At 37.0% G+C, this 121,896-nt stretch overlaps 8 protein-coding genes across 13 annotated transcripts; 5 read left to right on the top strand and 3 right to left on the bottom strand.

Moving 5' to 3' along the window:
• Positions 1–3,375: 3,375 nt before the first annotated feature.
• Positions 3,376–36,438, bottom strand: LOC131979543 (nocturnin-like). Of its 2 annotated transcripts, XM_059343573.1 has the most exons (6): positions 36,345–36,438; positions 29,325–29,571; positions 9,766–9,884; positions 8,689–8,863; positions 6,167–6,498; positions 3,376–4,357 (listed from the first exon to the last, which is right to left on the bottom strand). In XM_059343573.1, exons 3-6 carry the CDS (start codon positions 9,874–9,876, stop codon positions 3,848–3,850), a joined length of 1,128 nt encoding a protein of 375 aa, XP_059199556.1. In that variant the 5' UTR covers positions 9,877–9,884; positions 29,325–29,571; positions 36,345–36,438; the 3' UTR covers positions 3,376–3,847. The 2 variants fall into 2 exon arrangements, with proteins under 2 accessions (XP_059199556.1, XP_059199549.1); XM_059343566.1 differs by lacking the exons at positions 29,325–29,571; positions 36,345–36,438 and adding an exon at positions 17,929–18,104.
• ccdc175 (coiled-coil domain containing 175) lies at positions 32,418–35,093 on the bottom strand. Its single transcript, XM_059343492.1, has one exon. It carries the CDS (start codon positions 34,987–34,989, stop codon positions 32,779–32,781), a length of 2,211 nt encoding a protein of 736 aa, XP_059199475.1. The 5' UTR covers positions 34,990–35,093; the 3' UTR covers positions 32,418–32,778.
• Positions 35,482–58,608, top strand: LOC131979472 (uncharacterized). 3 transcript variants are annotated; one of them, XM_059343471.1, is made up of 8 exons: positions 35,482–35,770; positions 37,464–37,779; positions 47,683–48,005; positions 48,236–48,300; positions 48,997–49,154; positions 50,296–50,814; positions 51,666–53,149; positions 55,824–58,608. In XM_059343471.1, the coding sequence occupies exons 2-8, from the start codon at positions 37,482–37,484 to the stop codon at positions 56,499–56,501; spliced, it is 3,525 nt and encodes a 1,174-aa protein (XP_059199454.1). In that variant the 5' UTR covers positions 35,482–35,770; positions 37,464–37,481; the 3' UTR covers positions 56,502–58,608. The 3 variants fall into 3 exon arrangements, with proteins under 3 accessions (XP_059199454.1, XP_059199461.1, XP_059199467.1); XM_059343478.1 differs by having other exon boundaries at positions 35,482–35,774; XM_059343484.1 differs by lacking the exons at positions 35,482–35,770; positions 37,464–37,779 and adding an exon at positions 41,056–41,448 and having other exon boundaries at positions 55,824–58,607.
• Positions 42,010–44,530, top strand: LOC131979533 (uncharacterized). Its single transcript, XM_059343555.1, has 2 exons — positions 42,010–43,566; positions 43,663–44,530. The coding sequence occupies exons 1-2, from the start codon at positions 42,494–42,496 to the stop codon at positions 43,943–43,945; spliced, it is 1,356 nt and encodes a 451-aa protein (XP_059199538.1). The 5' UTR covers positions 42,010–42,493; the 3' UTR covers positions 43,946–44,530.
• A 696-nt stretch (positions 58,609–59,304) lies between the features above and the next one.
• On the bottom strand, positions 59,305–76,360 carry LOC131979516 (equilibrative nucleobase transporter 1-like). 3 transcript variants are annotated; one of them, XM_059343536.1, is made up of 13 exons: positions 76,271–76,360; positions 74,025–74,322; positions 71,874–72,003; positions 68,963–69,009; positions 68,234–68,310; positions 68,049–68,141; positions 66,351–66,490; positions 66,108–66,247; positions 65,424–65,567; positions 64,062–64,169; positions 62,959–63,145; positions 60,806–60,929; positions 59,305–59,819 (listed from the first exon to the last, which is right to left on the bottom strand). In XM_059343536.1, the coding sequence occupies exons 2-13, from the start codon at positions 74,197–74,199 to the stop codon at positions 59,670–59,672; spliced, it is 1,515 nt and encodes a 504-aa protein (XP_059199519.1). In that variant the 5' UTR covers positions 74,200–74,322; positions 76,271–76,360; the 3' UTR covers positions 59,305–59,669. The 3 variants fall into 3 exon arrangements, with proteins under 3 accessions (XP_059199519.1, XP_059199510.1, XP_059199526.1); XM_059343527.1 differs by having other exon boundaries at positions 74,025–74,325; positions 76,271–76,358; XM_059343543.1 differs by lacking the exon at positions 64,062–64,169 and having other exon boundaries at positions 74,025–74,325; positions 76,271–76,358.
• A 6,581-nt stretch (positions 76,361–82,941) lies between these two features.
• On the top strand, positions 82,942–88,055 carry LOC131973396 (hepatic lectin-like). Its single transcript, XM_059335419.1, has 5 exons — positions 82,942–83,119; positions 86,070–86,138; positions 86,197–86,378; positions 87,203–87,306; positions 87,384–88,055. The coding sequence occupies exons 1-5, from the start codon at positions 82,942–82,944 to the stop codon at positions 87,526–87,528; spliced, it is 678 nt and encodes a 225-aa protein (XP_059191402.1). The 3' UTR covers positions 87,529–88,055.
• A 4,672-nt stretch (positions 88,056–92,727) lies between these two features.
• On the top strand, positions 92,728–101,259 carry LOC131973312 (GTPase IMAP family member 7-like). The gene is made up of 3 exons (XM_059335317.1): positions 92,728–92,755; positions 98,056–98,793; positions 101,252–101,259. Exons 1-3 carry the CDS (start codon positions 92,728–92,730, stop codon positions 101,257–101,259), a joined length of 774 nt encoding a protein of 257 aa, XP_059191300.1.
• A 9,319-nt stretch (positions 101,260–110,578) lies between these two features.
• Positions 110,579–114,535, top strand: LOC131973224 (CD209 antigen-like protein A). Its single transcript, XM_059335202.1, has 6 exons — positions 110,579–110,819; positions 111,313–111,399; positions 111,541–111,609; positions 113,186–113,328; positions 114,210–114,313; positions 114,391–114,535. The coding sequence occupies exons 1-6, from the start codon at positions 110,579–110,581 to the stop codon at positions 114,533–114,535; spliced, it is 789 nt and encodes a 262-aa protein (XP_059191185.1).
• The last annotated feature ends 7,361 nt before the right edge of the window (positions 114,536–121,896 follow it).

Genomic DNA, 121,896 nt, shown 5'->3' with positions numbered 1-121,896 from the left:
TATTTCGCTGCCTGCAAGATAAATTAGAGCTGCCAGCAGTGATGAACTGGCCCGAGCAGAGTGACCTGATGATTATTTGTTTCTTATCAAGATAAAAAAAAACTTTAGATTTAGAAGTGTTGGATAATTTATCTTGTTTTAAGAGTTAATTTCTTATTTTAAGTGTTCAACATGCTTATTTCTAGATTTAATAATCTTAATTTAACAAATTAAATCCTCCCTCAGATTTACTGTTTTATCTGGTTTTTAGACTTAACACCTTTTTTGCAGTGTAGCTTTAGGCCTGCATGAATAGATATTTACTGATATAACATTCTTTAACAATGGATAAAGTTATTGCCAGTATTCAGAAGGAGGAAACATCAACCTTGTTTGAAATGGAACGTAATGCTCCCTCCGTCTCCAAACCATCCACTGAATGTGTTTCCTGGAATATAATAACTATAATATAATAACTATAATAAAATAACTATAATATAATAACTATTCCACCTCAGTAGTTTGCTAGCGTGGCTAAAGACTCGGACCTGTTTCTAGTCGGTGGAGGGACGAGAATGTGATCTTATTGGTTGTTCTGAATGTTCCCAATTCAAAGCTGTCAGTTATTATTTTTATTTAAATCTTGGCAGGTATTGAACTGTATTTATCACTGTGTTCTGTGTCCCCTCATGCTTTCATTAGGCCTATTAATTCATATATATTTGAATATGCCTACATGTTTTTGCAGTCCAGTTTGTGTAAATGAAGAGCTAAAAGCTGACAGGAATCTGAGCTGGTCTGAAGAGAAGCCTTAATAAGGTTCCACACAGAGAAAGAAAAGATTTATTGGTAACAATCATGTGACACATCGTTGTTTATAAACATGGTATTAAAATGGTTTGGTGAAATTGACAAAAACTGATTTTGATTGAACTGAATGTAACGAAGCGATCTTTTGAATTTGAAGACATTCCCATAAATATTTTCATATTAACACCAAACGGCTCTGTGTTGTTATTAATGCTGCATATACAGGAGGAGGAGGAGGAGGAGGAGGAGGAGGAGGAGGAGGAGGAGGAGGAGGAGGAGGAGGAGGAGGAGGAGGAGGAGGAGGAGGAGGAGGAGGAGGAGGAGGAGGAGGAGGAGGAGGAGGAGGAGGAGGGAGGTTTGGAAAAGATTCCCGAAAAACTATCATGTCACACCTGCTCACATCTAAAGACAAGTGGAGGAGGAGGAGAGGAGAGGAGGAGGAAGAGGAGATGAGGAGAGGTGGAAGAGGAGGAGGAGAAGGAAGAGGGGAGGAGGAAGAGGAGCTAGGAGGAGTAGGAGAGGAGGAAGAGAAGGAGAAGGGGCTGGAGAGAGAGGAGGAGAGCAGGAATAGGAGGAGGGAGAGGAGGAGGAGAGGTGGAAGATGAAGAGGAGGGGAGGAGGAGATAAGAGTAGGAGAGGAGGAAGAGGAGGAGGAGAAGGAAGAGAGGAGGACAGGAGAAGGAGACAGGAGGAAGAGGAGGAGAGCAGGAGAAAGACGAGGGGGAGGAGAGGAGAAGAAGGAGGAGGAAGAGGAGAGGAGGAGAAGGAAAGGAGGGGGGAGGAGGAGGAAGAGATGAGGAGAAGGAGAGGAGGATGAGAGGAGAGCAGGAGGAAAAGGAGAGGAGAGCAGGAGGAAGAGGAGAATAAATTAAAATGTAGATTTTGACGCCCAGATTGACCTTCTAAGTGTCTTGGAAGATTTATCGGTTCTCATAGATTTTATATGGGTGACATCTCTGATCCACAATCTTTTCATGAAGTGGCTCCCATCAAAAACTGGTACACGACGTGTCCTCTTTATTCTTAAATCTGGTCCTATAAGCCGTCTGATTATTATAGATTATAATAATATATATTATCTATTATAGACACTTTAAACTCCTCCTTTAAAACTGCTCTCATACAGAGTTTGAGTCATTTTGTCCGACCGTGTTAATAATTGTTGAAGAAAAGGTAGAAAGGTGACCTAGATTGTATTGATTGAGGTTATTTATAAACTAAATCTGATTGGCAGGAACCTTATTTTTCAGCGGTGATACAATTATTCCTCCGTATCAGAAACTCACAGAGTTCAGACTGTTTTTATGGTTATTTTTCACGTCCGGCCATCCAGTTTCATCACTTCACAGAATTTATTGTGTCGTTGATAATAGACGAAGATTAATCTGTGGTTTTCAGCCGTGCTGTGGCTCACCAACACAGATGGAAAAACAAAAAAAGTTATTTTTAAAAAGGCAAACACACAATCTTAAAAAAGTCTTTGTTATTTGGCATCAGAAATGTTTTCAAAAGTCTAAAATAACCTTTTGACAGTCACTTCTGCAGGACATTTAATCTTTTATCACAATGCTTTTTGTTATTCTGGCCTGTTTGACCAACATGCAGCTATGAGGAAACATCTTCCAGTTTCTGAAATGTTTCTTTATTATTTAGCAAGCAGCTAAAAGTCATTCTTTTGAGAAAGTGTCTTACGATTTAAAAGGAACATTTCTTTTTTCAAGTTTTCAACACATTTTTGCCTTTTCGTGGTGGAAACAGGCTTCCATAGGCAACAGTATATAAGCATTTATATTTTTTTGATTTTTGCTCATTAGACATTTAGAGGAACTTTTTATTCATTCTTCTTTAAATAGCGACCTCAGGGAAAGCAGGTAAAAACTTACTGCCTTAAATTTAATGATGGAGATGACTCCAGTAAAACTCTAGATTTGAGGAGTTTTCCCCTGTTTAAAGGGTTTTTGAGGAGTTTTTTGAGGAGTTTTCCCCTGTTTAAAGGGTTTTTGAGGAGTTTTTTGAGGAGTTTTCCCCTGTTTAAAGGGTTTTTGAGGCGTTTTTCTCTGTTAAAGGGGTTTTTGAGGAGTTTTTCTCTGTTAAAAGGGTTTTTGAGGAGTTTTTCCCTGCTTAAAGGGTTTTTGAGGAGTTTTTCTCTGTTAAAAGGGTTTTTGAGGAGTTTTTCCCTGTTAAAAGGGTTTTTGAGGAGTTTTCCCTATTAAAGGGTTTTTGAGGAGTTGTTTCCTGTTAAAAGGTTTTTGAGGAGTTTTCCCCTGTTGAAAGAGTTTTTGAGGAGTTTTCCCCTGTTAAAACGGTTTTTGAGGAGTTTTTCCCTGTTAAAAGGATTTTTGAGGAGTTTTTTCCTGTTAAAAGGGTTTTTGAGGAGTTTTTCCCCGATGAGCAGGCCGATGTGAGGGTCTAAGGACAGAGGGAGTCCTACCATGTACAGTCTGTGAAGCCCTTTGAGGCAAATCTGTGATTTGTGATTTTGGGCTATATAAATAAAATTGATTTGCCTTCATTTGATTTGATTTGAAAGGTGACATCTTCCAGTTTCTGAAATGTGTTTATTAATCATTTAATATGAACCACACGTACAGCAAAAACACATTTTATTCCCAGTTCCTCTGTAGAACATCGGCAGTGTGAAGCACAACATTTACTACAGGTTCAACAAAACATTTGGATGTCAGGATTATTGTCATATATATTTATATTAAATATAAACAAAGAACTTTAGATCCACCGTGCAGGTTGTGTTTGAGTACAGAGAGACAGACGGGAGGTAGACTGTTGCTGCAGCTCGTCTCTCTGCAACGTTTGTTTCCTTCGTTATCTGACTTCAACATGAAGTCAACATGAAGTCAACATGAAGTCAACATGAAGTCAACATGAAGTCACAGCTTCCCACTTTGTCCTCTTTGTGTCTCCGTCGTCTCCGTCTCGTGGCGTCTCGTCTGGCGCCTTCGTCCTGCCGAGCGTCCAACCAACGAGCCGATCTGGACTCTTCTGTGTCGTCCCTTCTTGTTTCTTCTTCTTCTTCTTCTCCTTCTTCATCGCCTCCTTCTCACTCCTCCTCCTCCTTAAAGCTGAAGTCACAGACCAGAGACAGATGGTCGGAGGGGTAGCTGAAGGACGGGAGCCTGTTGGGTCCAATCTGCTCCTCGGTGGGCATGTTTAAAACGGCGTCCACCCTCAGAGCGCCGGGGCTGTACCAGATGTAGTCCAGGGTGGTGCAGCACTCCCCCGTCGGACGGATCTTCCACGAGGTGAACTCCGGCTCGGTTAAACCGTCCTCGCTGAGCTTCTTGTAGGCGGAGTCCAGGCTGAGGGGGGAGGTGCTGAAGCGGCGGTACACCTCCTCCGACGGGACGGCGTTGAAGTCTCCGCAGACGAGCAGGGGGACGTCGCGGGAGGAGGAGTCCTGTTTCTGGACCAGAGTCTGCAGGTGGCGCAGCAGGTCGGAGCCCTGAGCGCTGCGGAGCCACTCCCACCCGGAGCGAGCCTTCAGGTGGGTCACGCCCACGCACACACACCTGCCCGAGGTCCGGCAGCGCAGCATCGTCACCACGGCAACCTGAGGCGGGAAACAAGCAGCGTGTTATAGAGGAGGTTGAGACCGGCCTCCCCTCAAAAACGACCCCAAAGGTTGTTTGTACAGACAGCAAAACACAACCCATATTTAAATAAATTAGGGTTGTCAAAAGTATCAATACTCAAAGAAGTATCGATACTAAAACGTTGTATCCGGATACAATACTCATTTTCAAAAGTATCGAGTATCTGAAGCTTGTTATCATAGTTGCAGTTTCTTTTTGTACAACTGTTTTTTATTATAAATATTTAACCTGTGGTTCTGTTAATTTTTACATGTTGCATTTTTCTTGTTAATAAAAATATTTCTGTTTAATTTTGGGGTCTTTGTTTTTATCCTGGTGGTATCGAAAATGGTATCGAGTATGGAATATTTTCCTGAGTATTGTATCGAGTTGAAGATTTTAGTATCGTGACAACCCTACCTGAAAGTAGAAATTAATACAACCACAGTGCTTTTATTTTGAAGGCGATTTACGTATGTGCGTGCATGCATAAACACCTGCACAGATTTATCTTGTTAAAAACACTTTGCTTTCTGCACAGGGTAAATAAATTGTTTGTTTACTGCATAGCATACATGCTCTGTATTGTTTGTGTGGTTTGAATGTATGTTGTGTTTAAACTGCAGCCTTTTTTTTTTAATGGTTTTCTTGATAATAACCAAAATCATAAAAACCAAAAAAAGACAAAAATTGACCAAAACGACACAAATTCACCAAAAAAAAAGACACAAAATGACCAAACAAATGGCGTAAAATTACTAAAAAAAAGACACAAATTGACCAAAAAAAAAGACACAAAATTACTAAAAAAGACATATAATGACGAATAAAAAGACACAATTGATAATGATTTTGGTCATTATCAATAAAACCATGGAAAATGTCTAGATATCAGCTTTTAAATTAAACTCTTATCAGCTATTTTTGTTGTTATCATTATATTTGTCCAAACAAATTAACCTTTAGTTGTACCAGGCATTAAAATGAATAAGAAACTGAAGAAAACAAGGGTGGTCTAATCATTTTTTCCATGACTGTATTTTTGGTCAATTTGTGTCTTTTTCAGATAGTTTTTACATCTATTTTTGGTCAATTTGTTTCTATTTCGATGATTTTGTGACATTTTTTGGTCATTTTGTGTCTTTTTTAGTCATTTTTACTTGAAGAAAACCATGTTAAATGTCTAGATATCATCTCCTAAATTAAACTCTTATCAGCTATTTTTGTTGTTATCATTATATTTGTCCAAACAAATAAACCTTCAGTTGAACCAGGCATTAAAATTAACAAGAAACTGAAGAAAACAAAGGTGGTCTAATTATTTTTTCCATGACTGTATTTTTGGTCAATTTGTGTCTTTTTTCATCATTTTTACATCTATTTTTGGTCAATTTGTGTCTTTTTCAGATAGTTTTTACATCTATTTTTGGTCATTTTTTGGCTTTTTTGATCATTTTTACATCTATTTTGGTCATTTTGTTTCTATTTTGATGATTTTGTGTCATTTTTTACAATAAAACCATGTTAAATGTCTAGATATCAGCTCTTAAATTAAACTCTTATCAGATATTTTTGTTGTCATCATTATTTTTACTTTAGTTGTACCAGGCATTAAAATTAACAAGAAATTGAAGAAAACAATGGACTAATAATTGTTTCCATGACTGTAGATCGTTTTGGGTGGTTTTGCCAAACAACCCATTCTATGGTTTCTGTTGGAGATCTTATTGACGTGTTTATTAATTATCTTTCTGTGCCCTCGTGTGTCTTTCCACCGATCCTCCCACCTGGTTGGTTGGGATCCTCATGGCACAGAGGCGTATGTTGCTGGTGTCCAGCAGCTCGTAGCGTGTCTGGTCGTAGAAGAGGGCGCAGCCGTCGGGCCCGTTGTTTCCCTCCACGTCCAGACATGGAGACCAGGGCTTGGGGCAGAAGCTGCTGCTGTAGCCCAGACCGGCCAGCACCGGCTGCAGCGTGTCGTAGTAGTGGTCCACCTCCTGCAGACACACGATGTCGGGCCGGTAGCTCAGGATCTCCTCCAGGATCAGGTACTTCCTCCGGGACCAGCTCAGGGCCTCCGGGGGACACTGGACAAAGTTATCAAGACCCTCGCCCAGAGCTGGAGGACGGGAGAGAGAGAGAGGAAAACTGGTTCAGAATGGAGCGAAACAATCTGTGTTTGTGTTTCTAATGCAAGCGTCAATCTCCGTGTCTGAGCAAGGAAGCCAACCAGGAAGTGCCTTAAGCCTGCAATCCACCGAAAACTCCAGCAGGGGGCGCTAAGTTTGGCTGCAGAAAAAATCTGCCCATTCATTTCAGTGCAAAATTTGAAAACTTCTGACTTGATTTATTACCCCAGAAAAGTTTTTTCATGACAACAATATGGTCTCAATCACTAGTAAAAAATCTTCTTCAAGACAATTTGATGTCAATAGTTCTAATAATGGCCCCATTTAGAAGAAAATAGAAGATAAAGAACCATATGATTTGGGGCGGGGCTACCTTTGATTGACAGGTCACTAACAAGGCGAGCCGTCACCAGGAGAGAAGCAGAACAATGCGTATCCATGGCAACGAGTCAATAAAGTTATATATAACGTTATATAGATAGAAAAGAGGACGTTTACCGATTTGGTCTCATAACTTTGACCCTTTCACTGTATTTTCACTTAATGACAGTTTATTTGAATGTTTTGTTCATTAAATGTCTTGTTCAGTGTTTGGTTGGACTAACAGACACTCCAAGGAGTCGCTGCTCAGTTTTCTGAGGTAAGAAAGATACATTTTGTTTTTGTTTTTTTGCTAGCCAAAACTAACATCCCAGTTAATGCTCCAGTTAATGCTAACATGAATTAGCAGCAGCTTCTCTCAGTCGGGTTGAGGTGTAGAGAGGCTGTAGTCAGTGATCAGATCCCTCTCCTCCGCCACAGTCCAGATATGGTCTGCTTCCTGTATCGGAAACAAGATGGCGACGAGTATAACGCTGAACTCGAGGCTTCCAACGGGCCACAAACCAACGGGTGACGTCACGGTGACTACGTCCATTATTTATATACAGTCCGTGTTCTAATGTAACTGCATGAACACTGGAAGTAGCAGAGTGGAGCTGATGTTTCATGACATTTATCAGAGAGATATTTGATGGGCCAGTGGTGGAAGAAGTATTCAGATCCTTTACTTATCATTTACTTTATTTTTGTCACCTTTTATATGTTTGGTCTGCATATTTTTAAGCTTATTTTATTTTTATTCTGTATATAGCTTGTGTATGTGTATTGTGTAAGTTATGAAGCAACTTAAATGTTGTGTTCACAATGTCTTCCTTAAGAACCAGAATGGATTCTTTGTATTTCTGGATGTGTTTACTACATGATCAGACTTTACCTTTATTGAATTGAACCATTTTCCTCCATTGACCTTTAGGTAAACATTAATGTTATCAGACCATTGGTGAATAAATGTTACCAAAAGAAAAGAAGGGCTTAGTTTTAGGGTGGAGGAGATTAGGAAGAGTCACAACTTCAGTGCAAAAGTTTTTTTTTTTAAATCCCAGTTTGCATTATTCACTTTATCTCTTTGTCTTTTTGAGAGTTTGGAGACAAAAATCCCAATAAATCTCAACTGTGTTCATATCTCTGACGAAAGAAACAAGAGTTCAGATTTATACATTAAGGAAAGAAGGAAACACAAAGTCTAAGCAATAAAAAAAATGTGTATTTTTGTTTTAAATGAGGGTTCTGAGAGAAAAGTAATTTCAGTTCTCTGTTTGTGGACACGTGTAGCAGAACTGACAATAAAGTGACTTTTGACTTTTAAGTAAAAGTACTAATACACACTGTGAAATGACTCCACTACAGTAAAAGTCCTGCATTCAAAACTTACTGAAGTAAAAGTACAAAAGTATCAGCATCAAAATGTACTTAAAGTATCAAAAGTAGAAGTACTCGTTATGCAGAATGGACCCACTCAGATTGTTTTATATATTCTAAATATATTATTTTATTAATATTATGATGCATTTATGTAAGAAGCATTTAATTCGATCAAGATAGGGTTCATTTTAACTACTTAATATACTATTATGTGGTTTAATTTAAAAAAACATCTTATCACCTAAATTTATCGTGATTTGAATGTCAAAAGTAACTAAAGCTGTCAGATAAATATAGTGGAGTAAAAAGTACAATATTTGCCTCTAAATGTAGTGAAGTAGAAGTATAAAGTTACATAAAATGGAAATACTCAAGTAAAGTACAAGTACCTCAAAATTGTGCTTAAGTAGAGTACTTGAGTAAATGTCCTCCGTTACCTTGGGCCAGTATGTTCCACTGCATCACCCTGATGGGTCTGCGGGGGGCGCTGTCTCCATCTGTGAGCTGGGTGAACTTCCTGTGGAGGCGCGGCGCTCGGTCCCTGAGGGCCTCCTCACACTGACGCAGCAGCTCCACGGGGTCGGGGGGACATAACGGGGACCCCTTCTGCTCCTACAGGACACACACACACACACACACACACTTTAGATTTATTTATTCAGCTCAGGAGGAAGATTACTACACACAAACACATCTCTAACCTACAGAGTCTAACTGTAGTAATTATATTTTTGGTCGAAATTAAGTTATAACTATAAATGAACTCCTTGATGTCTGTTTTATCTTGTGACAGAATTTTCAATTTCAATTTTGCTTTAATTCAGAGATAATAATTATATAAAAATTACAGTAACTACAAAATCAAATTCAAAACTCAAAACCAAAGCAGCTGTTCATGTACCACGGTCTGCTTATATATCATTATTATTAAGTTTATTTGATAGGGAAATTATTATTTTTATAGGGAAATTATTTATATAAAGTAAAAATAGTGAGAAAAAGTTATTTTAACACTAAAATATATTTAAAAAATAACTATCAATCTAAAATACCGTCACAAGATGAAACAAACATCAAGGAGTTCATTTTTAGTTATTACTCAGTTTATTACTCAGTTTCAACCAAATCATATATATATATATATATATATATATATATATATATATATATATGTATATGTATATACGGTCCAGAGGCAAGCACACTCAAAATTTCTAAGTTCTCTAATTGTAATGTAAAACGAGAGTGCAGTAACTACATTTTGGGGGTCAAAGGTCAAATAAATCGTCGTGCTTTTTGAGCCAAAAAAATTACATCGTCGATACATGTAGAAATAAGTCATACAACTCATTTGGCTGGCCAGTTAAAAAAAGTAAAAAAAACATTAAAGCAGTTTTTCTAAGTTTAACTCTTTACTAGTTGCTGCAGTTAGACTTTTTTTTTTTTTTTAGATCTGCTGAGTCTCTTTTTGATCTCTGATGATTTGATAACTGTGACAGAAGAGAGGAAGTCACCTGGCAGAAGTCTGGATCCAGGTTTGAGTCTTCAGTGTGGAGGGACGGAGGGACGGAGGAGCTGAGGGTCGGAGTCAGGTCGCTGTAGAGACGAGTGGAGGAGCCACCCATCGGACACACTGAGGGGAGAAACACACAAAGAGAGGGTGAGGTGGGTGTGTGTGTGTGTGTGTGTGTGTGTGTGTGTGTGTGTGTGTGTGTGTGTGTGTGTGTGAGGATGCAGAAAAACCAAAGCAGATTTGTAATTATAACAACACAGCTGTGGTGCAATAACACAGTTCTCTCTGTGTCCTAGAGGTTAGAAATCAGCTTGTTACCACAGGGGTCGCTGGTTCAAATCCCAGGACTCACGGGTCTAGAACTATTAGTCAAAAAATAGCAACAAATTACCACATTATGGGATGTCCAAAAATGACTCCCTCAAAAAACCCCTCATATTATAGCATGTCTATTTTTGTCGAAAATGGTCAAATTTTAATATGCATTAAAAAATGCTTAAAATGGGTCAATTATAGTCTGTTGAAACATATTAGAGCATCATATGGACAGAAATATTTATATTTATGAAAAAAGAATAATGAACATTACAAAATAACTAAATATGACAAACCCTAGTAAGGGCAACATTTTTATAGAAAGAAAGAAAATTTACTTTACAATAACCAACTAAGGGATGTTTATAGATGGTTTATAAACCAATTATTAACCATTTACAAAGTGCTATATACATATTTAATCTTTAAATGTTTTCAACCAATTTCTTAAAGCTATATGAATAATTTCAAAATCATTAACATACTTAATATGGTGTTAAAAATGTTATAATGAGTGCAACTAAAATGATTAATAAACTATTAGTTATAATTGAATTGTTTGTCAATGGTAAATTAACCACAAACTTAATATACCATCTATTTGCCATTTATGAATGATGTAGTTAGTTAAACATAAATGAATTATGTATTTACCATTCTAAATGGCTTATAAATGGTTTAGAAATGATGATTAAACATTAATAAACTATCCGTTTACCATTTATAAATGATGGTTATTGTAAAGTGTTACCAATGTAATTAGACCATACTGATATATGCGATATGGTCTAATTCCATATCACATTTAAATATATCAATATATTTTTTTATATGGATATATCGCCCAGCCTTAGCTGTTTTCTGTTGACTGTGTAAATGAATAGCTCAGATTAAGAGGCTCCAGAGTCGTCTGTGACCAATCTCTGCTTGTTTAATTGACTCTGTGTCTTTAAATGTTTCAGCTTCACTATTTGTCGCCCTTTAACATCTGTCCACTCACGTGTGGAAACAGTCATTAAAGCAACCTAAAAATAAGACTGACGCACACAGACCCACTCAGAGGATTAACAGCTGATAGGGCCCGAAAATAAAATCATGATATTTCAGGGTATTTTTGCAATAACGATATCACAAATATCACATAATGAAAAATATATAGAAAATATGATTTTTTTCAGTCTGTATGAATATATAAAAATCATACAACATAATAAAAAATCAACCATAAATCTAAAATGTAGTGTGAAGAGCAAATCTCAACAGTTGCCAGATACAAAAAAATTACTCTTTACTCGAGTATTAGTAAATAATAAAAAAATAGGAAAATGCATTGATCTCATCCACTTTGAGAGTTAAATGTGAGCAAACACTTCACATAACATTTTTCACAATCAACAGGGCTTGTTAAAATGTATTTTAACCCTTTTTGTTCCTTTTACCTTTGTCAATCCTGTATTTTATTGCACTTTATGCACCTTTATGTTTAGGCAGCTCAGCCTTCTGTAAATGTGCTATAGATATAAATTTGAATTTGACATGGAGTGTTGAAAAACAGCTGGTTATAGGAAGGTCCGGGGGCATTTCCACTGGATAATTTTTTTTTCATAAAAAGCCCAAATTTGGTGCCTCTCACACATTCTAATGCCACTATTCCATCATATACACTGATCTTATCATTGGATATTTGAATTAATTATTGTAAAGGAGAATAAAGGTTCTTTTATGTTTTATATGTCTTATTTTGACAGTCTTCTTGTAAATTCCGTGGTGGATTCTGTTCACACACTGTGCTCTTATTTTGAAATCTACATCCGCTTAGCGACAGGAAGTAATAGTAGCTTTTTGTGATTAACACAACTTTAATTGTTAGCTAATGTACTGTATTAATGTATACTCCTAACACCCCTAACAGCTGATTACAAAATAAGTTGATTATAAATTCTACCTGGATTTTTAATGCATCTCCACCACTGTGGTGACAGTTTAAACCTGCATTTATATTTTTTTGGCTAGTTGGGGGCAGCGAAACAACTTGCTTCCAATGTGTTACTGTGTACCAAGGTTATTATAGTTAATGAAAACTAACGAAATAACGAAAACTAGAATTGAAAAAACATTTTCGTTAACTGAAATAAAAATAAAAACTAGAGTTTTTAAAAAAACGATAACTGAAACTGTATTGTGTGGTTACAAAACGAACTAAAACGAACTAAAATTATAGTGAAAATGTCCTTAGTTTTCGTTTTTGTCAACTTTTTTCATTCATAATTCAGTGTTTCTATTTCAACATGCAACACATGGTAAATATGTTTACTGAGACTGGGATGTCTACACTAGAACCAAAATACAAAACAGTTAATAACCTTATTGGGGCTGAGATGATAAACCAAAGGAAATAAAGGAAACATTTATTATGACCTCTTTGAATCTGGCACCAACACATAGCCCATTACAAAAAACTAAAACTAACACTAAAACTAATAAAAACTAAACTAAAACTAAGCATTTAAAAAAAATAAAAACTAAACTAAAACTAGCAACCTCACTCTTAAAACTAACTGAAATTGAAAACAAAAATTCACAACAAAATTTAAACTAAAACTGATGAAAAATCAGTTATAACCAAAACTATTATAACCTTGCTGTGTACACTCTGGACAATAAAATACAGCACATATTTGTATTTGTATTGTCCAATTTAGTAACTGGACCATTGCAGGAGCACCTGAATGCACCACTGGATTTAACTGATTCTGTTCAACACACTCCTCATCCTGTTAGAACAGCAGGAAGTCTCTTCATCAGCACTGAGGGCAGGAACTTTCACTTTTAACTTGTAGTTTTAAGCTTTTAGACGTGTCACCCTGCTGATAATGAGCTCTGTCACATGCTCACACACACAAAGGCTCCATCTGTTCACTGGTTGATGTGAGAATTTAACATGGTGGTGGTTTGTTTGTTTGTTTGTTTGTTTGAGAGAACTTTGAACTGCAGCCAGTCAAACCAAAGTGGGTCAACCTGACCAGGCCTCAGGCTTCTTCACTTCCCAGTGTTTTCTCTAGCTTTACAACTTGGATTTTTAAGTAAAATACACCGATCTTGTGCACTTTGAGAGCTAAATGAGAGCAAAAACCTCACATAACATGTTCAGTCAGGAGATACTGTGACATAGAATCTTTGTTATCCTACTTGTTAAGGTGCTGCTGTTAGCTGGCTATCCCTCAGATCATTTTTTTTTCCATAAAAAGTCAAAATTTAGTGTCCTCTTGCAGATTCTAATGCCACTATCCCATCATATACACTGATCTTAATCATTGCATATTTTAATGAATTATTGTAAAGGAGAATAAAGGTTCTTCTATGTTTTTTTTGTATGTAAGTGCACACCATGTTTTATTTAAGGTATCTTATTTTGACAGTCTTCTTGTAAATTCTGTGGTGGATTCTGTTAACACACTGTGCTCTTATTTTGAAAGCAGCATGTGTTTAGCGACAGGAAGTAATTCAGATCGTTAGTCACAGTTTAGCCTTTTTTTAATCATACATTTATTTAGTTTGTTTATTAAAAGGGACAAGATATATAGGAAGTCCTGCATTCAAAATTCACTTAAGTAAAAGTACAAAAGTATCAGCATCAAAATGTACTTAAAGTATCAAAAGTAAAAGTACTCGTTATGCAGAATGGACCCACTCAGATTGTTTTATATATTCTAAATATATTATTAGATTATTTGTATTGATGCATTTATGTAAGCAGAGTTTTAATTTCCTCAAGATAGGGCTCATTTTAACTAAATATACTGTTATGATGTTAAATTTAAAGTGATAAAATTTTCTTAATTAATCATAATTTTCATGTCAAAATTAACTAAAGCTGACAGTTTTTATTCTCGTGTATTGTATTAGTATTGTAATAATATTCTATTCTCTATTTTATTGTCTCTTGTGTTATTATTTGTATTGATGCATTTATAGAAGCAGGGCTCATTGTAACTACTTAATATACTGTTATCAGGTATCATTTAAAAATTAAAAAAAAAAATGTCTAATAACTCTAAATTTATCAAGTTTTTCATGTTAAATCTTGACCTGAAAAGTAACTAAAAGCTGTCAGATAAATGTAGTGGAGTAGAAGTATAAGTTACATCAAATGGAAATACTCAAGTAAAGTAAAAGTACCTCAAATTTGTACTTAAGTAAATGTACTTAGTTACATTCCAACACTGAGAACAGCACCAAAGTGGGTCAACTTTTTTTTTTTTTTTTGAAAATGTAGGTTCAAGTTTGCAGAGTTCAACCCTGTTAATAATAAACACTAACATGTGCACACACACACACACACACACACACACACCATCTGTCCATGTACTTTCTGCCTCCATGACTATTGGACATGGTGGCTGTTTGTTTGTTTGTTTGTTTGTTGGTGAGAACTTTGAACTGCAGCCAGTTTAAAGTGGGTCACACCGGCTGGTCGTCTGCCAAAACCGCTTGTTCTTGTTCTTGTTCTTGTTCTTGTTCTGGCTTGTCTGCAAAACTTTTTAACACACTTTAACCATCACTGACTTGTTTTACAGATATTTGTTAAGACTGTTTTATTGCTCTCTAGGTCTGAGCTCCTGTTTTCTAACAAAGTGTTGCTTTGTAGGTATTTACCACTCAGGTTTTATTTGCACCAACTGACTCAAATTCTGTTTTTCCAGGTTTTATTTACCCTTGATTTATTATATTATATTATATTTTTTTAGCCTGTATATTTTGCCTTTTATATGTTTAGTCTGTATATTTTTTTAGCTTATGTTATTTCTATTCTGTATATAGCTTGTGTATTTTGTTGTAAACAAGGGTTTGAGAGAAAAGTAATTTCAGTTCTCTGTATGTGTAGCAGAACTAACAATAAAGTGACTTTGACTACTTCACCTATTGACGTGCAAAGATTACCCCAAAAGTATAACTGTATGTTCTTGAAAGCTGATATGTTGTTATTTCATTTTTGAATAAAATCCCTTTTTGTGTCTCTACTCTTCTAATGCACAACATGTGTCAAAAATTACCCATATCCATTTTTTAGCTAAGTAGCTTGCTAAGCTAACTACTTAGCTAACTTCTTGGCTAAGTAATTAGCTAAGTAGCTTGCTAAGCTAACAACTGAGCTAACTTCTTGGCTAAGTAGGTAGCTTAGCAAGCTACTTAGCCAAGTAGTTAGCTAAGTAGTTAGCTATGTAATAATACAAAAACTTTTTTTCTTTATAAAGTATGAGAAGCATGTTATCAAAAACAAGATATTTAAAGAAAACTTGGAATATTCAATCAAAAAAATAAGTTGATATCAAAAGATAGAGCACAGAAACACACAGCAGCATTAAATAACATGGGGAATGAATGAGGGTCATTTCTGACCCATGTTGTGCATTAGAAGATGTTAAAATATGTTGTGCACCAAAGGGTTAATTGCTTTCAACACGTCTTTGAAACACTTTATGCCAAAATTTGTTGTGTTCTACAATTCTGAAGAGGAAAAAAAACATGTTGCACAAAACTGAATCTGCCCTCTGCTCTGTGAGACAGAAAACCTTCTCCCTGTCCCCTCCAGACCAGAAACATACGACTATAAAAGGAGAAACCAGACACTTTCTGACCACTGATGTTTAGGCTCAGTTCTGTGTGAACGAGCCATAACAGGACTTCAGTGACTGGAGCCAGATATCCTTCTCATATGTTAAAAACAAACCCTGGTGCAGTTAGATGAACATGAACAGACTCTTTCTGACATTAATGTAAATAACCATGTGTGTCCCTGAATACCTGTATACATGCCAACACCAGCCAGACTCAATATGGTGATTAAATCCAGAATCTCTGCTCCTCAGCACCACCACATCTACAGAACTAGAGCTGCAACAATTATTAGATTAATCGAGCAATAATCGATTATTAACCCATTTAAGGCAGGAAAGCATTATCGCATTTCTACCATTAAAACCTGTTGGGGTGCTGTTGTGTTACTCTACCATTAAAGCCGGGAAAGAGGATAAGTCGTTTTGTAGTATTTGTAGTTTTTTTCACCCATTTTCGGTCTCAGCAACATGCAACATGGGACTTTTCCAGAACTTTGAAATCATCAACAAAAAAAGACACAAAAAAAGACACAAAAAGACACAAAATGATTTAAAAAAGACAAAAAATGACCAAAAAATGACCAAAAAATGACCAAAAAAAGACACAGAATGACAAAAAAAGGAGACAAAATGACTAAAAAAGACACAAAGTGACCAAAAAAAGACACAAAAAGACACAAAAAGACACAAAATGACTAAAAAAATGACCAAAAAAGACACAAATTGAGAATACATGTGGGAGTGTCGCAATGCATCATGGGACTTTTCCAGAACTGAAATGAGGAGGAAGACGACTATAGCGGAGGGAGCTCAGATATAACAGCTATAAGCTCTCAAATACTTTTTAAATGTAATTTCTATCTGCTAGAGAAGCTGAAAAATCTATTATTTAGTAGGAAGAGTTGACACTTCTGTTGAATTTACAGAAAAACTTCAGGTTTTAGGGGCTGATTTTAAAATCACCAATCAGAGGTTTTACAGGCATTTTTTTTACAGCCCTTCTAGGCCTAAATGGGTTAAATTAAACTATCAAATCAAACTCAATCAAACTATTTTGATAATCCATTAATTGGTTTGAGCAGTTTTTTTTAAAGACAATAAGCCAAATTCTCTGATTTCAGCTTCTTCAATGTGAATATTTCTGGTTTCTTTGTTCCTTTATGACAATAAACTGAATATCTCTTTGGTTTGTGGACAAAACAAGAGATTTGAGGACGTCATCTTGTGGTTTGGGAAACACCGATTGATGTTTTTATACATTTTATTCACCAAACAACTAATCGATTAATCGTTTAAATAATCAACTCAACTTAACTTTATTTGTAAAGCACTTTAAAACAACCACAGCCGCAACAAAGCGCTGTACATAAACCACCAGAACAAGAGACAATAACATAAATAAAACAGGAATAAACACTAAAATAAATAGTTTCATTGGGTTTTTAACCCTATAAAGCCAAGTGTATCATATTTGATACATAAGTTTTTGAGACCTCTACATCAAAAACCTGATGAATACATGAATTGATGATTAAAAAAACTGAGCAACAAATTTCACAAAAATACCAGATGTAACAAAAATGATTTGCTGGTTCCACTGGTGGATCTGTGATTGCTGCGTGAAAACTTCATATCAGCAGATGTATGATGTTGTTTTATATGGAAAAAAATATTTTGTATGTTTGAGGAAAATGTTAAAAGGAAAGTCAAAGTTTTATTTGGTTAAAAATATTAGGTTTTATGTGATTATGTGAGTTCAAGAAAAGCAAATTGTGAGCAACAAATTACACAAAAAGACCTGATGTATCAAATATGATCCAAATTAAATTCATATATGAAAATTGATATTGAATTAAAAAAAATGTTAGCCAGTTCAACAAACACTCCAGTTTTGAAAATTTAGAATTTTCTGGCAATTATTTCACGGTTCAGGCTTTATAGGGTTAAAATTTTTTTTAAAAAAATTCAAAAACAATGAATAAAAGCAAACGAAAAAACACTAAAAACAAGAGCAGAGTCTCATGCGTGGTTGAAAGCCAAGGGGAAAAAAAGGTTTTAAGATGAGTTTTAATAATCAACTCAATCGATAATGAAAATAATCAGTGGTTGCAGCCATATACAGAATATCACTGTCAAGCTGATCTTTCACCTTCTAGTCTTTGATTTTGTACATTAAAAAAGAGACTTTACATCCAAACATACACAGTAAAATCAATAAAAGTGTCTCTTACCCATTGTCTCCATCACTGTCCACTGCTATGTCCACTCTGTACTTTAAATTGTCCTTTTAAAGCTTCCTTTAAACTCTACAGTCACTCTAATAGAAACTGTCTGAGCAGCTGATTTAAGCTTCCTGAAAGCTGAAAGTGTTTCACTGCAACAGGAGACAGTGACAGATGTGTTTCTGTCAAAGTGAACGCAGAAAAAACTGACTTCTCTGTGAGCACTGCTGCCTATAAACCCCCAGAGAGAGAGAGAGAGTGAGAGAGTGAGAGAGAGTGAGAGAGAGAGAGTGAGAGAGAGATTAGGAAGTATAGACGTCAGCAGGCCATATGGAGTATTACAGATCATGTGCACTGCGCAATCCCAACCGCTGCTCTGTATCAGTCACACACTGGAGCCGGGGTGTGTGGCGGATATATTAGTGACACATAAAGTAAAGAGACAATCACACCCTCCATGCAACTCTGAACAAAAGACATAAAACCTGATTAGAATGGAGTCACACCTTCATAAATACACACAGAGGTCTGGGTCCTAATGGAAGATAAGTGGGTGATTCTCAATAACATATATAATAATAAATAATAAATATAATAATGGTGCAGCTCATAACAAAAATCCAAGAGCATTGAATATATATTTTCTTTGGCCCTTTATAACATAAACAATCTAAAGTCACTGTTTAATAGGAATTTATAATCTATTTTTAAAAATTTTAAGGTATTTTCTGACATTTTTAGAGACGCTGTGAGCAACAAAATGCATTTCTGTAACATGTTTTTAAATAAATAAAAAAAAGGAGAAAAAAAAGTAAATTAATTTAAACAAAACACAACATAAATTACCAATGGACAAACACAGTAAAAAAAAAAAAGAAAAAAAAGAAAAAGAGCAACAACAACAAAATCACAAAACCAACCTAAATAAATAAATAGATAAATAAAACAATAATAAATAAGAACTTTAACACATTAAATAACATTAAAACTAAAATAGACACAAAAAAATATCAAACATAATTACCACATAAAACATATAGTATGTCAGTTAACTTAATAACCTAAGAGCACTTTTATATGTATTTATATGTATGAAAAGCGCTATATAAATAAAGTTTGATTGATTGATTGAAGAGAAAATAATAAAGGGTTAAGTTAAAAAAAAAACTTTCTTTGGTAAACACTTAAATATGCTCAAAGGTAGCTGGTATCACCAACATGTATTTTATTAAAATATATAAACATATTTTAATTCAAACAATTCTATCATTACCGTAACATTTAACTATTTTTCAATTAATCAATTTTCATTCATTTTTTCTTCTTTTTACATTGTTAAAAATCATTGTTTGATTATATTCTGTTAAATTATACATTTTTAAACAAATGTGTATTTATTTTTTATAAAGTTTATTAAATATTTATTGTATATAAGTGTGGGGGGAAACCATGACATTTTTATCTGGGTATTACGGTAATGAATTTGTGAATTAAAAATATGTTAAAAAATATAGAAAATATTATTTTTAACACAAAACAACAAATTGTGCCTCATTATGGCTATATTGCTCATTCATATAAAAGTGAAATATATTTAGTTTAATTAAATATGTCCTTATAATCTTCACAGACATAGTTTAGAATGGTTTCATTTCACTGGTTCAACTGATAAAACTGAACAACAATGAAAGCATGACTAAACAAAAGTGGTGAGCGTGTGTGCGTATTGCAATAATTACTTCCTCCATGTGCATGTTGTCACTCCGATAACAACCTACCGTCACTAATGTTACATCAGTGTTATTTTCCATGTACAGTACTACACTGTACTTTTCCAAACTGAAAAAATTACATTTAATATTATTTTGGGCTGGAATCTAAAGTGTTCATGGAGACAGTTTAACTAAAGTAAAGGCGAGAGTTTCCCAACGGGTGGAAAAACTCTCAGGTTGTTTCCACCTTCAGTCTGGCTTCCATTCTAACAGGTTTCTGTTGGGGAAAGGGATTCACAATTTTCCTCACCAACATCTGTATTACAGATCCTTTACTAACATACTGCCTGCTATTTATTCCTACGGTGGCCCTGAGAGCGCACAGCGCCAAACTTAGGAAAACACATGCAGATACACAAAACACAAGCAAACTGAGAAAACATCTTCATCAATTTGACAACACAAGAGCAGCATTTAGAAAACACTGCAAAGACCACAACACAACAAGAAAAAGTTATGCAAAGACCACAACACAACAGAATAAGAAAAAGCGCTGCAAAGAACACAATACAATAAGAAAATGCACTTCAAATAGACCACAATACAACACAATAAGAAAAAGAGATGCAAATGGACCACAACACAACATAAGAAAACGTGCCGCAAATAGACCGTAACACAACAAATAAGAAAAAGCACTGCAAAGACCACAACACAACAGAAGTGTTTCCAGAGGACACTTAAAAGTGATGCACACGTCTGGACACACTTACAATATTATAACGTTATTTCAAGATAATGATAATTTCAATGTTATAGCGATCATAGCGTGCTAATGTTAGCTGGCGATCAATAGCATGCTAACGTTAACGCCTGATCAACGTTATAACTGAAATGATCATTATCTTGAAATAACGTGATAATATCAAACTTGTCCATCGATGTGACTTGATTGACTGGTCCACGTTGATGTGTGCATCACTTTTAAGTGTCCTCTGGAAACACTACTGTTGTGTTGTGTTGTGGTCTCTGCAGGGCGTTTTCTTATTGTGCTGTTGTCTTTCAGCGCTTTTTCTTAATGTGTTGTGTTGTGTTGTGGTCTATTTGCATTGTTTTTTCTTATTGTGTTGTGGTCTTTGCAGCACATTTTCTAAATGCTGTTCTTGTGTTGTCAAATTGATGAAGATGTTTTCTCAGTTTGCTTGTGTTTTGTGTATTTGCATGTGTTTTCTTAAGTTGCAGCGCTATGAGCTCTCAGGGACACTGTAATATTAAGTCAGTCTACACTGTATGCTACCTACTACATGAACGATAAAGTATGATATTAGTGTCCTCCGTATCATATGACTCCACATGATGAAAAAGTAAAAGTCATGCGATACTAAGACAACACGACAGCGTCAACATCCTCATCGATCTTGTCTACAGAGGTTTCCATTGTTGTTATTACTCTTCCTTGATTCCAGGCCACAGCTCAACAACCGGCTTGGTTCCACTCGTGACTCTGATTGGCCAATTGTTAGTCCTGTGTAACTGAGAAGCCACTGATTCACGTCATGATACCAGACTGTGTGGAGTGGACCGATTCAAAGGTCAGGTGCAACAACACTGCTCTAAGCTGAACAACATACTACCTACACACATGTGACCTAGAGAAAAGGTGACAAGAAACAACCAGCTCTACTTTAATCTGGTGTCATCATCAGGTCAAGTTTGTTCACTACTTTGGTATATGATCAGCCTCAGCTGATCTCAGTGCTCAGCTCACTCAGTGCACAGTTTAATCAGTTTAATCACAGTTTAATCAAGCTTAAAATTCAATTTTGGCGTCTAATCGGACTTCTGTCCTTGTCCCAGTTTACATGCAACTGAGAAAATCTAATAACTGACCGGAACGTGTCCTCCTCTTCAACATATGAGTTGTTTCAGCGGGTTAATACGGCCACATTTCCGGTTGACCTACTACCATTATCATAATAAACACGTGGAGAAAGGCGGGGAACCAGCATTTTCCAACAACAACAACAACAACAACAAGATGGACAATGGATGGTGATTTTGAGGGCAGACAAGAACCCCAGATTCTGTTAGAGAGCTACAACAGAAGCCTGTCTTCAGTTCGATACTTTGTGCCATCGCTAATGACCGGCTAATGCAAACCGGCTTCCTTGGATGTTTTTGTTCACATTAGCCAGTCGCACATTAGCCGGTTGCATTAGCCGGTTGCATTAGTCGGTCGCACATTAGCCGGCACATTAGCCAGTTGCACATTAGCCGATCACATTAGCCAGTTGCACATTAGCCGATCACATTAGCCAGTTGCACATTAGCCGATCACATTAGCCAGTTGCACATTAGCCGATCACATTAGCCAGTTGCACATTAGCCAGTCACATTAGCCAGTCACATTAGCCAGTTGCACATTAGCGGGTCACAATAGCCAGTTGCACATTAGCCAGTCACATTAGCCAGTTGCACATTAGCCAGTCACATTAGCCGGTCGCACATTAGCCGGTCACATTAGCCAGTTGCACATTAGCCGGTCACATTAGCCAGTCACATTAGCCAGTTGCACATTAGCGGGTCACATTAGCCAGTCGCACATTAGCCAATCACGTTAGCCGGTCGCACATTAGCCGGTAGCACATTAGCTGGTCAGTAGCGTTGGCACAAAGTGTTTCAAACGGTCATCAGAAAGGCGCCATTTTAACCCGCTGAAACGACGCATATCGCCACCCAGTGTTGAGGAGGAGGACACGTTTCGTCACTTATTCAGTTTTCTCAGTTGCATGTAAACTGGGACAAGGACAGAAGTCTTATTAGACGCCAATATCAATTTTTAAAGCAGCTCAATTAAACTGTGCATGTAAACACACTGACTATCTGTGTGTCTTAATCGGAGTTGGAGAACTCCGACATTAGTCTTCACTTCAGTTGTCCAGTTATAGTCAGATTAAGGCAATAATTTGTTTTTTCCAAGTGTCATGTAAACGTACTGACTGTGAGCATGCTAATGTTCATTTTGCTCAAAACACAGGCTCACAGAGCTGATAGCGTGGCTGTAGACTGAACATGACTATTGAAGGTAAAATCAAGTCATTCACATACAAAAAAGCAGCGATAGGTAAATTATATTTGTTTTTCAATTGTTTTCTTTACTATCTGTCCATAATCCACTCAACATGTTGAAACAAATGATAAAAAATTGCAGCCAACAGTGCTTGCGTCTAGATTCTACAGAGACCTCTGTGACGCATTCACCTGTTCCTCTATAAATAAAAACAAGACAAATCCATGCACTCGTGTGTACTCTGATCTAAATAATTCTGTTTCATGAGCAGAGCCTCTCTCTCTATGTGGATCCCTTCATCTAACAGAATGGAGTCAAAGAGTGAATGTTTTCCTTTCCGCTGCGTTGCTTCTGACGTCAGTGTGTCGGAGCACACAGAACCACGATGAAGGACTAAAAGCTGTTAACTTATGAGTGGTGACTCACGTCTGCAGACGCACCACTCGGAGCCTGTTGGGTCTCTAAAGATAAACCACAAGTCATGACAGGACACATCATAGCAGGAGCCAGGGTGAGACTCGTATACTTCTGCAGGTTGTTTTTAAAGCAGCAGAATAAAAATAAACTTTCATAATAAACTGATGTGTGAAACAGGGTGAATGGGTCTGAATCGATCGCGTGTGTGTGACTCACATCCTGTACACAACCTCTTGTGGTTTCAGGCAGAATAATTTACTGTAGTGGTGTGTGTGTGTGTGTGTGTGTGTGTGTGTGTGTTCTTGTACTTCCCACATAGTGAGGACCGGACCATGTTTTTAACCAACAGAGTGAGGACATTTTTGCAAAGTGAAGACATTTCGGCCGGTCCTCACTTCTTTAAAGGGTTTTTTTTTTTAGATTTCAGACTTTGTTTTAAGGGTTAAAGGTTACAATAAGGTTTATGTTTTAAAAAAAAGATAATTAATAAACTAACTGAAACTGTATCGTGTGGTTACAAAACGAATTAAAACTAACTAAAATCATAGTGAAAACGTCCTTCGTTTTCTTTTTTCATACATAATGAAAATGGATCAGACAAAGGAAATAAATGCAAAATTTACTGTGACCTCTTTTCATATCCAACCCAACAAATACCCCATTACAAAAAACTAAAACTAATAAAAACTAAACTAAATCTAATGAAGAATTCAAAACTATTATAACCTTGCAAGGGAATTCACTGCTCCAATGAGGGTCCTCACAAAGATAGAAGTACAAGAATGTGTGTGTGTGTGTGTGTGTGTGTAAGAGGGAAAGTATGTCACTGGATCCTTTAATGGCATATTGACATTTTCCATAGTGAAGGGCAGCTGTCTCATGACATTACAACATGTGGCTACTAGTGTTTGTGTGTGTGTCGACCTGTAAGTGAATATTGACACACTTGAGTGTAGCCATAGGCTGAACAAATAATGGGCGTAGTCACTATGACGTCTGGTTGGTTTGTGGCCCGTTGCAGGCATCGAGTTCAGCATTACACGGGTCTCCATCTTGTTTCTGATACGGGGAGCAGACCATATCTGGACTGTAGAGGAGCCAGGCGGCAACCTCCGGGTCTGAGCAGGGAGGCAAACCAGGAAGTGCTTTAAGTTGCATTCTACCAAAAATTCCATCAGGGGGCGCTGACAGCTGCAGAAGCATTTTGTTCCATTCATTTCGATACAAAATGAGAAAACTTCTCTCTTGATTTATTAGCTCAGAAATGTTTTTCAGGACAACACTATGGTCTCAATCACTAGTAAAAAATCTTCTTCAAGACAATCTGATGTTAATAGTGTAAATAATGGCCCCATTTAGAAGAAAATAGAAGATAAAGAATCGTGCGATTTGGGGCGGGGCTACCTTTGATTGACAGGTCACTAACAAGGCGAGCCGTCACCAGGAGAGAAGCAGGACAATGCGTATCCACGGCAACGTGTCAATAAAGTTATATATAACGTTATATAGATATAAAAAAGGACGTTTAGCGGTTTGGTCTCATAACTTTGAGCCTTTCACTGTATTTTCACTTAATGACAGTTTATTTGAACGTTTTGTTCATTAAATGTCTTGTTCAGCGTTTTTCTTGTAAATTGAAACTATGTTGTACTCCTCATGGCCAAAATGACTTCCCGCTAGGGTTTGGTGATATGACCATAAAAGAATATCATGATTTTTCAGGGGATATTTGCAATAACGATATTCTTGACGATATGACAAGAATATTGTTATACAGAAAATATGATTTTATAAAAAAAATATTTTCAATGGTAGTATGAAGCAAATCTCAACAGTTGCCAAATACAAAACTATTTACTCTCGAGTCTTCAGTGCAAAAATGGAAAATAATACTGAAAATGTCAGTGGTGGAATGTAACTATGGATGGATCTAAGTGGGCTCATTCTGCATAACGAGTTATTTTACTTTTTTTTTTTTTTACCTTAAATACATTTTGCTGCTGGTACTTCTGTACCACAACTTCAGTAAGGAATGCAATAATCTGACATCACTACGTAGGAATGTTGCCAATATCACAATATGCATTTTTTTAATCATATAAAAACGTACTGGTATTATCGTGAACTATATGATACGGAGCACCATACTTCACGCTGACATTTTCTAGCTACATGGACATCTGGAAGACTCCTCACTGATGCTTCATAGATCAAAACATCCATTTATTAAGTGTCTACTGCAGAACATCTCCTCTGTTTCCTTTCTATTACATAGTAGAACATTTTTAATAAACACAGCAGCTCGTCTTCGTTGGTTACCATTTTGTAAACAACAAAATCTTTCTATGAAACCATACTGTACACTGTAAACAATTAAATCAAATTAACAGTAAAATACTGGTAGCAGGGTTGCCATCATTCTACTGTTAATGTTACAGTTCCTCTACTGTTATCTACTTTACAGTATGTTACTGTGATAAAACCACATATTGAATTACAGTAAAATCCTGCATTTCATTGATTTTTACAGTAGACTAAAACACAGTATAGTGCTGAAACTAGTTGCAATATTGTTGCAGTAAACAATGCAGTCATTTTTTGTAAATAGAACATATCTGAAAGCCAATTACTACGAATTAAGCGTTGTCTTTAGTCATTAATATACCATATACTGAATGAGTTAGTTAAGTGAAATACAGCCATTAAGAATGTGGACAAGAAGAGACTTAGAAAATATCATAACTATATATATCATATATTTTATGGGAAACTGCAAGCTACCTACAAATATTGCCCATTGCAATGCATTGTTTTCTACAGTATAATACCTTTTTAATGGAAAACAGTATGTTACTGTCACAATTTGGCTGTTTTCTTACTATCTGTTACAGTGTAGACATGGATTTTTAATAAACTGTCCCCTGCAGTTTGGGAGAATTTCAGTTAGTCACGAGGACAAACACACATAGAATGAAAAAGATCCAAATGTAGATGCATGTTTGAGTTTATGTGTGTGATATTTTGCAGCTCGATGTCTGTTATCTAGTCTGTGGTGTTAAGTTGCTGCTTTGCTCTCTGACCTTTGGACAGGCAGCCTCCTCCATGCAGAGCTGAGATCACCAAGCAGCCACCAGGGGTGTAGAGTTTCATCACATTACAACATTAAATTGCTTCATTTGAAAAAAGACAACATTTGCCAATATCACAAACGCTGCACGATTCCCCGATATGACTCATCTTGAAAAAAAGCAACTGAAATATGATTTGAAAATGTCACTACTGAGTTCTTTGAGACATTTAAATGAAGGAAAAAATGTCAGCAAGCTTGTTTTTTACTGAAAAATCAAAGAGAATGAAGACAAAGGAGAAATACAGGAGATCTGCTGGGACCAAAACTACCATTAAACCTTAAAGTCTGGGGTCTCTAATCCACACAGCAGCTCAATGCTGGAGTAGGTATGATATAAGATCATTCTGAATCACCACCAGGTCTTGAACTTATAACCTTTACTCTCACTGGCACATTGAGATCATGCAGAGAAACAGGAAAAACCTCAAAATGTCCTCACACAGAGACTTTCATAACCACCTGGGTGTGATAACAGCTGTCAGTGCATGTAGAAGCAGACAAATACATTAAGATGTTATATATCTACACTACAGGCCAAAAGTTTGGAAGCAACTTAAATGTTGTGTTCACAATGTCTTTCTTATTAAAACCAGTGTGTATTCTGTGTATTTCTGGATGTGTTTACTACATGATCAGACTTTATTTTCATATAATTGAACCATTTTCCTCCATTGACCTTTAGGTAAACATTGATGTTATCAGACCATTGGTGAATAAATGTTACCAAAAGAAAAGAAGTTTTAGGGTTGAGGAGATTTGGAAGAGTCACAACTTCAGTACAAAAGTAAAAAAAAATAAAAAAAATCAGTTTGCATTATTCACTTTATCTCTTTGACTTTAGAGAGTTTGGATCCAAAAATCCCAATAAATCTCAACTATGTTCATATCTCTGACAAAAGAAACAAGAGTTCAGATTTATACATTAAGGAAAGAAGGAAACACAAAGTCTAAGCAATAAAAACCCAAAGACCTGATCATTAGAGTCAAAATGGGTTCTAATAAGTGACTCTTTATATAATAAATCACATTTATTTTGTTGCAAAGTATAACAATGATGATCTTTTTTTGTACAAATTTGATCTTGCTTCAAAACTTTTGGCCTGTAGTGTAGATATATATATATATATATATATATATATATATATATATATTGAATACACCAACAATCTATGCTTGTCTATGCTTGTCTTGCCTACAACATTTATCAGCAATTTGGAAACAAACAAGAAAAGAAGGTCTTATTTGTTATGTTCTTCCTCAACATCTAAAAAAAACGGACAACCCTAATTCCAAAAAGCTCTGAAAATCTTAATAAAACATAATGCAATGATTTGCAAATCTGTTGTGACCTCCATGCAACTGAATACTGCACAGAAACAAGATATCTAATGGTCAAACTGGGAAGCCTTTAAAATCACTCAATGACAAAATACACGTCCATGTTAAGGTCATTCTTGCTTTGGAAACAAGTCTGATATAATCTCAGACTTGAGACTTGATCCAAACACTGTTTCACATGTAAACAAAGAGCTCGTTCCATAGGAACAAACCACAACACAAGATGGGAACCTGCCAATGTCTAAATATCCTCTGGCTGCTTTATTTACACTCACAAAACCAACATTAGTGTTGCAGGTTATAATCATAATCAACTATGATTCTGCAGTTGTATGTCAAGCAAAGAATGGAGCCATCTTTAATGACTTTAATAACTTTGCTGACTCCTTCTGAACATCTAGAAGAACTACAAGCTTCAGCTCTGCTTTTGGTCTGTTTGTCTGTTTAAAGTACTTCTTAAATATTCAACATCAGCATTCTTTATTCCACCTTTCCAGTCCTGTAAACCCTGAGTGGTAATGCACTCTCTGATCTATATACAGTCATGGAAAAATGTATTATTAGACCCTTGTTTTCTTCAATTCCTTGTTCATTTTAATGCCTGGTACAACTAAAGGTTCATTTGTTTGGACAAATATAATGATAACAACAAAAATAGCTGATAACAAATCAATTTAAGAGCTGATATCTAGACATTTAGCATGGTAGGCCTGTCACGATAATTACTATATCGACTTATCGTACAATATATAAAAATGGACATGATAGTTTTTTTCTGTCTCAATATATTGTCGTTTACATGTGTGACTTTTTGTGCTTTTTTGTGTTTAAAGTAATGCTGCAAATGTTTGACAGGCAGTAGGAATTGCCGAAAAACCACATCTATGTTTCCAAGCAACCATTCCAGCTGTTTATATGTTATTTTAATGATAAAATATGGGCACTGTACTAGTCTGATAAACACGAATGTTGTAAAAGGGACCAAAAAAGACACAAAATGATGAAAAAAAAGACACAAAATGACCAAAAAGAACACAAAATTACCAAAAAATTACAAAATGGCCAAAAAAAGACACAAAATGACGAAAAGACACAAAATGACAAAAAAGACACAAAATGACTAAAAAAAGACACAAAATTACCAAAAAATTACAAAATGGCCAAAAAACGAGACAAAAGTGACAAAAAATGACCAAAATTGAAACAAAATGACCAAAAAAATGACACAAATGACCAAAAAAATGACACAAAATGACTCAAAAAATGACACAAAATGACCAAAAAAATGACACAAAATGACCAAAAAAATGACACAAAATGACCAAAAAATGACACAAAATGACACAAAGCCACTAAAAAATACATAAAATGACTAAAAATGACACAAAATGATAGAAAATGACTCAAAAATTGACACAAAATGATAGAAAATGACTCAAAAATTGACAAAAAAAAAACACTTGTGTATATTAACACTACGAATATATAGAGTATTACACCTCATTGTTTATCCCACTTTCACACACAATCTCATTTGGCCAGAATGGAAAAATCTACTTAATCTCCCACTATGTGAACACATACTTCACTAGTAATAATAAAGTGGAGAATCCATAGACAGACACATGCTGGAAAGTCAGTTTCAAACATGGTTCTGATCTCCAGCTTGTGTCTCTGCTGGATCACGTGACAGAAAGGAGTTCAGAGCAAAGTTTCCTCTGTTTATCGGAGGACTTACCTTCTTATGGAGTTAACTGCTGCTTCTCTTCAGCTCCACTGGTGCAGCTGCTGCCCTGTTGTTCAGCTCTCGATGTGGGCGGTGTGTAGCTCCGTGTGTGTGTGTCTGTGTGTGTTTTCCTTCAGTGGGAGTGGGAGGTTTGTTGACGTCTAGCTGCAGGACAAAGTCTCAGCAGACAGGAAGCTGGTCTCCTCTGACATCTGCTGGACGGAGACACACAAGGAGCAGGAATCAGACTTCACACAGTCTGAGGAGGAAGAAGAAGAAAACTTAGTGTCAGTATTCCCTGAGATAACTTTTCTCCAAACTTCCCAATCAATCATTTAGATTAGATTAGATTAGATTCAACTTTATTAATCCCACAGCGGGGAAATGTATTTGTCTCAGCCGACCACAAAAATTGCACACAAAATTATTAACCTTTTAGATAAAGATAAAAAAATAAACAATCTAATAGAAAAAGACATTTAACATGTACAATATACTATTTACAACCTATTTCCTTTCCAGAAGCCTTATTTAAATGTTTGTATTTTATTTTGAAATGAGCATTTGGTTTGCTACCAAAATATAACGCATTTATCAATAAACATATAGATTCTCAGTCAGAACACTGCAAAAAACATGAAGCTTACCAAGTATTTTCTTCCTAGTATCATAATTATCTATATTTTAACAACATTTGTCATTTTGTAACAAAATAAGTGAGTAACCTCTTCACAGGGATTTCAGTCTTTTTAAAGACTTGTTTTTAGGATTGACATTGTGAGCTTTTTCATGCTTTTCAAGCTATTCAACTGTTGAATATGGTGAGTTTTTACCTAAAATATTGGTTCTAATTGAGAGTTTTAATTACATGTAACTTAAATGTTATTTCAAAAGCATTTTCTACCACCAGTATCTACCCACAGATACTGAAATGAGGAAAAAACGTGCTAGTTTCAAGTATTGCTGCTTATTTTAATGTTATTATTGGGCTTTTCAAGCCACAATCGCTTGAAATAAGTATATTTGGACTTATTTTAAGACATCCAGTGTCTAGATATTTTACTTACTTAAAGAATTCTTACAAAGAAAAATGTACTTACTGCACTGGCAGATAATTTGACTTGTTTTACGCATGTATTTGCTTAATTCTAGTTATTCATTTCTTATTTTTGTCAGTTGGTTTTTGCAGTGAATAGCAGGAACATGTGTGACAACCAGCTGTGTATTCTCAGACAAACAATAAATTGGTAACTGTGTACATAAAGTACAAAGGAGACAACAGTCTGTGTTGTTTTTAACTATTTGAGCATCACAATGACAGCAGAAATAATAATAAAAAGCGTATAATGATCGTATAACTTTGTGATTTAGTTTACAGATGTGCAACAATATAGTGAGTCCTTAAAAGGAAAGAAAAGAAAGTTTAGTTGTTGCTCTATTTATTTAATATTGTTTTAATTCCAGGACATGAAAGAGGTATAACAGATATTGAGACGAAAATAATGATGCCAAAGTGGAGAAAACACTCAAAAGTTTGGGTTCAATTGGTCCATAAATCCATAAGTGGCCAAAACATTTTATCAAGAAATGTGAAACCACGAACATAAAGGAGTTATTACACGGTATGAAAATAATGAAACCAACTTCATGTGTCTTAGGTTACATAAATGAGTCACACTGTACAGACTATGGCTGGGCGATATATCAATATAAAAAAAATATTGATATATTTTAAAATGTGATATGGAATTAGACCATATTGCATATATTGATAGAGTTCAAATTTTTGTCTTTCTTTATATATAAATGCTGCCCTTACTAGGGTTTGTCATATTTAGTTATTTTGTAATGTTCGTTATAATTTTGTCATATAAATATATTTATTTCAGAAAAAGATTGGCCTATTTTATTTCATATTTTATTTCTATTTTTTATTTAAGATATTTTTATCTAAATGTGCACTTTATGGAGCTTTGATTTAAAAAAAAAAAAAAAAGTATTCACGTTCACTTAAATAAACGGTTTCAATAAAACTACTTGTGACATGTCATATTTGACTTTGACTGAACATTTGCTCTCACTTTGGGATAAAAAAATCAGGATATTTATCGTATATTGATATTCAGCCTAAATATATATCAGGATATGACTTTTGGTCCATATTGCCCAGCCCTATTTGACTGCACACCCATCAGGCGAATGGAAGCATCCAGTTGTGTAAAATTACACCACAACAATTATTTTACCACAGGCCTGTAATACAGCAATACTTTCAGATGCTGGAGGGGGTACGTGAGATTTAAAAATATACATTTAAAAAGTATCATCCATGCAAAAATCCTTTAAAAGTAATTATTTAATAAATACTTTAGGAAAATATAAGTATAAGTTCATAAAATGAATTTTATATTCAGTAGGCTAGTTTTTTTTTCTTTCAAATGTTTGAATTTTGTATGTGTTAATCAGTTCCAAAGTTTAATAAATCAGACACTGATGGCACAGCGCTCTGTTTTTAAGGCTTTTTTTTTTCAACCAAAAATGTTTTGCCCTGGCTAGGAGGTACTTGGCTGAAAAAATATTTGGTAACGCTTCATATTAGGGTCCTTGTAATAACCATTAATTAACAAGTAATAAGGCCCTTGTAAGTCCTTACAAGATGCTTATTAACATTATTGTGTGTTTATAAGCTTATATAAGTGTTAATAATGGCATTACAAACACCCATGACCCACCCATTATTTCTTTGCCATGCCTTTATTAATCTTATTTTGTTTGCTTATTGATATTAAAATATACTTTATTGCTCATCTATTATAAGTTAACTATAAGTTAACTATGCTTTTTGCAACTACCGGATCTAAAGCGAGAACAATGCCTTATTACTTGTTAATAAATGGTTATTAAGGACCTTATTATAAAGCGTTACCAAATATTTCACAGGGGGAACATCAGTGAAAAAAGGTTGAGAACCAGTGATCTACTGCATGCAAACAGTTTAAATGTATTCACACAGACACACTGCAGGTCAGCAGACATTTATCTCTCTGTGACACACATTTACAATTACAGACTCTAAATTAAAAAAAAAATATATATATATATATATATAAAAATAAATGTAGTTTTTTTGTAATGGTGCCAGTTTAAAAAAAGTCACAATAACTGTTTCCTTTATTTCCTTTGTCTGATCCATCTCAGCCCCAATAAGTTTATTAAGTCATAAAACCAGATAGATGAAATAGATTTCATATCAACCAAAAAGATTTACGGATGAAAAAAGTTGACAAACACGAAAACGAAGGACATTTTTACTATAGTTTTAGTTCGTTTTGTAACCACAAAATACAGTTTCAGTTAGTTATTGTTTTTTTTTCCGGTAGTTTTCATTAACTAGAATAACCTTGATTCACACAAACACTACAGGTCAGCAGACATTTATCTCTCTGTGACACAGAATTACAGCCTCTCATGTCGACTCGATGCTTTTATCTCCGAGTCGTCTGCTGAAGTTCAACATGTGTTGGTGCAGCAGCGAGCAGACCCTCCCCAGCTGCTGTCTCCTGGTCTTCAGCTGGTCCAACATGTCCCCCATGGACACCAACAGGACCCCGTCTCTGCTCTGACCGTCCTGACTCACCAGTGAATCCTCCCTCCAGGCGTCCTGTAAGCCCTGCACCAAGTCCTGTATGTCCTGTTTGAACTGCTGGACCTCCTGCCGGTATCTGTCTCGGTCCTCTCCGGCTCCTCGAACCTCCTCCTTCATCTGAGTGATCCGGAGACGCAGCCGGCTGTTCTCCACGCCGACCTGCTCCAGTTTCACGCTATTATCATAGACGTTCACCTCCACGGCTCTCAGCTCTGACGCCTGTTTGTCCAGAACCTCCATGTAGCTTTTTCTCATCTCCTCCAACTCCTCTTTCATCTCGTCTTTGGGCTGAAGAAGACAGACGGTTTCCTCTTTCATCACTTCGATCGACCGCTCCAAATCGCTCCTCTTCCTCCTCAAATCGGAGGTTAGAGCTTTAAGCGTCTTGTTCCTTGTTTGCTCTTCATTCCACTTTGCTTCCACCTCCTTCAGCATCTCCTCCTCCTCCTCCACCTCCCTCTGCTTCTCCTCGTTGCTCCTCATGATGCTCTCCGTCTCCAGGGTGCACTTCTCTATCTCCTCCTTCCGTTTGGTTTCTTTTTGTCTGAACTCCTCCTCACATTGAGCCGTGTGACTTATTAGCAAGTTAGCATCTACGCTCTTGGGCTGACGCTTTTGCAATGCGGCCTCCTCCTCTCGGAGCTCCTGGTATCTCCTCCTGGTGCTGCTGATCTCAGACGTCATCTTCTCCACATGCTCCTCCTGCTTCCTCGTCTCCTCCTCCAGGAGCCACGTCAGCCGGCTCTTCTCCTCCTCCAACTGGCTGATGTTCTTCTTCTCCGTGTCCATGTTGTCGCTCAGCTCCTCCTGGTTCCTCTCAAACACTCTCTTGGTGATGGTGTCGACTTCTCGGAGTTCTGCGATCTGCTTGTCCATCTCTTTGATCTGCTTGCCGTGTTTGACGATGGAGGCGATGCGCTCCTCCAGCTGCAGCTTGGAGCGCTCCAGCTGCTGCGAGACGTAGAAATACTCCACCTTTACCTCGTTCTCCTCCTCGCGCTGATGCTTGAACACCTCGTAGATCTGAGCCAGGGAGTTCTGGCACTGCAATCTCGACGTTCTGCCCTGTTTTATTCTACTTTCGACCGTGCCAATTTCCTCTTTTAGACACTTGACGGTTTCTTTAAAGGCTTCTCCTAACTCGAGCAGCTCCTTCTTTAAGGTTTCTCTCTGTAGCTTCAGCTCTTGATGCTTCTGGGTCTCCGCCTGCAGATGTTTCTCACACAGACTCCGAGATTCTGCCATTCTTCGTGCGTTTCCTTCCAGGTTTGCCACGTCAAACATGAGCTCGCTCAGACGGTCCTGAGCTTCTTGTTTCTTATCATTAAGTAGGTTCAACTCTCTTCTGCTGCTCCTGATCGTTTGCTTTTCCTGCTTGATCTTCTCCTCCACCTGGTCCACCTCTCTAGTCAGGTTTTCTTTCTTCACGGCGACAGCTTCTCTCTCCACCACCATCTTCTGCTGCAGCGTTATTGTCTCCTGTCCGACAGCAGCGATGCACGACTCCAGCTCCTCGATCTGGTCCCTGGTCCGGTCCAGCTGCATCTGCAAGCCGTACTTCACGGTGATCTGCTCGTTCTGAGCAGCGATGATCTCCTCGTGCTCGGCCTTCACCTGCTCTCTTTGTGGACACAGTTCTTCGTTCTGGCTCTGGAGGACCTCCTGCCTCCTCACAGTGGCCTCCTGCAGCTGGGACACCGTGTGGAGGTCTTTGTGGAGCTCCTCTATCTCCTCTGCGTTAGACGCCCGGGCTGCTGCTACGTCAGCCATGATCTCCTGGCTCATTCTCTCTCTTAGATTGTTAATCTGGTGTCTCAGCTTGCTGTTTTCTATGGTTTCCACTTCTAAATGTTCGTGAGCGGCTCGTCTGTCCGCCTCCAGCTCAGTGACAGCAGCTGTGATCTCCGTCAGGTGGAGGCTGGCTTCAGGTGAGAAGGAGACCCTCTCCTCTTTCAGCTGCTTGTCCAGCTCCTTTAAATGCTCCAGAGCCGCCAAAACGGCCGGGAAGTCTGGGACGAGGCAGGAAGCCATTTTTTATCCGTGTTTTAATTCTTTTTATCCGCTTGTATTGTGTTTATAATCAGCTGTTTGTAGGTTTAACTTCAGTTGGAGTCTTCTACTGTTAACTTGTGTGTGTGGTCGCCATGGTAACAAGCAGCCCACCACCACCACGTAGAAGAAGAAGAAGAAGAAGCGTGCTACGACGAGTCAGAGAGACAAAAATGGATTTTTTTTTTTTTTTTTTAGCGAAGCGGCTAAACACAGAAGCTCGTCGTCGGTTCAGGAAACACAGCAGTTTTTAATCCGTGTTTTAATTCTTTTTATCCGCTTGTATTGTGTTTATAATCAGCTGTTTGTAGGTTTAACTTCAGTTGGAGTCTTCTACCGTTAACTTGTGAGTGTGTGTGGTCGCCATGGCAACAAGCAGCCAGCACCACCACGTAGAAGAAGAAGAAGAAGAAGAAGAAGAAGCGTGCTACGGCGAGTCGGAGAGACCAAAATGGATTTTTTTTTTTTTTTTTTTAGCGAAGCGGCTAAACACAGAAGCTCGTCGTCAGTTCAGGAAACACAGCAGTTTCTGGTTGAAACTAACAGACCAGAAACGACACTTTTTAAGTTTTTTTTAAAGTTTAGATAAACAGACAAGTGCGTGAGCTTAGTAATCGACGCAGGAAAATAATATTTGGTAGAGACTGTAGACTGTTTCCAAAATCGGACACCGTTTGTTACTGTATCCAAAATCGGACACTTCTGCATTGTCGCACTTTCCGGTGTTTTCACGGTCATTTTGAATAAGATCGCCACCACCAGTGTAGGTATAATTGATTTATACATATTTAACAATCTACATGTGGAATTTCATTGATGTACATGGAGATTTACATGTCTAATTACAATATGAAAGTAACTATGCTGAGAGAACGCTTGGGCGACGATCTTAAAAGTACATCTTTATGTTTTACTGTATTTTATCTTACTGTGAAGGACATGAATACGATCCAGGTGTGTTGTTAACTGTGATATTTACTTGTCTTACCCAGAAACATCCAATGTACCCCGAAAAACTCAGCAGCTCATTGTTTTACAGTAAAAGATTCAAGTGTCCGATATTGGACACAGGCTAATTCACCGGCGTTAGCATCCTTTAGCTGACTCTGGTAAACCCAAGGCTAATATACACTTTTAAAACAATATACAGTCTGAAAGATAAGAAGTTAGACTTTAACTTCACACCATTTAATTAACTGGAAGCAGAACATGATCATTGATATTAGTGGTTAATGTGACATGTTGATAGAATCTCAGCCGAAAGGTGTCAGATTTGGGATCCAGTTACTAAAACGTTAAGTAAAAGCTTGTTTTGACTGTCAGTTAGAAGTTCTTACCTGAAATATGTAGGAAAAACCCGGGCAGACATTTAAAAACGACCCCTGCTTCCCAAAATGTGTGTATGAGAAGAAAACAGAAGTCAGACTCAGCCGGTTTAATGGTTTAATGTCTAACGCCGAACTGTAGGTGGCAGTAACGGGGGATTGGAGCCCCCGGGTTGCCAGATAAGAAGCTTTCACGCAAATCGGTCAAAACATTTGGCTCGGTTATGATAATATGATGCTGTGGTGGAAAGAAACTGACTAATCGACCTTAACATAAGGTCATAATATAATATAAGTTATATAATAATATAATATAATATAATATAATATAACATATCTTTATTTAACCAGGCAACAGTCTCGTTGAGATTAAAAAATCTCTTTTCCAAGAGAGACCTGGCCAAGAAAGCGGCATAAAAAGTGACAAGTTACAACATTTAAACACAGTTAACATAAACAATTAAATACAGATTTAAAAAATCAATTTTCAATTCTTTCCACGTATGTAGCTTTATACTTCTACTTCACTACAGTTTGAGGCAAATATTGTATCTGACAGCTTCAGTTACTTTTTGGGTCAAGATTTAACGTGAAAAACATGATTCATTTCAAGTGATTAGACATTTATTTTTAAATGATACATCATAACAGTATATTAAGTAGTTACAATGAGCCCTGCTTACATAAATGCATCAATAATATATATGGAATATATAAAACAATCTGAGTGGGTCCATTCTGCATAAAGAGGACTTTTACTTTTGATACTATGCAAATATTGTACTATTTACTCAATTACAAATACAAATACAAATCCAGCATCACAACAACAGTGAAGTAGCCTCAGTAGAGACTTATAAGGAGCAGTCACACTGACTAAGGGAAATTATTTATTTTTCTTTTAGAATTGATTTAAATTCACCGATTGTGATCAACTCAGACAATTAAAATTAGTTTTGCAGATTGTTCCCTGGTAAAGTAACTAAAAACTTTCTGACCTTATTCAGTTCTCACTCTTGGCTCCAGCATCTGTACAATGATTTGCGAGCATAAACCATGTTGAGTTTTAGTGAAGTAATATACAATTCTGAGTTACTTGTACTTTACTTGAGTATTTCCGTTTCCTTCTAGATAAATCCTGGAGCCACTATGGCCACAGAAGACAGAATACCAACAATAGAGATGGAGAATCCTCCTCCTTCTCTCAAGTCGGCCGTGTGGCAACATTTTGCCTTCCCTGTCTTTTATGTCAACATGGAACGAATCGTTGACAGGAAAACTACAATCTGTAGACTCTGTTACAAGCGGGTCCCGTACTCGCCGTCAGGCAACACGACCAACATGGCCGCTCACATCCGCAGGCATCACAAACACATCGAGCTGACTGGAGGAGTCAGGAAAACACACGCAGCCTTTCCATCCTCCAGGTTCAGGTGGCCTCTGGCAGGTGAGGACACTTCTTCTTTTTCTCTGAAACCTTTGTTAAAAATAACAAATGTTTTTATTGTTAAAACCAAGGTTATTATAGTTAACAAAAACTAGTGAAGGGACAACGAAGCTTCATGAAGCATTCCGTTTATCCGTATCCGTTTATTTCGGTCAATACATGTCATTAAAACAGAAGTAACAAACCAGAGGAAAAAAAAACATTGATCAAAGTAAACAATAAATAAACAGAGAGAGAAAATTGATAATGGACATTTGGACTGAAAAGGCTGAAGCAGCTTATTACGCCTATATACCCTGTTACAACTCAAGTAAATTAAAAAATGAGAAATGTACAATCTGTTATTTATTAATAAAAGAAATAAGCAGTCACAAAAGAGAGAAAAGAAAGAAGCTGCTTTTTTTTCCTTTTTCCATTTGCTTTATTTACGGAGCCCACTAGATGGAGCTCTTTGTTCAACAAAGGGTTAAAAACACACTCGATCACCTTTGCTGAAGCCTTTTTTTTAAGCCAAGACCATCTAGTGGGATCAAAAAATAAAGGAAATGCTTCACGAAGCTTCATTGTCCGCTGGCCTCTGGCAGGTGAGGAAACTTCTTATTTTTTCCCCTGAAACCCTTTTTAAAAATAACAAACATTATTATTGTTTAGGTTTACTTTGCACAGTTAGAATTACATAAAATGACAAAGATAACCCTCTGGGTGATCCTCAAAATTCTGATCAAGTAAGTCAAAGTTAAAAATGAATTATCAGGAATTATAGGTGAGGTTGCACCAACATGGCATGGTAAAGATTTTTTAACAAATTTTGTTTAATGTACATAATAGCCGAAGATTTCAGAGGGTTACAAGGGTACAAGTACCTCATAATTGTACTTAAGTACAGTACTTGAGTAAATGTACTTAGTTACATTCCTCCACTGGTTGAAATAAGAATTTCGATCATTTTGAAATGTGACAACGCAGCAATTATACAAAAACAAAAAACATTTTTGTCCATAAAACGTAACCACGAATTACAATGTTATTACATAACATATCCAACATGATATTCAAAAACAGGTGAGTAACCATGATGAGGAAATTCAAGATATTTCAGCAGCACATTAATGCTTTTAGTGCAATAAATAATAATGCAAAGAGTGAATCATATCTGAGTGATGTCACATTGGCCACTAAAACATCCACCAGAGCTTTTAACCTGCTATTACACATGCACACCGTTATGTTTTTTATAAATATGTATTTTATATGAGTCAAAAATAGTCCCTGAGCCTCATGCTGTTCTTGTTTATTTAAGCTTTTTTCTTATTTACCCACATGGGACTATGATGTGCTATACAATGTTGCAGAATATTTTCACATTCTGGTGTGAAATATTTAATGTGTCACAACATTTACATATTATATATATATATATATATATATATATATATATGTAAATGTTGTCCTCTAAAAGTATGTCATCTATATGACTCAATATTTGGTTGGGGCTGTTTGACTTGAACTACTGGAAATAGACTTTTCATCATATTGTAATTTATTGAGATGATCCTGTAAATTATCTCAATCAAAAATAAATATAAAGATTATTTGTAGCATTACTACAACAACATGTTTAGTGATGGTCTGCTAATATTTAAAGATCCCAAAAAGTAAAACCTTTTTTCCCATCTTACCTGAGATCTTAAAATCAGTTGATTTCCCTTTCTTAGTCTTTTTAGATTCTGGTCCTAGATGTTAACACAGGACTCAATCAGTATTGATTGAATATAATCAATAATCAGTATTAGATTGAGATGCTGCAGCCATCAATAGCTCCTTATCGTTCTGATTCATATTTAGAGGACCATAATACTCTAAAAACAAGTGTGCAATTAAGTTGATTTTTTCCAAAACGAATTGTCACACAGTGAGCCGGTGTTTGGGCAACCAGACCTGGCAACCCGGAGCCGTCGCAGTATGTTGACGTAGGTCGACCAATAATGACGCTGAAGGTTAGAAATAGAGCAGATAGAAGATGAGCTATCAAACAATACCTGTCATACTGTGTGTTATTTTATTTTAATGTTTTAATTATTTTTTTTAATTAAAGCCCCTTAAACTTTTTTGTTACAGTGTTTATATTGATGCATGTCACAAAATATGATACGAGGATGATGGAATATGTTTCTATTGTAAAAACACAGTTTTGTTTAAATGTGTTCACATACATTTAAAATAGTCAGTGGTGGAATGTAACTAAGTACATTTACTCAAGTATTGTACTTACAATACAGTACAATTTTGAGGTACTTGTACTTTACTTGAGTATTTCCATTTTATGTAACTTTATACTTCTACTTCACTACATTTAGAGGCAAATATTATACGTTTTACTCCACTACATTTATCTGACAGCTTTAGTTACTTTACAGGTCGAGATTTAACATAAAAAACTTGATAAATTCAAAGTGATTAGACATTTTTTAATTTTTAAATGATACCTCATAACAGTATATTAAGTAGTCACAATGAGCCCTGCTTACATAAATGCATCAATACAAATAATCACACAAGACACAAATAAAATAGAGAATATAATACTATTACAATACTAATACAATACACTAGAATAAAAAACACAGTTGGATGACAGGATCACACACAATCACAAGATCACATTTAAAAAAAGACACAAAATGACCAAAAAAGACACAACAAATGACACAAAATGACCAAAAAAGACACAAAATGACCAAAAAAGACACAACAAATGACACAAAATGACCAAAAAAGACACAAAATGACCAAAAAGACAGAAAAGGACAAAAAAGACACAAAATTACAAAAAAGGACACAATATTACCCCAAAACACACACAAAATGATTAAAAAAAGACACAAAAGGACCAAAAAATGACACAAAATCACTAAGAAAAGATACAAAATGACAAATAAACAACAACAGAAGATACAAAATGACTAAAAAAAAGACACAAAATGACTAAAAAAGACACAAAATGACCAAAAAAGGCACAAAATGACTTACAAAGACACAAAATGACTTAAAAAATACACAAAATGACCAAAATGGTTACGCTAAACACACAAGACACAAATAAAATAGAGTCCAACTAGAATAAAAACCAGAGTTGATGACAGGATCACACACAATCACAAGATCACATTTATGTTGGTTTTTCTCAGAATAAAACATCAATTATTATCAGGTCATGTAGGTAAAAAAATATATATACCAACATGGCATTTAAACATGTTTAAGTGGTGTATAAAAACAGGATGAAAAGGATTAAAAATGGACTAAATAGCCCAAAACTCCATAGAGTTCAAAAGAGACTTCCACACGGTGTCTCTTCTATATAATGTAAGTCTGTGATCAGTGCTGCAGCCTGCAGAAGCAGCAGATTCAGGGCCAGAAAGAGAAACATGGATCTGATCAGTAAACCGAGGAGCAAGTCCAGCGTCTGGTTGTATTTCGGTTTGAAGGCAGATGACAAGGGACAACCTCTGAACTCTGGAGAGGCTGTGTGTCGCTTATGCCGAAAAATAGTTCTTGCAAAAGGCGGAAATACCACGAATTTAAGAAGTCATCTGAGACGTCGACACCGGACTGATTTTTTCGAGAACATTTCTTCTACGACATCTGGAGCTTTGTTTGATTCTCAAGGTATTTCTGCAGCACATTAACGCCTTTAGTGCAATAAATAATAATGCAAAGAGTGAATTATATCTGAGTGGTGTCACATTGGCCATTAAAACATCCATCAGAGCTTTTAACCTGCTATTACACATGCACACCGTTATGTTTTTATATAAATATGTATTTTATATGAGTCAAAAATAGTCCCTGAGCCTCATGCTGTTCTTGTTTATTTACACTTTTTTCTTATTTATAACCCACGTGGGACTATGATGTGCTATACAATGTTGCAGAATATTTTCACAGTCTGGTGTGAAATATTTAATGTGTCACATCTATGAATGCAACATTTAATTCCGATCATGCATTGACATTATATCAGAAACATTAGGCTATATCAGAGTGTTTATTATACCCAATATAATCTGTTACACTCTTAAGCAGCAACACAACAAGTTTCTTAATAAAACCGTGTGTTTTTTTTAAACAGGGTGTTATCTAATGTTATTTTCTTTCATATAAAACACAATTTCAATGTCAAATTTAGGGGGAAAAGCGTTATTTTGCACATGTAACTTATAAACAAACGCCTTTTAAACCGTCCAAATATGCTTGTGCGCATGCGCAGAGGGAGCTGCCACAAGACCCCCGCACAGATACAGAAAACAGTCTGTTTTACGACAGTCTCAGACTATTGTTGTTGCCATGGTATCACCTAAACAGTCCTTCACATAGGAGCAGATGTTACATTTTGTGATATTGTGTTTTTTTAGATATGACTCTTAAACGGTAATAGACGTGCGGTTATTGCTCCGCCGTTATGATATGCAGTAATAAATAACCGAGCTGCGGTTGGTGCAGTGATTGGCCGCTCCGAGCCGCCATCTTTAGCCTTTTAAATGCATTTTCTGCACCGACTGACATCTTCTCTTCAATATGAGCTGATAATGACTGTGGTATAACCGCCGTATAGCACCGCAGCCTCACTACTTGGACCATATCCCTCCGCTTTGTTTACCAAATCACCTGTCTCCATCTCAAAACAAAGCTGGTGGAGCTAACAGCTAACATTATGGATTCAGACCTGCAGGATCCTGGTGAAAAACTGAATTTGTTTGCAAGCAAAGAGGAGCTGATCCTGAAAGAAGAGGAGGAGTCAGTAGACGAGGAGGACTGTGAGGTTAATAACTGTGATGTTTCCAGACATGCACTGGTGTCAGATCTGGAGCTGGATGAACTTGAAGACAGCAGGAACGGGATCAGCAAGCTGACGAAGAAGCAGACCACCTGGGCTGTGAACTGCTTCCTGGGCTGGATGGAGACCCAGGGCCTGCAGGTGGACCTGGCCACGGCCGAGAAGACGGAGCTCAACGGGATGCTGAGACACTTTTATGGATCGGTGCGAAACAGCAAAGGAGAGCTGTACGGCATCGCCAGTTATATCGCACTGAGAGCTGGACTCAACCGCTACTTCAAGGAGCCTCCTGTCTGCAGGTCCGTGTGCCTGATGAGGGACTCTGAGTTCACCTCGGCCAACAAAGTCTTCCTGGGAGTGCTCCGGAAGATCAGGAAGTCCGGTAGAGACCGATCGTCCCACCACCAGGCTCTGTCTCCAGACGATATCCGCATCCTCAGACACTCCCGAGCCATGGACACCAGCTCTCCGAAGGGACTTCTGAACAAAGTCTGGTTCGATATTCAGGTTTATTTCGGCCGCAGAGGGAAGCAGGCCAACCGGGACCTGAAGCCGGATTCATTTGTGATCAGAAAAGACGACAGAGGGCTCAGATACTGCACTTTAAACTTCGGGGACGAGACCAGAAGCGGGAAGGATAAATGCTGCATGTTGGAGAAGCCGGGGAGTGAATTCTGTCCTGTTACTTCGCTTTTAAAGTATCTCAGCAAGCTCCCGTCCAACGCTGCAGCTCTGTACTTGCAGCCCAAGAAGGAGCTGACAGACAACATGTGGTACAGCCACAGCCCCCTCGGAGTCAACAACCTGGGCTCCATGCTGGCTCGCATGTGTAAAGAAGCCCGAACATCCGTCATCTACACCAACCACTGCATCAGAAACACTCCCTTCCTCCAGCTGTGTGAAGCCGGACTGGAGAAAAAAAGAGAAATGGTCCAAGTCAGCGTGCACAGGTAGGAGTTTATTCTCCTCTAACCCAATCCTCATTTGCATTCATCCCATTTATCTCCGCCTGCTGAAAAATGATTTAAATATCATTTTTATAACAGGTCTGAAAGCTCCATCCAAAGGCCCCAGACGCCCCAGAAGAGGTGGAGGAAGATATTACCAAAAAGTGATTCTTCTTCTGGCCCAGCAGGTCATGTGGGCCCCAAAACAGAAGTTCACTCAAGCACACATATTCTGCACCACTGCTGCAAAGAAGTTATTATAGGGCTGGGCGATACGGACCAAAAGTTATATCCTGATATATTTAGGCTGAATATTGATATACGATATATATCCAGATATTTTTTTAATCGCAAAGTGAGAGCAAATGTTCAGTCAAAGTGAAATATAACATGTCACAAGTAGTTTTGATTTATTTAAGTGAACATAAATACTGTACATATACAGTATATACTGTATCCCGATACACTGTAAAAAAATGTCTGTAGATTTTACGGTGAAAAACTGCTAAACTAACTTCTAATTTATATTTATTTTTTCTGTTATAAAAACAATAAAAATGAATAAACAAACACACACAAACAGACAAAAATAGCAACAAATTACCACATTATGGGACGTCCAAAAATGACTCCCTCGAACAAAAAACCCTCCATACTATAGTCAAATATTTATATGCCACTAAAATGGGATTCATTTCGATTAATTAATTACAAAGCCTCTAATTAACTAGATTAATTTTTTTCATCGAGTCCCGGCCCTACTATTTCTGACAAAAATGGTCAAATTTTAATATGCCTAAAAATGCTTAAAATGGGTCAATTATAGTCTGTTGAAACATATTAGAGCATCATATGGCAAGAAATATTTATATTTATATGAGAAAAGAATAACAAACATTACAAAAGAACTAAATATGACAAATCCTAGTAAGGGCAGCATTTATATAGAAAGAAAGAAAAAAATTGAACTATATATATATATATATATATATATATATATATATATATATATATATATATATATATATAGTTATATTTAAGAAAGAAAAAAATTGAACTATATATATATATATATATATATATATAGTTCAATTTTTTTCTTTTCTTTTCTTTTATATATATATATATATATATATATAGTTATATTTATATATATAGTTGTAGTTATATATTTATATATATATTATATATAGTTATATTTATATATTTATATTATATATAGTTATATTAGGGCCGGGACTTAATTAAGATGAATGAATTACACAAAAATTAACCCGTTAAAAAAAATTGACGCACTTATTTTTGCACAGCGGAACGTTCCTCACTGGAACTCATTCAGCGAGGAACGTTCCGGCGGACCGATTATACTGGTGCACCAACCAGCGTTCATGAGTTCAGACAACAACAAACCACAGTGAACATGAACAAAGACGTTAATGAGAGCGCTGTGGTTGGCCCCTTGAATGGGAATTTTTTTTTCAAAAAACGACCGAATGGAAGCGTCGATAGGAGCAGAGTTGTGTGCAAATTATGCAACAAGGAATTCGCATATCACCGCAGCACATCGAGCCTCAAGTATCACCTCAATGCAAAACATATAGCAGCCAGCGTGGACGCTAATGTGCCATTCAACGGTATACTAAAAATCCATATGAAAATATGTTATTTTATATATGTAAATTACTTCTCACTGTTCTCAGGTCAAATATTTAAATGCTATTAAAATGGGATTAATTTCGATTAATTAATTACAAAGCCTCTAATTAATTAGATTAATTTTTTTTTATCGAGTCCCGGCCCTAGTATTTTTTGTTAAAAATGGTCAAATTTTAATATGCCTAAAAAATGCTTAAAATGGGTCAATTATAGTCTGTTGAAACATATTAGAGCATTATATGGCCAGAAATATTTATATTTATATGAGAAAAGAATTACAAATAAAAAAAACACCATATTATGGGATGTCCAAAAATGACCCTTTCAAAAAAAAAAAACAACAACAACTCATATGTCGTTTTTTGTCATAAATGGTCAAATTTTAAAAAGGCTAAAGTGCACATTTAAATAAAAAAAAATAGCCTATGAAATAAAATAGGCCAATCTTTTTCTGAAATAAATATAACTGAATTATTGCTATTCTGTTGCTGTGCCACTTATTTTATACCTATGTCCTGCTTTTCTCATGTCAAAAACGTGTCAAAAACCTGTACGGTTCTGTGTAGCACCACCAACTATTTCTAATTTGTATTTATTTTTTCTGTTATAAAAACAATAAAAATAAATACACAAATAAAAGCAACAAATTACCATATTATGGCATGTCCAAAAATGACTCCTTCGAAATAAGTCATACTATAATATGTCTATTTTTGTCAAAAATGGTCAAATTTTAATATGCCTAAAAATGCTTAAAATGGGTCAATTATAGTCTGTTGAAATATATTAGAGCATTATATGGACAGAAATGACAGAAAAACACCATATTGTGGGATGTCCAAAAATGACCCTTTCAAAATAAAAGTCATACTATAGTATGTCTATTTTTGTCAAAAATGGTCATTTTTTAATATGCCTAAAAATGCTTAAAATGGGTCAATTATAGTCTGTTGAAACATATTAGAGCATTATATGGCCAGAAATATTTATATTTATATGAGAAAAGAATAACAAATGACAGAAAAACACCATATTATGGGATGTCCAAAAATGACTCTTTCAAAAAAAAAACAACAACAACTCATATATCGATTTTTGTCATAAATGGTCAAATTTTAAATAGGCTAAAGTGCACATTTAAATAAAAAAAAATAGCCTATGAAATAATATAGGCCAATCTTTTTCTGAAATAAATATAACTGAATTATTGCTATTCTGTTGCTGTGCCATTATTTTATACCTATGTCCTGTTTTTCTCATGTCAAAAACATGTCTAAAAACCTGTACGGTTCTGTGTAGCACCACCAACTATTTCTAATTTTTATTTATTTTTTCTGTTATAAAAACAATAAAAATAAATACACAAATAAAAGCAACAAATTACCATATTATGGGATGTCCAAAAATGACTCCTTCGAAATAAGTCATACTATAATATGTCTATTTTTGTCAAAAATGGTCAAATTTTAATATGCCTAAAAATGCTTAAAATGGGTCAATTATAGTCTGTTGAAATATATTAGAGCATTATATGGACAGAAATGACAGAAAAACACCATATTATGGGATGTCCAAAAATTACCCTTTCAAAATAAAAGTCATACTATAGTATGTCTATTTTTGTCAAAAATGGTCATTTTTTAATATGCCTAAAAATGCTTAAAATGGGTCAATTACAGTCTGTTGAAACATATTAGAGCATCATATGGCCAGAAATGACAAAAAACACCATTTTATGGGATGTCCAAAAATGACCCTTTCAAAAATAAAACCTCATATATGTCAAAAATTGTCAAAAATTGTCAAATTATAAAATGCCTATAAATGCTAAAGTGCACATTTAAATAAAAAAAATGTCTTAAAAAAATAGCCTATGAAATAAAGTAGGCCAATCTTTTTCTGAAATAAATATATTTATATGAGAAAAGAATAGCAAATATTACAAAAGAACTAAATATAACAAACCCTAGTAAGGGCAACATTTATATATAATGAAAGAAATACAAATTTGAACTATATCGATATATGCCATATGGTCTAATTTAATATCACATTAAAAAAATATATCAATATATATATATATATTGCGCAGCCCTAAGTCATTATTATAGTAATTACTGTCTGGTTAAATGTATACAGAGAGTCAGAGTAATTGATCATGACAATGCATATAAGTTGCAACAGAAATATACATTTTTCTTGGTGGGGGAAGAAAATAAAATGAATCTAAACAATCTCAAAGCTTCTGTGTAAAGTTTTGTGTACTTATTATGAAATAATCTATTTAATGTCGTATATAAACCATCACATTCTAATGCTTTAACTATCTCTAAAGGTCCTGAATCTGTTTCCTGTGTTGCTTAATGATGTCATTTACTAACAGCTGACATCCTCCCTTAGATTGTCAATTACCTTATATTTCCCTATTTGACTCATTATTCCTCTATGATCTTTTCTCTGCAGGTTTGGAGTTAAACCATGAAGAGTTCTTGGAGGATTTCCCGTTCCTCCAGACTGCCTCCAACCAGAACTACGTCCCAGACGCGGTGCTGCCTCCCGGGGAGCCGTGGCTCCACGGCGGGCCCTCCAGGGCCGTGCTCTCGCTGCCCTCCTGCCTCTGTGTCTGCAGGGACTTTGGGTCGGGCTCTGGATCTTCTGGAGAAGATCAGATGGGAGAGATGAAGGTTTACGCCAAGTGTCAGCTGCAGAAAGGCGTCATGTTCGGCCCGTTTCTAGGGGAAGTGTGCAGAGGACAAATGCCCAGCAACCTGAAATACGCCTGGGCTGTAAGTACACAGGAGGAGCTGGTTTAAATCTAGTGGTGGTAAAAAAAAAAAAAAAAGAAGAATCTTTTTGTGCTCGTCACTTTAAAAATCCACATACAGACATTGAAAAATGATTAGACCACCCTTGTTTTCTTCAATTTCTTGTTCATTTTAATGCCTGACAATTGTTTATTACCTGCAGGATTTCCATATAGGACTGATCATAAAATAGTTTCTGCTCTCCTCTCCAGATTCGTGACGAAGCTGCTTTTATCTACGTCGATGCATCTGATGAAAACAGATCCAACTGGATGAGGTGAGCCGTTCTTACTGAGTTAACAAATGTTTCTCCTGCTTTTCTTCTTTTTTTCTTTTTATCGATATACGATATATATCCTGATATTTTTTATCGCAAATGAGAGCAAATGTTCAGTCAAAGTCAAATATGACATGCCACAAGTAGTTTTATTGAAACTGTTTATTTAAGTGAACATAAATACTGTATAACAACAGGAGAACCTTTAAAAAAAAAAAAAAAAAAATCAAAGCTCCATAAAGTGCACATTTAAATAAAAAATCATCTTACATAAAAATAGCCTATGAAATAAAATAGGCCAATCTTTTTCTGAAATAAATATATTTATATGAGAAAAAAATAACGAACATTACAAAAGAACTAAATATGACAAACCCTAGTAAGGGCAGCATTTATATATAAAGAAAGGGGGAAGAATGTAACTATATTGATTCCATATCACATTTAGAAATATATCGATATATTTTTTATAGCCTATATATCGCCCAGCCCTAGGATGTGTGAATATTTGAACTGAAATGATCCTGTCATCATATTTGTTTACTGCCGTGGTAAATTAAACAAAGTGACAATTTATGTTGGGTATCATTTTGTAAAACAATTTTTTTCCAGTTGCATTTATAGTAACAATGGATAAGATGGTAAACTCTTTAAAAGACTCTTAAAACCTTTTTGTTTGTTTCCTCTATGTTTCAGGTATGTGACCTACACCAGCAGTGAGGACGATCACAACCTGGTCATCTTCCAGTTCTACCGACACATCTACTACAGGGTTTCCCAGCCCATCGCCGAGGGGGCAGAGCTCAGGGTCTGGATCGGGAAGGACTACGCCACCCTGCTGGGCCTCGGGATGGGTCAGTTCACAGTGAAGCATGTTTACAGTAGCAAGAAAAAATATGACGTGTATCTGATCCGTCAACCAGCATATATTTTAGTGAGAAATCTTACTTTTTGAAACTGATTGCCTCTTGCTCCAGCAGTCTGCTGCCACTGAAATAGTGCTTCTTACTCCCTGATCAGGTCTTAATCAGACAATATAGGCTCTCTAGGCCCACAATTGTTTTTCTGGTGAGTGATCTCAAGTTAAAAATCTAAGAACGTCCTAAGTGAGAAAACTAAGAAGTCCCTAAGACAATTCTAAAGAAAAAAATGGTGAATAGCATTTAAGAACATTCTTAGGAACATCTTGGTTTTTTTCTGAAGAATTTTCTTAAGTTTTAACTTAAGAACATTTTTGGTGAATCCGGCCCCTGAAGTCCAATCAGTGGAACGAGATTTGAGTTGGTAGAGCGACTTTGACCTATAAGAAATTGCTATTCACAAGAAAAATCTGACGATGTGAAACATGATTGCATATAGTTCTGTTAGGAAGAAATCAGCTACTACCCGAAGCGCTTGGTTGAAGTTATCCGTAACTCTTATTCTGAAAGGCTTAAAACTCAGCTTACTGAAACGTCTTCTTTTGTTTTATATATTTTTTATTGGAAAGTAGCATTCATAAGCATCAGTACAAGACATAACTTATCCCACAGCTGTCTTCCACATTTTTGTTTTTTAAAGGGTACATTAGAACAAAGAACCACAAAAAAGACAACCCACAAAACAAAAATAAAAATAAATACAAAACAAAACAAAACAAAAAACATAGTATTATAATAATATATAGGGAGGCAAAAAAGCAGAGAAACAGAAACATTAACAATTATACTAATAATACCAATACATAAATAAACACAGGATGCCAAGTATGCTCATTAAAAAAATAAAAAAAAAGATTTAAAAAAATACCTTAATAAAATAAATGAAAATTGGATGCATCAAATTGACTCAGTTGGGGTCCAGAGAGGTGAGGGTACTCACATATGTGATGACAGGATGCCATCTTTTATAAAAATTGGCTGCTGAACCTCTCAAGGAATATTTAATTTTTTCTAAAGACTCTGAAACATCTTCTAACATCTCATGCATTTGTGTTTTCTGTTGTGGGGGATTCAGGTGACAATGTGAAATGTGAAGTTGGAGACAAAGAAACCGTTCTGCGCCTTTTACAAGACATCCAGCTGGTGACCCTCCCAGAGCCCAGCAGCAGCTCCTCCCTCTGGTCCGACCACAGCCAATCACAGAGCCCCATGCCCGTCATCAGTGATGTCACAACCATGTCCAACCCCGACGCCGCCGGTGATCCAGGCCTGATCCCCGGCTCCGCCCTGCCCTCCTCCTCCCTGATCTCCTTCCCGTCTCCGAGCTCTCATCCGTACGAAAAGTACGATTTCATTCCTGGATCTGAGAAGCTGCTGGGGAACCCAAACGCCACGCAGAACAGCCCGTGGTACTTCTTCGGGTTCGAGCCGGACCCGATAGGCCGGCCTCTGGACCGGAGCTCTGCGGTGTGTAAACTGTGTGGGGAACACGTCGGCTGTGGAGGAGGAGCTGCAGATATTCAGAACCATCTGACCAACAAGCACCACATCAGACCACGAGACAGCAACAAGGAGCGGAGCCTCCCCACAATATGTAAGTACCACTGCAGACGAGGGTTGTCAAAAGTATCCATACTCAAAAAAGTATCGATACTAAAACGTTGTATCCGGATACGATACTCATTTTCAAAAGTATCGAGTATCTGAAGCTTGTTATCATAGTTGCAGTTTCTTTTTTGCACAACTGTTTTTTATTATAAATATTTAACCGGTGGTTCTGTTTTTTTTATTCATTTATTTATTTTTATTATTAATTTAAACAAAACACAACATAAGTCACCAATGGACAAACACAGTAAAAAAGAAAAAAAAAGAAAGAAAAAGAAGAACAGCAACATAATCACAAAACCAACCTACATAATTAAATAAATAAAACAACAATAATAAATAAGAACTTTAACACATTAAATAACATTAAAACTAAAACTAGACACAAACAAACATCAAACATAATTACCACATAAAACATACAGTATATCAGTAAACTTAATAACCTAAGAGAAAATATTCTGTTCTGTTAAATTTTTTTTGTCATTTTGTGTCTTTTTTTATTCATTTTGTGGGTTTTTTTGGTCATTTTGTGTCTTTGTTAGTCCTTTAGTCCAACATAAAATGTGATTTTGAATCTTTTTTTTTAAACTTTCAAAACACTATCATGCTCAATAAAGAATTTTAAATGTTGCAAATGTGAACAAAGGTATCAAATATAACATATAAGAGGGTTCCATCCAGTTCTATCATTTTATATCATGAAGAAGTCATGATCTGGCAATTTTGGAGACTCCAGAGGGTTAAACCTGCAGAAACCCAGTTGAACAGGCTTTTTAAAATATGTAATCAAAGTCTTTTTTTGCTGATTAGAGTTTTGTTCTTTTTCCCCAAAAGGTCAACAGCGCTCACAACCGGTGTTGGTGAACAGCGGTCTGGTCAGTACGATCCCCCAGGTACCTCCCGCCCAGGTGACCGATGCCATCACCAACTTCCTCATCATGGATCTGCAGCCTCCAGCTCTGGTGGAAGGGGACGGCTTCAAGAAGCTGATCCACACCCTGCTGCCCTTCTACAAGGACCTGCCTTCCCCTCGCCAGCTGGAGAGCCTCCTGAGGGAACACCACACCAAAGGCAAGACAAGCCTGGCTCAGCTGCTGAGGAGGAAACTGGGCAGCAGCGAGTTCGAGGAGATATCCGACCACACGGCTCCCATCGAGTTCGAGCACAGGAGACGTGGGCGACCTCCGAGCCACCGCAGGGAAGTCTCTCACTTTGTCACGTTGAGCGTGGATGTTTGGTTCCACAACTGGCAGGGAACCACCGAGAGGTACCTCACCCTCTGGGCTCATTACATAGACTGCCATTTTAACTTTCAGAACCTGGCTCTGGCCACCCAAAGACTGACAGAGAGCGGCGTGAAGGACTACAGCCTTCGAGCAGTCGAGGCTCAAGTGAAAGTGATGGCCCAGGAGTGGGGGATCTGCCAGCCGAATCTGGTCTTACTGGGCGGGGAGGGAAGGAACAAGATGAGGCCAGTAAGGAGCGAGAAAGGAACCGAGGCGGCAGGAGGCGCCCCTCACCCGAACTCAACGACGTTTCTGGAGAAGGAGGACCCGGTGTCTCCTGAGGAGCCCCATGGCTCAGAGCAAGGCCTTTCCAGTGACGGACTACCTTCTGTGCCGTGTTTCTTCAGCGCCGTGCAAGGATGCATTGAGGAAGTGATGTCACACCCTGTCATCTCCAAGACTCTGAGCCAATTCCAGGGTATGCTCGCATCCCTGTTCCTTTCCCCGGACAAAGGCCTGAACCAGCGCCTGACCCAGAGTCTGCTGCATACCCTGACCAAACAGGAGCAGGCAGAGCTAAAGTCCTGGGCTCACTGCCGGCCAACATGGAACAAGCTGTACCCTCTACTGAGCATGCTCATCAAACATAAAAGCCTTTTCTGTGATCTGATAAAAGACATTAAAGGTGAGGGCTTGACTAAAGAAGACACCGGATCAGAATCTAGTTCGTCTGGAAGCTGTCAAGCCAACTCCACTTCCAACACGTCCTCAACGAGTGTTTCTGCTCTACGATCTGAGTGGAAGGTTCTGGAGGAGTTGTCCTTCGTCCTCAAACCTCTGGACGTGGCGTGCCGAACTCTCGCCAAGGAGGCATTCCCACGTCTGTCCCTCATCAAACCGATCCTCACAGGCCTGCTCTCACGCCACCTCAAGTCGCGGCCGGGAGATTCGTCATCGATCATAAAGGAAGTGAAGAGGATGATGAGGCGGAACTTGGCGGGCTGTTACGAAAACCCCATGGTCAACAGGGTTCTGTGTGTGGCATGTTCCCTCGACCCCCAGTTCCACGGCCTGGGGTTCATGGAGGAAAAGGTAAGTTGTTAAGTTAAAATGCATTGGCTTTTTGTTTAATCCCACCCTTCTTAGTGACAGACCGTTTTCCTACTGTTTTTCTGCAAAAGTGCCATATTGAAGCTCTTCCATCATAAGGCGTGTTTCCACTGAGTACTTTTTTGAGTACTTGTTGGAAAGCATTTTGTGTTTTGGCTCTATCCACTAGTTAGTTCCCCTCAGTCTCTGTTCCCATACAGGTGCTTTTGTAGCAGCTAACCAAGTTTTGCATGTGACAACAGACCAACGCTGTCAGCAGCATTGCCAACTTAGCGACTTTGTCTCTATATTTAGCAACTATTCAGACCCTCTAGACTCTTTTTCAAAAAAGCGACTAGCAACAAATCTAGCGATTTTTTTCTGTTGTTATTGGAGACTTTTGAAGACTTGTTTCAACTCTTCTTAACCCTTTGATGCACAACATGGTCTAAAGTGACCCGACAGAGTTTTTATGTTCTATATCTTTGCAATAACTTATTTTCATCATTCAGTAATCCAGATTTTCCTCAATTAGTTTGTTTTTGATCATCATACATCCTATTTTTATGTTTTCCTTTTTCCTTCTTGGCTAAGTAGCTTGCTAAGCTAACTACTTAGATAACTTCTTGGCTAAGTATTTAGCTAAGCAAGCTACTTAGCCAGTTGAGAAGCAAAATGGAAATAATGATCTTTTGTTATCAAAAACAAGATATTTAAAGAATACTTGGAATATTCAATCATAAAATAAGTTGATATCAAAAGATAGAGCACAGAAACACACAACAAGCATTAAATAACATGGGAAATGAATGTGGGTCATTTTTGACCATGTTGTGCATTAGAAGGGGTGTCAAGATGTTGTGCATCAAAGGGTTAACGAGTAGCGCCGTCCCAAAGCAGTCACAAGCGGCCCAGTCCTCCCGCAGCAGTCTCTCCCAGCTGCAGTCAGAGCAGGAGATGTTTACCCCTCAGCGTCCAGTCTGCAAATGAATCACGTATGCGCAAAATCGGCACCTCAACCTTATCCAATCAGCGTCGACTAGTCAGTAGCGGCTTAGAAAAGCACCAACCCGAGGCAGGTACTGTCTGGGCTGCTACCTTAGCCGCTAACCGGTGAAGTTGGGTGGATCCTCTCTCCCAAACCACACCCATAGCGGCTCACTAGAGGGAAAAGAACCTAATAGAAACGCGCCTGTTGTCTTAGCACATTCATACTGATTCTGCAAATGGTGTAATATTGGTGTCCCCAGTCTGTGAATTCACATTGTAATCCGGCATTGTAGAAGGAAGTGGGAGGAGACACTAGTTGCATGTAACAGAGCAACAACAGTATGTGTACAATGGCAGCAGCGAGTGCATTCAAAACAGTGATGGTCGACAAACTGCACGTCGCTCTGTTTCTTGCTGTACAGAGTCTACATTCTACGACTCAAGCAAAGTGGTTCTGCATTTTACTGAACATTGATTACTGAACATGACTCAAGTGAGAGGCCTGTTCCCGATGATACGGTCCACTTTCTTTCTTATTATCCACGTGTTGGTCGAACAAATAACGTATGTCTCATATTTTCCGGAACATTGATCCCGCATCAAACAGTCACGCAGATTTAACGGCTCTGTTTCTACCTCTGAACGCGGCACAGATCCTGGATCACTTGGGCCCCCAATACGCCTCTGGGGAATGTCACAGAAGACTAAAAATCGCGGCTTGAAACGTCAGTCTGAAAGGAGCTAGTGTTGATATTCCTGGAAGTAGGGAAAAGGAAAGTTAAAAAAAAGACTGCTTTCCAGGGATCAGCACCACATGCATTACCTTTTTAATAATTGTTTTACTGTTGCTATGCATGGCAAGCTTTGTTCCTGCACACAACATATGTTAGGATGTTAAAGTGCTTTATTTCATATGCACATACATAACAGTCTTTTTTTTCCAGGCTTCTTCCAATAATAATAGTACAAAGATAATCACAGTAAAATAAGAATACTAAAACATAAAATACAGCAGAAATCTCAGTAATTTTATAGACTACAGGAACATCTCAAAAAAATAAAATATATCATGTAAAAGTTCAATATTTTTTGTCAATCGTTTCAGAAAGTGAAACTCATACATTATATAGATTCATTACACATAGAGTGAAATATTTCAAGCCTGTTTTTCTTTTAATTTTGATGATTCTGGCTTAGAGATAATGAAAACACAAAACTCAGTGTCACAGCATAAAATGAGAATATTGATTGTCTCTTTTTGGGCATTTTACGTCCTTTTTTGGTAATGTTATGTATTTCTTTGGTATTTTATGTCTCTTTTTGGAAATTTTTTGTCTCTTTTTGGTAATTTTGTGTCTTTGTGTATTTTCTTGGCTAAAAAAGATAGGACGATAAATCCATTTAAACTCATTAATTTTATAGATTTCAGGTATCGTGAAAAAGTTCAGTTGTTGTGTTTTCATTATCTCTAAGCCAGAATCACCAAAATTAAAGAAAAACAGGCTTGAAATATTTCACTCTATGTGTAATGAATCTATATAATATACGAGTTTCACTTTCTGAAATAATTGACAAAAAATATTGAATTTTTTCACAATTATTCAAATTTTTTTAGATGTTACCTGTATAATAATGTGAAATTCAAAAGATGGAAAGATTCAATCTTGTTGTTGTGATTGTGTTTCAGGAGCAGACGGCCACTTTTGATTGGCTAAAGAAAGAGGCAGTCAGGATCGTGAAGGAGGACGTCAGGAGAAGTCAAGTTAAGAAGCAAAGCCACTGCAAGAGGAGCTCCTCACCAGAGTCTCCGGAGTCAGAGAGCGACTTCCTGCGGAGAAGCAAACGCCTCAAAGACTCCCGGCCGATCAACTTCAGAGAGATGATGGACGACAGCGAGGAGAGCGAGGCGGGGGACGCCGAGGACGGCGAGACGGCTGACCCGGGCTCTCAGGGCGGACTCTCTGGGATGGAGTTCCTCCTGGGAGACTTGTTCTGCTCTGCCCCCAAGAGCAGGCAGAACTCTGTGGAGGAGTCTATAGACATGGAGATGTCCGTCTTCAGAGCCGATAAGGGGGCTTCTCTGGGGGTGGAGCCCCTCCAGTGGTGGAGGACCAAGGCGGTGCAGTTCCCCCTGTTGGCCACGGTGGCCCGGGCCTACCTGGCCGCCCCGGCGGTGGCAGGTAGCGCCGCTCAGAGCTTTGTACAGGACGGAGCAGGAGCCACGTACAGGAAGAGAGCTAACATCCCTCCAGAGAGTTTGGACTCCATCTTGTTTCTGCACCACAACCACATGCCCACCACGGAGAGCGGACAGACAGCAGCGAGGAGTGACGACAAGAGTAGCGGGATGGAAAAGCTCCCATAAACACACAAAACACATTCATTCATTCATCACAAACTCTGAATTTAGCCCTCTCGCCTACATGTGTAACACTAACCCTCTTTATGCAGCAAATTAAAAGGGATAATATGCAGAAACTTCCTTGAAAAAACTAGAACGGCACTCAAAATGCGCACGCTTGTCATATTATCACGTTATTTCAAGATTATTATAATTTCACGTTATAACGATCATAGCGTGCTAACGTTAGCCGGCGATCGATAGCATGCTAACATTAGCCAGTGATCAAAAGCATGTTTACGTTAGCGGGAGATCGATAGCATGCTAACATTAGCCGGCGATCAAAAGCATGTTAACATTAGCGGGAGATCGATCACAGCAGAGCCCAACATGTGAGAAGATGTCTGTTGGAGGTTGTGCTTATCCTGGCTGTTCGTAAAAGTCATTCAAGCTTTACTCTCCCAAGGAGCCCCCCAACGGCGGCAGCTTTCCCCCTTTCCACCCAGGCGCTATGCTGGACAGAGATGTGGGGCCTACACCCATGTAGCCCCCATCATACATGGAGCCTGGAATGGGGAGACCTACACCGTCAGGGAACCAGACAGATTACCGGATATATGAGCTGAACAAAAGGCTACAGAATAACGTTAGCGGGCGGTTGATAGCATGCTAATGTTAGCCGGCGATCGATAGCATGCTAGCGTTAGCGGGCTAGCAAGACCAAGACCAACTCGGTGCCGTTGAGAGAGACCAACTAAAATGTGTTTCATTAATTTATTTGATTTGTTTAACTGCAATGTGATTGATACGGGCTAGCTGGCTAACGCTATATATCACCTTATAACATGAAATTTTCATTGTCATGAAATAATGTGATAATTTCACGTAATAACGTTATAACGTGAAATCAGTGAATCATTTTCTTAAAATAACATGATAATATCACAAGCGTGTCCAGACGTGTGCGTCACTTTTAAGTGTCCTCTGGAAACACTTCTGTTGTGTTGTGGTCCATTTGCAGCTCTTTTTCTTATTGTGTTGTGTTGTGTGATGACAAGAGTAGTGGGATCAAAAAGCTCCCATAAACACACCAACCACATTCATTAATTTATTTCTCACAAGCTCTGAATTTAGCCCTCTGGCCTACATGTGTAACAAAAACCCTCTTTATGCAGCACATTTAAAGGTATAATATGCAGGAATTTCTTTAAAAAAACTAGAATGACACTCAAAAAGCACAGACTTCCGCCAATGGTGCATTCACATGCGTCCGGATAGACGCATTAAGTATTTCATTGCTCAAAACACTTAACCACGTGGAAAGTGGTTTCCAGTATTTGCGTGACAATGAAGAGCAAAGGAAACAGATCAGCTGAGCCGTAAAATAGGAATTGGGAAACTAAATTTTCTGATTCTTGCCGCACAAATGACGCTATTGCATTTAAACAACATGTTTAAAGCCGTTTTCTATATTTGCATGAGAATAACAAGGAAACAAATCAGCTGAGCCCAGGAATATGATCCAGAACTATTTTTTCTAGTATTCCCGACAGCACATGAATGCAACACAAATGCACTATTTCGCAATTTTAACCAAAGAGAAAATTAATTTGTGTATCCACACCTTGATTTGGAGCTGCTCTAAATTTTATTGGGTTCTTCCTCGGCCCATACTTCACTCTTCCACCAAGTTGCATGAAAATCAGGTCAGAAGTTTTTCCGTAATCCTGCTGACAAACACACAAACTGCACCAAAAACATTACCTCAATGACAGAGGTAACAATGTCTAGACTCAAAGAAAAATAATTTCCTCGCCATCATCACTGATGATGCAGTAGGAAAGTTTGGTGGTGGAATTTCTTTTAAGGTTAGGTGTTTTTTTCTTCATATATATATAGCCCCCCTAGAGAGGAAAGGCCAAATTGAATAGTTGTGATCATAAACAATAAGCAACGATTCCTGCATAGTATGCCTTTAAGGTTAAAAATAAGCCGAATCCCAGTTATTCCCAAAAGTAACAATGATGTGATATTACAGTCATGGAAAAAAAATATTAGACCACCCTTGTTTTCTTCATTGCATTTGTTTATTTTAATGCCTGGAACAACTAAAGGTACATTTGTTTGTACAAATATAATGATAACAAAAAAAGCTCATAAGAGTTTGATTTAAGAGCTGATATCTAGACATTTTCCATGGTTTTCTTGATGATTTTGGTTATTTTCTAAAAAAAAATCATGTTAAATGTCTAGATATCAGCTCTGAAATTAAACCCTTATGAGCTTTTTTGTTGTTATCATTATATTTGTCCAAACAAATGTACCTTTAGTCGTACCAGGCATTAAAATGAACAATAAAGTGAAGAAAACTATTCTTTTCCATGGTTTCTGACTCCTGTATGTGTTATTTCCTGGCGACTGAAGAGAAGAAAAGTCACTTTTATACTGTAAATAGTTTGGACTGTTCTACTTGTGATCTGCATTCATCTCCGTACCTTGTAGCGCCTAGTGCCTTACCTCCTTTGGTACAATCATACCCTTAAATTTCTAACAGATAAAACTGTGATTACATCGTGTAGATCGTCGTAGATGAAAGTCCTCCATGGTAGCAACATCTCTACCATGTGCCTTTACTTTTGCATTAACACCTGTTTTATGTCTGTGAACCAGTATAATGTCACCTGTAAAGAACAGTTATTACATTTAATTTGTAGAGTTGGTTACTCTTTGTTACTGCTGTATTTTTGAAGGTAACATGTCTTATGTTTGGTGACTTTTTTTCAGCAATACATTGAACACTGTAAACACAATGGATGAAGCTTATTAGCACAATGTCTGTCTTGTCTTAAACTGTCTTTTCTTGCATATTTATGTACGTGCAGAACAACTTTTCTGCGTTTGACGTCTCACTGTAATGTAAATATTCCTGTCACATACTTTTTTAAATAAAAACAATTATATAAACACATTTTTTTATTAAACTAAACACCATTTAAGTTATACAAATCATTTGACACACTTTATAACAAACATTTAAAATTATATCAGTGCACTTTTATGTAAAAAAAAAAAAAAAAAAAAAAAGTAATACAAAATATTGTACTCTATATATACTACTTAAAAAATCTGTTTTTTCCTCTAAGAAAACCTAAAAAGTGATACAGACAAGAACACTTATGATTCTCCCTATTACTATAACTTTGCTTCGGCCATTTTGGAGCCATTAGTGATGTCAGAGTGGGCGTCGTCCTCTTGGTGGCGAGCGACTCTCCTGCAGTGGACGAAGATGTAAACAGGATGAATAAACGCCAGCAGACTGAGGACGGTCAGACCAACGTCCACCTGGAACACAACAGAGCAGCAGGTTAACTTATAATGTCACACTACTTTTGTTCGACTTATTCTGCCCTACAAAGCTACTAACTGCAGTAACTATATTTTTGGTCAAAATTGAGTTATAACTAAAAATGAACTCCTTGATGTCTGTTTTACCTTGTGACAAAGTTTTAGATTTCAATTTTGCTTTATTTCAGAGAAATAATGATATAAAAACCACAAAATCCAACTAAAAAACTGCACTTACCATGGTCTGCTTTGTATATATATACTAATTTAAACATGAAAACAATAGAAATTATAAGTTTATTTGAAAGGGAAATTAGTATCTAGATAGTGATGAAGTAAAAAAGTGAGATAAAATTATATTAAGACTAAAATACTTTAAGATATTAAGTCTAAAATAAACAAACCTTTGAATAGAGTTGTTAAACACTTTTAAATACATTTATAACAAAATCAATTTGAAGATGTTGATTCAGTGAAAACTAATTATAAAAGCTGACAATGAAGACAGTCACTACATTTTTGGGGTCAAAGTTCAAATAAATCGTAATGATTTTTTAGCATAAATATGACATCATCAATACATGTAGAAATAAGTGTCATATCACTGACCTACCTTTTATCATTTTAACGTCTATTTTTAGTCATTTTGTGTCTTTTTTGATCATTTTAACATCTACAGTCATGGAAACATTCTTGATATTAACCAAAATCATTATGAATAAAACCATGTTGTGTTACATCACTGCGATAAACCCAAGACTAGGAAAAGACTGATATGAAACAGATTACTACCTTAAACTGAACGATGGAGATGACTCCAGTAAAACTCCTAGATTTACTAAAGACTTTCAGGTTTTAGTCTGGGACTGAATTTCCCTTTGGGGATAAATAAAGTAATTTTGAATTTGAATTTGACATGTATCCCCCATAAAGGTTTGATATTCACCCAGTGGTCCTTTTACAAAACTTTCTTGATCACTTACATAGAAGGGGTCTCCCCCCAGAGGTCCTTTGACCAGAGCGAAGCAGGGGTACTGCAGCAGGGAGATGATGGCCGACAGGGACATCACCAGACCGTACAGCTTCCCAAAGTGGCATGCTGGAAAACTGTAAGAGAGATGAGCCACAGGTAAGTCTCTGAGCCTGTTTACACCTGGTTTTAAAATGCAGATGACAGATGGGACCCTGTTTCCGTTCAGCAGTGATGTGGTCTGAGTGATCTGAATACTATAGTCAACCTGAAGGATGCTGCAGAAAAGCTACAAATTCTAAAATTGTGACAGTTCACACGCATCTTCAACAGTGGTGGAACGTAACTAAGTACATTTACTCAAGTACTGTACTTAAGTACAATTTTGAGGTACTTGTACTTTACTTGAGTCTTTCTATTTTCTCTAAATATATACTTCTACTCCACTACATTTTGAGGCAAATATTGTACTTTTTACTCCACTACATTTAGCTGACAGCTTTAGTTACTTTTTCAGGTCGAGATTCAACATAAAACATATGATCAATTTTAAGGTGATTAGACTTTTTTTATTTAATCAAATCTTATAACAGTATATTAAGTACTTAAATGAGCCATATCTTTACAAAATCAAAACCCTGCTTACATAAAATCATCAATACAAATAATGTAATAATATATTTAGAATATATAAAACAATCTGAGTGGGTCCATTCGGCATAACGACTACTTTTACTTTTGATACTTTAAGTACATTTTGATGCTGATACTTTTGTACTTTTACTTAAGTAAGTTTTGAATGCAGGACTTTTACTTGTAGTGGAGTAATTTCATAGTGTTGTATTAGTACTTTCACTTAAGTACGGGATCTGAATACTTCTTCCACCACTGATCTTCAACCAGCCAGAAAAGAAGATCTTTACAATCCCCAAAGACACAAGGAGTCACAATCTCCTCTTCTGTTCCTGAATAAACAAATGACCAAAAAAAGGATTTTTGCAGAACACTGGCCCTCATTTTTCAAACCGGCGTAGAAACCAGCACAGATCTGAGCGTATATGTCGTTAGGGTTTGTAATGGAAATCCGTTGAAAATGTATATGTAGTATAAGCAGTTAATGCATGATCTGGTAACAGGTAGTGTTTCAGTTTTCGTGGGAAAGGAAAAACTCATTAGACAAGTCAGCTTAGCATATCCGAAGCGGATGCTCTGGTTGATACGATAACATTAGAATAGGAATCTGACCTCCCAAGTGTGCTCTTATAACAAAAGTGGAACATAACAGGAAATTACAGGACATTGAACTTTAGTTACACAGAAGTAATAACGCACAAACCTGTGGAGTAAAAAAGAGGCAACACAAGGCGTTGTCTCCTCAGAGTTGTTCTGATCTTTGGATTTGTCTGTCACCTTTGGCATCTGTATCTGTTTTTGATACCTACATAAATCCCACACAAGCTGTGGCCCCTGTGTCAAATTAATAATAAAATGGTCAATTTATAACGATGCACAATTCTTACCTATTTTCTGTTCAAACAATATCTCATTGTACACAAAAGGAACCCAGAATGTGTACATTGTATAATAGTTTAATTGTGCAATAAAAGATACATATAAAGATCATTCTCACTGTACTGCACTTTCAAAATAAAAAAAAAGTAATTGTGCACAAAAATGAGAAATGTCATTGTCGTACAAAAATACGATGGTAAGTCTCAGCGTTTCAATGAATGTAGTTCTTCCAAATATGAGACTTTTAGCTAAAATAAAGGTTTTGAATGCTTAAATATCATTTTTGACTATTTTTAATGTGCCCCTCTGATTAAACACTGGCCCCTCCTTGGCCCCCACAGTAAAACTGGTCTAGAACCGCCACTGCACACAAGGCTGTAATTCGAATCTACCTGGTCGTCAAGTGTTTTTCTTTTCAGATTTTCTACGACAAGGGCCAGTGTGATGTCACAGTGAATTTGACCTTTGACCTATTGCCATCACATCATCATTTGTAACCGTTTAAAAGGTTATAGAGTGATCTTGAGCATTTCCCTTTGACATCCAATCAGTTCATCCTTGAGTCCAACACGTTTAACAAACAATATGGCTGAAACCAAGTTGGACTTTTCTGCAGGAACATTTATTCTTTGACTTTGTGTGTTTGCTACTCACGCGATGCTAATGAACGCTGCGTTTCCCCCGTAGAGGAAGGAGCGGTTGAGGACTTGTAGGATGAAGGTGAGGTACTGCAGAGGGAGGAGAGGAACGGAGGCGCAGAGGGAGAACAGGAGGCACTGCAGGGAGGTGAGGAGCAGCGAGAGGGAGGAGGAGTTCAGGTCGGCCTGCTGCGCCGTTTCTCCTGCAGGAGAAAACATGAAGAAAGACTGAGTGAAGTTAGTCTGTTGGATAAACACAGTTACACACAGACAGAGGTGGAATGTAACTAAGTACTTTTACTCAAGTACTGTACTTAAGTGCAATTTTGAGGTACTTGTACTTTACTTGAGTATTACCATTTTATGTCACTTTATACTTCTACTTCACTACATTTAGAGACAAATATTGTAGTTTTTACTCCACCACATTTAGCTGGCAGCTTTAGTTACATATTTTTAAGAGCAAACTTAAGACTAATCTTTTTAATTTGGCTTTTACTTGCTTTACTTGAACCATTTTAAAATATTTTTCTGCTCATGCATCTTAGTGTTACAACATGTTCTCTTTTATTTATTTGCTACTATTTAGCCACTTAGAAGGTCAATCTTAGTGTCAAAATCTACATTTTCTGTTGGAGAAATGTATATACAAGATGTGACATGAGATGAAAGCGTTTCATTGGGTTTTTTTGAGCAGTGTACATGGCAGCTAATCCTCACTCTCCAAACATTTTCAGCTCAGGATTCCTGCTGCAGCACTTGAAGCAAGTTGCCTACCAGTCTGGGTGAAAATGAACATATATGTTTGATCAAATAATCATCTAATGATATTCTCAATAGCTTTAAATGATTCTTTGACCCAGAAAATGTAGATTTTGAAACTAAGATTGACCTTCTGAGTGACTTGGAAGATTTATTGGTTCTCATAGACTTTATATGGCTGCCATCTCCGATCCGATCCGATCCGATTTTGTCCGACGTGTCCCCTTTATTTAGCTCTGCCTCCTGACTATTTTACTTGTAGTGGAGTAATTTCACAGTGTGGTATTAGTACTTTTACTCAAGTAAAGGATCTGAATACTTCTTCCACCACTGCTCAGAGTTCTAACAGTGATTTACCAGGAGCCAGAGGTTTCCCTTTGTGTCTGTCCATGATGAGTCCGTTCCACGGAGCACACAGAACTCCACACAGCTGAGTCACGGCGAACGCATTAGTGTACTGACTCACTGAGGGACAAGAGAAGAAAAAACACAGGAAACAAAAGTTGGCTGGTGATGATGAGACGATGTTAATATGTCACAGGACAGTTACGTTCATATCTAATGTTGAGAATCATTTACCCAAGTTGGCCTAATTTTTTAACTGGCCAGCCAAATGTGTTATAGGTAGGTCAAGCTCAAAAATCATGACGATTTATTTGACCTTTGACCCCCAAAATGTAGTTACTGCACTCTGGTTTTGCTGTAAAAGGATCTAATAGTAATGCAAAACCAGAGTGCAGGAACTACAATATAGTTTTAACCCTCTTTAGTCTCCAAAAGCACAAAAGCATGGCTTCTTCATCACATCCAGACGTAAAAACGGAGCAGACCAAAAAAAGACACAAAAAGACTTAAAAAAAGAAACAAAATGACCAAAAAAATACACAAAATGAGAAGATAGAATAACCAAAAAAACCCCACAGAAGACACAAAATGACAGAAAAGACACAAAATAACTAAAAAAAGACGCAACAACAGACACAAAATGACCATAAAAGACAAATGACATACATGAACATTTCAATGTGTACATTTCATGTACACATTGTGTACATGAAATACACAAAATGATAAAAAAGACACAAAATAATTAATAGACACAAATAACCATAAAAGACACAAAATGACAAAAAGACACAAAATAACTAAAAAAAAGACACAACAGACATAAAATTACCAAAAAAGACACAAAAAAGACACAAAAAAGGCACAAAAAGACAAAATGACTTACAAAGACACGAAAAGACATGAAAAGGATTCAGAAATGGACAAAATAGTCCTATAATACTCCATAGAGTTAAAAGTGTTTAACAACTCTATTCAAAGATTTGTGTATTTTAGACTTAATTTTATAAAGTAATGATATATTTTAGTCTTGATATAATTTTATCTCACTTTTTTACTTCATCACTATCTAGATAATAATCTCCCTTTCAAATAAACGTATAATTTATGTCATTCTTGTCTTCACTATTAAACACAATGAAGAAATACAAGGCTACACTGGATCACGGTGGATTTTGTAGTTACTGCATTATTATTTCTCTGAAATAAAGCAAAATTGAAATCTTAAACTTTGTCACAAGATAAAACAGACATAATTTTTAGTTAGAACTCAATTTCGACCAAAAATATATTTACTGCAGTTAGACTTTGCAGGGCAGACTAGACTGACTGAAGTGACCGGGACTTCTCTAACAGACGTTGAGGATGATTTACCCAGGTTGGCGTCGTGGTTGGCCAGCCGGTTGAGCATGGGGTTGAGCGTGCCGATAAAGAGGTAATGCCTCAGCTGCATGATGGACAACCACAACATGTGCCACAGGAAGAACCAGGACAGCACACAGCTCCGGAAACTCGCCACTAAACACATTAACAGAAAAATGAAAGCAAGTACAAACACGGAGCAGTTGAATGCATTTACTAATGTCTACCTGTGATATCTGAAACACATTTTCTTCTGGGTTTGTTATTTTCTGCTGGTTAACAGCATCAGCATATTAAAAGTACAGTAATATTTGTAAGACAATGAGCGTTTTTAGCCGATAGCTTAAGTAAGTAAGTAAGTAAGTAAAATCCGCTATACTGCTGGATTGATCTGTACCTGCATAATTAGCCATGCTGGTTTGTTTATGATCAGCAGCGGTCGTTGTGCACAGTTAGCGATGGCGGCCACAGTTGCCTCTCCCGTGTTAAATCCGTCGCGTATGTGACGTCACAGTCGAAACTGTCGCTAAGTGATTACGCAACAATCAATAACCATACGTCACCTCCGGAGTCTCTAAATCCCTTTGGGGCCTTTTTTTTTGTAATGGAGACAAGCAGAGTGAGCGGACATTTGAGAGGGCGTGGCCTGAGACTTTCCCAGCGGCCACTCTTAAAGGAAACACGGAGGCTAAATACCTTTTTCTGAGTCTTGGGGCTCCGTCCCGTCCTCAACTGCTGGTTGCATGTTGTTCTTCCCTCCAGACTCCTGTGATGCTCCTTCCCTCATCCTCTCAAACTGCTCCACATTGTAAGTGTTGGCCTCGCCACAATTCAACCTGTGCATCGGGAAACATGAATGTTAGTCTTGTGTCTCATTTGTGAAGATGATACGTACGACCCAAGACAGTAACTGCTGCAATGACAAGCTGATGTTCTCACCCGTAGGTGTAGCACTGGGGCAGAGGGTACGGGATGTGGGTCCGGGGCATCAGCAGGAAGGTCCTCAACAGGTGGATGATGCTGCACAAGGACAAGACCAGGAGGGAGGAGCGGAGGGAGACTCCATGTTCATGTAGAACCTGGACAGCAGAGGAGAAACGCTTAACTTGAAGAAAATAGATAAGAGATTCTTTAGAAGTTTATATACTCATGGACGGATTACTGAATAGACCTAATGGACTCAGGGGCCCCTGGCCTTCACCTACGAAATGTCATTTAAATACCCTGTTTCCATTCAGCAGTAACATGTGGTCTGAGTGATCTGAACACAAGTGGACGGCTCTAAATACAGGAGAAAACACTGTCAGGACGCATTGAGATCGCATGTCAAGAACCACATTGGGAGGTGGTTCAGGTGGCAACCTCCAGGCGGCAACCTCCTGGTCTGAGCAGGGAGGCAAACCAGGAAGTGCCTTAAGCTGCATTCTACTGAAAATTCCAGCAGGGGGCGCTGACTGCGGCTGCAGAAGCATTTTAGTCCATTCATTTCAATACAAAATGAGAAGACTTCTTACTTGATTTATTACCTCAGAAATGTTTTCCAGGACAACACTATGGTCTCAATCACTAGTAAAAAAAAAATCTTCTTCAAGACAATCTGATGTTAATAGTGTAAATAATGGCCCCATTTAGAAGAAAATAGAAGATAAAGAATCATATGATTTGGGGCAGAATAGGTAATTATATATTTTAATCGTATTTGACACTCCTTTTTTTAATATCAGATTCTTCCATTAGCGTTTTTATGGATTGCAAGTTGTTAAATTTACAAGGTAATTTGAATAGATTTTTCTGTTTATTCCAAGCGGCAACCTCCGGGTCTGAGCAGGGAGGAAAACCAGGAAGTGCCTTAAGCTGCATTCTACCAAAAATTCCAGCAGGGGGGGGCGCTGACGGTGGTTGCAAAAGCATTTCAGTCCATTCATTTCAATACAAAATGAGAAAACTTCTCACTTGATTTATTAGCTCAGAAATGTTTTTCAGGACAACATTATGGTCTCAATCACTAGTAAAAAATCTTCTTCAAGACAATCTGATGTTAATAGTTCTAATAATGGCCCCATTTAGAAGAAAATAGAAGATAAAGAATCGTATGATTTGGGGCGGGGCTACCTTTAATTGACAGGTCACTAACAAGGCGAGCCGTCACCAGGAGTGAAGCAGAACAATGCGTATCCACGGCAACGAGTCAATAAAGTTATATATAAACGTTATATAGATATAAAAAAGGAGGTTTAATGGTTTGGTCTCATAACTTTGACCCTTTCACTGTATTTTCACTTAATGACAGTTTATTTATAATTATATATATCTATATAATTATAGAATAGGTAATTGTATATTTTAATCATATTTGACACTCATTTTGTTAATATCAGATTCTTCCATTAGAAGCAGAACAATGCGTATCCACGGCAACGTGGCAATAAAGTTATATATAACGTTATATAGATATGAAATAAGGATTTTATCGTTCCAGTGTCTACTTATCTTTTTTATTGTGCTTTTATTGCGTTATTTATTTATTATGTTTATCTTCTTGTGCAGCATTTTGAAAACCTTGTGTTTGCTATAAACGTGCAATATAAATAAAATGTATTGGATATGTTTGTATTATTATAACAGCTCCACTTTTACCTTAATGACCAGAAACACGGCAGCAGACGAGTCAAAAGCTCCGTTGTACAGGGTGATGATGGTGGAGCGGTGAGCAGCAAACAGGTTCCCCACCTTCCCCCCAAACACACACACACAGTTATACATCACTGGAGAGTTCATAGGGTTTTAGAATAATGATTCATAGAGTGTGTTTAAGAATTTACCTGCATGTTGGTTAGAAGCAGCAGGATTCCTCCCACGGCGATGCAGGCCAAGGCAGGAAACAGCAGCTCTGAAAACGCTGCAAGACAGAGGAAGACAAACTTTACTGGCAAGTTAAGAAATTATTTATTTGATTGTATTCTTATGATAATTATGTTAACCATCTCCTTTACTTTGTTTTGAGTCAGAGAGATGCCAGAATCTTCTGTTGTTGCTGCTGTTCATCTGTTAGACAACTGGACAGTTAACTGAACTTGTTTGGCCCCGTGGTAATGTTACTAGTTCTATATTTTCAAGAAATAATTCATAATTAACTATGGGTTTGATATATGGACTGTTTAGTAATCAGTATGGCATTCTCGTAATATCTGCTGTGCATCCATATATATATATATATATATATATATATATATATATATATACATATACATATATATAGATGCATCCTGTTACATGTTTCAAATGTGATGAGAATAATAATAGATATTAGCGAGTGAAAATATTATAGCAAGAAGAAACAAAACTGGTTCAGTATGATGACATATGAGTGAATGAGGAGATTTAGTGTTGAAAAGGTGTGTGTGTGTGTGTGTGTGTGTGTGTGTGTGTGTGTGTGTATATATCTGTGTGTGTGTGTGTGTGTATCTGTGTCTATGTGTGTATATATCTGTGTGTGTGTGTCTATGTGTGTATATATCTGTGTGTGTGTGTGTGTGTGTGTGTGTGTGTACCTGCACTAGAGAAGGCCACTAGAAGGGTTCCTGTTGTGTACAAAGATCTGAAGAGAGAAATGATTTAATTTAGTGCAGCTACATCAGAGTCTGTCATTTACACACATCCAGACACACTATATGGATATACCACATGAATATGTACACTTAATTATCCATCTTCATTATTTTTTTATTTTAAAAGTAAATAAGAATAATAATAATAAAAAGTAAAAAAGCTAGATAAAAAGTTGAAAATAATAAATAAATAATTAAAAGTAGAGCATGATAAACATATATATATATATATATATATATATATATAAGATTAATAAATAAGATGCATGAGAAGAAAAATATTTTAAAAAGGTTCAAATGAAAGCCAAATTAAAAAGATAAGTCTTTATTGTGCTCTTAATGATCTGAAGCGTCTCTGAGGGCCTCAGGTCTTCAGGTCCTCCACCAACGAGGACCACAGAGAGAAAAAGATGCCTTAATGTGGGTTTAACTTCTAACTTTTTGTTTTTATTAAAAGGCCAGAAGACCTGAGGGTCCTCCGGGGTTCACAGGATAAAAGTCAATCAGATAAACAGGCTGGTCCAAGACCATTCAGAGATTTATAAACCAGTAAAATAATTTTAAAATCGATTCTGAAGTGCAAGAGGGTCGTGGGTTCGAATTTTAGTTTGCATGTTCTCCCTGTGTCAGCGTGGGTTCTCTCTGGGTCCTCCAACTTCGTCCCACAGCCCAAAAACACTTAGTTTAGGTTTAATTGGTGACTCTAAATTGTCCATAGGAGTGTATGAGAGCTGTCTCTATGTGTCTACCCTGTGATAGTCTGTCCAGGGCCTGATTTATCTATCAAAGTTTTTTTCTTAGCTGCCTCAGTCTAGTGATCTGTAACAGATGCTCTAAAAATATGCATTCATGTGCACTGTGAACAATATATAACCCGATTTGTCAATATGTAACGCAAAAGCTCCAAAAATCAACATTTCTTATTATCCCAGATAAGACAGAACTGTTTTTTTTTTACTTTTTAAATGTAAAAGTTTAATCAGTCTCTCTTCTTTTTTCATTTACATACAGTTAGTCCGGGGCCAAAGTCCCCAATGGGTTGACAGTAGTAAAAATTATAAAGGGATGATACTGACACTGTATTACAGGGTTCATATCAGGTCTGGGGTCAGATGAGGTGAACTCTGCTTGGCTGTAATCTCTCTGCTGTGGTCAGACATGCTCTCCTTTTTATCTCATTAACCCTTACGGTTCCTCCTCTCTCCTAACTGTAAATAACTGAACTGCAAACTGAAATAAACACTCGAGTTGGATCCCATATGGGGACCATGCATTGAATAATTATGATAATAAAAGAATATCTATTTAAAATACAAAATATGAGAAACTGTATTCTGTTACAGTTACTGTTTAAATTTACTGAATACTGTCACTGTCTTTAAAATAAATAACTTGGAGCATATCAGGGTTTCCCATTAATTACCCAGACTCTAATCTGTCCCGCTAGACTCTCATGTCACATTTCAAGCTACTGAAAGTATTTTTACACGATTTTTACACGGCAAACCAGGAAGTGCCTTAAGCTGCATTCTACTGAAAATTATTATTATTACTCAAATTCCAGCAGGGGGCGCTGACTGCGGCTGCAGAAGCATTTTGGTCCATTCATTTCAATGCAAAATGATAAAAAACTTCTCACTTGATTTATTACCTCAGAAATGTTTTTCAGGACAACACTATGGTCTCAATCACTAGTAAAAAATCTTCTTCAAGACAATCTGATATTAATAGTGTAAATAATGGCCCCATTTAGAAGAAAATAGAAGATAAAGAATCGTATGATTTGGGGCGATTTGGGGCAGAATAGGTAATTATATATTTTAATCGTATTTGACACTCATTTTGTTAATATCAGATTCTTCGAGTAGTGTTTTTATGGATTGCAAGTTGTTAAATTTACAAGGTAATTTGAATAGATTTTTCTGTTTATTCCAGGCGGCAACCTCCTGGTCTGAGCAGGGAGGCAAACCAGGAAGTGTCTTCAGCTGCATTCTACCGAAAATTCCAGCAGGGGGCGCTGACAAAGGTTGCAAAAGCATTTCTGTCCATTCATTTCAATGCAAAATGAGAAAACTTCTCACTTGATTTATTACCTCAGAAATTTTTTTCAGGACAACACTATGGTCTCAATCACTAGTAAAAAATCATCTTCAAGACAATTTGATGTCAATAGTTCTAATAATGGCCCCATTTAGAAGAAAATAGAAGATAAAGAATCGTATGATTTGGGGCGGGGCTACCTTTGATTGACAGGTCACTAACAAGGCGAGCCGTCATCAGGAGAGAAGCAGAGCAATGCGTATCCACGGCAACGTGTCAATAAAGTTATATATAACGTTATATAGATATGAAAAAGGAGGTTTAGCGGTTTGGACTCATAACTTTGACCCTTTCACTGTATTTTCATTAATGACAGTTTATTTGAACGTTTTGTTCAGTAAAAATGTCTTGTTTAGTGTTTGGTTGGACTAACAGACACTCCAAGGAGTCGCTGCTCAGTTTTCTGAGGTCAGTTACGAACATTTTGTTTTTGTTTTTTTGTTAGCCAAAATTAAAATCTCAGTTGATGCTGCATTCCATGAAAAACAGAAAAAAATAATCATTAAAACAATTTTTTTTCTTTTTCAAGTGAATGCAATACGCTTCCGTACTTTAATCATTTATACATTCATTTTTCTACATATACTATGTTTAATTTAAAGCACATGCTAAAATTATTCGTTATCACGCTTCAGTTTCATGAAAGAAAAGTTAGTTTGTAATGCTTCCAATGAAATAGGCGGTTAGGGTTATTGTTTCTTTATAATATATATATTTTTATAAGTTAGAAAAGACTAAAATAAGATGAACTCACATTCCCAGCAGCCTGGTTACCATGGTGCCGAATCGATCAAACAGGTATCCGTTGACGATATTCAGGAAGTTGTTGAGGAAGGAGGCGATGGTGAAGACCAGAGAGAACTGCTCATCCTGTCCACTACAGTCTGCAACACAGAGACGGAGAGAGAGGTTGAAATATTATCAGATATTAATAAAAACTACAGGATCATCTCAATAAATTAGAATATGATGGAAAAGTCCATTTCCAGTAGTTCAAGTCAAACAGCCCCAAAAAAGTATTGAGTCAAATAGATGGACATACTTTAAGAGGCCAACATTTACATATTAAACATACTTTTTAAAATTGGTCTTTTGTAATATTCAAATTTTGAGATAAAAGTCATAATTAGATTAGAGTCGAAATTATAAGATAAAAGTTGGAATCTTGTGATTAAAAATATTTGAAATAATGAGATAAAAAAAGGTCATAATCATAAGATAAAAAGTTGAAATTATGGGATAAAACATCATCATTTTGATATTAAAAGAAAGTTGAAATTATGAGATAAAAAAGTCATAAGATAAATAGTCATAATTACGAGATAAAAAGTAAAAATTATGAGATAAAAAATTGAAATTATAAGATAAAAAGTGATCATTTTGAGATAAAAAAAAAAAGTCACAGAGATGGACAGACTTTTCAGAGGCCAACATTTACATATTAAACACACTTTTTTAAATTGGTCTTTTGTAATATTAAAATGTTTTTTAAACAGTGAATTTTAGGTCTTCATTAAATGTAAGCCATAATTATTATAATTAGAAGAAATTAAATAAATGAAGACATTCAATGTTTCATTCTGTGTGTAATGGATCTTTATAATGTGTTATTTCACCTTTTGAATGGAATTACTGACATAAATAAACTTTCTATGATATTCTAATTCAGGTTGGTTGACACTAAAACCGGTTGAAGCAGAATAAATAAATATTGGAGTTGGCATCATCAGAAACGTGACTCTGTGCCTGCTGGATATGGACGGTGAAATTATTTGCCAACATTTGCCATAAAGACCAAGCCATATAGAATATGGCTTGCAGTTTTTCTGTTCCCAAGTTGCAAAAAATCTATTAAGGCAGCTTTACATTTACATAATTTACATTACTTTGTACTTGTTAATTTTAACCCTTTGGAGTTTGGGGCTATTTTGTCGGTTTTGTCTCCTTTTCATTCTGCCTGTATATAAACCACTTAAACATCTTTACCATGACGTGTTGGTGTCATTGTTTTCAGCACAACTTCACCTATATGACCTGATCATTTATTTTCATTTTGACTTACTGGATCAACATTATGAACACAAAAAACACACCAAAAATACTAAAACACACATAAAAACACAAAAAAATTACAAAAAATACATATAAAACACACACACACACAAAAAAAAATAATAATTAAAAAATACATATAAAAACACATAAAAAACACCCCAAAAAATTACAAAAAACACACAAAAACAAAAAATAACAAAAATACACATAAAACCACATAAATAACAAAAAAAAATCACAAACACCAAAAATTATTAAAAATACACATAAAACACACCAAAAAATTAAAAAAAACACAAAAAATACACATAAAACACATAACAAACACAAAAAATACACCTAAAAACACATAACAAATTACAAAAAACACGAAAAACACACACAAAAATACAAGACACACACACAAAAAAACACTCATAAAACCACACATAAAAACACACTCAGAACACACAAAAACACACCAAAAACATAAAAAAAATTACAAAAAACACAACAAATTTACAGAAGCTCACATAAACACACAAAACCCACAAAGAAATTACACAAACTAGTAAACACACTTTTGCACACTGCAAATAGAAAAATCTCAGCAAAAAAAGTAAAATCATGTTACTACACTTGGTCGAGGTGTTTTTTACCTTTGCTAAAAAAAAAAAAAAAAAAGTGAATGCATTAAATGAGACATGGAAACTTGTGTAAAAGCCAAAACTTTAGAGTTCAGCTGCCAGCAGGAAACATGCTGCTGAACGTTTCTACGTCGTGACGTCATGAAGGAATCTTTCCTGGACTCCAGAGGGTTTTTAAAGACTGATAACTATTAAAATCAAAGCCGACCTGCAGAGTTTCTCACCTGTGCTGGTGGAGTTGTTGCTGCCGGGGACGGAGACACACAGCTGGCTGAAGTATCCTTCCTCCTTCAGAACAAACACCAGGGAGGCGTAGCCGAACACCACGCCGGCGAAGCACAGACACTCTAACATCCCCGAGGCCAGAGTCAGCCGGTAGCGCAGCTCCGAGCCCTGCATGCTGCACACACACTGAGTTTAATCCACTATGAGTTCAGTCCTCAGAGAAAGTCATTAATGTCTCCTGTTCCTCTAATGTCTCTCCTCCAGCTCCCTTCAGTCAGTCGAGGGCTGTGAAGGTTTCTGCTGGACACAACAAAAACACAACAGGTGTTATTAATCTTTCAGTTGCAGTAAAAACAAAAGAATATGAAGTCAGCAGCATCTGTGGAGCAGATTAATGGATTAGACACATGTCAACCAGTTTACAGCCCAAAACTGCAGCGATTTAACTTTGTTTTTAACACAATATTAAAAAAATGACACGTGGTGAATACAGGTGCATCTCAATAAATTTGAATATCATAGAAAAGTTTATTTATGTCAGTAATTCAATTCTAAAAGGTGAAATAACTTTTTTATTATATAGATCCATTACACACAGAATGAAACATTTCATGTCTTCATTTATTTAATTTATTCTCATTATAATGATTATGGCTGACAGTTAATGAAGACCTAAAATTCAGTGTCTCCATAAAAATGTAATATTACAAGAGACCGATTTTGAAAAGTATGTTTAATATGTAAATGTTTGCCTCTGAACAGTATGTTCATCTATATGACCCAATACTTGGTTGGGGCTGTTTGACTTGAACTACTGGAAATAATGGACTTTTCATCATATTCTAATTTATTGAGATGATCCTGTAGATACTGTTGGGGTCAATCTGACCGTGAACAGAAGAAGTGACTCATGTTCATTTATCAACATCACTCCATAAAAGAAAAAAAGACACAAAAAATACCAAAAAAGACATAAAATGACAGAAAATACACAAAATGGCCAAAAAAGACAAATGACCAAATTAAGACATAAAATGACCAAAAAAGACACAAATTGACCACAAAATGACCAAAAAAAAATTAAATTGGCCTAAAACGACACAAAATGACAGGAAAGATGCAAAATGGCCCAAAAGACACAAATGACTAAATTAAGTCTTAAAATTACCAAAAAAAAAACCCACAAAATGACAGAAAAGATGCAAGATGGCAAAAAAGACACAAATGACCAAAAAAAGACATAAAATTACAAAAAAGACACATATTGACCACAAAATGACAAAAAAATGTTCAAAATGGCCCAAAAATTTTTTTTAATTGGCCTAAAAAGACACAAAATGACAGGAAAGATGCAAAATGGCCCAAAAAGAAACAAATGACCAAAATAAGACTTAAAATTACCAAAAAAACCCACAAAATGACAGAAAAGATGCAAGATGGCAAAAAAGACACAAATGACCAAATTAAGACATAAAATGACCAAATAAAAAAAAGACACATATTGACCACAAAATGACAAAAAAAATGTTCAAAATGGCCAAAAAAAGACACAAAATGACAAAAAACACACAAAACACACACACACACACTAACCCCGTAAAATTCCTGAAGACTTCTCTCCATCTTCTCTCTTTCTGTTATTGCTCCATCTATTTGACTCTTCTCATGTAGTATATCCACCTGTAGTATACTATACTTTTAGCAGGTGCCCTTTAATATTATTATTATTATTTTATTTTATTTATTTATTTATTTTTTCTTCCTAGCTCCTCAAACATCCTGATCCAGTGTTTTCTTTCACGCCTTCTTTACATTCTGCTGCTTGTCTGTAACATTTCTCACTGTGTTTTTAATATTTTGTACAAATTGCTACATAATAAACTGGATCTTCCTTTTAAACTTTCTATAAACAGTAACCCGCCGTCCCTTCTGTGTGTCATGTTGGACTCACATGTCTCCATGAGGACAGCGGGCTGTAATCCAGATTATTTCACCTAATCTGTGTGTAGGAGGAGAACACATGGCGCACCGTGACACCGACCGCCTCATATAAACACACACAATGTGTCTGTTACAGATAATAACATGTAACCATTGATCATAACACCGTAACCTACCATACCGTTAATATGATATAACACTAAATACCTTCTACAACGTTAGCTCGTTTCTGGATCTGGAGACTTTGAACTCGAGACAAAACGCGTCATCCGCCAACCTGTTTGATCTTTTATATGATAATTACCTTTTCATATCCGGTGATCCAGACGATAAATAGTCCTCAATGTAGAGAGTCTGCAGACTGATGCACCGAGCTGCTCCTCTCTCTCTCTCTCTCTCTCTCTCTCTCTCTCTCTCTCTCTTTCTCTCTCTCTCTCTCTCTCTCTCTCTCTTGTCTCTCTCTCTCTCAATTCAATTCAATTGGCTTTATTAGCATGACGTAACACTGTACATATTGCCAAAGCAAGCGTCAGAAGTTTAAAAAAATTTTTAAAAAAAATAACAGTAAGGAAAGCAATGTTTACAATAAATTAATTATAATTCTATTATTCATTTTAAAGGAATTAAGAAAAGAAAAACGTATAACAATAAAATAAAGCAATATTTACAATCATATCTCTGTCTGTCTCTCTCTCTCTGTCTTTATCTCTGTCTGTCTGTCTGTCTGACTGTTAATCTCAACAGGTGGACACAGGGAAGGAAACATATGTCCTTCTTTCCTTAATGTATAAATCTGCCACAAACAAAAAATAGTTGATAAGAGTTTAATTTAAGAGCTGATATCGAGACATTTTCCATGGTTTTATTGATAATAACCAAAATCATTATCAATTGTGTCTTTTTATTGGTTATCATACGTCTTTTTGGTAATTTTGTGTCTTTTTTGGTCAATTTGTGCCTTTTATGGTCATTTTACATCTAGTTTTATACATTTGTTTGGACAAATATAATGATAACAACAAAAATAGCTCATAAGAGTTTAATGTAAGAGGTGATATCTAAACATTTAACATGGTTTTATTGATAATAACCAAAATGATTTTCAATTGGATCTTTTTATTGGTTATCATATGTCTTTTTTGTTAATTTTGTGTCTTATTATTGGTCATGTTAGGTCTTTTTTGTTAATTTTGTGTCTTTTTTAGTCATTTTGTGTGTTTTTTGGTCAATTTGTGTCTTTTATGGTCATTTTACGTCTATTTTATACATTTGCTTGGACAAAACAACAAAAGAGTTTAATTTAAGAGCTGATATCTAAACTTAACATGGTTTTCTTGATAATGATTTTGGTTATTGTCAAGAAAACCATGTTAAATTTCTAGATATCAGTTCTTAAATTAAACTCTTATGAACTATTTTTGTTGTTATCATTATATTTGTCCAAACAAATGTACCTTTAGTTGTACCAGGTATTAAAATGAACATGAAATTGAAGAAAACAAGGTGGTCTAATATTTTTTTCCATGACTGTATGTATAAATATATACACAGAGTGTGTGCTGCCCTCTGGAGGTCATCACATGGTTTTAATTAATCAACTCTCTGCAGTGACTGAGTGTAAAACATGACATGTCTTCTATGTTATTATGGAGAACTGGCAGTCACTATGATGTATGTGGGCAAAATAGGTATTAATGTAAAAAATGCATGAGTGTAAATGCATTTAATAGAAAACCTAAACTAAAAGAAATACACTTTTAAAACGTTGTTTTTCGTTCTTGTTTTTATGTTGTACTTGGTGGTAAATAATGAAAAATCAACTAAACAAGTGGTTTACTTTAAAAAAAAAAGCAGATAATCAAGTATGAATCATGTATTAAGAATCAAATATCTACATCTTCAACAGCAACAAGAACAAGAAACTAAAGAAAAAGGTTAGAATATGGCTTGGCGTTTTTCTGTTCCCAAGTTGCAAAAAATCTATTAAGACAGCTTTACATTTACATAATTTACATTATTTTGTACTTTTCTTGCTTCAGTTTAACCCTTTGGCTATTTTGTGGGTTTTTGACTCCTTTTCATTCTGCCACTGTGGAGCATTAACAACAAACAGCAACCTAAATGCTCTGATAATTATTCATGTATTTGGAAGTATTAGTGGTGGCTAGGTGACATCAGTTGAATCTCATGTTATAAATACTTTTAACTTTGCTCTAGTGCCACACAGAAGCTGATGAAACATCCATTCATTCATTCACCTTTATTTAACCAGGCAGGTCATTAAGAACAAATTCTTATTTACAATGGCGGCCTGACAAGCGACAAGGGTCACTTGAGGGAAGGGGAGGTGGGCTAGGGAGTAAAACACAGTAAGGATCGTAAAAACGCAACAACAACAGTAACAACAATAACAGATAACAAAATATATATATATATATATATATATACACACACACATATATATGAAATTACAACAATAACACAGACAGACGAACAGCAGTCAACAAAAGAAATATGGAGAAAAAATGGTGAGGTGGTATTACATGGTAGAAAAACAATTGCAGGAGTCAGTGAGAATGTCTGAGAGAGCAGCTTTGAAGGCAGGGATGGAGATGAGCTGGTCCAGTTTGAGGGTTTTTTGCAGAGCGTTCCAGTCAACGGCAGCAGCCGATTGAAAGGATGTGAGACCAATGGAGGTGGAGGTTTTTGGTATCTTTAATTTGATGTAGAGTGAGGACCGGGTATTGTGTGTGACAGACAAAGGGTGCAATAGGTGATGCAGATAGGGGGGTGTAAGACCAAGAAGGGTTTTGTAAATAAAAGTAAACCAGTGCATGTTTCGACGGGTGTGAAGTGAAGGCCAGTGGACCAGAGAGTATAGCGTGCAGTGATGTGTGTTGAAGGGAGCGTTTGTGGCAAACCGGATGGCGGAATGGTAGAGGGTGTCAAGTTTGGAAAGTGTACCTTTGCATGCAGACCTGTATATGATGTCACCATAATCAATCATGGGGAGAATTGTCATTTTGATGAGGGTGAGTTTGGCAGAGGAGGTGAAGGTGAAACGGTTTCTGTAGAGGAACCCGAGTTTGGCCTTTACTCTGGATTGGATGTTTGAGATGTGGTCGGAAAAGGATAGTGTGCTGTCTAACCAAATGCCCAAGTACTTATAGACAGTGACCTGGTCCAGGGAAGTACCCTCGCTGGTGGTGATATTGAGGACAGGGGGGGGTTTAGCACCCTTACGACAGAACCACATGACCTTGGTTTTTGAGGTGTTTAGAGACAGTTTAAGGTGAGTGAAAGCCTGTTGGATGTGGAGGAAGCTATCTTGAAGTGTTTTGATTACAGTGTTGGAGGAAGGACCAGTGGCGTAAAGGATTGTGTCATCAGCATATAGGTGAATAAGTGAGTTACCAGAAGACAGAGGTATGTTATTAATGTATATGGAGAACAGTGTAGGACCGAGTATGGAGCCTTGGGGGACACCCTTGGATACTGGAAGAGGATGAGAGAGAAGGTTTTCAAACCTCACCCGCTGAACCCGATGTGAAAGATAGTGAGAAAACCAGGACAGTGAGTGATTAGTGACCCCAATACTGCTCAGTCTATCTAAGAGGATGTTATGATCAACAGTATCAAAAGCTTTGGCAAGGTCAATGAATATTGCAGCACAGTGTTGTTTAGCGTCTAGCGCAGATGTGATGTCATTGAGAACCTTTAAGGTAGCTGTAACACAACTGTGACCAGAGCGAAAACCAGACTGCAACCCAGACAGTATATCATACATATCCAAATAACTAATTAGCTGTTTGTTGACAAGCTTTTCAAGTACTTTGGACACACAAGGCAAGATGGAGATGGGCCTGTAATTGTTTGGGTCAGCCTGATCACCACCCTTAAACAGAGGAGTAACAGTTGCTTCTTTCCAATCGGATGGAATCTCGGCCGTCTGGAGAGAGAGGTTAAAGATGTCCGTCAAGGGAGTTGCAATGATGGGGGCAGCAATCTTGATAAAGAATGCAGCAAGCTCATCAGACCCAGCTGGTTTTTTGGGGTCTAGTGAGGTTAATTCCTGCAAGACCTCTCCCACCAAGAAGGGCCGAAGGGAAAAACTGTGAGGGGGAACAGAGAGGTCAGGAGCATAACCAGGAGTGGTTACCAAGGGCTGAGGGGTTGGGCTTAAGGGCAAGGGGGTCTTAGAAATGCAGGAGGGGTTTGAAGACTCAAAAACAGAACCAGACTTAATAAAGTGCTGATTGAAAATATCAGCCATGGAGCTCTTATCTGAAACAATGAGATCATCCACTTTAAGTGACAATGGTCGAGTCGGGGGTTTGTTCTCTAGTTTTCTGACTGTTTTCCAAAAAGTACTGGGGTTGGAGCTAGATAATGTGAATTGATCAATGAAGTAGCCAGCTTTGGCCCGTCGCACCGCTTGTGTGGCCTTATTCCGAAGCTGGCGAAACAAAAGGCTGTCAGTGGAAGACCCAGATAGGCGTGCTTTCCGCCAGGCGGCGTTTTTATGATGAAGCAACATTGCCAGATCACGGTTAAGCCAGGGACTGTAGCGGTTTTTTATCCTTAGTGTTTTAATTGGGGCATGCTTGTTTATCACGGCTCTAAAAAGGTCTCTGAACATCAACCAGGCATCGTTCACAGTGGGGATCAGGCTGACTCTATATCAGTGTACATTGGCAAGATCATGCAAGAAGGCTTGAATATTGAACTGTTTTAGAGTACGCTTATTACTGATGGTGACAGGCTGTTTGACAGAGAGGAATTTGCGAACACAAGCAATAAAACAGTGGTCACTGATGTCGTTACAAAGCACACCGGATTGATACATATGTGGGAAGTTGGTGAGAACCACGTCTAACAAGGTAGCCTTATCAGGAGTATTGGAGGAAAACCTGGTAGGGTGGGTTATGATTTGATGGAGGTTAAGGGAATCAAGTTGCTGTAAAACTTTCTCAGGTGGCTTAAGCATGTCCCAGTTGAGGTCACCTAGTAGGACAAACTCAGCCCTGGTGAAAGGCGCCAGGGCACTACTTAGAGCTTCTAAGGTGCAAGCAGGTGCAGATGGAGGGCGGTAACAGCCAGCCACTGACAGAGAAAAGTTATTGGATAGCTTGATATTAAGAACGAGCAAATCAAATTGTTTAGGAATTGACCTAGCAAAGGTTATCGTGCACTGTAGATGTTCTTTTGCGAAAATTGCCACCCCACCACCCCTCGATGACCTATCCTGTCGAAACAGTTTGTAACCCGACAAGTTTACCTCAGGGTAGGGAATAGATCTACGCAGCCATGTCTCAGTGATCACTAGAACGTCAGGATTAGAGCTTTCCACCCACACTTTGAGCTGATCCATTTTAGGTAATATACTTCTTGTGTTAACATGCAAAAATCCCAGGTTTTTACGAGCACAGAAGTCATCAAAGCATAGATCATTTGAAGCCAAACCAGCATTGGGAAAAATTACATCAGAAGAAGGTCCAGGGTGGACATGAACATTACCAGAAATCACAAGTAGTAGTAGAATCAAAGCACGGCAGAAAGCAGAGGAGGCACTACAATGGAGTTGTTTTTTACAGACAGCTGTGTGTACATCAGGTGGCAACAAGACCATTTTGCGGAGCAAACTCATAATAAAACATGACAGCAATGGAGGAATAATGGAGTTCATATTTGGTGTAAGTCCAAATGTCCTCACCACCATTAAAGAGGCAGTGTCTCTGTTGTTTGAGCAAACACTGTCAGTTTTGCCACTGGGTAGGATGGGAAAATCGTGAAGTCCATTTTTACACGTAATAGATGGAGGAAACGCATTGATGAACGCCAAAAAGAAGCCAAGCAGTTTGAGGTAAGCCATAACTAGTCCAGATGCTCTCAGACCACAGCAAGGCCACCAAGCTTGGTGGCCTGCAGGTAGAGGAGAGACAGGGATGAGAAAAATGTTCAGTTCAGTTATGAGTGTAGCATTGTAATTGTCTGTGTGAGTGTGTTTGTATTGAGAAAGAGAGTGGCGGTGCCTCTGTGGAGAGAGTGGATGTTAGAAGCCACAGCAGAGCAAAAGCTAGCAACTCAGTTTGGTGGCTAACAAAGTAGAACAGCTAACACAGTTAACACAGTAGCATGGCAAACACAACAGCACAGCCAACACAGCAAACACAGTAGCACAGTTAACACAGCAAACAACGTAGCACGGCAAACAAAACAGCACAGCCAACACAGCAAACACAGTAGCACAGCTAACACAGCAAACACAGTAGAACAGCTAACAAGGCAACACAGTTAACACAGTAGCACAGTTATCACAGCAATCACAGCTAACACAGTAGCACAGCTAACACAACAGCACAGCTAGCACAGCAAAAACCTGAAGGCTAACTAGTATCAGGTGGCTAGCACAGCAAGCTAGGCCACCAAGCTTGGTAGCTTGCAGGTAAAGAGAGGTAAGGAGGAGAAAAATGTTCAGTTCAGTAATGAGGGCATCCAGTTGTGGATTTGTGTGTGTATTGGTAGAGTGGGGAGAGGGGATGTTAAAAGTCACAGAAAAGCAAAGCAAACTACTCAGTTTGGTGGCTAATACAGCGACACAGTAACACAGCAAAACACAGCAAAGCCTGAAGGCTAGCTAGTAACACAGCAAACAAAAATGGGAGAATGTTCAGTTCAGATCATGGGGGAGTCCTGATTATAAGTGTATGGAAGTGTGGGGAGATGGGAGGAAGGAGGAGAGGCACCTGAGTCGAAGGCAAAACAGCAGCAGAGAGCAGTGGCACAGGCTACAGGCACCACAGGAATGAGGCAGACCAGCATCCTGTCAGCTGGGTGCTGAGCCAACCACAGGATGAATAAAGAAGATAATCTACCACACACAGAAAAGGTGAGAAGAAACTCCCTCAGCATATGGGGAAGTGTGATACTGGACAGAACTCAAAGTGTGTAGAAACAAGAGGCTGACAAATAGAGATGTCTGAGACCATTTATGAGAACGATCTTGGTGATCAACAGAAAATGGAAGAATTTGTGTTAAATACAGCTGGAGAGAGCGATGAGGCGGACGAGAGGACAGCGACTATTTATGAAAGCATAGACAGCTACGAGGGTCACAACGCTGCAACACAGAGTTCAGTGCAGCAGCAGCCAGGTGAGTAACTCACACACACTCATGTCTATATGCCCTTTGCTGTTTAATTGAGTGTGCTTGAAAGAGCACACTATCTACTATTCAACGGGCTTAATTCCTATTTGAGTGTGCTTGAAAGCACACTATATACCAGGGGTCTGCAACCTTTAAGAGCATAAGAGCCATTGTTGGCCAAAAAAAGAGTTAAAATGTCGGAATAGAGCCGCAAACCTTATTTCAAGACTTACAATGAAAATAAACCAGCATAGTAAGTTTAAACTAGAAAATTTCCTCTGGGGAAATTCTGAAAGGGCCACAGGGTCTGCTGCCAGTGTGTGTACACTATGATGAGATTTTTTTAGAGATTTCAAACTATGCCCTTTAACCTCAAAATGTGTGTGTGTGTGTGTGTGTGTGTGTGAGTGTGTGTATTTGTGTGTGTGTGTGTGTGTGTGTGTGTAGCGAAAATTGCATAAAGCTACCTGTGTGTGTGTGTGTGTGTGTGTGTGTGTGTGCGTGCGCGTGTGTGCGTGTGTGTTTGAAGCGTGAGGAGTGTGCGCGTTTACATTCCTGTGTGTGTGGGTATCTGTAACTGTAATCACATCAAAGATCAAAGGCAATCAGATCAAAGCAATCAACAGAATTAACTGACACCTGGTCCGGAACAGTGACAGCAGAGGTGGACAGACTGGAATTTCTGGCCTCGAACAGAAAGCATTTTTGGCAAAACCATAATACCTATCATTGATCCGACTTCACTTTGAGCGTCCTGAGTTCTTCCTGGACGTCTACATATGTTTTTTTTTTAAGAAAAATGAAAAAATAGCTTCGTTAGAGCGATCTAAAAAAAACTGTTACATCTCCCTTTTTCAGAAATCTTCCTGCGTTTTTAATATGGGAGCCAATGAGGCTGTTAGTGGTGTTGGTGGATCATCTGTGCGTCCTACGCCCAAACTATAACTCTGACAGCTTTACCAGAGGATTGTGAGTGAGAAGACTAATTTTCCTACGTTTCTATGTATAAATTATTTCTGTAGAGTGGAATTTGCGGCCTGGAGCGCAGTTTTCAAATTTATTTTTTGACAGTTTTTTCTCTCCCTCTACACTCTGGCGATGATGTCACACACTGTGACACGAACATTCCGTGCAATACACACCCATTATAATCTCAGAATTTCTCCAAAAATGATCATGGTCATTGAACAGGGATTGATAAAAAACTATATGACCTATCGAAACGTGGATTTTTACACCGATATACCGACACAAGACTTGTGTCTACTGTTTAAAGTTTAAATGGAGTCTCTAGGTGAAATTATGCCGGAGAAGTAGACGTTTGAAAATCTCCAATTATTGTTCTTTTTCGCTCATTTTCTTTCGGCCGTCCCATTCACCACAATGCAAAATTTTTGGGCAGTTTTTTGCGAAAAATTCGTATTCCGTAGAGAAAAGTAATAGCACACCGATCCCAATCAAACCGCACGTTTTGATGTATAATTTGTCCTGCAACTCTTCAAGTTGTAGGACTAGTAGCTGGACGAAATTGCGTCCAGAAGAGGAAGAAGAAGAAATCCACAGTATAACAGTAGTGCAGCACTGGTCCCTACAGCTATTGCTGTAGGGACGTTTACTTCCTGAATTGCTTGCAGGTCACTTCTGTAAAGACGGCTGCAAGTCATTCAACAACAGTTTTTATTACATTTCTTGTTTTTACAGTTTTTCTCAGTCACTTTGGTGCATTTCTCACATCAATATTAACATTTGCGCAACAGTTAGTTCAACCTCCACAACATTTAGTCATTTGTGCTCATCATAGTAACAGTTTCTCCTATTTAATTAATAATAATAATTCTATTGATAATTCCTTCCAACAAATTACAAATGCTTTTGGACATGCATCAAGTGCTTTCATACAACTCTCTGCTGTTTTATAACATTATCATATCTTATGTCATGTCAGTCAAAATTAACTACACTTGTGAATGCTGAATAGTCATTCCATATAAAAACTAATAGTCCTCATTTCATTGATTGAGTCATTACATACAAAAATGTTGAACTAGTTGTCAAAACCTGTCAAGCTAATTTTATAGATTTTTTAAAAGCTTTATTTTTTACTGAAAATGTCTCCAGAATTGAACAATTTCTCTCAGGTGAAGCTCAGCTTTCACTGATCAGAAGGCTGTGTGAAGCATTAGTTGAACCAATGATAAGCCACTTCTCTACAATCACTCAGAGCTGAATCCATAAACCATAAACACTTTACAACATATATGAACCAGCAGGACATAGTGAGGACCATTTCTACAACACTGTGACACTGTTACAGCTCACAAAGGGACTTTATGTTTGTTGTAAATAAGGTGTTTTTCTCCTTTTGCACAATGCTGTAAACAAATGAGAATTGCAAAGAGCACATCCAGTAAAATGTGAAACATATTCAGTGTGTTGTACTCAGTTACCTCACTAAATACAGTAATGTGTAACTTTACTGTAGTTTTCAAATGGCTGTAAATATTATATAGTCTGTCTGGAGCATTTTCAGGTAGCGTCACCAAGATCTTACTTTTCTGCATTGAAAACATTTCCAGAGTAAACTGTCATAATGAAAACATGACAGAGACATTTGACTATCTGGTTCATAAACATGGTGTCAGGACTTTTCATCTTGATGTCACTGACACTTTCATTGACATGAATACTTGCTTTTGAGGAATGAGCTATGATCCATTTAGAGCAAGTGACACACTTCTGCAGGTTATCAACTAGGTTTTGCAGGTTGTAATTGTTCTAATTGTTTTGAGAAATGTATTAACTGTTGTGCAAATGTTAATAGTGATGTGAGAAATGCACCAATGTGACTGAAAAAAAACTGTAATGTCCTGTACAATATGTCAACAATTGTTTTTAATGTCCTGAGCAGTTAAATGAACACTGGTTATGGATGAGAACAGTTTATTCTCCCTTGCAGACAGATTTAAACTGCAGACCCTCAGCAGGAGCTCGGCTGAAAAGAGAAACCAAACTTTGGCTGAAATCAGTGAGTTTAGACTTTGACTTGTATGCATCTGACTGAAGCTGTTTGTGTGTGTTTGCAGTGGGCGTTTTAACACGTTTACTTCCTGAATTGCTTGCAGATCACTTCTGTAAAGACGGCTGCAAGTCATTCAGCAACAGTTTTTATTACATTTCTTCTGGATGGAAGAGCTGGGAGGACAGCAGACAGGACTGCAGAGACAGAGGGGCAGATCTAGTCATTGTAACCAATGAAGAAGAGCAGGTAAAAGAAAAGAAGTTAAAGATTTTGTTGTTGTTGACATTCTTATTTATCCTTTGAGTTAATACTGTAGTAAGAACTAAAGCCCCACTGATATTAGATAAGATTTATTCTTTATTAATCCCACAACAGGAAAATTTCCAATTACAGCAGCAAAGTGGACAGCAAGATAGAGGAGCTTCAATAAAAATAACAATAGTAAACAAGCAATATAAACTAGAAATATATAAGAAAGGTATTAACAATTAAACAAGCAATATATAGACACAGACACACACATATATATACAACGTGTATATATTTTTTATATATGTATAAAAAATGTACAATTTAAACAAGAGGTTAATAACATTTAGGAACATTATATATATAATATAAGAGATATGGGATTTTTGAGACAATTTTGGCAGATGATACAGTGAATTTTTTAATGAAAATGCAAAGATACTCAAGAGGCTGTTTTCATAAACAAATACAATTATTAAAACATATTTAACATTATTATACATTATACATACAATGTGTTACACTGTCAACCAATTGTACAAATGAAAACTGAGGGAAAAAAGAATGAATTAAAAGCTAAATAAACATCAGTACTATATGTCCAGTAGCAGTCAAATGCTGACCATTTAAAAAATAATGAAAAATAAAAGAAATAGCTATATGACATGATTCCTATATCACTCCAAACATTGTCAACTGCATTATATTTCATGTTTGCATAGATACAATATGTCTGTGATAGGCCAATAACAGCAGATAAAACATCAGAACCCATTTCATTGTAACAACCCACATTGTTACTTTATTTCTTTACATTACAGGGATTCATTAATTCCTTCAACCAGGAATTCTGGATCGGTCTGACAGACAGAGAAGAAGAGGGAACATGGAGATGGGTAGATGGTTCAGTTCTGAACAGCTCAGGGTAAGACTTTTATTTCTTTAATGCTATTTTCTGCATCATGTTCTGCAATAATTCCAGGTTTGTCTGTTTTTGAACAGGTTTTGGTATCCAGGCGAGCCCAACGCACGTACGTGGAAGGAGGATTGTGTCTACGTGTATTGGTCTGGAGTGCTGAACAGTTGGAATGATGCTGACTGTTCTACCTTGAGACACTGGATCTGTGAAAAACCTATGGATGTCTAATGTCATTTGTAAATATTCTGTGATAAGCACCAAAAAATAGCTTTTTATCTTTTTTCTTATAAAACACTTTTTTGAAACACAATCATTCTCCTCCCTCTAGCAGCCGTAGATTCTGCCCTACAAAGTCTAACTGCAGTTACTACTTTTTTGGTCGAAATTGAGTTATAAACTAAAAATGAACTCCTTGATGAATGTTTAATCTTGTGACAAAGTTTTAGATTTCAATTTTGCTTTAACTCAGAGAAATAATGATATAAAAATTGCAGTAACTACAAAATCCAACTCAAAACCAAAGCAGACCGCATTGATTGCACTTACAACAGTCTGTTTTGACTGAAATACAGTGTAGCCTTGTATTTATTCATTGTGTTGAATAGTGAAGACAAGAATAATAGAAATTATACGTTTATTAGGAGGGGAAATTATTATCTATATAGCAATTAAGTAAAGGGGGAATAAATTATGTCAAGACTAAAATGTAACATTACTTCATAATATTAAGTCTAAAATACACAAATCTTCTAATAGAGTTGTTAAACACTTTTAAATACACTCATAACAAAATCAATTTGAAAATGTTTATTCACTGAAAACTAAATATAAAAGCTGAAAGAAGACAACAATTACCTAACATTACTATTAGAACCTTTTACAGCAGTGCAGTAACTACATCTTTGGGGTCAAAGGTCAAATAACTCTTCATGATTTCAGTATAAAAATGACATCATCAATACATGTAGAAATAAGTGTCATATCACTGACCTACCTATAACCCATTTGGCTGACCAGTTAAAAAACGTTAAAAAACTTTAAAGCAGTTTTTCTCAGTTTAACCCTTTGCTAGTTGCAGTTAGACTTTGTAGGGCAGAATTGGAGGCTTGAATTTGGTATGGAAGTCAAGTGTGTGTGTGAGAAGGTGTTTGTTTGTTTGTTTGTTACAGTTTTTCAGTCGCTTTGGTGCATTTCTCACATCACTATTTACATTTGCAGTTTGCAACAGTTAATGCATTTCTCAAAACAATTGTGTGTTGACGGGTGAGGACCCGTTCAACGCCGCTTTCAGCTTTAATTATTTTTGTCATTAACTGTCATTTCTGCCAAATTTTGAATAATTAATATATCCCTTGCTTTTAAAAAAAAAAAAAAACTGACTTTGTATTTATTTCGTCAGTTTAGGAGACACTGTCTTACCAAGCTTGAAAATAAAAATTCCAAATGGATTTTGAGTTATGTCATGATTATTATTGCCTGAATAAAATGAACAAAAATGCATTTTATCTGCATAATGGGAGGATTTTTGTCATTAAGAAGTCAAGAAATTCCACAAATGAACTTTGGATAAGACGTACCTGTTAAGTGAAAACCATCCAGGTGACAGCTCATGAATCTGACTGAGAGAATGCAGAAGTGTGTAAAGTTGTCATCAAAGCAAAAGGAAGAATCTAAAATATTTAAACATTCTGGTTTGTTTAACATTTTTTTTTTTTTACTACATAAGTCCATATGTACATTCTTTCATAGTTTTGATGTCCTCAGCATCAATCTACAATAATAAAAAAAGAAAACTCTCCCCTCCCCAGTCACTTGTGGTGTACCACAGGGCTCTGTCCTTGGCCCCCTTCTTTTCATTATCTACTTACTCCTGCTCGGTAATATCTTCAGGAATCAAGGACTCAATTTTCATTGTTATGCAGACGACACCCAGCTCTATCTCTCCTGCAATCCTGGTACCGCACTTCCTCCAGGCATTAATTTAAATCCAGTGACAGATGAGACAACAGTCTCTCTGTTTGAACAAACATCACTATGAAGTGTAGTGGTGGCAAATCATCTGATGTCAAAATCATGTCAGAGAAGAGATGAGAAGTTTTGTTTGAAAGAAAATTTTGAACTGAGCCATGTTGGTTTTGAAAAAGCTGACTCTTCAGAATGAAACAGATCACTTGACTGTCTCAAGGTTATAATAGTTTTGGATTTTTCATTAGTTTTAGTTTTAATTTCGTTGTCAATTTTTGTTTTCAAATTCAGTTAGTTTTAATTAGTTTTTAGAGTGAGTTTGCTAGTTTTAATTAGTTTTATTTTTTGGAAAATGCTTAGTTTTAGTTTAGTTTTTATTAGTTTTAGTGTTAGTTTTAGTTTTTTGTAATGGGGTATTTTTTGGGTGCCAGATTCAATAAGGTCACAATAAATGTTGCCTTTGTTTCCTCTGTCTGATCCATCTCAGCCCCAATAAATTTATTAAGTCATAAAACCAGATAGTTGAAATAGATTTCATATCAACCAAAAAGGTTTATGTATGAAAAAAGTTGTCAAAGACGAAAACTAAGGACATTTTCACTCTAATTTTAGTTAGTTTTAGTTAGTTTTGTAACCACACAATACAGTTTCAGTTAGTTATCGTTTTTTTTAAAAACTCACGTTTTTATTTTTATTTCAGTTAACGAAAATGTTTTTTCAATTCTAGTTTTCTTTATTTCGTTAGTTTTCGTTAACTATAATAACCTTGGACTGTCTACACGATGTAAAAACCTGGTTCTCCCACGACTCTCTCAAGCTCAATGGAAATAAAACAGAACTCCTTTTGGTTGGCACTTAATCCACATTATCTAAATCCAATAGGTTCTCACTGCACATTGATAATAATAATCAAAAGTCTGGGCATCATCCTGGATAGCACCTTCTCCTTCACTGCCCATATCAATAACATCACCCGCTCTGCATACTTTCATCTTCGCAATATCAATCGCCTTCTCCCATCTCTCTCCCATAATAACACCTATATACTGGTTAAAGCCCTTGTCACATCCCGACTCCATTACTGTAATGATCTTCTACATGGTCTGCCACAGAAATCCTCAATAAACTGCAATTAGTCCAAAATTCGGCCGCATGCGTCAATTCCAGAAGTCCATCCACACAACACATCACTCCCGTCCTCAAACAGCTTCATTGGCTCCCGATCCACCTCCGTATTCACTTCAAGATCCTGCTCCTCACATTCAAAGCCTCCACAACCTTCACCCTCATATCTAACTGAGCTCCTTCAAACCTCCACACCTTGCCGTACACTCAGGACCTCCTCTGCTTCACTCCTCTTCACCCCTTCTGCCCATTTAGCCACAATAGTACTAAGATCTTGTAGTATAAATTTACTACCTCTCTGAGTGAGAAACGTGGATTAAAGACCAAGTCGAAGTTCCTTTTAGTTTTCTTTATTATCAATCATCAGAATACACTGCCCAGGTACAGCGGAGGAGAACTTTGTCAATTTCAAGGCTGCTGAAAAAAGGTGGTCCCTCCAATGGAGCCTGTGTTCTCTCTGAATACATTTTCGGCGCAACGCAATTTGATTATATCACGTGGAGTGTCCATGTAAAGTTAACACTTCATCTCCTCTCTGCAGGTAAGAGTTTTATACTGCAAAGTGAGAAAGAATGACAGTAAAATGTTTATCCTTCATGTCAGCTCGCTCTGAACAAGCTTAATGAATTTACCATAAATATCACAATGCGGGCGCACTACATATGGCCGACTGGTTTGACTACAGAGAAGTGAATGACGGCAGGAACCAATCAGGAGGAGGATCAGTGTCCAATATGTACCTACCCTTTCCGTTTTTGATGAATTGCTGGTGCGTTGTGGCGAATCGCTGGTAAATAACATTATTTAATGACATTAAAACAAGAAGATTCTCTGTAGATGATACACAGAAAAGTAAAAAAAAAAATAAAAATTATACTTTTGCGAGATCTTGCAAAAGTATTATTTATTTATTTTTTTTTAACTTCGATTTTTTTTCTTTCAATGTCCCTTAAGGGGCTCTGTCATTTCATAAGTAAATTTGAAAGAACTTTGTTTCAAAAACAAGATGGTCAGCACTTTATTTGTGTGTATTGTGCTGCAGACTCTCTTTTGGAGGGATAAAGTCTAGTGGGAATATATGTTCAGAAAAATATTTATGAACATTTATCTGTCAAACAAGGATGAAATATTGAATTATGAGATCACAGAGTGGATTTCATATGACATTTGCTAGACAAGATAAAAGTTAACTCTATGGAGTCTTATAGGGCTATTTTGTCCATTTTGGAATCCTTTTTGTGTCTTTGTAAGTCATTTTGTGTCTTCATTGGTCATTTGTGTCTTTTTTGTGTCTTTTTTGGTCATTTTATGTCTGTTGTTGTGTCTTTTAGTTATTGTGTCTTTTTGTGTCTTTTTTTGTCATTTTGTGTCTGTTTTTGTCTTTTTTAGTTATTTTGTTTCTTTTTTGGGTCATTTTGTCTTTTTTTGTAATTTTGTGTCTTTTGTGGGTTTTTTTCGGTTATTCTGTCTTCTCATTTTGTGTCTTTTTTTCATTTTGTGTCTTTTTGGTCATTTGTGTCTTTTTTTGGTCATTTTGTGTCTTTTTTGGTCATTTTATGTCTTTTTGTGTCTTTTTTTGTCATTTTATGTCTGCTGTGTCTTTTTTATAAGTTATTTTGTGTCTTTTTTTCATTTTGTGTCTTTTTTGGTCATTTGTGTCTTTTTTGTGTCTTTTTTGGTCATTTTGTGTCTTTTTTGGTCATTTTATGTCAGTTGTTGTGTCTTTTTTAGTTATTTTGTGTCTTTTTTGGTCATTTTGTGTCTTTTTTTTGTTTTTTGTGTCTTTTTTTGGTCATTTTGTGTCTTTTTTTGGTCTGCTTTGTTTTTACATCTGGATGTGATGAAGCATGCTTTGGCGCTGTTGGAGACTCCAGAAGGTTAATAGACTGTCCAGTTGCAGTCATGTACCTTTACCTTGCCAGCTTATTGAGCTATAAGTATGAACAGAGCGCCCCTTTGTGGCACCAATGTGAACAAACTTCTCTGGCAAATTTAGATGAATAACTATTGTAAACCTCAAGGGACTTTTTGTACGACTTTATACCCACCAGATTCTATTCCAGAGAATGTGAGTTTCATTTCTTTGATTTGCTGACGTTAGATAAACCACTTTTCTTTTGTTACAGATCATATAAACAAATCAGCCTTTGTCAGGAAATGAATTTATCTTAATTACAGAAGTAAGTTTGTGATAGTTCAGGTTAAGAAGTTGGTGTGTAGGTTGAGAACGTGTGAGTGGAGTTTGCATGCTGACACATTGTGGGTGATAGAATTTCTATTTATGTTGGACGTCTTACTTTCTGAGTTACTATTTCTTGGAAACTGCAAAGCAACAACATGAGGATGTTGCTGTTCACCCTGTGCAGTAAGTTGTTGAATCACATTTGTTTTCATGCAAATTCAATAAGGCAGAACATTACTCCTTGATATTGGTCTTTTTTTATGTATTTAACAGTTGTAACACAGGTGGCAATACATTTAACAACATATACACTGCAAAAAGGTGTTTAGTCTAAAAACCAGATAAAAACAGTAAATCTGAGGGAAATGATCTTGCTGCATGGACAGATAATTTACCTTGACAAGATTTCTGAAATTAAGATTATTAAATCTAGAAATCTGGAAAATAAGCATGTTGTATGCTTAACTCTATGGAGTCTTGGGTTATTTTGTCTATTTTTGAATCCTTTTCATGTCTTTGTAAGTCACATTGTGTCTTTTTTGGTCATTTGTGTCATTTTGTATCTTTTTCTGAGTTTATATACTTCTCACGGATTCTGAGTTAAATAACACTTTGAAAAGTGTTAATATTTTAACTTTTTAATAGTGTTAAATATTTGACACCCTTGGTGCTTTATGACACCACATAAGTGCACTTTTAACTCGAAATTGTGTTATTCCTTTCCACTTTGAGTGTTAATTTTTGACATACATTGTGTTATTTAATGACATATTAAAGTGTATTGTATTTTAACCCTAAAATCATGTTATTTCCTTTCACTAATGTGATAATTAACATTCATTGTTTTGTTTTACGATACATTAAAAGTGCATTCTGTCTTTAGCCGAACATACAAGTCACTAAATCTGAAAATCAACTGCAACTGAATTGAATCTAACTCAGGTGTTAACATGTAACAATGCTGGTAGAGCTTTTTGATCACTACAATGTTAAAACAACTCCAAAATCAATACTCACCAACTCAAAATTATTAACACTGAAAAAACAACACTACAGATTTTGCTGTGATAGTTAACCGTTATTTTTAACCCTCTAGAGTCCATGAAAGCTCCTGCACATTAACTTCCTCATGACGTGAAGACATAAAAATGAAGCAACATTGAGTCTCTCCATCAGCTTCCCTCTAAAGTTCTAGATTGAAACTCCATGCCAGATTTTCAAGCCATTGGATATTCAGCCAAGTAAAACCGGAGATATTGTCAAATATATTTAGTATAAAATATAGAACTAGATATTATCCTCATTTTACCTGTTATACACTGAAAAAAAAAGATAAATAATAGCTACTCAATAAAATTGAGGCAACAGATTGCACGCAATATTATTAATTAAATCTAAAAAGTTGAGTTAATAACAACTTAAGAGGAAGTTTTAAGTGTCAATTAAAAACGGACTAATTCTATTGTGTTGGATTCATTCAAAATTCTCTTGATTCAGAATTACATACACATAAAGATTATATTTAATGTGGTCAAAATAAGTAGATTCTATCTCAAACATTTTATATTAAAGTTACTTAAACAACTGCCTCAAAATCAAGGACGCATTTATATTTAATACATTTTACAAATATATTAAGTAAAGTGAAATGACTACAGAATAATTTATTACAGTGTATGTTTTATATGCAACCTGTGTTCATATTTGCAATATTTAAAATTCTGTGTATTGAGACATCATTTTCAAGATCAGATTTTATGTTTCCTTTGTTTCTTTTGGGTTCAAAATTTTGATCAAGTCAAAGTTATAAATTAATTATCAGGACATAAAGGTCAGGTAACGCTGAAAAAACTGATACCAACATGGCATGGTAAAGATTTTTAACAGATTTTTAAACGGACATAATAGCCGAAGATTTCAGAGGGTTAACAGGAAATGTAAAAATGAAAAATTTAGAAAAAAAAATCTGCAAGAAACGGTCGTATTATTCTTCAATGACTCGTATCAGGAGAACTTGACTATGACGGCATATTAGGTCCAAGTATGAATAAAAATAAAAATACATACCGTGGGGGAGGTAATATTTAGAGAAAAAATTTGCATATTTACTAGATTAAATTGGCAAATCTACAAGAAAAAAAGTTGCAGATTTAAGAGATTTAAAGTGGCAAATCTTTGCAAAAAAAGTTGCAGATTTACGAGAAAAAAGTGGAGAAAAAAAGCAACTTTCTTTTCTCCCAGATTCACCACTTCAAATCTCATAAATCTGTACATTTTTTTCTCGTAGATTTGCCACTTTAATCTCGTAAACTTTTTTTCTCAAAATATTACCCCCCTCCCCTGGATTTGTATGTTTTTACACATTCTGGCTGTATGTAATATCCTCCAATATTCTCTAGGGTTGAAATTTGGAATTTGCAAGTATTTCAATGAGTGCCCTATTAACTCTATGGAGTCTTATAGGGCTATTTTATCCGTTTTTAATCATTTTTAATCCTTTTCATGTCTTTTTTGTGTATTTTTGGTCATTTGTGTCTTTTTGTGTCTTTTTTTGTCATTTTTGGTCATTCTGTCTTCTCATTTTGTGTCTTTTTTGGTCGTTTTGTGTCTTTTTTTAGTCATTTTGTGTCTTTTGGTGTCTTTTTTAAGTAATTTTATGTATTTTGGTCATTTTGTGTCTTTTGTGTCTTTTTTGGTCATTTTGTGTCTTTTTTATTCCTTTAGTCTAACATAAAATGTGATTTTGAATCTTTTTTTTTAACTTTCAAGACACTATCATGCTCAATAAAGAATTTTAAATGTTGCAAATGTGAACAAAGGTGTCAAATCTAACATATAAGAGGGTTCCATCCAGTTCTATCATTTTATACTAAATCTATTTGAGCTTGTCTCCAGTTTTACTTGGTATATCATCATCAAACTGAAACTGGCCTCATGGAGTTTACAGCCAGAACTTTAGAGGTAAATGTACAGTAGGGCTCCACGCTGCTTTGTTTTCTAGTCTGATGGAGGCAACAAGTCTGGATTATTTGGAGCTTTTGGACACTCCACACTTCAGCACCTTCGTGTTGAACAGCTCCGCTTGCTTTTTCATGGAGGGGGGAACTCCCGTTTTTGTTTGCCCATGTTGCCAACCAGGCTATATTTAGGCTAATTACTTATTTTGGGTAATTCTGTCTTTTTTTGGTCATTTTGTTTCTTTTTAAAGTAATCTAGCTTTTATTCTGTCATTTTGTGTCTTTTTTGTGTGACTTTGTGTCTTTTTTAAATAATTTTGTGTCTTTTTTTGGTAATTCTGTGTATTTTTTGGTCATTTTGTGTCTTTTTAAAGTCATTTAGTGCTTTTTTCAGTCATTTTGAGTCTTTTTTTGTAATTTTGTGTCTTTTTTTGGTCATTTTGTGTCTTTTTTAAGTAATTTAGTTTTTTTCTGTCATTTTGTGTTTTTGTGCCTTTTTTTGGTCATTTTGATACAGCCTCCAGCGGCCCATGCAGTTCCTCCTGCCACCCCTGGAGGGCTCCCTTCTCCTTTAGCCTGCTCTGGTTTATTTAGTTCTGTTTTCCATGAAAATGAAACGAAGTCAAATCACTGTTAAACCAGCTGAACAGCCTTGTTTAGCTAGATAAGGGTGTGTTTTAGATGTTGTGCCATAAAGAATCTCTCCACATGCCAACACACCACACACCTGAGGAAGCACTTTGTGTACAGGTAGGCTACGTTAAAAATATCAGTTTCCATGTAATAAGATCTCTGTTTAGTCTTATTGCTTTATTACTAATTGCTTAACAGACAACGTCATTGTTTATTTTGATGTCTCCTGTATACACGCCCCGTTCAATATTAAGTGTATTTATTTTTAGTTTTATTGGAAAATCACTGTGTATGTTACCATGTGATGCAGTGAATCAATGTTACATGCAGCTTTGGTTGTATGCGAGCAGAAACAGATGTGAGGGAGGAGTCCACCAGCCACTGTTTGACCAATGAATAAATACATTTTGTTTCATTCTTTTTCATGTGGTTGTTAGGTTTTTGGCGGAGGTCACTGTTACTGAGATGTTGGAAGGAAAAGCTTGGGTCGCAGGTTGCAGCCTGTTTGTGCTGCTCATGTTGAATGGTCAAACTGCTCACTGCCAAAAGTATAAAGGTATGTCAATTAGAGATGTTCCGATACCATTTTTTCTCTATGAAAAAAATATCATACTGCACCTGCATGACTGTGATATGATTATCATTGTGGTAAGGCCTGGCTCAGGTTAAACCCTTTGTAAAACATGAGTAAATAGAGCAGATTCAAGCCATTTAATTTTAAATAAAACAGTATACAAAACAGTAGTGCACCAGCAACTTAAATAAATAAATCTGGGTTAAGTGTTTTGGCTCCGCCCACTAGTTAGTTCCCCTCGGCCTCTGTTACCATACAGGTACTTTAGTAGTGGCTAACCAACAGACATAATGTGACAACAGACTGATGCGGCAAACAGTGTTGCCAACTAGACTTTGTTGCTATATTTAGCGACTATTTAGACCAGAGGTCTCAAACTCAAATTACCTGGGGGCTGCTGGAGGCAGTATCAAAATGACCAAAAAAAGACACAAAATTACTAAAAAAAAACCCACACAAAATGACAAAAAAAAAACACAATAAGACCAAAAAAATACACAGAATTACCACAAAAGACGCAAAATTATTTTAAAAATACACAAAATGACCCAAAAAAGACACAAAATGACCAAAAAAGACACATAATTATTTAAATAAAGACACAAAATGACCCAAAAAAGACACAAAATTATTAAAAAAATACACAAAATTACTGAAAAAGACACAAAATTACCAAAAAAAGACAAAAAATTATCAAAAAAAGTAATTAAAGGGACCTTCCACACACAACACGGCAAGGTGCCATTCATATAAAACTCACATTAAACTTTCATATCAAGGTGGGGGCCACAAAATATCGTCACGAGGGTCGCAATTGGCCTGCAGGCCGCGAGATTGAGACCCATGCTCTAGACTCTTCTTCAACAAAGCAACTAGCAACAACTCTAGGGTCTTTTTCTGGTGTTATTGGAGACTTTTGGAGACTCTTAAACTCTCTTAACGAGTAGCAGGCGCCGTCCCAAAGCACTCACAAGCGGTCCAGTCCTCCTGCAGCAGCAGGAGATGTTTAACCCCTCAGCGTCCAGTTTGCACCAGTCTGCAAATGAATCATGCATGCGCGAAACTTGCGCTCAGTAGCAGCTCAGAAATTAGCTACCCGACAAACGAGGTTTTGTGGTTTCAGTCAAACAGGTTCGAGCTGGAATGCGATCAAGAAATATTATGTTATCCAGAAATTAAAATCGGCAACCAAGATTACAGGTTTTGCTGATGTTAGCATGTAGCTACATGTAGCAGTGTATATCATGCAAATCATGTAGTAGTTGTAATAACTTTGGTGACATTTAATTTCAGTGGATGTTTTTTTTAACTCTTCATAGGTTCAACAAATGAAGCCCTGAGACTCATGCTGGTTGGAAAAACTGGATCAGGAAAGAGTGCTGCTGGAAACACCATCCTGGGGAGAGAAAATGCCTTTCATGAGGAAATGTCACCTGAGTCGGTGACTAAAGGCTGCCAAAGAATAGAGGGAAAACATGGAGTGAGGAAGATTGCTGTGATCGACAGCCCAGGACTGTTTGACACAAACAAAACAGGAGAAGGAATAAAGGAAAACATTAAGGAGTGTATTGAACAGTCAGTTCCTGGACCCCATGCTTTTCTGTTAGTCATCAGTCTGAAGGTAAGATTCACTGAAGAGGAGAAGTCAGCTGTGAATTGGATCCAGGAAAACTTTGGCTCAGATGCTGACATATATACCATAGTCCTGTTTACACATGCTGACCTCCTGAAGGATAAATCTGTAGAAGACTATGTGGCAGAGAGCACACATCTAAAAACACTGATAAATAAGTTAGGGGGACGATATCATTCACTCATCAATGACAAAAGACAAGACAGAAACCAGGTCAGGGAACTTCTAGACAAGATAGATACAATGGTGAAGCGCAATGGAGGAAGTCACTACGCCAGTGAGATGTACAAGGCAACCCAGAAGAGACTTGAGGAGGAGAGAAAAAAGAAGGACGAGGAAGAGCGAAGAATGAAGGAAGTGGAAGAGAGGATGAGGGAGAGAATGAGGGAGGAGATGAGGGAGAGGCAGGAAAAGATTGCTTGGTGTAAAAAGATAGTTTATACTTCCCTGGGAAGTGTTGGAGCAGGAGCATTTATTTACCCCCCAATGTTTCTCGTGTCAGGTTTTGGGGCACTTATACTGGCAGCTAATGGTTGCACATTAGATATGTTTATATAGTTGCGGGACGTGGAGGGTGTTCCATCATGGCAGATTCAGGAGAAGCCTGGCTTATTTTGATAAGTCATGCTAATTTAAGTGAGAGATTTGTTCCATTAATGTGGCTTATGTGATTCCCTTCTCAATAACCATGGTAACTTATACCACTGAACTAGCCTGTTCCTTGTCAGGCTAACGGACAAGCTTACTTTAACCCTTTGATGCACAACATATTGGCATGGGTCTCAATCTCGCGGCCCGCGGGCCAATTGCTGCCCTCATGACGATATTTTGTGCCCCCCATCTTGATATGAAAGTTTAATGTGAGTTTTATATGAATGGCACTTTACCGTGTTGTGTGTGGAAGGTCCCTTTAATTACTTTTTTTGGCAATTTTGTGGGGGTTTTTTTGGTAATTTTGTGTCTTTTTTGGGTAATTTTGTGTATTTTTGGGTCATTTTGTGTCTTTTTTAAAATAATTTTGTGTCTTTTTGGTAATTCTGTGTATTTTTTTTGGTCATTTTGTTTCTTTTTTAAGTAATTCGTTTTTTTCTGTCATTTTCTCTCTTTTTTGGGTCATTTAGTGTCTTTTTTAAAAAGTAATTGTGTCTTTTTTTGGTAATTCTGTGTATTTTTTGGTCATTTTGTGTCTTTTTTGTAATTTTGTATCTTTTTTAAAGTAATTGAGTGTTTTTTTCAGTCATTTTGTATCTTTTTTTGTCATTCTGTGTCTTTTTTTTTCGGTCATATTGTGTCTTTTTTAAGTAATTTTCTGTCTTTTTTTGGTCATTTTGATACTGCCTCCAGCGGCCCCAGGTAATTTGAGTATTAGACCCCTGCTTTAAGCTATGTGTCAAATAATTTCTTACAGTTGGAAACAGAATCCCAAAATACAGTTTTGTCACATTTCTTTTCGAGCTTGCGTCACATACAGTTTTTTTGGGGGGGATGAAACTTTTATTTGAACACTCAATGTATGATTTAACAAAAGTGTGCAAAAGTTTTGTAGAAGTCCTTTATTCATTAAGCCTTAATATATATAAGTGAAAGTTAATGTTAATTCTAACTGGCCTTTTTCAAATAAGCCTCCATTTCATTAGCTGCGTTGATGCATCCTCCTGTGCAAAAAGGAAAATCTGGAAGAGGCAATTGCTACAAAGAATCCTGTTTACTATATTAACTTCTGAAATATGGGTGTTTATACTTTATATGTGAATGTATGGGCTAAATGCAATTTTCAATAAAGTGTGAAATTCAGTTTATGTGTCCTGGCATTAATGCAGAAGCTATTGAACCATATTAGAAACATCTGTGTTTGAGAAGAAGAAATACTCATCTGTATCAGTGATGGTGAGTAGGTCTACCTATATATATTTTTTTTTGTAATTTACTTTTTATTGGTTTTTGAAATTAACAAACAAACAATCAACATGAAGACCTATAGACAAATACAGAAAATATCAAAGAAAAAAGTAAAAGTGTACAAAAGGGGATTGGAAAACACCCAAAATTAAATGAATAAATAAAATAAAATAAAATAAAAAGGGGAAAGGTACAAAGAAATGAAAGTATTCTGATCGTCCAATCTGAGATTACCTGAAATCCGGTTTTATGGTAGAGACATATGTAATCCATTTTTGCCAATTTTCAATAAATACCTCTTTTTGTGTTCTTAAATTGAAAGTAATTCTTTCCATTACAAAGATGCTGTACACAATATCGATCCATTCATCTGCACTAGGTGCCTCCCTCTTCAGCCATTTCTTTGTTATCGATTTCTTACAGGCCACCAATAATATTCTAAGTAAATATTTATCTTTATTCCTCTACTCCAGTTCCTCTAGATCCACTAAATATAATAAATTGAAACAAAGAGTTATTTTTGTTGAAAACACAGTCTCTAGAATTTGATGTACGCTCAACCAAAATGGGGTCACAACAGGGCAAGACCAGAATATGTGATAGTGATTCGCCTCTTTGCTTCCACAACATCTCCAACATTCTGTCTGACTGGAATATGATCTCTTTTGATATGGAGTGCAGAAATAGCGAATAAGATTTTTCCATGAATATTCTCTCCAAAGTGGGGAATTTGTTGTTTTCCATTGTTGTTTGAAAATTTCCTTCCAGTTCTCCTGTGAGATTATGATGTTGCCTTCAGTTTCCCATCTTGATTTTACATTAGATACATTTTCTTTGTTAAGAGATTGAAGACTTGTGTATAATTTTGAAATTATCTTCTTAAAAGGTTCATCTTTATAAGCTTTTACAAATACCTGTAGAATATTGTTTTCAGGTTCATAATTTTTTATAATGTTTTTCCTGATATAGTCTCTTATTTGTAGATATCTGAAGAGGTCCTTGCTCTGTAGACCAAATTTATCCTTGAGATCTTGGAAACTTCTAACCGAACATTTACTTATTAGTGAATAGTATGTTGTAAGCCCTAAAGAGGTCCATTCCTTGAATCTATGGTTGTGTTGACTTGGTAGGTCTACCTATTTTAAAAGGTTAGAGGTCAGAGCTGTAGGAGAGCAGTGCTCACTTTGCTACCAAAAAAAGGTGACCTTCAGGATATAAAGAACTGGTGGCCAGTCTCTCTGCTCTGCACAGATTATAAACTGTTGTCTAAAGTCCTGGCTAATAGATCATGGACCATGTCATCCAGCGGACCCAAACCTACTGTGTGCCCGGCAGGTCCATTGTTGATAATGTGTCACTGATTAGAGATTTTTTGGAAGTCTCTGGTTCTTTGGGTTTTGATGCTGGTCTGGTTTCTTTGGACCAGGAAAAGGCATTTGACCGGGTTGAGCACTGTTCCTGCATTTAATCAGCACAATGTGCTGTCAGCAGTTTACAACTACTATTAGTCTGTGAATTACAGGAAGTGACCTTTCAGATGAGATGCCTGTGTTCCTGCAGAACAAGTTCTCCCACTTTCACATATTTCAACAAAGCTGCGGTTCTATTTTCTCTCATCAAACACTTACCACACATGCTGAGTGTAGGTGTGGTTACCTGCATCAGCTGTGATCAGTATGTTCTCTTGAATGGAGCAGGGCTGCCCCTAAACAAAATGGGGCCCTAAGCGAAAAAAATTTCTTCTGTTACAAATATAATACTAATATGTATACTATATTTGTAGTATCTGCTATAATCCATTATAATGCAAACTACAACCACTAATACTGGCAGTATTACTACTTCTATACTAATATTAATTTTAAAAACTATTGCTGCTATCTATTATTAAGGCCACGGGGAAATCGCACCGAGCACTGGTCCCATACAACAATAGCTGTAGAAAACTGCCCAAAATTTTGCATTGAAATGAATGGGACGGCCGAAAAAAAATGAGCGAAAAAAAGAACAATAATTGGAGATTTTTAAACGTCTACTTCTCCGGCATAATTTCACCTAGAGACTCCATTTAAACTTTAAACAGTAGACACAAGTCTTGTGTATCGGTGTATTAATCCACGTTTCGATAGGTCATATGGTTTTTGATCTATCCCTGTTCAATGACCATGATCATTTTGTTCGTGTCACAGTGTGTGACATCTTCGCCAGAGTGTAGAGGGAGAGAAAAAACTGTCAAAAAATAAATTTGAAAACTGCGCTCCAGGCCGCAAATTTCACTCTACAGAAATAATTTATACATAGAAACGTAGGAAAATTTGTCTTCTCACTCACAATCCTCTGGTAAAGCTGTCAGAGTTATAGTTTGGGCGTAGGACGCACAGATGATCCACCAACACCACCAACAGCCTCATTGGCTCCCATATTAAAAATGCAGGAAGATTTCTGAAAAAGGGAGATGTAACAGTTTTTTTTAGATTGCTCTGACAAAGCTGTTTTTTTCATTTTTCTTAAAAAAACAAACATATGTAGACGTTCAGGAAGAACTCAGGACGCTCAAAGTGAAGTCAGATCAATGATAGGTATTATGGTTTTGCCAAAAATGCTTTCTGTTCGAGGACAGAAATTCCAGTCTCTCCACCTCTGTCTGGTCACTGTGGCGGAACTGGCAGTTAATTTCAGTTGATTGCTCTGCTCTGACTGGTCGACTCCACCTGGCCACCTGGTTGCTTAGCTACCAAAGCCTCCCCCACCACCCCCCTCCTCCAACACAGACATTCCAACTGAACAGACAGTTCAGTTTTTAAAAAAAAAACACAAGACCTTATAACTTGACCATACATTGTCCAATCTGCCTCAAACTTGTCATGCATGATGATGGCTCATCACTGACCAGTTCTACATAACAATATTTCATAAATTCCCGCCTTTTTTTATTAGCCACGCCCCCTTTCATAACTAATGAACCGTTTGTCCTAGAAACTTGTATAAGGTGTCAGATTACTCGGCATAGAGTCCCTGTTTAACTGGCGATTGATAACCCCGCCCCTTTTGATTAGCCACGCCCCCTTTTACTTACTAATTAACCGTTTGTCCTACAGACTTGTATGAAGTGTCTGTGAACTCAGGACAGAGTTCCTGTTTAACTGGTGGTTGATTACCCCGCCTCTTTTCAGTAGCCACGCCCCTTTTGAGTAGCCACGCCCCTTTTGGTAACTAATGAACTGTTTGACCTACAGACTTTTATGAGGTGTCTGTGAACTCAGGACAGAGTCCCTGTTTAACTGCTGATTTATACCATGAGAATCATCCGGCAGTAGTCAATTTCCCTGGAATTTTGTTTCTAGTTAGTGCCACGGCTTAGCAGCGAGGCACTCACCTTCTCTGCTATAGCAGAGAAGGTGAGTGCCTCACCCTAACCCTAACCCTAACCCTAACCCAAGTCTATGAGTTGCTCAAGGTAATTCTCATAGTACCGCACTTGGTCCATAGTCTGGGTCTTGGTGTTCACGATGTTTGGTTCCAGCGGCATTGCTCTGGCACAGGGCAAAGGATCCAACTTTTGCCCTATGGCGATGATTTTGCCATTCAGGAGGTGCGTAGTTACCGCACTCTCCCCATCGTCGAACCTCCAGAACACAGTGTAGGTAGCGTAGTACACATGGTGAGAGGGATACCCACGTTTTCTGCCGCCTTCTCCTGCACGGATGGAATTCCACTCCATCTGGGCCCGGGCAATTAACTCCACCATTCTTTCGTCCGGCACCTCAGGTAGGCAGACGTTGTTAAGGGTGGTAACCACCCCTGTAGCAATCCCGAGAGGGAAACAGTAGTGTTGACACGGAGTGCACCATAATGCAGCACAGATTTCCCAAAGGTATCCAGCTGCTCCCACTGTGGTCTTACACTGGGTGCAGCGTACTTCTTCCTAAATGATAAGGCATATAGTTTCATATGATTTCTTAGTTTAGCAGTTACTTTAGCGTTTAGCATGCAATGATTTCTATTCTACTGGTCCCCTAGGAGAGTTCTTCTTCTAAGGTCATTGAGCCAGCCATGGTGACTGGAAGGCCAGTGTCGGCACGTTCCCTTGACCGTCGCTGGTCCTAGACATTGGGAAGCAGGCAGCGTACGTCATGAACCATACAGCAACTAGCATTTGGTCAATTAGTCCATACCAAAAGAGGATGCTCAGGGCAAACCAAGCCAGGCACCATGCAATCAATGCACCCAGCTTTAGTCCCCAACGCATCTTGGAACGCTCTTGTAGCGCAGTCGTGAGGGAAGTCACGTAGGTTACCATAGCTGTGGTCATCATGGCTTCAACCACCGCCACTAACGGTCTAAGTGGAGTGTGGAAGATCTCGGAAAAGTCAAGCACCATCCATAGTATCAAGATGCCTGCGAAACAGATACCTGGACGGTCGAGCGTAAGGTTGATGCGTCCCATCATGTAAGTGACAATTCAATTCAATTCAATTCAACTTTATTTATAGAGCGCATTTCATGCACAAGGCAGACTCAATGTGCTTCACAATATATACATAATTACAGTTGAAAAACAAAACAAAACAAAACAACAGAAAACAAGCAAATACAAACAATTAGAAAAAAAAATCAATTACAAATTAATTGAAGATTGCAGGTAGACAAGCTCTGCCATATTCACCACATACACACTTACTTACTCACACATGTGCACCCACTCCCACAACCACACGTACACAGTTCAACCGAATGCTGTTGAAAAAAGATTGGTTTTTAATCTGTTTTTAAAAATGGCTACTGATTTGGCATGTTTAACTGAGTCAGGCAGGGTGTTCCACTTTCGCGGGGCATAAACACTAAAAGCTGCTTCTCCTTCTTTGGATTTGGTGTGAGGGATGAGTAAGTTGCCACTGCCTGTTGACCGAAGTGTTCTTGCTGGCGTGTAGGTGATGAGCATATCTGTGATGTACTGAGGTGCAAGGCTGTGTAGTGCTTTATAAACCAGGAGCAGTATTTTGAAATCGATTCTTGTTCTAACGGGTAACCAGTGCAAAGATTTAAGAACGGGTGTGATGTGTTGATATTTCTTGGTGCCAGTGAGAATACGCGCAGCTGCATTTTGAATTAGTTGTAACCTGTGAATACTTGATTTGGAGATTCCAGTGAATAAACCATTGCAGTAATCTAGTCTACTTGTTATAAATGCGTGAATTAATTTTTCTGAGTCGGATTTTGACAGAAAGCCTCTCAATTTAGAGATATTTTTGAGATGATAGAAAGATGATCTGGTGATGTGGTTGATATGACTTCTGAAATTTAGATTGCTGTCGATAATTACACCCAGATTCCTTGCTTCAGTTTTGCTGTCAAGAGAGAGAGAGTTGAGATGTGCTGCAATTTTCTGTCTGTGAGCCTGTGCACCAGAGATAAGTATTTCTGTTTTGTCTTTGTTTAGTTGTAAGAAATTTTGTGACATCCATTGATTAATGTCTTTGATACACTGAGTGAGGGATGTTATGGGTGATAGGTCATCGGGGTGTAGTGAAATGTAAAGTTGTGAATCATCTGCATAATTATGATAACTTATTTTATGTTTGCGTATGACATGTGAAAGTGGAAGCATGTAGAGATTGAACAGTAGTGGTCCTAAAATTGACCCTTGTGGTACCCCGCATGTAATGTTCATTTTGTTTGAATGAAATTCACCGATGGAGACATAAAACTGCCTATCCTGAAGGTAGGTTCTGAACCAGTTTAGAACGGGGCCAGACAAACCAACCCACCTTTCGAGTCTTTCCAGTAAGATATTATGGTCAATGGTTTATATGTAGATCATTGAGGATTTTAATAAGTGTCTAAGTATCTAAGAGGCTATTTGACGCTAGATAATTCTTGAGCTGAATGTAAACTGTTTTTTCAAGTATTTTACTGAGGAATGGTAGGTTGGAGATGGGCATGTAATTTGCAATGACACTTTGATCCAGATTGTTTTTCTTCAGAAGTGGTTTGATGACAGCTGTTTTTAGTGATGTGGGAAATATACCTGACTGAAGAGATGTGTTAATGATATGTAAAACCTCTGGTGCTAAGCAGTTAAAAACATTTTTGAAAAATGCAGCTGGGAGAGGATCCAGGCAGCAGGCGGTGGACCTGAGCTGACCAACAATATCACCAAGTTCTATCAGATTTAAACAGTTAAAATGAGGCATGACACAGGTGGAGTTTCTGGAGAAAGGAAGGGAAAGTTCAGTTGTAGTTTTTAGGGCAGTAATGTTTTGTCTAATAGTAATGATTTTGTTATTACAGAAAGAAGCAAATTGAAAACATTTTACTGAGGACAATATTTCTGAAGGAATGGTGGAAGGTGGGTTAACAAGTCTGTCAACAGTGGAGAAAAGCACTTTACTATTATTAATATTTTCATTGATGATTTTAGAAAAGAATGATTGTCTGGCGTGTTTAATTGCTTTGTTGTATTCATTCAGTTTATCCTTATAGATGTCATTGTGAACGTAAAGTCTTGTTTTTCTCCACTGTCGCTCTGCCTGACGACACTTTCTTTTTAAGTGTTTGATATCCACTCCATTTCTCCAGGGAGCTTTTTGTTTTTTTACATATTTAGATTTAAGCGGTGCAAATTTGTTGAATACATTCTGTATTTTTGAGTTGAAGTTGTCCACAAGATCCCCAGTTGAAGATGTCATGGACAACGACAACTCATTTATAGTTTTTTGAAAGCTTTCAATTGTATTGTCATTAATTATGCGTCTTTTGAGTAATTGAGAACTTTGACGTTGTACAGGGCAAGCAGAAACATCAAAGTAAATGCAACAGTGATCGGAAAAAGCTATATCTACAACAAGAGGTGTTGTAATGTTGAGTCCTTTTGAGATGACAAGATCCAGAGTATGTCCTTTATTGTGGGTGGGTCCACGGACATGTTGGGAGAGGTCGAATGCCTCCAGCAGACTAACAAAGTTTATGGCATCTGGGTCAGTTTCATTGTCAATGTGAATATTAAAGTCACCAGTTATAATAAGACAGTCATAATCAATTGAAACCTTAGATAATAGCTGGGAGAATTCTTCCAGAAATCCACATTTGGATTTTGGTGGACGGTAAACAGTTATTATTAAGATTGTAGTTTTGCAATGCACTGACAAGGCAAGGTATTCAAATGATATGAAATCACCAAGGTGGACTTCCTTGCAGACATAAATGTCTGAGAAGACAGCAGCAATTCCACCACCTCTCCTATCAGTTCTAGTGGTATGGAGGAAATTGAAGTTCGGAGGTGCAGTCTCAATGAGTGTAGTGGCTCCGTTTTTATCCAACCAGGTTTCAGTTAGTAGAGTGAAATCTAGACTGTGGGTACTAATGAGTTCATTTATTAAAAATGATTTATTTGTAAGTGACCTGACATTTAAAAGAGCCATTTTTATTATTTGAGGTGCGTTGCTGTGTGAGGGGCTGACAACTGGAGGGATATGGATTAGATTACTGTGATTCGCTGAGCTGGTGTGATCAGAAGTGCATTTCTTAGGCCTAAGGTTTATAATAACAGGGATAGATGAGACTGTCACTGGACCGCTATAGTGTTTTGAGTGTGGAATCACTGACCGTCAACCAGAGTAAGCCATGCAGGAGTGCAGGGTGAGATCAATGTTCAGGGATAGGAGGCGAGATCCGATGAGATTTGGGTGCAGACGGTCATTTTTGAAGAGGTCAGTTCTATTGAGAAAAGAGGTGAAGTTGTCCACATATGGGATGTCTCGGCTGCGACAGTATCCTTTAAGCCAGATGTGGAGTTGTCTGAATCGGCTAAATTTTACATCACCAAAACAGGGGGGAGCAAAGGGGCCAGAAACTACACACTGTTTGTTGGAGTCTAGGATGGTGCTTATGAGGGAGATGTAGTCGTCCTTAAGCTTCTCTGATTGCTGTATTTTGAGGTCGCACGTACCAACGTGAGCAACCACAGTGGAGAATGACGGACGTTGAGAGAGTAGCTGCGGGATGACGTCATTGATGTCCTGGACGAGCGCACCTGGGTGGCAGGAAGTGCTGCATCTGCTAATCTCCACATGTCGGACCATGGAAGTTCCAACAACAAGAACAGAGGAGCGGTCGTCGGGAATATCCTCAGCAGCCTGTTACTTCCCAGACCCACGGGAAAAAAGAAGCGGCGGTCTGGAGTGGCGCGCACACGCTGACTGAGGCCCCCTCTCGGAGCGGGAGCCGAGCGATTTCCTCAAGCTGGAGCGGGCGTTTGTGGAAGTGGAGGCGCTGTGTTCCACGGGGTGCCGAGCTACCCGCGCCGGACCAGAGAGGGACGAGCCCAGACGTCGCGTGGCAGAGGGCTGCTGAAACTCCACCTGGGACACGGGTCTCGTTGCCTCAGGTTTTCGAGACATACGCTGCGGCGCGGGTGTAAACACCGGCATGGAGCTGCGTAACAGGTGTGGAGCCGGAGGAGAGAGTCGGGGCTCCTCTGCAGGGGGAATAGAGTCATCTTGAAGAGGGGAAAATCTGTTTTCCAAGTGGATGTAATGTTTATGTGCGGGAGAGGAGCGGCGCCCTCGCCTGTGATGACTGGTGATAAGCGACCAGGATTCAGGTGCAGATGGGGTGGAGAAGCCCTGAGCTTTGGGCTTGGCACCTTGGCACATCCAGCGATCGTGGAGGTTGATGCCCGGAAGAGAAGTGGCAGCTGCAGGGGCAGTGGCTTCAGGTCCCGGTGGTTCGAAGGTGACCGTGTCCATTAACAGCTCAGCCTCGCGGATCTGATACAGGTTGGAAATGCGTCCTTCAAGCTCGGTGACTTTCTCAGCGAGGTGGGTGCAGCTGTCACAGGATGGTGAGGTGAGTGGAGCCATGATAGCACTCTGTTTGTACCCAGCTTGTCCCAGAGAGCTTTTGATCCTCCAAATGATGAGGTAAAGGCGTACGTGACGTGAGCAGATCTGAGCAGAGTTTTGTGTCTTGTCAGTGTAGACAGACACGCTACGAGGAACGGATTACAGTTTTACACTCTAGAGGCTGGTTTCACAATTTAGCATTTTTAAGCCACAAAAAACGCCGCCACCGTCTAAACAAAAGGCACTTCCCATAAAATATTTTGTCGTCTTTACCCGCAAGTGTCCTCGTGTAAATGGAGCCTAAGTTTGCATCAACATGCATGTTACCAATCAAAAAAATATATAAAAATAGGCAAAATTATCCCCATTTTCTAAAGCAAAATGTTGACAAAAGTCCAAAATCAGAACATTGTTTTGGATGTTTCAGACAGAGCTGGCACAAAGTTTAAAGTTCAACAGATCAGATCATTTTAGTGGAATTAATGAGAAAACAAGAGAGAGAAAAAGGCAAAACTAACTTCTACCTGATGCAGAGGAGTGTGTGTGTGTGTGTGTGTGTGTGTGTGTAGAGAGAGAGAAATGTGCCACTCATCCACAACAAGGGCTTCACTCTGACCCCAGTTCACCCACTTGGCAGATAAAACACAAAAGTAGTAGTAGTAGTAGCAGGTTAGTATAGGGCAACATCCTCCACACAGCAGAGAGCTGCCACCCACTATAACCCTAACCCAAAAAAAATCAGTCTAAACATGATGCAGTTCTCCACTGATCACCTGACACTAAAGCTCTGTATGAGCCAGCTGTTCTCTAAACATCTGGATGTCCTGTGAGCCTGTGGAAGCAGAACTCAGCTTCAGTCTTCTGGCCCTACCAGCCAGATAGGTTCACATTGGGCTTCTCCAATTAAAAAGTTTAGGAGTTGACAATTTTCTTTTTCTGTCTTTTTTTGTCTAACTCCACAAATAAAAGCAGGGATAGTAAAAAAAAAATGACACCAAATAGGTTAAAAACACGAGTAAAGACATGAAAAATGTTTTTGGTGGGACCACAGAAAGGGCATTTATTTAACACACAGTGATTCGTTTTTCTATGTCGCTTTGGTGCATTTCTAACATCACTATCAACATTTGCACAATAGTTAATACATTTATTCATGTCAATGAAAATGTCAGTGACATCAAGATGAAAGTTTCATTCCACCACTGTGTAGCATTAACGACAAACAACAACCTAAATGCTCTGATAATTATTCATTTCTTCGGAAGTATTAGTGATTGCTAGGTGTCCATCAGTTGAATCTTGTTCATGTTATAAATGAACAATGTTATAAATACTTTTAACTTTGCTCTAGCGCCACACAGAAGCTGATGAAACATCCTGTCAGCTGGGTGCTGAGCCAACCACAGGATGAATAAAGAATAAAGTCTACCACAGACAGAAAAGGTGAGAAAAAACTACGCTCAGCATATGAGGAAGTGTGATACTGGACAGAACTCAAAGTGTGTAGAAACAAGAGGCGGACAAATAGAGATGTCTGAGACCATTTCTGACAACGATCTTGGTGAACAACAGAAAATGGAAAAATTTGTCTTAATTACAGCTGGAGAGAACGATGAGGCGGACGAGAGGACAGTGGCTATTTATTACAGCACAGACAGCAACGAGGGTCACAAAGCTGCAACACAGAGTTCAGTGCAGCAGCAGCCAGGTGAGTTACTCACACACACTCATGTCCATATGACCTTTGCTGTTTAATTGAGTGTGCTTGAAAGAACACACTATATACTATTCACCGGGCTTAATCCTAGATTTTATTCTTTCGTTTCTCCCGTATTTTGTTTTTTTCCTGCTATGACTTTTCTTTTTGGGAAACGGTTTTCAAATGATTCAGCAAAAACATGCCCCCCCCTCGAACTGCGCTCGAGGCCGCAAATGCTGCTCTGATTGGTGGACCCCCACCCCACCCCCCAAACACACACACACACTAACTGAAAACTGTCAGTTTACACTAACTGATCAGTTTTACACATTAACAGACGAGTTTTAGACAAAAACTGACGAGTTTCACGCTACTTTCAGACAGAAAATTCATATTGTAATCTAACAATGTATGGGTGAGAGTCATAGGTCAGAGTCAAGCACACTTAAAATGTCTTTAGAAATGTTGTAGTTACTATTAAAATGTTATATTTTCCACCCAGGCAGGACTTTTTTCAGGGTTGTTGCTGTGTGCCTGGTGCTGCTGTTTTATCTCCTCCTGGCCGGCATCACAGGCACTGGACTCCACTGTAAGAAATGAACATTTATGTTGTCTAAGATTACAATATTTGCACTCCAGTCACCAGCATCATGTCAACAATTGTTTTTAATGTCCTGAGCATTTAAATGAACACTGGTTATGGATGAGAACAGTTTATTCTCCCTTGCAGACAGATTTAAACTGCAGACCCTCAGCAGGAGCTGGGCTGAAAACAGAAACCAAACTTTGGCTGAATTCAGTGAGTTTAGACTTTGACTTGTATGCATCTGACTGAAGCTGTTTGTGTGTGTTTGCAGTGGGCGTTTTAACACGTTTACTTCCTGAATTGCTTGCAGGTCACTTCTGTAAAGACGGCTGCAAGTCATTCAACAACAGTTTTTTATTACATTTCTTGTTTTTAGTTTTTCTCAGTCAGTTTGGTGCATTTCTCACATCAATATTAACATTTGCGCAACAGTTAGTTCAACCTCCACAACATTTAGTCATTTGTGCTCATCATAGTAACAGTTTCTCCTATTTAATTAATAATAATAATTCTATTGATAATTCCTTCCAACAAATTACAAATGCTTTTGGACATGCATCAAGTGCTTTCATACAACTCTCTGCTGTTTTATAACATTATCATATCTTATGTCATGTCAGTCAAAATTAACTATACATGTGAATGCTGAAGTCATTCCATATAAAAATAATCGTCCTCATTTCATTGATTGAGTCGTTACATACAAAAATGTTGAACTAGTTGTCAAAACCTGTCAAGCTAATTTTATAGATTTTTTAAAAGATTTATTTTTTACTGAAAATGTCTCCAGAATTGAACAATTTCTCTCAGGTGAAGCTCAGCTTTCACTGATGAGAAGGCTGTGTGAAGCATTAGTTGAACCAATGATAAGCCACTTCTCTACAATCACTCAGAGCTGAATCCATAAACCATAAACACTTTACAACATATATGAACCAGCAGGACATAGTGAGGACCATTTCTACAACACTGTGACACTGTTACAGCTCACAAAGGGACTTTATGTTTGTTGTAAATAAGGTGTTTTTCTCCTTTTGCACAATGCTGTAAACAAATGAGAATTGAAAAGAGCATGTGCAGTGAAAATGTGAAACATATTCAGTGTGTTGTACTCAGTTACCTCACTAAATACAGTAATGTGTAACTTTACTGTAGTTTTCAAATGGCTGTAAATATTATATAGTCTGTCTGGAGCATTTTCAGGTAGCGTCACCAAGATCTGACTTTTCTGCATTGAAAACATTTCCAGAGTAAACTGTCATAATGAAAACATGACAGAGACATTTGACTATCTGGTTCATAAACATGGTGTCAGGACTTTTCGTCTTGATGTCACTGACACTTTCATTGACATGAATACTTGCTTTTGAGGAATGAGCTATGATCCATTTTGAGCAAGTGACACGCTTCTGCAGGTTATCAACTAGGTTTTGCAGGTTGTACTAATTGTTTTGAGAAATGTATTAACTGTTGTGCAAATGTTAATAGTGATGTGAGAAATGCACCAATGTGACTGAAAAAAACTGTCAATGTCCTGTACAATATGTCAACAATTGTTTTTAATGTCCTGTGCAGTTAAATGAACACTGGTTATGGATGAGAACAGTTTATTTTTCCTTGCAGACAGATTTAAACTGCAGACCCTCAGCAGGAGCTGGGCTGAAAACAGAAGCCAAACTTTGGCTGAATTCAGTGAGTTTAGACTTTGACTTGTATGCATCTGACTGAAGCTGTTTGTGTGTGTTTGCAGTGGGCGTTTTAACACGTTTACTTCCTGAATTGCTTGCAGATCACTTCTGTAAAGACGGCTGCAAGTCATTCAGCAACAGTTTTTATTACATTTCTTCTGGATGGAAGAGCTGGGAGGACAGCAGACAGGACTGCAGAGACAGAGGGGCAGATCTAGTCATTGTAACCAACGAAGAAGAGCAGGTAAAAGAAAAGAAGTTAAAGATTTTGTTGTTGTTGACATTCTTATTAATCCTTTGAGTTAATACTGTAGTAAGAACTAAAGCCCCACTGATATTAGATAAAATAAGATTTTCCTTTATTAATCCCACAACAGGGAAATGTTTAGTGTTACAGCAGCAAAGTGGATAGCAAGATAGAGAGCTTCAATAAAAATAACAATAAATAACAAACAAGCAATATAAACTAGAAATATTTAAGAAAGGTATTAACAATTAAACAATATATATATATATATATATATATATATATATATACGTGTTTATATATATATATATATATTTATTTATATATATACCTGTATATATTTATATATATATATGTATTAAAAATGTACAATTTAAACAAGCTGAAATATAAAAAAGTATTAACAATTTAAACAAGAGCTAAATAACATTTAGGAACATTATATATATATATAATATAAGAGAAATGGGATTTTTGAGACAATTTTGGCGGATGATAAAGTGAAAGGCTGCTTTCATAAACAAATACAATTGTTAAAACATATTTAACATTATTATACATTATATATACAATGTGTTACACTGTCAACCAATTGTACAAATGAAAACTGAGGGAAAAAATAATGAATTAAAGCTAAATAAACATCAGTACTATATGTCCAGTAGCAGTCAAATGCTGACCATTTAAAAAATAATTAAAAATAAAAGAAATAGCTTCATGACATGATTCCTATATCACTCCAAACATTGTCAACTGCATTATATTTCATGTTTTCATAGATACAATATGTCTGTGATAGGCCAATAACGGCAGATAAAACATCAGAACCCATTTCATTGTAACAACCCACATTGTATCTTTTTTTCTTTACATTGCAGGTATTCATTAATTCCTTCAACAAGGGATTCTGGATCGGTCTGACTGACAGAGAAGAAGAGGGAACATGGAGATGGGTAGATGGTTCAGTTCTGAACAGCTCAGGGTAAGACTTTTATTTCTTTAATGCTATTTTCTGCATCATGTTCTGCAATAATTCCAGGTTTGTCTGTTTTTGAACAGGTTTTGGTATCCAGGCCAGCCCAACAAATATACGTGGAAGGAGAATTGTGTCAACACATTTCAGCATGGAGAGCTGAACAGTTGGCATGATGATGACTGTTCTACCTCGGGACACTGGATCTGTGAAAAACCTATGGATGTCTAATGTCATTTGTAAATATTCTGTGATAAGCACCAAAAAATAGCTTTTTATCTTCTTTTTTTTTTTTACACACTTTTTTGAAACACACAAACATTCTCCTCCCTCTAGCAGCCGTAGATTCTGCCCTACAAAGTCTAACTGCAGTTACTACTTTTTTGGTCGAAATTGAGTCATAACTAAAATGAACTCCTTGATGTCTGTTTAATCTTGTGACAAAGTTTTAGATTTCAATTTTGCTTTATTTCAGAGAAATAATTATATAAAAATTACAGTAACTACAAAATCCAACTAAAAACCAAAGCAGATGGTCTGTTTTGACTGAGATACAGTGTAGTCTTGTATTTATTCATTGTGTTGAATAGTGAATACAAGAATAATAGAGTTTATAAGTTTATTAGAAGGGGAAATTATTATCTAGATAGTGATTAAGTATAAAGGGGGGATAAATTATATCAAGACTAAAATATAACATTACCTCATAATATTAAGTCTAAAATACAGAAATCTTCTAATAGAGTTGTTAAACACTTCTAAATACACTCATAACAAAATAAATTGGAAAATGTTTATTCACTGAAAACAAAATATAAACGCTGAAATAAGACAACAACATTAATATTAGAACCTTTTACAGCAAAACCAGAGTGCAGTAACTACATCTTCGGGGTCAAAGGTCAAATAAATCTTCCTGATTTTTGAGCATAAAAATGACATCATCAATACATGTAGAAATAAGTGTCATATCACTGACCTACCTACAACCCATTTGGCTGGCCAGTTAAAAAACGTTAAAAAACTTTAAAGCAGTTTTCTCAGTTTAACCCTTTGCTAGTTGCAGTTAGACTTTGTAGGGCAGAATTGGAGGCTTGAATTTGGTATGGAAGTTAAAAGTGTGTGTTAGAAGGTGTTTGTTTGTTTGTTTGTTACAGTTTTTCTCAGTCGCTTTGGTGCATTTCTCACATCACTATTTACATTTGCAGTTTGCAACAGTTAATGCATTTCTCAAAACAATTGTGTGTTGACGGGTGAGGACCCGTTCAACGCCGCTTTCAGCTTTAATTATTTTTGAAACTGTCATTTCTGCCAAATTTTGAATATTTAATATATCCCTTGCTTTTTAAAAAAAAGAAACTGACTTTGTATTTATTTTGTCAGTTTAGGAGACACTGTCTTTCCAAGCTTGAAATTAAAAATTCCAAATGGATTTTGAGTTACGTCATGATTATTATTGCCTGAATAAAATAAACAAAAATGCATTTTATCTGCATAATGGGAGGATTTTTGTCATTAAGAAGTCAAGAAATTCCACAAATGAACTTTGGATAAGACGTACCTGTTAAGTGAAAACCATCCAGGTGACAGCTCATGAATCTGACTGAGAGAATGCAGAAGTGTGTAAAGCTGTAATCAAACATTCTGGTTTGTTTAACACTTCTTTTTTTTTTACTACATTAGTCCATGTGTACATTCTTTCATAGTTTTGATGTCCTTAGCATCAATCTACACACACACACACACACACACACACACACACACACATATATGATGTCATGATATCATGTAATGGGACCTTATTTATATACAGTCTAGTAATGGGACCTTATTTATATACAGTCTAGTGATGGGACCTTATTTATATACAGTCTAGTGATGGGACCTTATTTATATACAGTCTAGTGATAGGACCTTATTTATATACAGTCTAGTAATGGGACCTTATTTATATACAGTCTAGTGATGGGACTTTATTTATGTACAGTCTAGTGATAGGACCTTATTTATATACAGTCTAGTGATGGGACCTTATTTATATACAGTCTAGTGATAGGACCTTATTTATATACAGTCTAGTGATGGGACCTTATTTATATACAGTCTAGTGATGGGACCTTATTTATATACAGTCTAGTGATGGGACCTTATTTATATACAGCCTAGTAATGGGACCTTATTTACATACAGTCTAGTAATGGGACCTTGTTTATATACAGTCTAGTGATGGGACCTTATTTATATACAGTCAAGTGATGGGACCTTATTTATATACAGCCTAGTAATGGGACCTTATTTATATACAGTCTAGTGAGGGGACCTTATTTATATACAGCCTAGTAATGGGACCTTATTTACATACAGTCTAGTAATGGGACCTTGTTTATATACAGTCTAGTGATGGGACCTTATTTATATACAGTCAAGTGATGGGACCTTATTTATATACATTCTAGTGATGGGACCGTATTTATATACAGTCTAGTAATGGGACCTTGTTTATATACAGTCTAGTAATGGGACCTTATTTATATACATTCTAGTGATGGGACCTTATTTTTATACATTCTAGTGATGGGACCTTATTTATATACAGTCTAGTAATGGGACCTTATTTATATACAGCCTAGTAGTGGGACCTTGTTTATATACAGTCTAGTAATGGGACCTTATTTATATACAGTCTAGTAATGGGACCTTGTTGATATACAGTCTAGTGATGGGACCTTATTTATATACAGTCAAGTGATGGGACCTTATTTATATACATTCTAGTGATGGGACCTTATTTTTATACAGTCTAGTAATGGGACCTTGTTTATATACAGTCTAGTAATGGGACCTTATTTATATACATTCTAGTGATGGGACCTTATTTATATACAGTCTAGTAATGGGACCTTGTTTATATACATTCTAGTGATGGGACCTTATTTATATACATTCTAGTGATGGGACCTTATTTATATACAGTCTAGTAATGGGACCTTATTTATATACAGTCTAGTAATGGGACCTTATTTATATACATTCTAGTGATGGGACCTTATTTATATACATTCTAGTGATGGGACCTTATTTATATACAGTCTAGTAATGGGACCTTATTTATATACAGTCTAGTAATGGGACCTTATTTATATACAGCCTAGTAATGGGACCTTATTTATATACATTCTAGTGATGGGACCTTATTTATATACAGCCTAGTAATGGGACCTTATTTATATACATTCTAGTGATGGGACCTTATTTATATACAGCCTAGTAATGGGACCTTATTTATATACATTCTAGTGATGGGACCTTATTTATATACAGCCTAGTAATGGGACCTTATTTATATACATTCTAGTGATGGGACCTTATTTATATACAGCCTAGTAATGGGACCTTATTTATATACATTCTAGTGATGGGACCTTATTTATGTATGTATGTACCCATGCCCGCCGATAGGGGGGGACAAACGGGTCTGCTGTCCCGGGCCCGGGGGGGGGGGGGGAGGGGGGGGGGGGGGCAGAACTGGGCCCTCATTAAATTATGGAATGATTAAAAAAATAAAATGAAATAGGCCTATTTGTGGAAAAAATATGTGTAATATTTATTTGAGTTAAAAGCTTTTTATTTGTTTTCTTCCTAATTGTCCTTGAACTAGTGGTCAAGAACCCCCCCAACACAAAAATGGTTTGGCTGATCAAACTTTGATGTTTGATTTGAAGTTCGCTCAAAATGTCCGGTCAACACAAGTCCGGTGCTCAGAAACGGAAAGAAAAGAGAAGAAGAGAAGAAGAAAATGGAGGCCTTAAAGATTTTATGAACAAATATTTTTTAAAAGGTGGTGACGGTGAAGCTGGGACTAGTAAAGTGAACGTAGAGCAAGGTAAGAAACAGCGCAGCCAATGTTTACAGCCTTGTAACGTAACCTAACATGCTCGCTCTAATGTTAACGTCCATTAGCTTGTATGAAAGCCTGACACAACACGTTATCTTTGACAGAAACAAAGTTTGGTAGCTCCGTCAGAGAGGATGAGACAGAGAGGGGAGAGATCCAGCAGCTGTCCGGTGACAGAGAGAGTGATGCGGGAGGAGAGGAGGGAGAGAGAGAGAGAGTCATTTATAGTTTATTTATTTAGTCAGTTATTTTCCTGCTAGTGTCAGAATTCCAATACATATGAAGAGTGTATTTAGCAACAGCGCATGTGTAGTTTGTTAATCTTAACCATTATTGTCTCTTGTCAAAGAGAGATGTGAGGAGAGGAGAGGAGAGGAGAGGAACAGGAGAGAATGTTTTTGCTTGCAATGTTTTATTAAATTAATATTTAATTTATTTTTAAGAATAAAATAGATACATAAAGCTCATTGCACAAATAGGCTATCTGCAAAAAAGCTTTTTGTAAATCAGGGATATTATACTTGAAAGATGGGAATTAGCCCCTTATTTCAAAATATACACTCATAATCTGCAGGGTAAATAGCTGCACATTTAGTCATGGCTTATAAGGAAAGAGGAGAGGAGAGGAACAGCAAGAGAAAAGGAGAGATCTGGGCGCGGGGGGCCCATCTAAGATAATCTCGTCCTGGGCCCAGGCAAGACTGTCAGCTGGCCTGATTAGCACTATCATTGCGGTTCGATGCATTGAAAAATAAATAAATAGCCAGAATAGTCGATAAATGTTTAATCATAATGGATGTGTGTTTTTTTCATAATATTGTGACAATGTGATGCTTTTATGTTGATTATTTTGATGAGTGTTTTGCACTTTGTTTCTCCCTCTAATTCAGCCGCGGCCTCCTAACGAGGCTATGTTGTTGTAATCCCAACTGCGAGTGATGCAGATAAATATGTTGTTTACATTCAAAGTGTTACAATGTACGGTATATTTTTCATGATTTAAGCAGCATAAATTGCAATTTATTTCAAGTGTTAAAAAAGGGATTATTTAACTCATATGTATGGTTTAACTAGTTAAAATGCACTTTATTTATTTTAATTTTAGAAACAAGGACATTAAGGGAAAAAGACATTTAAAAAGTGTGAAAGTCTAACTGTTCTGCATACTTGTGTGCAGACTGTTTTTTTTTTCTGTCTGTGCCATGTGAGGAGCTGCTTCACCGTGGTCCAGGACTTCATTGCTGTTCGACGATGCTTCTGCGTGTCAGCACATCGACACGAGGATGCTTGTCGTACCAGGAGGAAGGTAGGAACCAAAACAAAAGGAAACCCACCTGAGAAGCTCTTTACCCATTTTTTTGCTACTTTATTCCGCCTGAAACTCGGGTTATTTTTTGTTCTTGGGCACAAGACTAACCAATAAATGACAGTTGACAACCAAGATAAACTGATAACTGAAAAAACTGACATCATAACTGAAGGTTGACGACGGAGAAACATTCAAAGTAAAATGGTTCAAACCGGGAAGACAAACGACTTTAAGTGAATTTAAAAGAGTATAACTGAGAAACAGTGAAGTGGTACCACATTTATTATTTTTTTCCTAAAACAAATGCCCATTTTTCTTTTATTATTTTCCTAATTTTTTTTTCACATATTGAAATACTTTATTTTTGTTTTACATCCATTCTGGTGGTTTACATTTTTTTGTTTATTTGAGCTAATTATTTTTACATGAAGATATTTCTACTTTAACAGAATGTAAATGAAACTGAACATGATATTTACATAAAGATAATTTTCTGTTTAATAAAGCTGTGGTCCGGTGTGTTGTGTGGGTTGGAGGTCTTATTTACTCCCTTACAGGGTCTGCTACTGCCAATCTCCTTTCCCAAACCTAGAAGATCAGTGAGTGTGAATCTGAGTAAACCTGTGATAATTCTGAGCTGTATGGTCCTAGGTCTAAGATTTTTAATACAGACCCTAGATTTAGATATTGTAGATATTATACTTAGGTCAGCAGCATTGATCTCTTCTATAAGAGAGAGGGACACACGTCCAGGTTACATCAACATGTAAAAAAGCGATGCCCCAAATCAGTCAATCATACTATAAATTGCGTCATCCGAGACAAATGTTTTATTGTATCACTTAGACACATGAATTAATATAAACATACAGCAGAGAGATGCATCATTCAGAAGAAGAGAAACAAACAGGATGTTAGGATGTTATTGATATTTTACATGTGTGAAAACAAAACAGATGTGGAATCAGTCCAAAAGCAGACAATAATAATTAGATTTTATTTAAACATCATCTCACAGATAAAGTGTAATTCTTCACCACATGGCAAATCATTCCAGTTTGCTGTTGCAGGATCCCGACCTACAAGCTCAACACAGTCTTCATTTGTATACCAACGGTTACCATTATCAGGCTGGCCTCTTCTCCAGTACCTATAGATGAACAAAAACTATTATTATATATATACAAAATATATAAACAAACACAGGAAGCTCAGGTGTTTGACTTGAGTCACATCTTGAATCCTCCAAAAGTCTCTTCATCAGTCAGACCAATCCAGACACGCTGGTTTAACAAGCTGATGAATTCCTAGATTTCAAAGATTATAATTAGTTATTTATCACTCTTTATTGACTGTTCTTCCAAAGAAATGTAAAACCTGAAGACGCCTCATCTGAGTAGCTGAAGCTTTAAAGGTTTAAATCAGGGATGGGCAACTTAAATGCTGCAGGGGGCCACAGTTTATCATGTTCACTACCACAGGGCCACATATAGGAGCATCACTTAACCAGATATGATGAAACTGACACTTTAAACATGTTTACAGTGCAGTAACTTAACATATTTCATGCTCAAATGCATGTATAACAGTATAAATAGGAATACAAAAGGATGGAAGCAAATAAAAAATAACCACTTACTGTGATTTCTTTTGTTTTCAGTGCAAGAACAGCAGACCAACATTAATTACAAGAAGTAATTTTGTGCATTTTTACACTGCACTTTTAAGATTTAATGCTCAAATGCATGTAGTTGTACCAAGGTTATAATAGTTTTGGATTTTGCATTAGTTTTAGTTTTAATTTAGTTTTTTGTTTTTTCAAATTCAGTTAGTTTTAATGAGTTTTTAGAGTGAGTTTGCTAGTTTTAATTAGTTTTTATTTTTTGGAAAATGTTTAGTTTTAGTTTAGTTTTTATTAGTTGTAGTTGTTTTGTAATGGGGTATTTGTTGGGTGCCAGATTCAATAAGGTCACAATAAATGTTTCCTTTATTTCCTTTGTCTGATCCATCTCAGCCCCAATAAGTTTATTAAGTCATAAAACCAGATAGATGAAATAGATTTCATATCAACCAAAAAGGTTTACGTATGAAAAAAGTTGACAAAGATGAAAACGAAGGACATTTTCACTCTAATTTTAGTTTTAGTTAGTTTTGTAACCACAAAATACAGTTTCAGTTAGTTATCATTTTTAAAAAACTCTAGTTTGTATTTTTATTTCAGTTAACAAAAAAATGACAAAAAAAATGTTTTTTCAATTCTAGTTTTTGATATTTCGTTACTTTTCGTTAACTATAATAACCTTGAGTTGTACTGAGGCCCACTTCAAGTGAGGGTGCGGGCCGTATGCGGCCCCCGGGCCTCCAGTTGCCCATCCCTGGTTTAAACAA

Source organism: Centropristis striata, chromosome 1 (genome assembly GCF_030273125.1).
Source record: "Centropristis striata isolate RG_2023a ecotype Rhode Island chromosome 1, C.striata_1.0, whole genome shotgun sequence".
NCBI lineage: Eukaryota > Metazoa > Chordata > Actinopteri > Perciformes > Serranidae > Centropristis > Centropristis striata.
Note: the sequence above shows the minus strand (reverse complement) of the source record. Positions and strands in the feature narration are given on the sequence as shown.

Excerpts from the sequence above, each read along its gene's own strand:
- LOC131979543 (XM_059343566.1), bottom strand. Across the intron at positions 8,864-9,765 it reads TGGATCCAGACTTCTGCCAG|GAGCAGAAGGGGTCCCCGTT; the intron begins GTGACTTCCTCT and ends TGTGTCCTGTAG. Across the intron at positions 6,499-8,688 it reads GTGGAACATACTGGCCCAAG|CTCTGGGCGAGGGTCTTGAT; the intron begins GTAACGGAGGAC and ends CCCGTCCTCCAG.
- LOC131973396 (XM_059335419.1), top strand. The coding sequence starts at position 82,942 with ATGTCTGAGACCATTTATGAGAACGATCTTGGTGATCAACAGAAAATG. Across the intron at positions 86,379-87,202 it reads TAACCAATGAAGAAGAGCAG|GGATTCATTAATTCCTTCAA; the intron begins GTAAAAGAAAAG and ends TTTACATTACAG. Across the intron at positions 87,307-87,383 it reads TCAGTTCTGAACAGCTCAGG|GTTTTGGTATCCAGGCGAGC; the intron begins GTAAGACTTTTA and ends GTTTTTGAACAG.
- LOC131973312 (XM_059335317.1), top strand. The coding sequence starts at position 92,728 with ATGAGGATGTTGCTGTTCACCCTGTGCA. Across the intron at positions 92,756-98,055 it reads GTTGCTGTTCACCCTGTGCA|GTTCAACAAATGAAGCCCTG; the intron begins GTAAGTTGTTGA and ends AACTCTTCATAG.
- LOC131973224 (XM_059335202.1), top strand. The coding sequence starts at position 110,579 with ATGAGGAAGTGTGATACTGGACAGAACTCAAAGTGTGTAGAAACAAGA. Across the intron at positions 110,820-111,312 it reads TTCAGTGCAGCAGCAGCCAG|GCAGGACTTTTTTCAGGGTT; the intron begins GTGAGTTACTCA and ends TTTTCCACCCAG. Across the intron at positions 113,329-114,209 it reads TAACCAACGAAGAAGAGCAG|GTATTCATTAATTCCTTCAA; the intron begins GTAAAAGAAAAG and ends TTTACATTGCAG.
- LOC131979533 (XM_059343555.1), top strand. The coding sequence starts at position 42,494 with ATGGATTCAGACCTGCAGGATCCTGGTGAAAAACTGAATTTGTTTGCA. Across the intron at positions 43,567-43,662 it reads GTCCAAGTCAGCGTGCACAG|GTCTGAAAGCTCCATCCAAA; the intron begins GTAGGAGTTTAT and ends TTTTTATAACAG.
- LOC131979516 (XM_059343536.1), bottom strand. The coding sequence starts at position 74,199 with ATGCAGGGCTCGGAGCTGCGCTACCGGCTGACTCTGGCCTCGGGGATG. Across the intron at positions 66,491-68,048 it reads CCGTGTTTCTGGTCATTAAG|GTTCTACATGAACATGGAGT; the intron begins GTAAAAGTGGAG and ends TCTGCTGTCCAG. Across the intron at positions 66,248-66,350 it reads CCCCAGTGCTACACCTACGG|GTTGAATTGTGGCGAGGCCA; the intron begins GTGAGAACATCA and ends CCCGATGCACAG.
- ccdc175 (XM_059343492.1), bottom strand. The coding sequence starts at position 34,989 with ATGGCTTCCTGCCTCGTCCCAGACTTCCCGGCCGTTTTGGCGGCTCTG.
- LOC131979472 (XM_059343471.1), top strand. The coding sequence starts at position 37,482 with ATGGCCACAGAAGACAGAATACCAACAATAGAGATGGAGAATCCTCCT. Across the intron at positions 48,301-48,996 it reads AACAGATCCAACTGGATGAG|GTATGTGACCTACACCAGCA; the intron begins GTGAGCCGTTCT and ends TCTATGTTTCAG. Across the intron at positions 53,150-55,823 it reads TGGGGTTCATGGAGGAAAAG|GAGCAGACGGCCACTTTTGA; the intron begins GTAAGTTGTTAA and ends ATTGTGTTTCAG.